This window comes from Diuraphis noxia, unplaced genomic scaffold, assembly GCF_037042655.1.
Source record: "Diuraphis noxia isolate RWA-SAM2 unplaced genomic scaffold, SU_Dnox_SAM2 contig0003, whole genome shotgun sequence".
Classification (NCBI taxonomy): domain Eukaryota; kingdom Metazoa; phylum Arthropoda; class Insecta; order Hemiptera; family Aphididae; genus Diuraphis; species Diuraphis noxia.
In genome coordinates this window covers 52,838,063-52,982,241 of record NW_028301713.1, presented here as the reverse complement: position 1 = coordinate 52,982,241, position 144,179 = coordinate 52,838,063, and the positions used below count along the sequence as shown (strand labels likewise).

Below are 144,179 nucleotides of genomic sequence, written 5' to 3'. Positions count from 1 at the left end.
TGATTACGAATAAAAACGGTATTACTATACAATTCAAAATATACCATAAATTAAGGCGGCCTGCTTTTATCTTATCTCAGGCTAATTGATCTCATTAAACTCACGGTCAGTAGGTTCTGCCAAACCCTGTATAAAGCTGAATTTAAACATTAAAAAGACATGTGTTAAATAATAAATCAGTAAAAAACCAAATGGACCCGAAGTATTCAAAATAAATATTTAGAAATCAGGAATTTGAGAAAACGATGAATAAAATAAAAATACATTTTACTTGTAGTATGTGATTTAACGCAATAACGCATATCAAAGTACGTGCTGTACTGATTTTAATTCAAAACAAGTAAAAAGGAATTTTGAACTTAAGAATTCCTATATAGCGATACAAATACATTGTTTGTAGTGAACTACTAAACTCTTTTAGAAACATTTTCCAATACAATTTTTTGTATGTATGTGTATGTATTAGGAGGTATTATACTTTAATTAAACCATTTCAAAAACTGTATACAGCCATACTACAATGCCTCTATATAAAAATGTAATATTTATAAACAATTAATTACATGTAAATTTTAATGTTACGTTTATTATAATTTGATTGAAACTATATACCTATTATAAATTATAATATCTCAAATTGCATCACCTTACTATAAATTCGAAGTGACGAGAAATGCCTTAAATGTTAATTTAAATTAAAGCCATTGTGTTTTTAAATAGCATACCTAACTATATATTATACTAAAAATTAAATACCATAAATATAAGTAAAAACATGTTAATATACTTACAGAATTAGATAATGGACATTATGGATTTGAGTTGTTTTTGTTACATAAACATATTATAATTTATAACACCGTTGGAAAAAGTTTAGTGTCATGCGTATTTTTTCTACGGGCATATTTAATAAAATATTTTAAAACAAGTGTGCATAAATGAAATCTGTGGCAATTCAACAACAATTTATAAGGTTTTACTGGAGTTTATGTTATATTACATTGGTTTCAAGTAAATCATGTACATTTTCAAACCTTAGCATCTTCATGAATAGTCTTTTTTCAATAGTTTTGTAAAGGTTCAAAGATAAAATTAATTACTCGACTGTAATTACGTTTACCGTTTACGGTTTATGGAGGGGAGATCCTATTCAATGCTGCAGTCCGACTGCAGTTGATATAATGCAACTATATTATGCTATATTATTTATATGATGGTTATATTACACAACCATATGTATTTATACTTATATATTATCTTATAAATGATTTTTTTTTCATATTATTTAAAGGTAAAGCAATTTTTATTCAACAGCGACAAAGCAGCCAATAGATGTATATTTTGTGTTTATTCAGAACACATATTTAGTTAAACAACACATGTATTTATATTATAGTAATAAATGTATAGGTATATAATTCATCTAATAAACAAATTATCGATGATAGATGATAGTCGAGCAATTTTTCTTCAAAAGTAAAACAATTACGAATGTAATTAATTAAATTATCAACACAGGTACCTAAATGTAATTGAAAGTATTTATTACATTTGTATGCATGATATGACTCGCGCGCATAACGTTGATGGTTTGGTGGGCCGTTTTCATTACTATATTGTAATGGTGAACATTAAGTAAACATTTGTCACTCCTTAAGAAAGCAAACAACCGCCAACACGGCATGTTGTTTACAAACGATGAGTTATGTTTATCCCTTAATTTTTTCGTTAACATTTAATCTTATACTTGAAAACTGTTATTTATTTTGAACCCATTCACAAAAAAAGAAATTAATTATTATTTATTTTACACACTTATTTGAAGTAACAGCGTATACCTACTTGTAAAATTGATCAACGGGTATTAGGATAAAAGTACCTTCGTAATTAAGTGTCTTTACTATATTATTATGGCGTTTTAGGGGATTTATTTTATACTTAAACACATTTTAAAAACTATGATTAAAAAAAAAACAAATTTTCGATATTCAATTTCTAATATCTCAATTTTAAATGCACATTAAAATAAAAGTTAAATATTTGAAAGTTTCATGAAGTATTGATACCTGAGACCTTTTCATATCTCAGATATATATTTACTTAAATGGTTATAAACTCATGTATATATTTTGTTATTAGGTATAGTATAGAATGCAAATTCCTATATAAAATATAAAACAACAGGTATAATTTATATTATTTATGATCTTATAACATTTTCCCTAAACGATATTTCCACCAAAAGACACTTTTATAAAAAGCAAAACTTTTTTCAGTAATAATAAAACTATCTAAAAATGCATAGTATGTTTTATTTTTTATTTTATTAGATGAAAAGGATTCAAAGAGCATAATATTTATGTACATAAAAGTTTCAAGAATCTTAATAAAAACTATATAAATAACCGTAGATGTGTATATTATATTATTATATAAAACGATATGATATTTTATTAAAAATGTCAAAAATTTTTAGTAGTTTGAGTTATAATATTAATCTACAATAAATTTTAAGACATATGCATATATATAGCTGCCGATGATAATAATTATAATAAGAACCTAATCTTGGTCGTTAGTTGACTTGCTGCTGCAATCATCTTGTTTTGTTAATTGATAAAAATTTAAGAAAATCATTTTGTAAAAGTGGAACTTAATTTTTTTATTTATATAGTTAGGTACTATAAAATCTTGAACTTTTAAATCGCTTTCAAACATAATTAATGAATGCCAATATAATTATCAAAATGGTGGATGCGTCACTGACTCACTGTTCGTCACAGTTGTAAGCTGTTTAGTATAATATGGTATTAAAAAAGGATGTTTGGCATTTCTGCAGAATATGCGTTTATGGTTCACAGGATAATGGAAACCATTTTGTTACTAATTTCGCTTCTTTCAAACTATCACGTTTCTATGAAAATGATAATTTATATTTATCATGATTTTTACGAAACAAATTCCATGATTATAGATATCAAAAAAGTTTTTTTTTGAAAATTATAAATAATTATAAATAAATCTTTAGGATTTTACGTATATTTCGTTTTGATTACAAAAAGGCAAATACTAAGGCTATTACTGCAGTAATTGTGAGCTAAAATAAAAAATAGATTAAAGGGCCTCTTTTTAATACTAATAATATTATTTATAAAAACTTCATACGATGGTCGGTTTGTGTGTGTATTAAAAAACAGAACGTACTTATCTACGATACAATATCATAGTCCCATCGTAAGGGTAAAAATTGAAAAGGGAAATAAATACATTTATACACAAAATTCAAAGCCACGTTTCGAGAATATAGTGTTTAACTTATTTATACATGTTATACGCATTATTATCGGATTAATGAAAAAAAAAAATACAAAGTCGTCGAGTGTCTATTGGAAAAAGTAAAATAATTAGCCATCGGTAAATACTGCAAACTCGATGTATGTTAGAACTTTTACGAACAATTCAACCTCAAATTTAAAGTCGAACGAAAACAAGAGTTGTAGGTTATTGTTAATAGTTGACACTTAATTTTTACTAAAACGGCACATGAAATTTAACGATGAGCTATACGTACCGCTCAGGCGTTTACATGATATACGGCAACCGTATAATATAGTATGCGAAAATTAGAACATAAAACCATTGCTGTACACACGCGTAATAATAATATTGTACACAGATGTAATAATAATTAAATTATAATACCTATATAACATCAAGTGAATTGAACATGGGACTTGCGATGGCATTCCTTATGATGGTATTGCGGCCGTTTCCTTGTGGGAATTTTCGCGGCGGCCAAATTACAATCGAACGTTATACTATTAATAATAATAATCGTAATCATCATAATGCACGCGGACCGACCGAATGGCATCACGTACGACGGCGGCGGCGGACGCGTAGATCTCGTAAGCCGCGGACGCCGCGCGATCGTTCCCCGCCGTTCCCGTCGCGTCACCGTCCTGGTGCAACCCGTTCTCATCTCGTCCTGCTCCTTTCCGCCCGGCAGGTATATTTTAGTATTATGTATATTATAATATTATACACTCGTACGACTACCCATCTGCCGCAAGATCTGGGTGCCCGGTGGTGGGTGTGTGGGCGGGTGCGGAGAGGTCCTCCGCTCGGGGATTGAGTAGACACGGTAGTGATCTTCTCGCCAGCAGCCTATATATATATATATATATAGCTTTATAATATGTGTGAGCGTGCATATCGTATAATATAATAATAATATTATAATATCGTGTGCTGTGTGGTATACACTGTATTACAATGATACAATAATATACAATACAGCAGCAATCGTAATAATAACGATAGTAATAATACGCAATTACTGATACGCACGGAATAATGATCAACACCGCGGCCGCGACGGTTGCCAATATACTAATATATATATATGTAATGTGCATTATAATGATGTATATGTATATATAGGTATATACTTGTACATGTAGGACATCCGGACTTACACTCACGCGCACAATCATATATTGCATCTATATATAATGTATATTATATATTATTGGGTTATTGTGCGTAATGATAGAGACGAGAGACGTCGAACTTGGTTTTTGGTACGTGTGCGTGCGAGGGCGTGAGTGTGTGTCGGCACCATACCGACGGGGCTCGTGCGTTTATTTTTATTTTTTTTTTTAATTAAATCAAAACACGTTAATACCTATATAATAGGAGGATAACACTTCCGCGGCGGTCGAAGCGTACGCCGCGGTGCGCGTAATTAACTACGTAGTAACCGGTAATCAGAGAGGAGGTGGTGAGACATGGAGTGACAGTGAAAGGGAGAAGGATAGGAGGGTAGAGAGATTGAGTGAGTAAAAATGAGCGAGTGAGAGAGCTCTGCTATACTCCCTCCCCTCTTGCAATACCATCATGGTATATACCACACGGTGGCACGGTGCACATGCACGCACGCCTTATGTTAAGATTATATGACGATGTGCACCGCTCGAATGCCACGAACAATTGACTGGGAACGTACAACAAAAGATCGCAGGTATAATAATATTATACGTGTGAGTGCATTATACACACCTCTGTGCAAGCCCGTCAAAGATTTGAATATCCTATAACTTTGGCTTAGAGTCATACCGTGGCATGAATCGTAAATACACGCTACTTGACTAACCAAAGAATATAGAAGAGCTTTTAAAGCAGGACATACCAGACCATCGGTGGCTTTCAATATTCGATTTTATGACATGTTATCAATACGTCACTGTTGAATCGGTTAAAGATATTTCAAATGGCACCACTGAGTTGAATAATGATACGGCTTGAATTTTCGCTATTTACTGAATTATTATAACGTTTTTAACAAGAATTAAAAATTTCGGTTATGATCACAGCTACTTCGTCTGTCATGTCCAAAAGTTGAGCTAGGCTCAACTCTGGAAAAATCTTGATAAATCGTGATTAGTGAATGATACCATGATTACAACAGCTAATCTAAATGATACGATAAAAAGCAATTGTCACAATGACCGACGACATAGGTATGCACGATGCACCCGCCACCCAGTATTAAATTTAATAAGCTAGACGTTATATCAAACACATTTTATTAGCAATTATTATATTATTTTAAGTTTCCTAATATTTTTACGATGAACAGTACTTATTTGTAAATAAATCCATGGTTAAAATATGAATACCTACATCTCTCAAACAATTGTTTTCTTTTTATTGCGTCAACGTTAAGAACATTTAGTTTAACTACTCATATTATTTTTAGCGGATATTGTATTCATTATTCATTTTTTAATAAAAATTATATTATTAGTCTGCATGCGTTCAACGTATTATTAAAGGATTCATTAGTAAGTAACTATATTCTTATTCAATGTCCTTTTGTCTATTTCACACCAAAAGTAAAATGTTGTTGGTAAGTAATTTTGTATAGCCATACAAGTTATACATATTATGTATGTTTGTATGTACTATATTATGTAGTATGTAGGCATTAATACATTAATGTAACATGAAGAAATTGCAACCAATTTCACTCTGCGGTGAAGTTAAGTCTCTGTGGTTCGGCTCCGTTAATCAGATATAAATAAAATACTATGAATTATATGATAACTTGTATAAGGGCTTATTAATAAGGTGATTATATAAAAATTAAAACTAAACTGTTTTAATAATTTTTTTTTTTTTAAGAAAAAACAGCCCGCAGTAACTGTGAATTTTCAATTATTTATTTGTTATAATAATACTACACGTCATCCAAAATCCGTAAATTATAATAGAATACTAGGTATATTGATGAATATAGATAACTAATAATCATTATACCAATATACAATAATGATTTTTATATATGTTTTTTTCCATTCATATTTCTATACTATAATACACGAATTAAAGGAAAAAGTTATAAGAATTGGATAATAAATTTTATTTTGGATCGAAAAAAGCTGCGGTATAATTATGTTTTAACTTTAAATTATGATTATTATTTTATAATTACTAAAAATTCGTAACAAATTTGCGTTGATACCGCTTTGAGGCTTTTAGACCAAGTGCCGTGTGTTATGACAGACATTGTATGACTAGAAACTCACAACAAAATTATTATTATTATAAAACTGCAGTTCAAATAAACATATAGGCGTGTCAGGTTCGAGCATTTCTAACGACGACTCATCTTGGCATTTTCATGGAGGTAAATCAATGTTTAAATAGAAAGGTACAGCAAAATAATAAAAATAATCCCTATCGTTTTTGTTATTGTTGTTGTCGTTCACTTGGGCCAGGGTTTCCAGGGTTTTAGATATCATAAAATGTTTAATATTTTAACCTACGTTATTAAGACGACACCTAATATCGTGCCGAGTCAAAAAACAAATTCTAATTGAAATGTTTCGCTTTTGAAACTCCCGATAGTTAAAAGATAAATATTGCACCTATAGTAATAAACCTGAAATCGATTTAGACTTTACTAACTACTATAAAATTTTATGAGTTCTGCTGACTGTTGACAGATTTTCAAGCTTATAAGGTGTAGTAGTGGAATAAAGTTTACTTAAACTACAAATCAAATTTTCTGTATTTATATGGTATTGTATATTTCTTAAAAATAACTTTTGAAGTTTAAATGTAAATATGCCATTTGTTTCACAATTGGCCGTGGTTTTATTCAAGTAAGAACATACTTACATAATGGACATAATATTATAAATCATTCGTCGGTGCATTGCGTGCGTAAATATTTATGATTATTGATAGTCTACAAATACGACTGTAGACGCATAACGCGGTTCACGGAGTATGCATACAACCATAATACTGTCTAGTACCTAAATATATAATAATAACTATATCGATGTAGCGCAGTGAAAAAAGGAAGAGCGTGAATAATCTAAGGCGTTTATCATTTTGAATAATATTGTACAGTTTGTTTGACATTATTCACGCATTTTTAGACGCATAGGTACCTAGTCGAACGGAAACGCGGAAGCGATGGCAGCCGTTATAGGGGAGTAAAACGATTGACATTGGAGTTAATCATAATGTACCTACGCACAGTACACTATAAAATATCATAATGAACGCCTCCTACAATATGACGTATATCGAATACCACATAATAGGTATGTACCTCAACCACTGTGGATTTCGCGATTATACCGTACAGGAAGGTTTTAACGTTTCCACCGCGAGTAATTTATTTTGTTATGCAGTTATAGGTACGTTAACGAGGCTGATTGCATTAGGATTTCTATTTATTGCCGATTGGAAAGCAATTTCGTAGCCTTTAATAACATTACATGTCCCCCCCCCCTAGATATAGGAATTAATCTAGTAACGATCAGTGACGCTCGATTGGGAATTGACCCGGAAAGGTCAGTCATCTTGGACCAACTACGCTTGTACATCACAATGATTGCTTTATATAAGCATGCGCGAAAACACGAGTATACAATCCATTTGTGTGTCCACCTCAAAAAACTATACGAGTTTAACAATAATATATTTTATTTTAATAACTATACGAACTTGCACACGGTTTTCGGTTTTCACCACTATATAGGTATCACTAATACACATAATTATACAATCTAAAATCTGCAGAGGGTATCTCGTAGTATAATATTAGTATAGTATATCTTTATAGTGTAAACGCTTTTTTCTCTGTAAATATAAATATTTATATTTCAATATTATTAAGCATCGTGATTTTGGAAAGTAGGTACTGCGTATAATATAAGAGCGCCCAATACGTACAAGTTGATAGTTGTGTTTTTGCTTGTTTTCTCGATGCCAAAATTATGTAGTTTACGTAGCAGCCTCGTATAGTGCAGATTTATGTAAACATTTCAAAATGATGAAACAATGAAATGTTGAAATATTAATTTTCATTATAAACGTTCGAATTGTATATAATTTGGGTTTAAAGTTTTTGTCACGGAACGACCGGCAGCAGACGAATATACAATAATATGGACAAATATATATTGTAATATATAGCCATATAGGCAACTATAGTAGGCAGATTTGTATTACTATACCTACATCTGTACACGAGCATATAGGAATGTATTTACGAATAATAAAACTACTAAGGTGAACCACCCTGAACATCTACGCGTTTAAACGATCAAACCGAGTTATATACTGCTCGTATAATATAGTTGCGATAGTTGTATGTGTGTTTAAGTATGTTTCTAAAGTAACACGTTAACAATGACATTACTGTCATCAGTGTTTAATGTTGAATAATACTTATTCCACTTGATGCACTAATAATTGCTCTGTACAGCGCTACACAAAGTATGATATACAATAATACAATATTATTATTATGTGCAGTAGCGTCGTCTGATGTGTATGATGAGCGATGATGCAGCTATAAAATACACATGTTTGGAGTGCAGTGTCGTTCAAATGAATAGATATGTATGTTTGACGTGTGAGAGATTAATGGTTCGAATGTTATAACAATATCATAATCGGTGTATGTTAAAATAATATATATATATATATATATATTATTATTTATTATTAATACGTCGTGAACGTGTACGGTCTGTGTAGTTTGGTTATCATTCATCCAGTGTTGAATCCAGGTATACTTCAGGGGGGGAATGCCCCCACTGAAATTTCTTTCACCCCCCCTCCATGACAAATACAACTTTCTGACTTTCAACAAAATGTACCTATTTATTAATTGCACAATATTCGTTACAATTACCGTACCTAATGGCGTTCAATAAACTATAATTTATTTATATCAATGTTTTTATACCGTATTATTGGAATATTGTATGAAAATAAGTATTGAAGGTGAAAAAGACCCTCCTGAGGAGTTCGTTGAAGAAACAATTGATTTGTATGCAAGAAAAAAAACTCGTCACATAAGATTAATTTAAAAATAAATAATTAATAGGTTTCTAATTTATTTTGTAATTTTTTCAATATTTATAATTTCTGAATTGTAATAAATTATAATAATACAATTTATAATACGTGACAACCTTAGATTGATTTAAAAATTTAAAAAAAATAATTTGTTTTGTAATAAGAATAACTACCTATTAATAGATATAATTCATAATACTAAAATGACGTATCACCATTCACCAATGACAAAAAAGTGAGCCTTCCCCCAGAAAAATTGTCTGGATTCAACACTGCATTCACACCTATATTATAGGCGCATTAAGTTATTATATTATAATATGTTATACTCTTAACATTATGATACCAACGACTCCATGACAAATATCGTGTTGGAAAATGCAATATAATATAATAATAATGCGTTGGGGTGATGTAGCGATGTCGGCGCGCGAGGGAGAAACCGTCAACGAACGAAATGGAAACATATACAATATACATTATACATATAATATGATATATTGATATAGCGCATATTGTATTTTCACGATAATATTATTATACAACGATAGACTAAATTATTCTATACACATGCACTGCGCATAGTTGCAGTTAATAATTGTACGACATGATATGATATCATTACGCTTTGCGAGACACAGAAAATGCAAAGGTTTTGGAATTAACTCTGCCAAATCGCAAAATCAAGACCCCGAAACTACTACCCATATCTAATTTATCATTGTTGTCAATAATTGTTAACTGAAACAAACTTAAGTATTTTTTGACTGTTCATATATTTAGTCATTTATATCCATAATACGACCACATGGTACATGTGATATATGTATGTAATCCATATAAAACAAAATATTTTTAGTAATAAGTCATTAATCGCCACGATGGCTACTGATTCTGAGTGCCAAAAAATATTATTTTCATGAAGCGTGAAAAATGTTTTTATTTTGTTCACGCGGTATAAATACAATAGATGAGTCGAGAAGTTTTTCAACTTTCGCGTCCGTCGGCGGCGTTGAGCCGTTTCGAATGGCGTTTTTCGACGAAAGACAAGTTTGAAATGTATAACAATATTTTATTTATTTATCTACATAAACTGTAACATGGATGATACCGGTTTTCGTATGTTCAAAACCTTTCTAATAATACGTATACCGTATACATGTACTGTATGTTGTAAATTTTTTTATTTCGTTCTGTTTTAGTTCTCAGACGTTCGTATCCGTCAGCCATTAAGATGAATATTTTACCATCCATCCGTTCATTTCTATCACGCTATTGTTCTACGGCATTATTATAGTATTAAATACATTGTAAGTTGGTACGCGCAATTGATTATTGTTTTCCACCATTTCTGTTGCAGAGTTCAAACAATTCAGAAGATGGACGAAATACTTAGGTAAAATAGGTTACGGTGTCTCGCACATTATATTATTATGTATTCCGCGTTCACATGCATTTAGGATTTATCTGAATATGAATACGAATGTGTTTGTTTGTTTGTTTTTTTTTTTTTTAATAAATGTTTTGGTCATCGCCAACATTATGATAATTCACTGCGTACGATTTATTACAATAATATAACTATGGCTGTATTATTCAGTGTTAGCCGAGTAAAAATGAAACCAAAATGCACAACCCACTATTGTGCTGGATATAAATAACTTTTTTCTACTTATGTTCAACTAATATTTCATGCAGCAAAATTAATATGTGATTATTATTTTAATATTATCAATAACGGGTAAGCTACCGTTTTAACTGGGTTGTAAATTATTACTATCAAAACATTTCAATTGTATTATTAGGTCGATTAATTTTTAATTCTATAATTATAATTTATAAGCTTTAGCTATACACTATTTTACTTATATATAATATCATAATAACTATAACTTTTATTTCAAAAAATGTGTGTAAAATTCGGGTGCTAATTAGTCAAATACTGTGGATTTACATATTTACGTCATTTATATAATATATAACCCGACTAATCGACGGATCATTCGTTTCCGTTTTGCTTCAATCGAAATATTTTTAAATTTATACATATAAACCACAATCATACCTACATCAGACTCTTATATTACAGCTATCATAGCAGCCGCTATATTTCACGTTTAAGTAGAATAACTGTATTCTCCTAAATCACAGAATAGAATTAATACAACACACATAATTTCCGCCGGACTTCTCTGGGAAGATGGAAACCGCAATAAATAGAATGCGTATAGGACACACGTCACTAATACACCAGTACTTGATAAAGCAAGAAGACCCACCAGTTGCAGTACACTCCTATCAATCAAACACATTGTATCCGAATGCCGTTTCTATGAAACGGCCAACGAGAATCTGGGTATCAAATATCATGTCGAAAGCTCTCCATCCAAATACCATAAGACCCATGATGACCTTTTTAATTAAAACCAATCTTATAAATAGTTTATAATCTGTTCTTGTTTATATAATACGTAAATACTGTATCCTTAAAAATTTTTAACCTTAAACTCCTTGTATGACAATAGCCACAAACGTTGAGGTTTATTTATTTAAATAAAAAAATACACACAATTATATGCAATCATAATAACCATTATATTATACTAATATAATGTTACCGATGGCAACCCTAATAAAAAAAAAATTTAAAAAAAAAAAAACAATATTCAATTTCGGAAGTTGAAACAATACTCATATGAGTTACACTGTAATACTTATGTATATATATATATAAGTATATTATATATATATATATATATATATGTCGCTGTATCTGATACAGCGACATATTGGGATTAGAATACGAAGCAACAAACCTTCTCTGGGTCTCAGGAAGTCTATTGATGTAATTTTTATTGAAAACGATCCTCTTGTTTTTGAGTCTATAGCGTACAAAAAAAGAAACATTAATTTTTATACACTATATTCGTTTATGCATATATAGTATATGTTTGTATTTTAATATTTTCTAGTTCATTTAAATAAGTTATATTTGTTCAAGAATTAAACACGTATTAATAATTAATTACTTTTGAATGCTGTTTTTGTTATTACTCTTTAGAAAGAAAAAAACATTTCGTTATTTAATTACTAGATAATTAGCACGAAACAATCGATATTTCATGACTGAAGTAGCGTGTTAAAGTTATTACTTCGGTGCTGAGCTAATTACAGCATTCACTATGCGTATAAAATGTACATAATATTATAGTATGAATACATCATACACCCTCAACTGACACGTTATCATAAACAAAGCATACGTTGTGTATTTATGAACAATAATTTTAAACTAATTTATCTTTACCAATAATAATATACAGTTTACTCGATTTTTGGTTATTAATTTATAGATGTCACATAGACAATTATTATTTATTATATTTTAATAAACAGGATTGTACCTATATTTTATAATTATAGCTATAATAAATTTTATTCATGTTTTCTATTGAATATAATTTATAGTTAATCGTTTTTTCTTCTAATGTCTATTATTTAAAACAATTTTATAGAGTTTTTAAAAGTCGTTAGGAGTAAATTATTTATAAAGCAGCCAGCAATTAATTTGAGTTTAAATGAATAGGATCGTCGTAAGATTTAACTTTTCCTCTTTTAAGATCGCTTTGAACAATTATAAGATTATTACAAAAATATGAAATTGTTTTTAATACTCTTGTTTGTACACTATAATGAATAAAATACTAAGTTTCATTATCAGAGACTCTAATATTCGACTCTTAATCTATTTAAGACAATTTTAGAAAAAATAATAATTTTTAAAGTGATGTTCTATATTTTTACTTAAAACGTATGATAGTGAGTGTCATTAATACTTAATTTTCTAATAAATTAATAAACATACACTTTTTTGTGTTAGCAGGTCAGCCCTTAGTTGAAGTACTCTGTAAATTAAAAAAATTATAATAAATAAAACAAAATATTTTTCGAAAAATACTATTTAAAAAATTCTCTATTCTTATATTATAGCATGTTGATTGTTTTGTGTGTTTTGTGCTCATTGTCCATAGTTAAATATTGCTAAATAGTTTGTTACAAGTATTTATAATTGAGTACAATATTTTTCAAAAGTTATTATCGGAATTTGTGTAAATAAATTTGAATAGCTTAATATTCTTTACCAATATAATACGTGTGCGTTTTCCATACGAAAACAATGATATAAAAATAAATATAAATATTCTGAGTGTGCATTTTGAACCTCTATCTGCTTACATAATATAATCGTAAAAATAAAGTAAACGTACTAAATACAATTCATTTTATGTAAAAATATAATTTCTGGTTTTAATCTCTAACCATACATTATTTGTGATTAATGGTTGTGGAGCACTGTATTTTATTACACACAGTTTTGCACAAAGACTTAATTTATTATTTGAAAAAAAAATAAGAACCATGGTATGAAAAATTACTTTATATGTATGTTTTATATTACATTTTGAAAGTAGGTACATTATTTTGGATAATCTTAATTTTTTTCATTCAAAATACAACATAGGTCATTAGTTTTAGTATAACTGCATTTGTACTAAACGCCTAACACATAACATAATATTATAATACCAATGTATTATGCAAAGGCTTCGATAAATATTATACGAGCTACAAGAATAAGAACATTGCAGTTCGTGACCCTTTTCGTGAAGTGTAAATTTACATGGCTATTATTATTTCAAAGAATATTGAATATCAATTTGATTGTTATATGATAATATAACACGGATTCGACTTCATATTTTACGTTTACCTTACCAAATATAATATATATATACATAATAAACTAAAGTGGCCAACACTATTATATTGTATGTATAATGTATAATATACTACAATAACATAATTTTCTCATATTCATCTTTGGAATTTACGTATAATTAAGACAATATAATCAATATAATATAAAAAATATATAATCACGTATTTGGATTAAACATTATATGCAGCGGTTGACTGTGTTTGTGGTAACAGCCCCTTGACATAATTTATCGGGAAACATTAGTTGAATATTATTTCACTTTTCATAATATAAATAATATGTCGCGTGACATTTTTTGTCCGTCGTTTTATGGGCTTAAATTTGTCAACAAATAGGTACACACCAAAATCACTTTAATTATTATTGTTTTTTTTTTTTTTATGTATAGACTATAGAGGTTGCAATACGCTACATCTGCTCAAAATCATAGCTCCAAATAAAAGTTTGAATCAAAATCTCAATCTACAAACAGTTATACAGAAACTATATTCGTTTCCGAAAAATAATAAACGAGTTTACATAAACAGCTAACTGTCAAGAAAATATAACCTTAAAAACACTGTCTTCTATCATCGGTACAAAATTAATTTATTCCCTCTAGTTAGATCATTGTGCAATGTAATGGAGAACGGTAATTGCTTATGAAAAAATATCTTGTGTAAAACGTTTTCAAAAAAAAGTTCACTATAGAAAAATATAAAACAGAAAGCACATGTAGATACTCAGGACTTATAAGTTTCTAAAGTTTCGTCAGTTAGGTCAGTTAAAGTTAAGCAGGCAGGCAAGAAGTATAAATAAAATTAATTTCTGTGAATTTCTAGAATTCTGGTGTAGTTTGTTTAACCGACGTGAAGTAAATACATTTGAGGTAATTAGGTTAAATACCTATCGGGAAAAATAACCACTTGGACATTGGCCGGTAATTCTCGTATATATACCGGTACGTACATATATTCAATAATATGGAGAGTTTTTTGAGTTTTTTATGTTGTGTTGCAATAATTGTATCGCAACGATGTTTGTCCCGAAATTAGTAGGACGTTTTCACGGATTTCATTGATTTTCGACGCACCTATAATATTTGCATAAAAATTTGACAAACATTTTTCAAAATTTGTTCATGGGTGCAGCTGGCGCAATGCACGTCTTATTTGTTTCATCACCGTCATTGTCACCACGTATCACAGTAATCTCGATAACTGGATTTTTTTAAAGTTGTGTTTGAGGTATAAATCTCAATATATATATATTTCAAATTTATTTTTATTCTCCTTAATATTCGAGTTTTCAAGACACACTTCCATAACGGCCGCAAAGCCGCCAAAGTCGGGGGAAGGGAAAAAGTGAACCGCTGACAACGACTACATTTGACAACAATAACCACAGTATTTATGACACTGACACTATATGATATTTGTGCATATACTTACCTGCTCGATATACGATATGATAACGATAAGTCTGTGAATATTATACTGTTAACGTTTTTTAACGGTATAAACCGCGTGCTACGTGTATTATATTAATATAGGTACTCAACGCGCGTACCTGCATGCATATAATTACAATGTTTTTTAATGTGTACACGTATATATATATGCAGGTTAACGGACAGTGACAGGAGCCCGAGCCAAGGCGGCGGACGTCTACATATATATAATATAATATGTAATAATGTATGGACTGCACACGCGGGTGCGCGATCGCAATAAAAAAAACATCGTTTATTCCTTACAGGTATATTCCTATATATTATATTATTATATGCAGTGTTTTTTACTCATACATACAACATACAATATACATATACGACTTTCTGCCCTTCGTACGGCGTTTCGTGCATATGTATACATATTATAATACGTACAAAAGTCAACGTATACCTACGTTTATAACATATACTTGGTATATAATAATGTATAGGTAACCTACCTATATAATATTGTGTGTACACGGGTAGTCCACACACGCACGCTCGCACGCACGCAAATGCATTATTTAATATCGTGTTCTGCAATATAATATACGTCGTATAGTAATAACTAATAATAATACATATACATACACACATATACTCGTTGCTTCGGTGTGTATATATAATATGATATTGTATAAAATGATAATAATAATAATAATCATAATAAGCGGCCGAGCGATGTATAACAACGACGTTACCTATATATTTATATAATATATATCGCGCGCGTGCGCGTACCTATACGATCGGGGCAAGCGACGGACGTTGACATGTCGTGACGATCAACGCTGCCGCGGACCACCCAGCGTATATTAATTAAGGTCCGGGCAAAAACGACCGGTGGTGGTATATGTGTACGCCGACCTATATAATATTATAAAGATACCTATAAAATATTTTATGTAAGTATTATATTATACTGCCGCGGCCGAGTTGCGTAAACGTGGTTACTTTTCTTTCTTTCTTTTTTTTAGATTCTGGACAGAGCGAAATAATATACTTGGTATTGGTTTTGTACTGTGGGTGTGTGTATTTTTGTCTCCGAAGACACTTTTTTTAATTTAAAACCAGTAATGGCGAACCAACAGAAATGTCATAGGTGGCTTCCTTCGACAAAGGTCTCATGTTCAAGTTTAATTGTGACTGTTATCACATACATCCATTGTGTCTTGTGTAAATCATTTATTATTTCAAAAAATAATTTAAATTTAACACTTTGATTATAGTGACCTACTCAATGAAGAGGTATACCGACACCTATTAACAACTGTACAGAAATTGGGTTACCTACTAGTCCACTTTTTTAAAGATTATATTTTATTAATTTATGATATTATTATAAAATTATTGTTATTATATTATTATTTTCCACTAACCCAACTACGACTGAAAAGCCGTGTATACATTATCATTTAAAGCTCTTTTTTTACGTAAAATTTTTTGATTTTAGCAGCATATTTTTTAAACTCTTATTGCATACATTGACATTTTTGAACTGCACACTAAAGTAGGAGCTGATTTGTATGTCGTATGTGTATTTTTGTTTTTATTTTTAACTGGTAAATTCTATAATAATAAACGTAATATATTTATATGTGTATACGCCATGGTGATTTCGGCAATATAAATGTTCACCCTTCTTTTCACACGGGGGTGGTATGAGCATAGTTGATTAACATACATAATTATTTGTGTACACCAGACACCAGTGATACGTGTACGGTGCATTTATAACTATATAATTAATATATAATAATAGACATCACCTATTATATTTTATAATATATAGCACACAATAATATATAGTTTATATTGTGTTGCGACGGTAATTATATGCAACTATGACGTCAATCCGTTTGTTTTATGAGGGTGAATATTTTATTATGCAGTGTCCATGCTACTTTTAAGTATAAGTATACGTATACGAAACGAATCAAATGTTTGACTTTTGTATTTGGTTTATATCTTTTTTTTATTCTCGAGTCTATTTTAATCGCTCCATTGTGTGATGATACCTGCTTGAAGATATAATGTATTTATATATATACCGAGATATATTAACATTGATTGGTATACTAGTGTACAACACCTTACGTGATATTCACCCAATTTTCGAATTTTCGATTCACGTATATCATATGCACTTGTAATATTAAATCGAATGAATGGACATGATGGACATCAATCGATCGATATACGTTGATTCGAGTGATTCAACATATAATATCTAATTTTGTTCGACTAGCGTGTCGATTTTATATTATATGCCTGCATACGATTATCTGACTCGTGTTACGATTTTGTTAAGCAGATTATAATATGGCTATAATTATACGAGTGCGTTGTATGTGAATAAAATTGAAAAATCAATAACTAATCATTGTTTTGGACGTGATGAAAAGCGTGCCCACATAATATTTTAGCCCTATTACGAATTATTCATGACACGAAACACAACCTGTAGCAGTGGTCACTAGTAAATTAATTTAATTAATTTTATAAACAATATTGGTATACATATTGTGATACTGCGATTTCCTTTTGGTTATTAAATTTTTATTTCGAGAATAAAATTTGGGTTGAAAATAAAAACGTATACATTTGAATAGATTTTATTATATATTTGAAGTTTATACGTATAATAGGTATAGCATCATCAGTGACAGCAAGGTCGTAAGTCCAAACAAAAAGCCAGCGTATTAAATTATGTTACGTACCAATATATTATTATGTACGTAATCTTGAAAAAATAATCGAGATACATCAATTGTTACTTTTGGATACAAGATAAATCGAACAGTTTGTTACTAATAAATTTTAACTCTAGATTTACTAGATGTATATATTTTTCAACTTTAGACACAGTATACGAGATACTATATTATCTATACACTTTTTAAATAATTATTATAGCATGCGAAATTGCTAATACGTAAAATAATTCAATATTATTATTATTATTATTATTATTATTTTTTATTGGTCTTGAAATTTATACAATTTCTGCTTCGACTACTAGGTCATTAGCAAATCACTATAAACATACATTAATTAAACTTATAATAAAGAACAGAGCAAAGAAATAAGAGAAAAAAGAAAAAAGAAAAAAAAATACAAGAGAAATAGTTAGAATTAATTTGTTTGGTATTTTATACATTGAAAGGTTGGCTAAAGTAGTTTGAGTAACTTGGTTGTTTTGAAGAATTCAATGGTGTTGGTTTCATTGTCAGGATTTGGGCCTTCAATATTATTTTATATTTACTTGGTATAAGCAAAATAATCAGTCTTGTCTACGCCTAAATGATTTACACATTATCAATATTATGTGTATTTAATGTTAATATGATTATTTGTTATAAATTCAAAAATATTCCATCACTATATGGAAATACATGTGGAAAATTTAAAACTCAATTGAACAAATTATTATTATTTTCTTTATTTATACAAAAAAAAAAAAGTATTTTAATTTTGTTTAATATATTTCTGCAAAAAATAAAGATTATAAATTACTCTGAAGCATGTTATATAATAAGCAAATTGACATTTATTTATAAGTTTTAACTAGAGCATTAAAAAATATGTAAATGATATATGTATAAATAAATAATAATATAATATATATTATATATGTACCTATATATATTTTGAAGTTTTGAATAAATAATGTTTTCATTATTGTATATTTACCTACCTATTACTTTTAATATTTGTATTTAATTAATTTCTGTTTTTCGGACAATCTGTAGGTTAACGTGATTAGAAATCTCCGAATGTTTCAAATTGTCAATAACTTAGATAATGTAACATGCCGGGTGAACGTTGATTCCAACAATAATTTAATTTTGTTTTCAGTACCCAGCTAAAAAAACTAATTTTGTGTTTACCGTAATTCGAATTAATTTACTACGAAAATTCTTTATCAATAATATCATATGATTTCAGTTCAGTTTTCTTTTTTATTTCAGTTTTTTTAGAAACAACTAGAACACTATTGCTATTTAATGTATTCCTAAAATCTAGCTAAAAGTATGTGTTATAAATGATAAATGTATTTTGTTCGAGAACATAACACTGGTTTAAAACATTTACTACACTCTCATCTTAGGTACATGGCATGCATATCACGTAGGTACGAATAACATACTTATGTATAGTATTTTTACCAATGAACAATTTGGATTTAGAACTCGACAAAATAAGCATCGTTCACGTTCAAATGTATATGCAATTTCAAACCGATAATTTGTATCTACTGCAGAATTCAGAAATTTTAGTTTATAATATCAAAACGGATTTTTTGTAATATTATGATATAATTTCACCAGTGTTAAAAATCATCATCCCGTTATAGCGCACGACGAGCTACGGTGCGGGAATGTAATTTTACAATCGCCGTTGCTGCGTACGCGAAAACTTGCACCCCAAATGAAATATCGCTCCATACATATATAATATAATAGTGACGTCTTAATACTGGCTCGTCCGGGACTTACATTGGAGTGGTGCGATTTAATTTCATATTTTTTTTAGAACGAGATGTATAACCGTGAGATATGACGGCACGAGCCAGTGAGAATAAGCGAGGGGAGGTTGTTAAAAAAAAAAAAAATGAATTTCATGCCAAACGACGTCTTTTGATTAATTAACGGACTGGGTTTCCTTTTTGAGCTAAGAGAAAATTTATATTTATATATATATATGTATAATGTATATGTGTTATAATACTCGGCTAACGCCTTTAGTTTGCTTATTCAGCGGAATTAAACGCTTAAATTAGATGTCGTATCCCGGAGAAAGGAAAAAAAAAGATTAAAGAATAATTGAATGCGTACAAGCATAAAACTTTCCGTTTTATTCCGTATAATGCGAAAATCTAATAACATGGAAACAATCCTTTCTCGTCGACGTTGGGCAATTCAGATTACTCAATTTCGTAATAATTATTATTTCCCAGTATAAATAATATAGAATTCTCCAATTCTCCAGGAAACCTCTTGACCGCTATAATACCTATGAATGTGAAAACATGGTGTACGAGTTATATTATGATATTACTTATTAAAACAATAAAACAGCCAAGAGGTCTTATTTAAGACGTAATAATGATTAATATGTGGCTTGGTGAGGCACGGCCGTACGTTCATTCTGCGGAAACACACTGAGCGTACGTACCGGCCGCAGTTGCTAGCTCTAGGATGGGTGACCACCCGGGATTTTTAGCCACATATCCTTAAAATCTATAAGCAAATACACAAAAACAACCCCTACTATACCTTCTCACATCCAATTGCTTATGTTCTCGCGGGTTCCCATTAATAAATAATAATACTAAAAAAAAAAAAAAATTGATATGCAATAATTGAAGCAGATTATTGAAGGTTATTGACGAGTTGAGCTCCAGACATCTCAAAAAAAAAAAAATAATAATAATAATATTGCACGACACGTTCAATTTAACAGATGTTATTTTTTTGTTGAAAAGTTTTCCCCTGTTCAAAACTCACTCTATTAATATTTCCAACTTTTTTTGTTTCCGTTGACTTTGACCTGTAAGTATTGGTTATTTTTATTCTGTGAAATGCATTATGATTTTTTATGGTAATCTTATTAAATATGAATTTATTTAATAAACATAAGTCTATAAGATTTTTTAAACAACTATTAGGGAATTAATGCGTGAACATTGTGGGCACTATAATATTTAAACTTGATGGTTACTAAAGCATCCTATATTTGTTCTGATTTTAGACCGATACACGGAAGGTATACCTAATTATTTCCGATGTCCGATTATTGCTATGAATTATGGATGTATCTATACATTTATTAGCTTCTTTTACAACATCGAAAAAATATGTTTTTGATATTTCAATTTAAAAAGTTATTCAACTAAAAATATTTTTTTCAATCTTTATTTTTGCAATTGTTCTGAATAAATTTAATGTTGAATTATTTTTGATTCTGTGTTTATATTATAACTTTTACATCATAATAATATTCAATTTAGTTATATTTTAAGAGGAGAACTGTAAAAAAAATTCCTTTTTGTTTTAAAACCTTTTGACATATTACTGTATAACTTGTTTTTTTTAATACCATTTAGGTATCTATGAATTACATTAAGTTTTCCAACATAAATATCTTGTATTATTAGAATATTTTTTCAAACTAGTAAATCGAAAAGTGGTCGAAAGGAGTAGAAAAAAAAATACATATGCGTGATTTTTGTTTAATGTAATTTTAGGAATCGAATCGTTGTACGAAAAACATTTTAAGTATATCGAGATTGAGTGCAATAAAAATAAAATTTAAATTTGGGCTTAATTCTTAGACTGTAGAATAATAAATGGAGCAAGTTAGTGATATTACAGGGTCTTTAAAATCAGATATATAATATCGATCTTAACCGTTATCTATCATCGACAAACGCGCGGGGAATAGGACACGCGGTGGATCGGAAAAATTCAATCGTAAACTAGAAACAATATAATAGGTGTAATGATGATTGTAACAACGATCCATCGATTATACACCGATCGATTATTACGAATCATTGATTTCGCACAGTTCGTTAAAACGCGTCGCAGTTTCTCAGAGAGTGTTTTGTTTTTCTGAGCAAATAAATACTGTGTACAATTCGTAATTTGTGCACAGACGAGCTGTGTTGCCGTGTTGGTCGCGTACGTCTTGCGTCGTATATATTTATTATAATATAAATATTAAATTCACCATTGGACTGTATAATACTAAAGGGTTGACCCGTCCACATTATTTTGCCTTTCCATTTGAACACTCTAATTGGCCTTTTGCGCTGAGTAGTGAACCAGGGGGACAATTATAGATGACCGTCTCAGTGTATTTGTATATGTGTGTGTGTGTGTGTGTGTGTGTGTGTGTGTGTGTGTGTGTGTGTGTGTGTGTGTGTGTGTGTGTGTGTGTGTAGATGATACCAGTATAATATTATAACCAAAATAATATAATATAGGAATTTCCCCCCATTCTTCAGCATGTGATTGATTCATTGTTATAACATCGCTTTGAAAAGATGGTAAAATGTAAATTATATTATTATATATTTTGTTATTTTGTACTGAATACCACACAATTAAGACATAAATACCTATAATGATGACGTACCTTTATTTAATAATTATTGAACGTGACTCTTCCAGAGCTTGATTTCTTTATAAGTGATCAGTGGGGGGAGAGGTAAAGGGTAGTACAAAACCTTTTTGCAGATGACGGACGTCTTTTTAGGATTACTTATCACTTTCTAGTTTCTGTTCTGAATACCTTTTTAATTTTTCTTCACTTGCCCTCCACCCCTCCACCCACTAACCTCCACAATTTATTATCAAAACAATGTCCAAAAACGTTGAATACTCTCTGTTGATTTATATTGAAATTCTTGTATATCAATCTAAAGTTATATAAACTACATAATTTACTAGCTATACATTTTAATTGCAATATTCACATGGTACAATACTATTATAAACTCAAGGAGCAGTAGTACAAATTTTTTGAGGGTCGAGAGGGAAATACAAAATTTACCTACTTCTCTCAGATACACCTGCACCGTGGCGTATAACTTATATACATTATAGGTACACGTTGTGCTATAATAGAGAGACGATTATTCCTGATGTCGCTGAGAAAACCGTGAGAGACTGCGTACGCAAATAATTACGTTTGGAGTAAAACGGAACGATAGGGAATGAAAATATAATAAAATGAAAAAAAAAAACACCGAAAATGTCTATTATTTATGTATACAACACATAATGACAAACAATTGGCTCAGAACGAATGAAGTCTACGGCAGCGACGACGGTGATGATGATGACTAATCGTGTTTTGGTCAACGAACCGAATAACTGTCAAACTTAACCCGGTTCAATACGCAATTTCCGAATTATTTTTATACCATATACATTTCTCCGTTTTGACGACGACGACGACAATGTCGATGTGTGCGTTTCTATTCTATTTCGCCCCCTTCCGCGTGTTCCTTAATATTATATTGTTATTTATTTATTATTTTTTTTTTTACTATTATTATTATTATTATTATTATTATTTCGTTTAGTTCGGTTGACCTGGCTCTGTCGCTACCATCACCGGTATTAAACTATTAAAGTCATATGCAATATGAACATCTGTAGACTGTAATAACACCTGTCGCATCGCATCTCTACCGCATCTGTACAGTGTCATTACTTAAGTACAACACAAGATCGATGACATCAATGATATCCACACAGTGTATCGAATCGTTTAAATAGGCTTATTATACTATTAAGTATACAAACTATATTATTATTACCTGTTATACCCATACATAATATAATATATTATGATAACGATTATTATTATATTATCCACAGTGTTATGTGCAATATGATTTTTTTCATGTTTTCTAATGAACTGTCAAAAGAATCATATATATCCATAGGTTATATTGTAATTAGTACCAGAATCACTGTATATATTATTTTTAATCAAACAACAACACTGTTTAAAATACAAATATAATAGAAATTAGATATTCTCTATTTTCATTATAATCGTTTTGGAAATCAAGTTTTAATATCAAATAAAAGCACTTTATTTTCATGTGGGTCCCATCACACGTAGGTATCCCTGGGAACGAGAAAGCGGACACAATGGCCGATGAAGCGGTCACCTCAGCATCTACCACCTCCATTTCCAAAAGCACCTCCAATGACCTAATAAACGAAGCTCAAAAACGTATACTCGCATCATGGCAAACCCACTGGGACGACACTCCAACCAGTAACAAACTAAGGAACATCAAAAAAACAATTACAAAATGGCCATACCCTGAAAATGCATCTAGGAGAGAACAAATAATTATCAACAGAGCTAGAATAGGCCACTCCAATATCACCCACTCCTACTTAATCACCAAGGAACCTAAACCAATGTGCGACTCATGCAACACCCACCTTACAATTGAACACATCGTTATGGATTGCCCCACATTTTCAACCGCACGTTTTATTCTCAACAATCCAAGGTCAATCGAAGAAGCTCTCAATCAACATAACTCCGACAACATTCTTAAATTTTTCAAACAAATAGATATAGACAAAAAACTGTAAATATTAGAATATTTTACATTGTATAATAATAATAATAAGATAATCTATAAAGACAATGTCAACTTTTATATTGTATAACTATCATTTTGTAATTATAGGCTAATAATCCTAGTAATTGAAGCCTTTATGTTAATAAAAAAAAAAAAAAAAAAAAAAAAAAAAAAAAAAGCACTTTATATTTATATTCAATAATCCAATTTATTTGTAAATTTACGATTTATAATACAATAATTTTTTGATCCATATCGTATGATATATTTTAAACATATACTTCAATTAATCAAAAATCATTTGTAAGTCAATTCACATTGAGTAATTATGTCCGTAATAAATATATTTTTAAAACAATTATGCTTCTGAGAAAAAGATAATACTTTACATATTAAACAATACATCTTTAAGGTAAACACAAAAAAAAACAACTGAATTAAAGTTAAATGTTTATTGTGTAAGCCAATATGATTGACTTTTTGTCATGGCCATCAAACTAATAATATGTTTAAATGTGTAAATTTATTAAAATAACAAAAAATTTTAAACATTTGTATTTTTTGAATTAATTTTTATTATATTATTAATATATTTTATTTATTTTTATTTTTACTAAGAATATATTTCTGATTAATGTCACATTGTTGCAGCATTAATATTGTAGCTGTATACATTTATGAATTTGAATAATTTAAATGCTTTCCAAGTCAGAGATTTGCTTAAGTAGTTTGATGTGTTTGTGAAACTTATGGCACTTTCATACACGGAATGTTCCTTGAAATTAAGCACGTCAGTTAAAATGTCGGCGTCACTAAGTTGACGCGTTCGAAAGTTATTTTCGTAGCCAAATATATTTTATCCTTATTATGAACGATTATTTTTTAAGGTGTTCAATAGGTTAAACAAATATTTTAAATAAAAAACACAATTATTATTAACAAGAGTATTTTATTTTATGTAAATCGATTTATTTTCATGATGGCCACGTTCGAGTTGTGACGTTGGCAAGTGGCGGGGCTATATGCTTTACGGAGGCGTTGCGCATGGATTCCGTATTCAGAACAATTTGTCGGTGGACAAATTCCATTACCCGAGGAATATGTTTCAGATAGAAATGCTCGCGTTAGTGTGAGAAACTGCGGGGGATGGGATAAGATGGACAAAGGGGTGGAACTGTTAAACATTGTAATTAACGTAGCGTTTACCTTTTGTGCTCGGAGATAATGGTAAAGGGAATTAAACCAGAGGGTTATCGGTGAAGTCGTGCCTGAGACTGGAGACTAGTGTAGCGCGACGGGGTCTGGTGGTGCCAAGAAAGGGTTGAAGTAGCGGTCTAGGGAATCGGCTAACGTTGATGAAACAGTCTTGAAGGTCCGAATTTCGCTTAAGGACGAGAGTGTGGTGGCGATGGTGGGCATTCTCCAGGTTCTGTTATATCGATTGTCCGGTCCCTGTATATGACTGTAGGTAGGTAGGTTGGTAGAGAAGTAGAGAGATAGCCGTGTGTCCTCCTCCACCCACCGACCATCTAAACCGTATTAATTGGGGCGTCCCTGGACGTCTTGAGAAATGCCCAGGCAATCGGACCCGAGCAATTTTGCTCTCCCTCCCCCTGCTCCCAACGACCCATATTCACTCGCTCGCAATCATCCCATCTCTCTCTCCTTTGCGGCTTTAACCCGTCACACGTCCAAGACATTGTTATGTATGCAATAATTCCGGAGGGTTGGTTGACCGGAGTAAGACGGAGAAATATGGGGAGAGAATGAGAAAGAGCGGTGAAGAGGCGAACGGAAGAGCGGGAGCGGTTTATATAGGGATGGAAATGACAACGGACCGAACTTAGCCCACTCCTCCACCCCACAACCACGACTACCCTTCCAGAAAACCATTGTCTTGGAGAAACCTACCCTGTCTCCTGCCCTTTACAGTCGGTTTTGAATATATTATTAGGATAGAGATGGACGCACACCCTTCGTTGCATCCTGTTGTCCGTTTAAACACACGCACAAACATTTGTGCTCTCTCTCACACACTACTCTCTTTCGTCTCTTCTCTGTCTCACTCTCATTTGCTTATCTACAACCAACGAGGCCTGGACGAAATGTCGATCCCTAGGCACGTCTAACAATGTTACGTTATAAGATACAGCACAGACAGTTGCTCTCCTCTCTCCGTCTTGGTGACAAACATATTTTGATGTGCTGTTTCTCTGCAATTGCCACCCGGTCGTTTGTTGTTGCCAGTTTATGACGATAATGGTCACCAATTATACAGTATACATACTACCCAAAAAAATAAATATCTAGTAGGTAAATATTGCACCTAATAAAATTTAGTCTTATGTTTATGGAAAAATGTATCACCATTCACACTAATTACTTATGCAATATATAAATTATTGGTTATCGAATGTTTAAATTTATGTTTAAACGCATAGATACGTTTTTTAAAATCTATAGAATTAAAAAATATAAAAATATGAATTTTATTGTTTGACATATTCATAGTAAAACTACCTACTTAAATGACTATTATAATGATTTGATCGATTAATGATTAACAAATTGACAAATCTATTCAAGAAACCTAAAAAGAGTAAAGCATAATATAAAGTAAATATTTATTCACAATTTTTCTTACAAAATGAATAGTTCTAACATACATAAATACCATAAAGTATTCATAATAATAATCATATAAATATTTAATATTATTAATATTTCTTAGTTCACTGTTTAAACATATAAAATGTGTTTAAATAATATTTTGTAAATATAAACGTTATGAGTGTAGGACATATTTTTAGTAGTTTAATATATTTATTTATAGAAATATATTTGAAAACAATAGACACTCTGATCTTTTAAAAACATAACACTTCTAATTAATTATGTTTAATAATTTAATAGAAAATTACATTTCATAAAAGCCATACAGAAAACAATTGTTTATATTGTAATTTTAAAATATAAATATTTTTAAATTATACACACAGTTTCAATAAATTCAAAAAACTACAATAGCTTATTTCACATATTCTTATGTAATCATTTAGTATATTTTATGATTAAAACTGTGTTATTATTTAAATGAAAAGTTGTCGTTTAATTAAATTCATTAAAATAGAAACGAAATCAAATAAATTGCATAGAACGTAAAACCTTTAAAAGTATTTTGAATAATAGTAAAAAATGTTTTACTCATAACAGAAAAAATAAATTGAATCATATTTAAATCGTGAAAATACCAAATATTCAAAAATCAAGAAGGGTAAAATACATGTATTCTTTTATAAGAGAATGATAGAAATCTTCCTTTAAGTACACATTGAATTTGGAGGTATTAATTTTATGTTTCGTAAAATAATGAATTGATTTAAGATAATAAAATACAAAATAATTATAAGATGATTTTTTTCAATCAGATTTATTTTTGTACTTTATTTTTACTTGTCTTATGGTTGGTAGTAAAATTTATCATTTTTTATTAAATATAATGACATCGTTCTAAAAAAAATTAATTAAATTATCTAATTAAAAAAGCATATTTAAATGATAATTCATAATTATTGTATTTAAGGTTTTTAGGGAATAAGTCAATTGAATTTAAAATTTAAATATTTCTTTAAAATATATCATTGTGTTTCTTTTGCATGAGAAGTTCATAATAAATTCAATAATAAATATTTCAAACAATAATATTTAAGGAAGTAAATTATTATAATGAATATAATGTATTTGTTTTTAAACATAGTGTTATGAATGGTTAATAAAATGTATTGTACCTACATTGGAATAATTAATATAAATAAATACTTCAATGATCAACAGAAAATTTATTAATTACCCACAACTACAATAGTTAAACACTGTTTTATTATAATGTTCTATTATTGGTAAACATATTATTATTTTTTTTTTTTATTGATCTAAAAAGCATCGGCTTCTATGGCCATTAGTTTGACATTAACTTAAATTAGTTTACAAAGGTGGTTAACTTATGTTATGGTATGATTGGTATGGCTTAGATTAGGTTATATAGCTGAATTTCTTTTATAAATTGTAGGATTTTCATGATTGATTGGGGTCCAGTCCAAGCGCTTCTCAGATTTGTTGTGATATGTGGTGTTTTTTCCTCGTGTAATCGTATTTTTGGCATTCGGTGATGATATGTCTGACTGTGAAGTCCACTCCACACCTTTCACATATGGGAGGGTCGTTTTTTTCCATGAGATGTTTGTGTGTTATAAATGTGTGCCCTATTCGTAGTCGATTCATTATAGTTTCTTAACATATTATTAAAAATACCCCTATTTAGCATAGTTTTTTTTTTTTATTTGTAAATAATAATCTTTTAACATAAAATTGTAATTTTATATTTATAGTTAACATATTTACACAGTTAAGGTAAATAATATAACATCTTGTAAATAGTTTAGTAACTAAACAATTTAAAAAATAGAAAATGTTAGATTATAATAACTTATGCATATATAAAAAAGTTTATATACAAAATCAATAATTAATCACGATTCCCCTCAATGATCCTCTTTTTTCCTTTAATAATATAATATTTATTCAGATTCTAATTTTTAGAATCTTTAAATATCCATAAAGACCATAATAATATGTTAAAATTCTTGAAATGTTTTGTATTACTCAAGGAGTATCCAGCGGTCATATAAACTTTTGATTTTCAAAAAATTACCATTTTTACTGTAAATTATTTAGTGGATATTTTTTTGTATAATTTGTATTCATAAAATGTTAACCAATAGTTTTTCAGTTACCTTTTAAATTGTTTGTGCTAAAGATGAGATGTGTTTGACAAGGTTCATATTTGATCTCAGTATCTTAGTTTGGGTTTTTTTTTGTGCATTATTATTATGTTTGCGTTCCATTTAACATTTTTTTAAGCATTGCTATAATTGTTTCTTTTTATTATTTGTATACCTTGGTACAAACTGTCATTAATATACAAATAACAGTAATTTAAATACTATAGTAATGTAATTAATAGGTTAGTACATATTAATTCAACTGTGACCCAAGAAACCTTCACGAACATTTCTTTAAACTGTACCTAATTTGATAGTCAAATGTAAAAATGCAATTATAATTGCCTGTTTTCTAATTTTAAAAACAATTCGAATGTCAGAGTTGAATTATGACCCAGACATAGGACCCACTTATTAATTTTGTTAATTAGAAATTAATTACAACATCAATATTGTGCATGTACCTCTACAAATAACAATATTGTTACACTGTTATATCAAATCAGAGCGTTATAACATATTGGATCGAAAAATAATATTTTACTAATATATTTAAAACCATGTAGTACTTATAGCTAGTGGGTACTTGATTAAATTCATTAATTTGTACGAATATAATATTTTAATCCATTAAATAGTATTGAAACATTAAAATAGTGTGAAATTTACTGAATACAATTGCAAACGAGCGATGAGTATGTATAATTGTATAATTGTTGTTAAAAAAATATGTATTACTCTACATCTATACATCTAGTCATTAATCGGAGACATTATAGAAACACCTATACGCACAATGCACATTACCTTTTATACGACGTTATTGGTGGTGTGCTATATAATTAAACAGTATATTTATATATTGTACACCACGTGAACCTATATACATACCGGTAGATCTCAATCGATTAAAAGATAATATTGCGTCGTTTATATGATGTCGTGTGCCGAGCATTATATCGCAATTTAAATATGTATGTAATTTTTAATAATAATTAAAATTATTTTATCTGTGATGGTTCAAAAATATTGAACGCAGCTGTAGGTATTGTTATTTTAAATAAACTACTATATTACTTACCTATATATAATATTATATATATATATATATATATAAAAAAAAAACAAACACTTTGTTGGGCGCTCGTAATAATTGGAGTTTTCGATAACCTTCGACAGTAGGTATATTACATGATGGAATCACAAAGTTGTGCCTTAGAAGGGATTGTTATTGTTTCTAAAATACGACGGACTTTTGTAATAAGAAATAACAAGGTTCATTTTCGGCCATACAGCCGAAGTATTATAATATATTTAATAGTTGCGTCTATCGATCGCCCGTTGCAAAATGTCAGGTATCTGAGAAACCGTTTGGGGTGGTGGCATATATAGACCTGCAATAGTCTGGTATGTATACACTCGTATATACCATCTGTACGACCAGAAAGTGATAAATCCTAACAGAACACACGCTGCATATAGTTATATTATATGGAATTTTGGGAAGTCTAAAACTCTGGTCATTTGTGGCGCTGCAGCGGCGGGGATAGCTTTGATGGTAGGTACGGCGAGTGGTGGTCGGATAACTGTAGGGGTTCTAAGCCACCGGACGAGGTGTGTGTACATAGGTATATGTGTATAATATACATATATATTTACGGAAAGTCCGACGAGGGATACGAAAATCAGCGTTTCGACCACTTTGAGATAGTAATAATAATAATAATAATACGGAGAATAACAAACGGACGCTCGCGCCTACGCGCGACCCTCGTCAACATTAAGGATTTGGAAGGTATACGCGTTTTCGCAATGCAATTCAGACGTTTGCTGCAGTTGTGAGATGGTTTGCATAATATTATATAATATATCGGTCAATAGTTATTGTTACGGGAAGCTTCATAACGATATTGGAGTAAGTGTCTATATACCTTGTAAGTTCATGAGTACATATAGCCTATAGGTACGTCATCTGCAGAGAGTTTCGGAGATTTTGCGTATCTGCGCATCGCAATTTATAACCACACATCATTATAATGTACCGTTTGTTTTTTATAATAATAACGTACGCACATATTATACTTACATAGTATACGTTGGATACATGTACTATGTATACTACCTATATATATTTATATATTTAATGTTGTATACATGTATTATGTATATCGCGGCGGGTGTTGCGATGTTATTACTGCGTCCGAAGTGTTTGAAACCGGATCGTGGGAATGCGCGCAGGGTAAACAATATTATAATATATATATTACGTTAATAATAATAATAATAATATTGACTGGTCGTGATGCCACAAATCAAACCGTTATACATCGGGTTAATTGCTCTCCACGCGTTGCAATACATCTATGCGTCGTTTTAATATATATCTGGTATAACCATACCGCGGATGTGGTATATACCTATATATTTATAACAATATAATATATTATGTTCTGGGTCGTTGTGTAACTCAACCTTTCTTTTTTCTCATTTTTTCCCCTGTTTACCGTGTATTATTTTCTCGCCATATCGTTGTACGCACGCACGAGAGTCATCATCTCTCACACACACACACACACTAATTCTATCTCTCTCTCTCAAACACACACACACACACACACACACACACACGCTTACACGGTGTTCGAGCGTGCATATGTAGAAACGATATGTGTCAGCATTTAGCGGGACGAGGAGACTTATCCCGATACTTAAACCGTGTACGCGTTTGTCGTGATCCATCGGCAAGCTCAATGTATTTTACGTGAATATTATAATATAAGTACTGTATTATGTTATGTATGTTATTATACCTACTAATACCACTAAACGGTTGCGACCGGATTGGATTTCACGTGTGGCCTCTTTACGGTTTTTAATAATAATAATATGTATAGGGTATACGTCTAATATAATATAATATCATAAGACGTGTTACGTGTATAATAGGTGGGTACGAAATATATTTGAATAACCATGATGATAATAATAATAATAATGCTAATGCTAGTCGCTGAACGAATTCTCGAAACGGAAAATCGTAATATAATTAAATCACGCCTTATTAAAACAATCGTAATCTAAAATATTATTACCAAACGTCAAATATTTAATAAGGGTGATAAAACGCATCCATTTGGAATACCATTCCAATCAAGACCATAACGTTCATTGCATATTATCGTATTATAGTATTAATATTAATTATGACCAGCTACCATTATTATTTCACTGTTTAAATATTACAATTCTACTGCAGATTATAATACATTGTTTTTCCTTTGAGTTTACGGCTTTACACTGCAGTAATGCGTGAATATAGGTTATATGTCATCAGTGATTCGAAGTAATATAAAATCTTTGGATATCTTTTTGTGCACACAATTACTCTGTCAAACCTCATCTTATCTATTGCATAAATCAAAGAAGGTTACCATTCTATGTACGGCCAAAGAAAAAGTGCAATGATTTGAAGTATTTGCAGTGGCTGTCATAGGCGTGTCTAGGCATCCATGGCTGGGGAGGCAATTTATAAAATTCAAATTTTTTACTTACTACAACGATCTGTATTTTATAATCTATATTTGTGATTTTTTATTTTTGTATGGAAATTATATAGCACTACTAACTATATATAAATCTATGTTTCAACCACGGTAAATTATACGCCAAGAATCAAGTCACTGGGGAGGCCGGTGCCCACCCTGCCACCCCCGTAGACCCACCTATCGTGGCTGTAGAATGTATAATTATAATATTGGCGATATAAAACTGAAGTTAAATGTTACGAGTTATTACTGGCAAACATATTAAATCTTATGTCCATTGTTATTGTGCATAAAACATGTTGACGACAAGACATTAATGACATTATTCAGACAATTTTCACATTAGTTAAATAACACTACGTATAATACCATGTACATATCTATATCATGGAAGATAATTTCAAATGACTCAATGAGAAAATACGGAATGATTTTAACAAATTAAATTATCGTAAATAGGTAGGTTATGAACATTTTGAATTTAATTAATTTAATAAAAGTTTAACCTAACCTACCTACAACTTATTTAATAAAGCATAAAAGTTATACTCACTCTAGTTGTTTGACATGTGTAGTATATACGATATAGGTATAATAAATATCAATTATACTACTTATATATATAAGTATTCAATTATTAATGTATCAAAAATGACATATATAAAGTGGCTATGAAAGTATGAATATGTTCTATAATTGTTATGCTTATGATAAAATACATTTACTAATTTTAAAATCGTCCTTGAATTCAACTTGCTGTTTTTTATTATTAACCTATAGAAATCGATTGATATTATGCTATTCTAAATAACATTTACAAAATTTTAATACACTCAAACGGACAACAGCAGTTTTGTTGGTTCAATTTTTGAAAATTCTAATTTACTATACGTTAAAAGTTTGATATATATTATCATAATCCACACAATGCATATAGTAAAAACTTAAAATAATTGAAAAATTACTCGAGTACAATATTATTTAATAAAATTAAAGTCAAGCTAAAAAAAAAAGCAACTCTACTGAGGATGAGGTCTAGAGGTTAAACAAATTAATTTCACCGAAGTGACCTAAACGACTAAAGGGCAAATCGTGTTGTAACAGCGTGTGAGATTCTTATAGAATTACTATTTAAACGATGTCATAAAATATTAGAGCGGCAATAAAAACAATTGAGAGAATGCAAATACTTTTTTCTATACAATTTTATGTATTAAGTATAATACGATGTAGGTACATCACATTTGTACAATATTATGATTTAAATATTATTTATTTTTAATACTTTATCAATCGGAATATTGATAAATTATAATATGACATTATCTTAAAATGTTACCTTACATAATTTTATTTTTTCTAACTGTTTTGATTACTTACTATAGGTACTTGAATTTAAATTTATCAATATTTGTGGGTTTCCTATAATAAACTGAACTAATAATTTTGTATTGTTAGAACATTTTATTTATTTGTGTTTCTTTGCACAATTTAAGTTATTATGTGGATATTATATCAATACGACAATATGCATATTAAATATCTCATATTAAATTATCCTTAGTGTAATACTCATAATTGGCTTTCTAGTATAAACGTGTTATTATACTTATACAATAGAGTGATTAAATTAAAAATCATTATAGCACTACAAAATGTATTGAGGTTAACAAAAGTAAAGTAGGCTCATAATATGATACATTATTTGAACACTACTTTTTAATGTTCTGAATTGGTATTAATAGTTCAGTGCAAAAATATTTCATACATTATGCATAATTTAGAAATTTTATGAAAGCTAAAATTAAATGAACAAACATTTTTTTTTTTTAATCACAACATTTTGAGGAATTGCATCTTTATGACATTTGAATATGCATCTATTCAGAATATATTGTAAATATCTTAAAGGAAAATAAATACTACATAGGTATAGCTTATAAAATTATAAAAAATGATTTTCCGTGCTAGATAAAAATTGATAAATATGGTAACAAGTTAATAAGTACTGAATAATTTAAAATTTAAATTTAAAAAGTAAAATTATGAAGTATTCGTGAATTTAAATTAATGAAAAGTTTTTGAAATATTTTAATATTTTACTTCCGCACAACTTTTAATGGTTAACTGTATTGTATATTAAATGGTAGAAAAAGGCCTCCCATTTATAAGGGTATCCTTTCTCGTATTTGATTTTTCATCTAGTTAGACTACACCTATTATAATATTATTAATTATACCTTGTTAGGTATAGTACATAATTTTATATGATATAAAATTAAGAATAGGTATACTAAGAATATCCCATGCCTATTTTCTAAGAACCGACATTTGGGTATTTGGGCATTAATTATTAAAATTATTAAACATTTTTCGATAAAATATTATTACCAACTACTTACTACGGACTCGTGTTATTTCTGCGTTATAAAAATACCCACTTATGAATACATTTTATTATTTTCGTGGAATGCAAAATATGATATAAAACAAAAATGTTTTTAAGTTGGTTCCAACCCCATATTTCCCCTCTCCCCTATAACCCTATAATAGTAAATATTCCACAGCACGTCGGCCAATCGAAGTTTCATCGTCATTGAGGGATGTACACTTGCTATACCGGTTTCGGTAGACGTATTATAGTACATAAGTTTTTATTTTTTTCACCTCACACTTCATTATTTTGTCTCTTTTCCAACAGACAGCATTGTGGGATCTGTGAAAACGCCCACTATACCTATCCTAAACGTGTTTTAAACACGGACACTACGATGTTTTCAGTAAAAGTTTCAAACTTTGAAATACGCTTGTTTTTCGACACTGATGTATATCTACATTATATAAACAGATTCCAGCATTCGAAACACTGAAGTTATTAGGTAATGGTTATCTTATGTAAAATCATAAATTTATATCAAAGTACTGTATTAGTATATAAGTATTGGTATAGTAACTTAGAGTACATAATATTTAACTATAATATACGTATGAGATGTGTTCAATAAAGTACCTGTTAATATTTCATCTATTTTGAATTGTAATGCCTTTCGTCCTACTACTTTTAAAATAAGGAAAGTGAAAATTATTAACACATAGGTATATATAACGCACGTAGCGAAGTTGATTTTAAAATAAATTCAGGCACAATGTTTTTATGAAATAATTAAATATTTAAATGAGTTTGAGGTTGAAAAAAATGTAAGAATAATTCTTTGATGTCAATGAATCATTATTATACTGTAAACAGTAATTAAAGACCAATTAACATTTTAACTACCTATAGACCTAACGTGTATCGATTTATTAATGAGACTTTAGAAGGAGTATATTCTGTAGTGTTCGATAATATTGTGAACTGTTTATTTAAGATTAGAAATTAGAATATTAGATATAGATTTAACACATATTATGAAATACTGAAAAATCTTCAATTGGCAAATAATTTAATAGTCCATAATACACAATATGTACCTATAGAAGGTTATATTTACTTTGGTTTAGTTAACAGTAATTAATTTCACTCAACTGTTAAAATAATTATCGTTTAAATTCATATTTTTTTTTATAAACCATAAGCTGTGTGACAGCCTTGACCACGCCTCGATAGACGACCATAAACTACAATACAAAATTTAAAAGATAATTATAAATCCATGAGATGTACTCTCAATTATTATGCGTGTAAATTCATAGTGTTATATTATGCTGGCGTACATTATACATTTTTTGTTTTTTTATAATAAACTTACTATACTTGATAGATTATTTTTAGTATATTTTTTTTTACATAATAATAATATGTACCAGTACAATAATATTACTGTTCATATTTCAATTTCAAGCAATTTATTTATGTTCTTATTTTACGCTAAAAATTCTGTGTGGATGCGTATGCCTTCTGCCCGTTTTGCAATTGCTTTTTTTTCCGTTACTCCAATCCAAACTTCTTGTCTTGATAACGAATTCCACCAAACATATATTTATCCGTTTATGATAATTTCATACAACGTATACATACAGTTTAACTGGACGTCATTATATTATATTATTACTATTATCATCGTATTCGAGTATTTGTTTTAATATTTTCGAGACGTGCACGCACACTGCACCACACGACCGTAGTCGCAATCATCGGTGGCGACCGCAAGGCGTTATTTAATAATATACTATTTATATTGTACCTATAGCTATATAATGTGCACTGCGCATAATAGCCGTATAGGTGAACCTAAATACAGATTGGTAATAGGTAGTGCGGACAGTGTAAACATATAATAATATCTATACAATGTGGGGCCTGTTGTGTTTTAAAATCAATATTAGAATATCGGTTACGTGGGCGTGTGTCTTTGTGCGCGCGTATACCACGATTATGTTTATTATTTTCTTTTTTCTTTTTTTTGTTTACAATAACACACACACGCACACACACATCAGTATAGACAAACGTAATTTGGATAAGGTGTTGACGGGGAGTCGTCTGTGTGAAAAATACTGACAACGCCCTGCGGCGCTTCGGGATTATTAATAATTATTACCCGTGATTACCTCTCGGTCAGACGTCACCCCGCCGCCGTAGTTCCGTTTCACGCCATCGTATACAAATGTATATGTGTGTGTGTGTGTGTAAGTTTGTTCTTTACGAGGGAGGTATACACTAATCCCCCCACCCCCAATCCACCAAATGGATACGATCCTACAACAATGGGAAAAAACGCACGAGAAACATAATTAATAAAAATGCAAATCGATATGCCACTGACGGCGTTTTTTTTTTTTTTACTTGGATGTGTTGTGCCACCGATGCGAAACGCACGCAGAGACAAATAGCCGACCATTTTCGAACGGAGCTTTACTTCCTTATACTTCCTCTCCCCCCCCCCCCCCATAACCCCAACCACTCACCGCTAGATCCCGCACTTCGCCGTAGACCTGCTCGCAACCCCTCGTCCCTGCAACCGACATCGACGACCCCCGAGAGATATTTATATACGTCGGCTTAAAAACAACGTCTTGTGGGTTTTTCTTTTTCACACCTACTATGTATAGCGTAGTAGTATTAATTATTTTTTAGAAAGTACCGATGATGGTTGTGGTGGAGGGTGGGTGGGTTCCCCGAAATCAATACGGTCGCCATCGTTGACGATGCACATCAAACACAGGAAACTTGTATTAATGTCATTCACTCCACTACGATGTATTGTGTCAAATTATGGAACTCGAACAATTTAATAACAGTTATTTGTCTTTTTTCTGTTTCAACTGTTGTCAACAGTTTTTACTTCAATTAATATTATACCCTACAGGAGAACAGAAATTATGTTTTCTAATAGGAAATTGATTATGAAAGAGAATATATTTGGTTTGATCAATAATAATTTACACAAATAAACGTAAATATAATAATGCATACAATTTAACATTATAGGTAATAACATAATATAATTTAATTGTTTGCTATGGTTTTTTTCCGCGTATATATTTTCTAAATAAATCTTATGGTACACGTTTATATATGAAATAGAATCACTACAAAAAAATTTATTATTTTGAAAATTAAAATTTTGAACAAATCTAATAAGGAAGTTGATATTCAATGGTATATCATACGCAATACAGTATTTTGTCTATGTTCTATTTATTTGTTTTTTTTTTTTTTTTAGCTCATATAATTCACATCAAAAAAAATCTTTATAACATATTAAAATTTAGAACAAATTGTACTATCATACTTTTCAATTTAAACAAATTATTAAAATTTAATTTTCAATTAATTTTCAGTTACCAGCGTTAAATAATTGTCATAGTCACTTTAAACATTTAAAAATTTTGACCGATTTGTTTTGCAATAAAATAACAAATTTACGGTTTTGTGGTTATAGTTTGGTCGTGGCCCAAAAATAAATTTTAAATTGACGGGTCATTCGGTAGTACAGGAATTATCGCCTTAGTCAGAAATTATTGCAAATATTTTGATTTCGTCAAACAACCATAATATAAAACGATTCTCAATAGATTTAAAACTTTCTGGAAATATAAGGCAATTTAGATTTAAGATATTCATACTTGTAAATATATATAAATTAATGAAAATGTTAGTACCCACCTATATTAAAATTTCGGTATAGATACTTTGATATTTTTTAATATATTCTAAAACAATACTATAATAATGCATTTACCATGCACGGTGAACACAAATTTTAAGATACATTGATTTTGAATAAAATGTGTCGTTCACACGCAATTCTATTCTAAAATGTATTTACAAAAATGTGTTAGCAGAATTTAAAATTATTTATTCATTCTACTTTTAATCGTTTGAACCTATTATTACAGTAAAATTAAACTGTAATTTAATACCGCTAAAAGTAAACCTATTAAGTTGGAGTATTATTAAGAAAATGGAACATGATACAAGATATTATAATAGTCATTGGCAACTTTCCTAATTTTGAATTGGTTTTACTTTTTGTTATTACAAATATTTACAATATTTATTCAAAAATAGTTTATTAACAGAAATGTTCAATACATTTTCGAACGCCTAAATAAACACTTTATATGCTTTGTTAATTACTTACTATTTTAATTATATTAATACCTAGATAATTTACATAGTACCTTCTGATTATTAACAAATAACAACTACACTGCAGTGAATGGATAATTAATATAAAAAAAATATATTATTCACATCTCAAGACGACTGTATATGATAAATACATAATTCAAAAACCAAAACTATTTAAATACCTAATTATGTGGGTCCAGATTATAATAATTATATCATTTTTATTTTTCACATTTTCAAATGTGGAAGCATTTGTGATTTTTTTATTGAAACAATCAAAACCGTATACCTCTATTATGTGAACATCATATCGTATCTAACTAATACTATAAAATCCCGTGTTAAAAATCATAGCTTGTAATTTCGATGCTATGCGATTAATTGTATCTTAAATCAAGTAAATCTTATACTAAGCGTGAACATTTACCACGTTAAGTATAATAATGATAAAAAAAAAAAAAAACGTAAAACTCAATAACGCCACTGAAAAATGGCGTCGTCGACGGTTCCTATTTAATTTGAACACGTTTAACGGAACGTATTATAAACTCTACTTTTTTTCTCAATCTATTTGTATGCTTATATATATATAATGTATTCTTGTTCACTACCTACCTACTTCTTCTCTCCCGAATACTAGAAACGCGCATTGCTCGTGTATTAAAAAATATAATATGAACACAAGAAAGAATGAAAGATCACGAAGAGAAAAAATTTTTAATGAAAACGAAGAAAATAAAAAAAAAAACATCACGCGGGGACTCGAAAACGGAGGAAAATCAATAAACAAGAATCACAGTGGGAAACGAGAGTTTAATTAATGTGAATTCATCCTTGGAGGAGCAACCCGGTGACGGCGATGCCGATTTTTACAGACGTCAACTCACACAGTTCACTAAACTCGGGCCATTCATGCGTGCCCGCGTACCTAAATACTGAAAACACATAACCTCGTTTTTGATACTTACAGGGTCGCCAGCCGACGCTGAAACTTCACGGGGCGCACTCGTGTTGTATTCGTCGACGAATCACCGCTGCAGCAGTAGGTAGGTACATAACATAATATATTATAATATACGATATTATATACAGAAGTGTATATAATATCTATAACCTTTCGCGTTAACCTTCACACGACCACTGTGGCAGAAACCAACCAAGACCGATCGCAACGGATTGTCATCAGAGAAACGATCCACGTGTGATTATAACTACGATATTGCTCGAACGTGCTGTCATATATTATTGTTATTATTAAGCACTGCACGCTAACGGTTAATTTCGTACCTACCTATAAATCTACCTGGCGACGAAAATTAAATAATACAAATGTTTTGCATCCGCTGCGTGATGTCCGCGGAATCGAATATAAAATTCATAACTATAAATAAAGACATATATATATTATATATTACACATCGTACCTTCCAACATATAGTAGGTATAATATCATTGGTAACAAATCCTTGATTCGGATTATTGGTAACGATTATAGAATTGCGTATAGACTATTAAGGATATAATTATAGTATACACCTATACATATGTACCTATTGTAATGCATTGTACTGAAATTTAATTTTGAAAATATAATGTAATTCCTTTGTTGACCTCTTTGGCAATATTTGAAAACTTTATAAGTGATTAAATAATGATAATCGGCACATGTATAAAAATGATATAACTGTTTAGTTAAATTCCTTTGATTTTTCTTAAATTACCTATATCTCTTGAAATTTGCATAGGTTTATCTTATACATTTTAAAATAAAATGATTAAAAATCACTCGCTATATCAATAGTTCAAAAATTCAATTAAAGCGATTGGTATGTTAATATTGTACAACAGTTTCTACTATTATGAATACCTAAATAATTGAATGAATAAAATTGATTAAAAAAAAAAAAAAATGTAACCAACACATACTATGGATGAATGCAAATCGTAGGTAGTAATATTCAGTAATTACTATATAATTATTAAATGCAATTATATGACGGAGCAGCCGAAGACGTAACTTGGCTAGTATGATGCTAACATAATTATTGTAATGAGTATATAGACATCGAAAACGGAAAACAATTAAACACTTACATTGAATTACGCTACATGCGCACACCACGGCACACTTCCCTATTCAGCGGTGTTAACAGGTAACGATCTCATGATTTTCTTGCATTGTGTTATCACATTTTATTTTTCTCGTTTGTCTAATTATAAACCGAACTAAAATGAAGATATTTAAAACACTATTCGTGGATAAAAAGAAATTAAAAGTCAAATTCTCAGTTAAACTAAATAAATATATCAACTTAAAATCGTGTTACGCATTAATCACTTTTTAACATTAGATGTATCTATGAAGGTAATTGAATTATTCATTAATTTTGATAGTTAACTCTCCGAAGAAATGTATGTATTTACAAATTTAATGAAATGCCATTTTACCGAACAACATCCAACCCATCGTACAACACTTTCAATTACTGTAAATAAGCATGTTATAAACCATTTGATAAAAAAATTAACGTTAAAAAAATTCATATTTTCTTAAAAAAATTTTAAAACAATAAAATTGTATTATTTATTCGTTTATTTATTTATTTGAAAAATTTTTAGTTATTAAAAATACTACACAAACGTATGAGTTATTTAAATTATTTTTAACAAATAATCGTAAATTAAATTCTACTTTGGAATTTGAAATAATATTTACGGCATATTAAGTAGGTTTTCAGAGTAAATGTTTCAAGCATAAAATAATGGAGGTAGTCTAATAAAAAAAAATCAATTTATTAGGTGTAAACTTGTTGAATAAGTTAATACGTTATCAACAATCATGATATAATATAGTAAACCAGATTAAATCAACACCTTCTGATTATATTAATTATTGTCTGTGCTTGTGAATGAATTACTTGTTTATTGTTCTGTTTAATCTATATGAAACCCAGGTGGTCTAACACGTGTTCTTATACCGTTATCAATACTTTTTAAGAAGAACTAGCTAATGTGTATGTTATTAATATATACTATCTAGTGATTCAGTTAATTATGTTTATCTTGTATGAAAACAAAAAACTATACATAACCACATAGGTAATTGTTTTCCATATTAATTACTAATTAGTTAGACTACCTACATAATTTACGTGTATAAATAGGTATATAATACGTATAGATTAAAATTATACAGAGTGATTCACCAAGCATGTTCACCCTATTTTTTCTTAAATAGTACAGTAAGTTATTCAAAATTTAATTTTCAAAATTTTTTAATATACTTAAAGAGTAGACTATCTTTTCAAATTCTTCAATTTTTTTTTTTTTTATGCTACATAAGGAGTGTCTTGTGGTGGTACAAACTTCTGTTTTTCAGATTAAAATCCCCCCTCCCGATTTTCAACTGTAATTTTTCAGTTGATCACTTTTCTGAACAACTTCGCCCGAGTAGTTTTTGAGTTCTTATAACTTTGTATCCTAAGAATAAAAATGCCATGTTAATGAGTTTATAAGATATGGGTAAAGTTATCATGATATGAACATTTTAATCATTAATCCCATCAACATTGAACATTTGTTTTGTAGTAATGGTCAAATTATCATAAATGCAAGTTCTAATATTATTCTGTCTATTTTATATTTTTCTAAAATCATTTTTAAGGACCATTATCCTCAGTACAAACATTTAATAATTAAGAAATTGGAATTTGAATTAGGTACACCAAAATGTTCAAAACAAATATCCGATAACTGTTTACTTATTTATTATTTTTTTTATTTAAACAAAAGTATATTTACCACCTATAATATATTTATAAAAATTCAAGAATGTGAAAAAAAATTGTCCGAGTATAATATTTAATAATTAAAAAAATCAGAATTTGAATTAATTAACTATTAAAGAAAAAAATGGGGGGGGGGGAGTTTACTTGGCAAATCACTCTCTATATGGTTTGATATAAATATCACCTCATTTCTCTGAAATATTTCTATACATGGTTGAAAATAAAACTTAAAATTACTTAAATTTATTTTGATTTTATATATTATACATATTAAATTGTTGAATTAAAGTTAAATATTTAATGTTAGTTGTTTTTTTATAATATATAATAAACCTTTAACCATACGATTGGCTTCTAGAAATGTAACTACGCACAAATGATAATTCATTGTCCAAAAGTATAAAATATGTATAGTTCAATACATGTGTAAGTTATATTTTTAAAATTATATAAAACACATTAAAATTTTTAAATGTTATAAGTAATTTAAATAATAATAAATTCTACTGTTTAAAAATAAAAAAATAGAAAAATAACTGGATAAACTATATTCAGGGAGGGTATACGAAGTCACATAACCTTATCTAATAAAAAGATATGCCATTACGGTGTGAAAAACGATTGGGGTCATTTTTTTATCCCACCAGGCGCATGGTCAACAGTTTTTACATTCTATCATAAATTTAAAGTACCTAGTGGTGGTATATAAATATACATAAAAAGTATACATATAATTTGATTTTGATTTTTATAAAGTCTACAATAATAAAATTAGCATTATCTTCTACATTTTCTTTTGAAAATGAAATTTTTTTTCAAATTATTATACTCACATAATTTATTATTACATATTTGGATACACCGTCGTAACAATGATTCATCTAAATTCTAAATTATTGAATTGTATGATTCTTTTCTAAAAACTTTTACAAATAAAAAAAATCACAAATACTTATCATCAAACGTAATCCGTATTGTGTTCAAATTATTAGTGTGTACGCTGATATATCACGACTTACAAGACAAAAGTGCATGCGGTATGATGTAGGTACCTACCTACTTTCACCGAAATGCCTCGTGTATAAATGTTAAAGTCCTATTATACCTGTACTGTAACCCACGGCATATGAAATATTATTATAGTCTATAGAACTCGGGGGAGCTCCGTGACCGATGCCGTCATTAACAACTCTAATTTAAAGTTGCACGGAGTTTTAAATACGCGGTTATCTTTTGCGGGTATGGTTGTTTTTTTAAATTAAGGATATATATTTTAGAAGGCGAAAAAAAACAACTTCCTCGCAAAGAAATAATAATGAAAAAAACATGTAATTTTTCTATTAGACAGTTTTTTTTTTAATTTCCTAAAGGCTAAAGCTATATATATACTATTTTCTGTAACTCTCGCAAGTTATTGCAACTCTTTCAATTACACGCACACACTATATAGGGAATCAACACCACAAACACAATAATACACCTTGTTTCTTTGTGTTTATTATTATATTAATCTGACACATGCGACGTCATGGATTTGCGTCGAAATTCATGACCATAACCAAATCCAGTCACTGTGTGACCACGTTACCGTTTTGTGTTTGCAGATAGACCCGCATAACAAATTATTATCATAACGATTATTTAATAAATATAAAGAACATTCAAAACTCAAAACGACAAGCTCGTGATATTGTTCTCTGCACATTAAACCGCTGTGCGTAACTGATCGATGGTGTGGTGCACACAAACCAGCGAATTTCGTGGGTCGACTTGAAGTTGACAGGTCATCGATGGAGTATGGAGGTGCATTCATTTATGTTAATCATTGAGATGAAGTAAAATATATTGTTTTTGTCACTGTTAAGTGATAGAGCATCGAATTTGAGTGATGGCTTAATCGAGTAATCTACTAGCACAGTACTAGCCATATTATATAGACTACAACTTACAAGTCAACAGATAATTCAAGTATAAGATTAAACTTCCATTAACCTATGTCGGCGTTGTAAAGTACTTGGGTGTGAAAAGTTTTTTGTTAAAACAGTTAAAATGATTTCTCAAAGTATTGGAATTTAAGATCAAATACTAATTTTCAAATAATTTAATAATTTTTTTTAGCTTATATAGGTATTCGTTTAGTACGTGACCTACCGATCGCGTGATCTACATTTACGGATATTTGTTTTGTATGCGTGACCTACCAGACCGATAATTAATTTAAAACAGTCAAATTAATTTTATAATTAGGTTGTTTTATTATTACAGATTACGGATCATATTCAATATCAGTCAACAAAATATCAGTATAAAAAAAATTCATAAAATTAAATTATGTTTGGTAATACACTTTTTGTACATCACAAAAATTTAAAAAAAAATTTATCTTGCCTGTTGATAGATCATCAAAAAAGAAGAAAAAATAATCTTATACAATTTGACTGCCAACATTTTTAAGTTTTAAACACGCGATATCGGATTAACGACAGAACATGTACTGGTCGTACTGACAATATTGTCGATAATGTTAGAATGACAAAATATCTATTGGTAAATATCAGTAAATATAATATAATATAATATAATTATAAAGATAAGCAAACATAGGTTGTCGATGCCCATAATATAGATAATCGTCTTGGTAGGTCCAGTATAGCGTAGGTATATAGAAATAATTTTTGGGGTGGGCTATAATATATAGCGACTAACAATAATTATCTAGCACCTAGAGACTACAATATATAGTTAACAGTTAATACTGTAATTTCGGGAGGGACTACAGCCCACTAGTCCCCCCCCCATTATATACGCCAGTGGGTAGGTCACACACTAAACCCGGTAATCCAGATAGGTCACATACTAAATTCGATTTTCGATCAGTAGGTCACATACTAAACGAATACCCTTTTATATTTTATATTTTTATTTTTATCTACCTACATATAATAAAACAAAAATTGAGAAGTAACATCATAATAATATAATTATATCATTTTTACTGTGAATTATTATAATTTATAATCAATCTCAAACCAAATACTTCAACAAAGAAACAATTTGAGTATTTTATAAAATTATGTCCAATTATATGTGTTGTAAAAACGTATAGGTACTAGCCACTAATCACTATAGGTATATAAAATTAACGTAAAATAAGTAAAATTGAACAGCAGTTTTATAAGATAAACATTAAATTTTATAAACAATTTGAAATTTTTTTAAAGTATTTTTAACTGTCCCCTAACAATTTTTAAAGGTATCTTTTACAAGATTTCTTTAATAAAGTTCCATGAAAATACATTATTGTCTTGACAATGCATATTATAATTATATCAAATTCATATTATTTTATATATGTATTCAGATTGATTTCAATTTTTAATTTACATGATATAGAAATTATATTTATAATTTCTGATACTTATCGGATGTTTAGAATATGTTATATATTAGGTTTTATCAATTGTAATCTAAAACACTATATTAGGCACTTCAAAAACGTTCAACAGGTCACGTTATTTCATCGAAACGATGTCACGAGTGCATGTCAGTTATGTACCTAATACAATGATAATTGTTTTATTTGTGTATTGAATACAAACATTGTATTATTGTACAATAGATGCGCTGCAAGATATTTATATATTTCAATTTATAGTTATAATAATAATAATAGTAATAAAAAATATTTAAAACAAAAATATAAGTAAATAAATTCAAAGTATTGTGATAAACCTATTGAGTAATAATTAGTTTTTTTTTTTTAATTGATAAGACCCTCGGTAACACGGATTATTGGATTAACAAAAAAGTTTATTTACATGTGTTGTCTGTGTTTTATTCGATAATTTAATTGTTATATGGTTTCATCTACAACTCGTAATATATAATATTTTACGAGTACCTATGTATAAAAACGCCAATATAATAATATGTCACCTGCGTAAAACGTTTACAACAGTGTTTTAGGTTCAATTAACGAAATTCTTTATGTCCCCCTAAAGGGCATATTATTATAATATAACATATTAAAAATGATGCCATACTCATTGCATTCAAATCTCACGTGTTTTACGACTGGTGTACAAACACAACTCTGATGTCGCTCTTGTTATGTAGGTATAAGAAAAATAATATTATTATATTCGCCATAATATATGCGCTCATATTTCACAAACGCATAAAACATGAACGATTTTGTGCGGCCGTCATTCCTATTATCAGGATACCGTTATTTTATTGTTTTCAATTAAATTCACATACGTAAATAACAATGATTTATCAAGTTGCACCTATATAATATCATAATTAGAGAACGGACTTTAATGCCAATAAAAAAAAAAAAAAATGTCTAAAAAAATACGACTTAATGCCTTAAAAAAAATGCTTTAATATCAAAAAAATGACCTAAAAAAGTTTAATAATGTACTTAAATTCAATAAAAACACAATTACGAACTTAAAACTTATAGAAAAACACATTTTTATGAAACATTTATCTGATAAAAAATATTTAAATACAATAAAAACTATAATATATTGTAACTATTGTATGTATGTATACGTGTGTCTACACGTTTCAAAAATAATTTTGTCTGGGTTTATCTAATCGATAAAAACATAATAAATATTTATTTTTATTTTTTTAGAACGAATGTTCATACATTTTTATCGAATTATTCATCCTTATATAAAAATGACTTAAAAACATCTAAAATGCACTAACAATTTCAAAAAAATCTCTAAAAATGTAACGAAGTCTTGAAATGCAAAAAAATTTCAAATAAAAATTACATTTTTTAATTGCTTGATGTATGAAATGAACTTAGTGCTAGGAAAGCAATGTTTTCGGACATCCAGAAAAAAATGCAATTTGCATTCAAATCCGTTCCCTAATTATAATATATCGCCTAGTACCCAGTACAGACATTACTGTTGTAATAATTGCGATTTTGAAGACAACTACTAAGGGGACGGGGGTGGTGGTGCGGTATGTGTGTGTGTGTGTGTGTGTGTGTATGTGCGTTATTCCGTTTCGAGTTGCATATATTATTATTAGATATAGCGTGCTCGGGGTGATTAGTTACGTTTTGATTATTAGCGGGCACGAGCGTGTGAGGTGCAAGGCACAACCTTGCTCTGCCGCCGCCCTTACACACACATTCGTTTCACACACACATACACGTATGTAGATACACGGCGTGCCCACCATTATTCACACACACACGCAAACACACTTATATTTAAACACACACGTACATTATATAATCATAATGTATGCATGCATAAAAGTTATTACCCGTTTTTCGTTGCTGCCGAATAGTCCGGACACGATAATTCTGAGGTTTGTTTTTCGCATTTCGGTGTGCCAACACGCATCGTGTGTATGGCATATACCGCAAGACGGTCGTTACGCATTCTTCGTGTATTATGGGAAGTTTAAAACATATACCCATGTATTATTATACACTTATACAAACTACATAAACTTACATAAACTTATCTCCGCAGCCAAATCTGTTATAATGATTTTTCCGAAGCTTCGCTATCTGTCGTACGTGACAACTTCTAAAGTAGCTTTTATTATTTTTTTTTTCATTGCATAAAGAGCGTGTGTAAACACGTTTAAGACTAGACTCGAATTTCAATGTCTAAATCTCACTAGCAGATTTTATCTGGTCTCCATCTGAATGACTGCAGTGAATACTCGTTGCTACTTACAATAATATGTACATTATACTTACACACACGTGCATATAATATAATATAAAAAATATTTTATTATTTTATTGTGTCATTAATCACACATTATATCACTATATTTAAAAGTTATAACAAGAATCGTCTAGAAGTTGAAATAAATAATTTATAAAAAAAAATGTATACCTACCTACATAAGTATATTTTAGATTATGAGTGAAGCGATGGATGTATTAATATTTTAATTAGGTACATATATAATTAAAATATTAAAAAATATATAGTCCTTGATAATTGTAACTTTAAAACTTAGTAAAAGTAGATTTTCAAATTGTTTGAATTCAAATTTTTAGAATTAATAAAAAATGTAGAATTCAATCATATAAAACTAAAAATTAAATAAATGTAAATACACTACAATAGACAATATTATATAACGTAAATACTAAATCCCAATAATGTACCTATACCAACATTTTAGTTATGTATACATCTACTTCATATAATTTATATGGTTGTACTAATATCATACTGATAAAATTCAATTAATCTAATTTTCAATCTTGAAATAAAATATATATTATATTTAAATTTTACTCAAATAAACATAAAGTATCACAAGATACTCAAAAATCTGCTCTTGTTTCACCAAGACCTCTAAGTTTAGAACAGGGTTGCAATCTGTACATTTTTCTAAAATACAGTCCTAAGCGATTCAGTGTAAATGTTGTATCAATATTTTTACTAAAATAGTAAAATGTAATGTATTCTAATACCCTTTGTCTGAATGTTAATTAAATTTGTTTAAAGTAAGCGATTCAAGCCTAATATATACGTATGTTATCTATTATTTCGTCTATTAAGTTTTATAGACTCTTCAAATGGTACCTACGTTCAAATTAGAATAACATAATATATGAAAATGTTTTTAGTTCATGTCATCAAATAAAATTTAAACTAAAGGCATCGCGTGCTGAAATATTAACTAGTTTTTAATGTTTGAAGCAAACTGAGGGTTTAAAATGTATACCTTATGTATTAAAACAAAATCTTGACGTTTTAATTATAATTATTTATTTATTTCAATGTATAACTTTCAAACTTTGAATCATCATACCTAATAGCTAATGGGAGAAAATATAACGTTCCTAATGAATATTTTTTGTTTTAAATTTTAAATTTTATAATAATAGTGCTAAAGATTCAGAAACACTAACAATTAATAATAACTATTTCAAGGTAGTGAAAATTTTCCTCTAATAAATCGTAAACCATGAAATGTTTGTTCGTAAACGATTTCGCTTATTATAGATGTAATATATATATCTACATAATGCAAAGCCAAGGTTATGAATGACAGTAATTCACGTGTCAAATAAATATTCGAACCGTTTAAAACGAATTTTCTAAAATAATCATTAAATCTCATCGAAAGATGCATTTTTTTTTTAACAATTATGACTTCAATTTTTCATTACACATTGATGATCAAGACGAATACTGTGTTTCGAAAACCAAACTCCACACTTCATTATTAAATGTAATTTCTTATATATTTTTTTACTGTTAATATAGTTTTAATTATTAGCATATATAATTACATTAAAATTATAACCGATCATCGAATAAACACTGGGTTTTAATATTTTTCTATAAGATGATATCTGTCACTGCTTTAATATATAAATGTGTTAATTAAATAAAAACATATGCCTAGGTAAAAAAAAAATGCAAAATAATTGCCTATTATAATTTGTTTTATAACACCAAAGTTAAATGTATGTTCCTAAAAAATATCGAAAAATAACGCTTAATTATTATTATTATTAATAATGCATTATGTAATAATATATTATTATGTATAAATTTACATGAATGGATTTTGTAAATTTTATTCAATTTGATTAGCATTTACAACATTATTATTGTTTTATAAATGTATAAATTTTCATTATCTTTCCTTTATATTTTTAATTTTATTTTTCATATTTTTTTCTTGTTATTATAAACAAAATAGGTATATAGATTATAATAGTAAGCAAAAAAATAGATGGTTAGAAATTGGGATGTAAAAAATAAGTAGTTAAATTACATTGAAGCACGAACTAACATAATAAATTTAAAATTCAATTCTCTCTGAGAATCTAATACTGATAAATTTAGCTGTATATTATTATATAAGATATGTTTATAAACGAATGCGTTAAATCATATTTTACATGATGGTTTTTTTTCTTATTCTGTAATAGGAACATAAAATTTTATAATTTCAAGTCTAAAAAGGAATTCCCCTAATTATACATTTTATCAATATGTATTGGTATATATAAACTGTTTAAAAATTAACTTTACATTTAAATGTATACAGGGTGGGGTTTCAAAGGAGTGATTTTCGTATCTAATTATATAGAATAATCACCTTTTCACCGCCCTCGCTGTATTTATTTTGATATTCAAGAGATTTTTAATAATAAAATAAGCTGATTTTATAGATTTTAGAATATGACTTTTGACAAGTTGGTACTTATATGACATATCACTTTATAAAATATTAAAACTGCATGAAATGTAGAAACCAATACAAAATAAAAATGAACTTCTGAATTAAACTTTACCTTCTAAAATATATAAATGGCAGATCTGAAATTCTAAATATGGTATAAAATATTTTTTTGTAAATTACATATTTTTTTATCAAGTGCCTATTTACACCATATATTAAGTTTATAGAACTATGCTTCACCATGTAATTTTCATATCAAAATATCAAACCCTTTTCCCGACTCATCATTCTTGTTTTGTAGGTATAGCTATGTATACATCCACGTATAATACGTTGAGAAGGACGTAATTTATTTAAGGCTGCTTTTTTTTTTTTTATCCATAAAGTTTTCCTGACAAAGTCATTTAATTTAGGTATAATGTACTACATTTTTGACTATTTATAAAAACAACATTAACATAATATGTAGTAAATAACTAGGTTAACAAATTAGCGATATACATTAATAGATTTAAGATAGTGTTACAAGCAATGAACGATATATTTAAGGCGGCTTGGTTATTGTCTAGAAATTGATCAAAGTTTTACTTCATATTATATCAATTATCTCCGATAAAGCAATGTTTACTGTGATTAACACATCACATTCTTATAGTGGTGATCTTACGTTGATGTTAGTTTAATTAGCATTAATATTAAAAAAAAAAAAAAAAATTATAATATACCCAAAATATGTTTTTTTCATAAACTAAATTAAAGATAATTCAAAAACTGGATTATCAACCATAAAACACATTCGTGTTTTGTAATGGCGAATCAATACTAAATTTCCGGGTGGGGGTGATTGAAAATTAAAAATTCTTATATTTTACACACACACATATATGTAATGTAGATAAATAAAAGGATATAGTTATGATCCGCGGAGAGGAACACAGAAAATATCATAATACCGTCACGAGACTGTAAAACGGGTCAGTGGAAAAATTCAAAGAAAAATCCGTGTGACATTTAACAAAACCGTGATTTCGTTTTAATTCACTTCCCGTAAATACTCGGGAAAGACGCTAATATCGTACTTAACGTTACACATTTTACTAATGAAAGTCACTTCCGGCCCACAACGAGCCTGTGCGTAGGTACATGTGGTTGTTCTGCTTGTACAGCAATTTTTACCGCATTACCTGTTGCTGCAGTGTGAACCACGGCAATCACACAAACTTGTAGGTATGTGCATTGTATGTGCGCGCGCGCGCGCGCGTGTGTGTGTGTTGAAGACGCTTCCTCCCGACTCGTGTCATTATATGTTTTTCGAATTTTCCTCTCCTCTTTCCGTTGGTTTTTTTTCCCTCGATTTTCGTACACACGAATATTATCATTATCTACATAATACACAGATGAAATGTGTTGTGTGATGTCCGCGACTGCGACCCGTAGCGCCCATAGGTAGGTGTATTATATATAATATAAACTACATATTTGACATTACCGTGATATAGGTATACAACAGTAGTTGGGTACCAACGCGACTGACAACAGTTGTAGATAATCACTGTGTGGTTCGGCGGTATATTATAGCGGCGGCAATGATAATACTATATTATATTTTTGTACACGGTATAGTATATAGGTACTGTAGTTTGGCCATTTAACCTCCCCATTCATAATGGGTCATTATATACAATGTTGTGTAGTAATTCTTATATATGCCTACGTATGTCGGCGTGCCGTGTTTTCGGTATGTGTAAAAATATATAATAATTATCATCCAGTTACCATATTATATACGAACACGGTCTTTAAACATAGGTTATTTATATATTTACGGAGTTGCGCTTATTTATTATATTATATATATCATGACTGTCTCGCGTGATCGGAACGATCAATAAGTTCCTCCGACACACACACATACACACGTTTCCTGTTTATAATATTCCCTGTGACCTAACTCACCCGCTCCCGACGACAATCGTGCTAATGGTTAGTCGTTTTGTCTGTTGTTGTCCCCCCCACAACCCGCTGCAGTACGTTACCATAAGTAAGTTCAACCCTACACAGCTCACCCGTAACGAACGTCACACACGGCCCTCTTGAAGGCTGACATTTGATTATTCTGATATCTGTGCGATAAGGGGGCAACACGCGGTTAACGGACAAACTATGTATACATGCGAATAATATATGGACACGTAAGAGTTTTAGTGTTCTTTGTAACGCACACCTGCACGCTATAAGCAAAGTCTTGTATGCACACTGACGAATTGAGCCTATAATATTGTTAAACAGTTGGTACACTGGTACCTAACACTTAGGGGCCAGTCTAAATATATAAAATAAATACATATAATATGAATATATTCTTACTATAACGTGTACTATAGAAATTGCTTAAAATATAATAAACATTACCTTGAACTAAAGCGCATCAATGCACGGCGTACGGCGTATAACCACATTGGAAATTTGTATCGACGACACAAGGTTTTTTTTGGTATTAGGCCATTATAGAAGCAATACTTTTAATTGCTTTTAAATTATAAAAAAATATATTTATATATTATCCAATATAAACTGAAATATATCTTATGTCCATAACAACATTGTCAAAACTAGTCGTGTTTTTATTTATTAATCGAAATATTTAATTTGAATTTTATATTATTGTATAGGTACCTATAACAATACATTACTTAATGTAATTATTTTTAAATATACCGCTCTACATTTTAAAATGGTATAAAACATATTAAAAATTGAACAGACATTCTTAAAATGAATACTATAAAAAGAAAAAAAAATGTATTCTTAAATCCTATATTCATTGAACAGTACGTTTTATTTAGTCAACCATTTAAATTCTTTACACATAAATTCACTTTCATTACTTCCTAAAATTCGAATGAAGAAAATGCACTATACGTCTATAGAAGATTTAAAAAGATTGATTGCTTGAACAATTTTTAATTTTTAAGAACAGAGATTTAAAGGATTTATTTCAATTCTTTAAAGTTGTCATGGCTATAGAAACTATATATATTCATTATTTGTACTTAAAATAATTGTAAATGTAATTCAGTTATGCATTAGAAAATGATACACTTATTCTCCAATAAGTAAGGTTAAATAATTTAATGCCTAGCACAAAAAGAAAAGAGGAAGTAACCGTCACTCGAGCCAAAATAGGCCACTCTTACCTAACCCATGTACAGTACATCTCATCAAAAAAGTACCAGCACTCATATGTGATACTTGCAACGTAACTCTATCAATTGAGTATATCGTAATCACCTGCCCCAAATACACTGAATCACGCAAGATACTCCAAAATCCTGCATCACTCTATCAAGCCTTCAAAGATGAAAACACAGCTGCAATCAGTACATTTTTCCATAATATAAACACTAAATACCCGTTATAAATAATAACTATAATAATGTAGTAAAATGTTTTCCAAAATTTAATGTACACACATATATATTTTTCTTTCTTTTTCTTGCATACATTTTGATTAAAGTAGGCTAAAAACCTGTGTTGTTGAAGCCATAATAAACTTTATTTTTTTTTTTATAAATAATAATTTAATACTATTTAATTATCAATACATTTGTTGCAGCAGGTTATATAGTTTTTAACATAATATGATGATATTTTTTGACATAGATATCTACAAATCATTGTAATTCTATAAAAAAAAAAAATCATTGATTTAAATCAATATAAGAGTATATCTATTTATTTAGAAACAAGATCTTAATTAACAAAATATTCATATTTTTTTTGAAATTAAAATCAAATTATATTAAGTAACCATATACTGTATTATGATATTTAAATAATTGATAAAATATAATGCCAAAAGCCCAAAACTCTCATAAAGAGTAAAGAAATCACCCAAGCTCCTAAAAAACAAAAAATATTTTTAAATTAAATAATGAAATTTCTGTATTGAATCTCGAGTAAAAACCGAGGAATTCGTTGAGTGGTATAGTATAGATGTCGAGCAGTAGCGTATTTAAGATTTTTTAAATGGAGAGATTTAAAGATTTCAATAGGCATATTCAATATTCACATAAGCACATATTATTATTTATAATATGATGTATTGTGTACAAAATATTGTTTCCAGAGGAGTAGGATATGACTCCCATATTCTCCCAATAGATGTTCGTAAATTGTATAACAAAAAAATAATTAAATCCTTGATTTTGTCAAAAAACTTGCACTACTTAACTATTCTCGTACGATTTATTAAAGAAAGTGCGTCATTTAATTAGTTTTCTAGTTATCTTCATCTTAAATTTTAACTTCCATCATGAATCCGGCTTTCCTGTTTATCGCTCATATTTATACATTGGTTTTGGCTTCGTCTATACTTACCATTATATTATAATATTATAATTTATAAATAAGACCTCTATTTTTTCTTACCTTCATATCATAAAATTGTATTAAAATGTTCTTTTATTCGTCATATTATCGTATCTTTCTTTTTTGTACACTTCTAAACAATTGTTGGAGATTCTTTTTATGATCGTCTTATTTAAATTTAAAACCAATATATATATATATATATGTTTGTGAATTGGATGGATATTACAATGAAATTATAACAGCATGGAGATTTGCGTGGAACCAAATTTTTGTAATTTGTACACTTGAACTCTGCAGTTGGCATTATTCTCTACAGTTCCACACCTCACTTATATTTTAATGATTCAAAAACGACTATTGCAGACTGCCACAGCAGTAGTCTATTGAGAAACCAAATCGGCGGCGGCAATGGAAGCGTTATCACGCAGTACAATAAAACGGCTTATTATACGATTATTATACACTTCGAGATGGTCCTGTTAATCGTTCGTAACATTAGGTGAGCTCGACGGTTTTCATCGATACACAAGCGCGACGTGCATTAAAAACGTAGGCGATGAAAGGACCGACGTAATTTGTACAATTTTCGTAGCAGGTCAACGCAATCGTTGTCGTTAATTTCCGGTTCCTATAGGTACAATAATAATAATAACAATAATAATACAAGACCGGTGCGGTGGTCACGTTACCGATTCGGGAAAGAATATAATAATAATTGGGAGACGATATAATGAAATAATAATAATAATCTTCGACCGCAAACGTTTTATTTCGCGTAACTGCAGTCCTGCACCGCCGTGCAGTAAGTCAAAGGAATCGCTCACGTACACACTAATGAAAATCAGCTCGACACGGCTATAACAGTATAATATGTTGTATTAAATACGCCTAGGTGTAGTTCAAGCCGAATAATATAATAATAATAATATACAGGCAGGTGAACGCGCGAAAGGGTGAACTAAACGGTCGTGTAATGAGTGGTTTGCACGGGTGAGCCGTCGAAGGCGGTGTGTGTGTGTGTGGTACGAAAAAATCAGGTCGGACTATTCAAGCCAACTTGGTACACCAGATAAACCGCGGAACGCGCGAGAATAATATACGTACGAGACGACGGAGAAATGGAAGAGGAGACAATAAAAATATATATATATAATAATAAAATAATACATACACTAGAGCACTAGACGCGTATAGCAAATAAGACCGGACATCTATATAATATTTTCTTTTTATGTGCACCAGATCGTGTGTATGTGTATGTATGTGTGCGTGTGTGTGTGTGTACAGTGTGTATGTATGTAATTTATCGGAGCCCCCCCGAACAACGGTATCTCACGACTTCACGATCTTCATTACTCGTTCGCTCACGAGCAAATTTCCGACGGGTATTAACCATTGTTTCACGTCGACCAAGTATAAAAATCTACGTATATTTATACGCGCACGTATGTGTGTGTATGTGTACGAATTGAGACGGTTGTTTTTATCTCCGGGTCTATAATAATATTATAATATACTCTCTTTTCTATTTCTCTCTTGTTTTGGCCTCAAGTTGCCGCCGTCTTGATTGTTGTTTTTTTTTTTTTACACACATACAAAAATAAAAACGTGTGTAAAAACCGATCTTCGGTCAACCGTGACTATAATATTAGGTACCTGTAATGTATGTTTTAATTTTCCCACATGTCGTTCTAATGGTCGCCGATAAAACAGTCAAAAAACGTGAAAAGGTCTATCAGAAGAAGAAACTGAGCGCGTGCATTTATTGAAAACGACTTAATGATGATGATACACTTCACTCATATTACGTGAATATTATGAACTATTTCTTTCTTCTTAATCGAAAAAAAAACCAAAATTCAAGTCAGGGATGATTCACTAGAATATAAAATGAAAAAAACTGACTGTTGTTTTAGTTAAATTTAAGAAAAAATTAACTCATTACTATGTAATTTTTTAGGTATATAAAATTTATAACGATTCTCATAAATTCTTACCAAATAAAGTTTCTTTCTAGCTACTCTGATGATTATGAAAGTAAAGTTTGTACTAATTTTGTTTGATGAATGCTATCTTAAAAAGTTAAAAAATTCAAAGAAATTTATAATAAACAAAGTACCTACTAGATATACATTTAATGCAATAAATGCATAAAATATATCTTTTTAATAACGATAAAATTACGAATAATATGGACGCATGACATAGATAGACTATCCACATGTATCGTTTCCTTGATTGTTAGTTTTTATTTAGAATTAAAAATGTTTAGGAAATTAATTATGCGTTCGATTTTTACTAATTCATTGTTTATAAATAAAATATAATATACAGAATCTTTATAATTTCGTGTGACCAAAAACAGTGGTGATTATATTGGTTCTAATATGCAATACATCACTCTTTATTTTAAATTGTTAATTTGACGATATTTCGTATGCGCATCATAAATTCATAACATTGTATAGTTTGAAATGGTTATGAAGACATTTATACTGTAAACCATATTTGTATATTAGGTATATCAGGGAATAGTTGGAATATTATATATTTAAAGCGTGTACCTATATTAAGAAGAATGTAGGATGTGTTACCTATATAATATGTAACAATAATAACATTATATTAAAAAATAATTGCGTATGCAGATCGCGCGCAAGCATTTCGTCATAATATAATATGGAAATGCGGGCGGTCAAGATAGTTGGTGGTAATAACACGGTTGCCCGGGTTTCGCCTTCCTGATAATTCATGGTCTCGGCAGTGTGCACCTATTATCATAAGCCTGATGTATGTATACGAATAAGTGTGTGTGTTTGAATAAACAAAACGATTTCTTTGGGCTGATAGTGACGTTTTAATTTTTTACCCTAAATGATTACAGTGTACGGAGCGACCCGGTACATGCGAACGGATACGTCATAGGCGAGCAATGTACTGGATAATGCGTAATATATATTATGATGTGTGCACGGTAGCACACACACACACACGCATAATATGAATAATATAAGTATGAGTACACGAAAAAAGAAACGATTTCATAGAATAACAAATAATCATAAAGATGGATATCGCGACGGGAAACAATTATTGGCGAAAAAAAAAACATACACACACTTGGTAGTAAAATTTATTCATGAATGCGCGTCCGAGACAGGTCGATTTTTGCCCGGGCAAATTGACCGTGTCGATCCATCACCATCGTCGTCGTCGCCGTGTCTTGTCTTGTGTTCCGTACAGTGAAACCGACGAACCTACGTCGTCGTATCATAATAACATAATATTATATTGTTATGTTGCGTTTCGTATACGTGTGGTGCACGTGATAATATTATAATAATACGTATGCACATTATACGTTATTATTATTTCCAACTGTTGTAGTTGTTTTTATTGTTATACGCTTTTATGTGCATGCCCCGTACACGATATATACCTAGGCAAGTCCGCGGTCGATTGTTATAATATCTATAGAAGATAACTATCGCGTACATATGTAAACCACGCCGATAAAACATAATTTAATGTCCACAACGTAAACGTTTCCGTCTGCGATAATATTATGCGTAACACGAATGGGATCGAATTCGAGAAAATTATACAAGTCGCCGGTGTTGCTGGTGCTGCTGGTGTGTAATGGGCACACGGCCGCGGGATCAATCGGGGATAATAACGACGGTAAACAATAATATTGTTATCTATCTAGGCACATATACCTAGTATTAATATGTAAATATACCATCGACCCCAAATTGCCGCACTAGGTATATACCACGATCAGAATACGATCTGATCTAAACTTTTCTCAAAGTCATATTATTATGTGCATAAATGTGTGTAATATGTACATGTTCAAGATTGATCGGTATATACCATCAGATATACGTATGTATAATATGTATCATAGGCATGTATCATAGACTATTGATGTATAAAATGAGGCGGTCATCCATCAACATAGTATACTATTGAAATATCTTGTATTTATCGTATACAAATACCTAAATTTTATTCAGCTATCGAGTGTAGTAATGCATTGATACGAGTTTAAACTTTCGGCAAAAGAAATCCAAACAATCAAGACTATAAATATAAATCATATCTCAATGTGTATATCCTATTTATTATAATATTATATATCTCTATAAAATATAACAATAGCTAGGAAAACTCACTACGAGCTAGTTGAATTCCCCATTTCTAAACGTATTTTAATACAACCACAATTATATATATTTAAACTCCATATATTTAATTAAAAAATAATTTGGTTAGGTCTATATGTTTTGATAAACACCTATTTTAGCTTATCATATTGAAAAGTATATAAATATGAATATTTAATATGAATCCATATTAAATAAGTACTTATTTTTTAATACTGTTTAGTATTAATTTACATTAACATTTTAATACAATCTTTATGAAACTTAATATCGACAACGGTAGGTATGTACTTAAGAATAATAAACAAATATCTTACAACAACCGTAATTATGAAGGTACTGCATGGTAAATAACAGACAGTTGGTCGGCAACAGACACAAAAGGGATATAAGGTGTTCAAAACTTGTATTTAGAAACATATAAATTGGATGTTCGTCAGTCTGTTTGTAATTAATAGACTCAAAAACTACTGGACCGTTATCAGTAAAAGTTATATCAATAGATTTCTTGGGACTTCTAGACTTAATGACTTATTTTTTCAATCCCAGTAAGTGTCTTAAAGGTGGCTAACATATTTTTTTTGCAGCTCAGCAAAAAAAGAATATTATTTAAGTTTTTTTTTAATGGATGCCATTAGTTACATATTGTAATGTAATGTCTGTAATAAAAAAATTGTATTTGTTTTTTTTACAAATATATTTCAAAACATTGCGCAAAATATCTAATTTTGACACTACCATGCGGGGACAGCTGGTTATAATTATAAATCTAGTCAAATTAATATTTGATTAATTTAATTTACGTCCAAGTTAAAACAGAATAAAGTATATTTCTAGCTTAAAATATTCATGTTATTCATTTTATATTTTATATTTGCTAGTTGCTACGCACTATGCATATACAACTGATTTAAATATTAAATTTAAAAATGATTTGGATTTTCCATTCATATAATGTTGACTAATGTGTAAAAAATTTACCTTCTCGTGCAAAGTTTTGAATGTATTAGGTAACATTTTTTTTTTTAAAGTACCAAATAGGTAACTCGAAATACTAACTTTAAAATATTATTCTTAGGTTCTTGCAACTTTTCACAAAATAATTCGAGTTATAAAATCTCAACTATGTGTTATTGATTTTATATTTGTTTATAACAATACATTTTATATGTAAGTAGATATCTTAAAAGTTAAGTTTTATAAATACATTTACAGAAAAGTAAATATCAAAATGACGTGCTCGTAATATGTGTATTTGTTTTTTAAATATTTATTAGAAAAACTATAAATTTACCTGAATTAACAGTGTGCAAATTAATAAAAAAAATTATTTTCTTTATGACCCATAATTTTTATACCAATTACTGATGCTATATTTTGAGTTGAATTTATTTTATATATTTTTAAAATAACGTTAAACGTGGGAATTTTAATAAACGTTCTATGATTTTTTAATTAATTATTAGACTTTAATATACCTACTTGTTATATTGTAATTTTAATTATTTAATCTACAAAATATAAATATAGGTGTAGAATGTGTAGATAGTGATATCTATTAAGTCTACAGTTCTACACAATTGTATTTATGTTTTAAAATCCAAATTCAATATATTTACCCAAAAGTATTGAAAATCAGTAGAATAATGGTGGAATTATTGGATAAGACATGGATGTTTTATGGATAAAAACAAATATAACCCTCCTCTTTTTATACGATTTCCTACATAAAATAAGCTCATCGGCTTACGGGGTTTACTCGATTGTCTATCTTATAAAATAATATTATCCAATAATTTATAATGATAAATATTCATATTATTATGGAAATCCTTACTTAAACTTAATACGTTACACACAACCATAGACCATAAATCCCCATACAAGCAAGTTCATACCATATAAACTAACTACTATACGTGTACTTTCTCTATAAATTATACCTATTACGTGGATAATATTAGATGTTATAAATAATTCGAATAAACATTTTGAAACAAAATAAAAATATATATATAATAGGAAAAATAAACAATCATTAAACTTAATGTTTTTGAAATGTTAACCACGCTCAATATTGAATATATTTTTTCTGTTTTTACCATGAGACCTAGTTAAGATGGATTTCACATTGCTTCCATTCGTTCCAACATCGCTTATTTTATAATAATAAAATGTACTTCATATTGGTCTCTCTCAGGTTGATTACAATGTATTACAAGAAACTGCAGTATAGTCTTTCTTAAAAAGCTACTCTCGCGCAACAATTAAAATTTATAAATATGGCCTATGGTTTGACTAGATCTTTATATCAGCTTAGGTGCATTTTTATTACCCCAGTTGTTCAATCTCCTGTTCACTCTCCTCTTTCTGGCTTAAAATGTCTTTTACCATCTGGATGGAGGTGACTGTAATGTGGTCAGGGGACCTTATTACGATATTAGTTATCCAAAGACAGTTCTCTATTCTTTATGGATAAGTTTTCCGTAGCTGGTGGTTATAGCACTATTATGAGGTGTTTATCAATAATAAGACAAGTTTGGTTTATATATCCATGATAAATATATTATATTTAAAATGTACTCAACTATTTGACAGATGGCTGCTAATAATTGTATTGCTGCTGAGTTCGTTCGCGTTGATGGTTAGTGTTTAACTTTCTGCCGTGTGTCATTTTTATTATAAGTAATAATATGCATAGGTAGAAAAGTGTCGAGTGTGGTATATTTTGTATTGCAATGGTCAATCATATATTACGTGTTAAGTGTAGGTATAATATTTATATATACGTATATAGGGTGTAACGAAAATTACATGACTTTGACCCTAGTTAGTGATTTTTTTAGCCGCTTCGCTTCTCTACTGATAACAACCCACATTGAATGTCAGAAAGATTTCGCAGCCTCGCCCTTGGTTTTCTTTCTCACGAGAATTTGGTGAATAGGAGTGTATTTGTTATACCCAGGCATTACGATCCCACTTTTTATCACTAAGCTTTCAAGCGCCAACCGATATCTTTGAGGAGTGTCAGATAGTACCAATACAGTGTTCACCGACACATATCTAAAATTATATTCACTATAATTATATACATTATACTCGGATATTAGTGGCTCTCTGTGCTTTAACTATATGTTGTTACGGTTTTTGAATTTTTTTTAATCTAATTCGAAGGCGAATATATTAACAGCTGGCTAATTGCCACAGGCATAATCAAGGCAAACTTATTTTGTGATAGTCTTGACCTGTTAAGTATAGGTACATAACTCTACCCAAGGAACCGCGTATTCTTAGTCTTTCTCGATGCATCCCTAATGTTATCCAAATGTGAGGTGCATATAAAGCTTGACTCCAAAGTATTTAATATCCACAAGACCTGGATTTAAAGTAAATCCCATCTGGTATATTTATATTCAACATAATGCTGTCATAAAATGCATGACTGAAAGAACGTTCTAGTGACACTTGTCGAACGTCACATGTCAGTGTTTCGCTGTATCCGTATTTATGGATTATTAAGCTCCATTCGTTCAAATATAGCCATAAGAGATTGATTAGATAAATTGAGACTTGAAGTTTTCGCAAAGCTAGATTCTATATGATCCCATTGGGCTGTATTAAAGGTAAAATAAACGTAAAATAAACGTAAAATGCTACTAGAATTTCTAATTCTAAGAGTTTTGTAAGCTAATTATTTATTTTAGTTTTTATTTGTTGTAACCTGAATGCGTTAATTCATTTCATATAATGTTTTATATTTAAATAAATCGCAGGGATTGAATTTGATCTGTTTTTTATTTAAGCAAAGTTAACGGAGACTTAATAAAAACAAATGTACACACCTAAAAGAATATAAAATGTCAGTGTTTTATAAGGTTTTATATTACTTTTTATAGATGTTTTTTTATAATTTATATAATTACAGAATATAATACAGTTACAGTTATAATATCTATATAATTCAATAGTAAGCTTAAAAAAGTATATAGAATATTACAAATTCTTTTTCTATTTACATTTGAGACTTTGAGATTGTTATATACCTCCTATTTGTTTTAACTATTCTAATAAAAATAAATTATTATCTTTTTATAAATTTATAGTTTAGAGGTGAATTCAATTTGTCTACCCTGCATGTTCTAGACAAATATAAAATTGATTGCAATGAAAATTATTATTTTATGTATTTTAAATAAAATAGAAAAATAGAATTGAATAAAGTAAAAATTAACACATTTTAATATCAACGCATAAAAACTATAGATTCAAAATATAATATTAAACAAAAAGTAACATCCAGTAAGTCTTCTTCTCCCATTCTATCTCTATAACACTGTTATGGCGTAATTACAGTTTTAGTTAGATTAGAACGACTAGTCACAGATTTTTTAAGCATGTTCATCCTATTTTGATGATTAAATTATACATTTATTAAAGTTCTGATTATTTAAATTCTTAAGTGTATTCGGACTCTATGGTCTATATTATAAAAATAGTTTTTCTTACGTAATATAAGGATTTGAAACGGTAATTATAGTATAATATACTATATACTCAATATTTTATTTGGATTTTAAAAAACCTAACCTAAGCATACATGTTGGACACACTAATACAAAGAAGTTTTGATGGATATAATACGATTAATACGGCATGATAGCTGATGGACATATGATTTTTTTTCTATTAATGCCGATAAACATTTTATTGCATGTTTAAGATGTTTGCAGGAAATGTATACAAAGTTCCTTACAATTTTTTACTATATGTATTTTAAAATATTAAACGTCCATAAGCACTATTTTTTATTATAAGCATTAAATTAAAGTTTATAAAATATTCACTTTGTAAAGTTTTGAAAAAAATAATACATTGTTCCACGTAATCTCTTGAGTACGGGAATTGGAAACGAATATTAAAGAGATACACTGGACACCTACAACCGTAGAGCAAATATGTCATGTCACCTACATACCCTTTTTTGTAACTATCTACCTATACTGATTCCATTTGAAAAATATTTTACTCATTTTGCATATTATTTTATACAGTAATCAAAAATGAGCTTTTTTTCATGGGCACAAATTTAATTATATTAATTTCATCACTAAGATAATATTTTCTTACTCTATAAACAATTTAGAATACAATATGAAAGTTAAATATTATTTTTAGCAAATTTATAAAGATGCAAAAATTACGTACTTAATTTGTATCACTCCAACTGATTATACTGCAGCTTAATCTTTGGCACATTACAAATAAACTATAATAACTACTATATTTATAATTGTATTTAAACACTCAAAACCATTGGAGATTGTCTAGTAGTTTTTGCAATACTTTACTGTTTTCATCCCACGACTAGCCTGTGAAATAAAAAACGTTCCATCATGCCAAACCACATGTTATACTGACATCAGCGATGGCGTTGTTTCGATTTCATGTCCGGTCACTCACTTTTAGCGCCTCCATCTGATGTTTAAAATATATTATAAGTTATAACTGCTTTTATTGTATGGCTTAATCATTTAAGTAAATTTCGAGTTTTTAAATGTAGGTACAGTCAATTGTTTTGCTACAAAAAATTATTATGTTTCAATTCTTATAATATAATTTTAATGTTTTTATTTCTGTGAAACGATTTTCACGAATATTTGTGAAAAAAGCACGTATCAAAGGTTGTTCATTTTTGACAAAAAATTGATCTTTTCAAATACCGGTACCTATTTCGTAAACATTCTTCTTTGTTCATATAATTATTTTTTAGTTGTTCTTGATAATTATAAAAGGTAAGTAGTAATGTAAGTAATGGGTAATTTTATTAGACTTTTAATAATTAAATCTAATTTTCTGCCAGAATTCACTCACGACTCACAAGATTGAACCATTTTAACTACTCTAATGATTATGATAGAAATAAGTACACACAGTGACAGTTAGAATTAAAAATAATCTTTAATATTGATTTGTTATGTCTGTCTGCATGATAAATTTTTAATTTTCTCAAGCTCCATTGTGACCAAATACCTACATAATGAAATATAGTTTGTATGTATAATAAGACCATGATAATTATCACAAAACTAACGTTTCTGTCACTTTTTTGACATTGGTTATTTTTAATTAAAAATATAATTTAAAAATTGTACAACTGCAGGTCTCATTAAAAACTATTGATTCGACTTCAAAGCGGGAAATACAATAACGAACGTTATAAAAATATACTACATTCTCTCTCGTTGTTCGGAAACAAACTTTTTGACTTGTTTTTGAATTAAGACTACGACGAAATGTTACAAAATAAACCACAGGATATGAATCGTTTTAACTTTTATCATTTTTCAATCTTTGAATGACTTTGATTAATATATTATATATATAATATATGATGTGCACTTACCTACCTACCAACTGACACCTCTATAGCTTTATGAAATGAGTTCTATTTACATGTAAACTATTGCAATAGTATCATATAATTATTAAAAAATTACTTAACTACATACTAGGTATCATGTTCATAATCTTATAATGATTCGATTGTTGATCAATTTCATGTTCGAGATAGGTATTTAATTGTAATTAATAATTATTATTAAGTAGTGTATTTATTTGAAGTAGGTACATATTACACAACTAATTTATTCATAGAGAATAAATCATTTAAGCCGGGAGCCATATTCAAATAAGCGATAATATTAACGTTCATTATTATTGCTAAACAATGTATAATGATATAAATCTAAGATATTAAATATTGTCTAATACCGTACGATTAATAATTTCGTTTTACTTTTTGAATGGTTTTTATAACTTTATTCTTTATTCGTATTTCTGATGTCGGCTCCGGGAATATTCGCCATAATGATTTTATCGAGAGATTTGTTTGAACGCTTTTATAAATATGGATCAATTTTCAGATTATTTGTAGGTAAACACTGAGTAAAGTTGATAACTTTCGATGAGTAAAGTTGATAGCTTTCGATGATTTACGTCTATTTATATTCCACAAAAACTTAAGAACACATTTTTTTTAAAGCCATTTTTACGCATGATTAGTAAGTAAGTTTTAATTTTTACTATTAACATAACTTCGTTTCCTATACTAAACAATATTCCCGTTATTTCATAGATAGTTGCTACTTATACTAATCGGTGGACTAAACTGTAAAAAGAACAATTTAGGATAATTATTAAATATTTATTATTATTGAATATTGAAATTTATTCTAATGTGAGATTCATATTGACGATCCGTTGTGTTGATAAATTCATAATATTATAATATATATAGGGACCTAATTGAAAGCACATAAATAATCAAAATCAAAATTGCATTTATTTAAATTTAACCGTCCATAATTTATTTTCCTAGTCCAGATGTAAATATATTATTATATAAAAATGGTATTAAATTGTTTAAAAGAATTTAAATTTTGTGTTGAGCACATTCAGTTAACATAAAATTGGTTTTTTTTATTCCAATTGAACTTGAATAATACTGCAAAAACGTTGTAGTTATTAATCTAAATCTAAAATTATCAATTAATTATAATCATAAAATAGTTAAGATTTCTGTTAACAATGCCTTTAAACAGTTTAAACTGTAATTATAATAATTACAAACGGAAACTTATGAATATTATTTTTTAAATTATTCTGCAAAAAAATTGATGACCATATTTTAGATTGTACACTTATCAATAAATGTATTGATTTTAAAATTATATGCTATAATATTGTGTTATTTAATTTTTTTTTCTTTAGTTTTTTGTTTTAGAAAAAAATCATTTAACCTTTAACTCGAAGGGAGCCTTCTGGTAGGAAATTTGATTTAGTTAATACTTTGGGAAAGGAGAGAATTCAAAAGTATAAAATTTCTATTTTCTTTTTTTTAAAACTATTTTAGTCTTAAAATTATGAATGCGAAGTTGCAATTTGAAACATTCTTCTCTTGATTGAATTATCCTTTTCTATACAGAAAAAAATATTTGGAATATTTAAAGAAAACTTAATCCATTTATAAGCATTTTAATATATTTTATAGAAAATATGTTGATAAACATATTATTCATAAGTTTTTCTCTCAACATAATAATAATAACGAATACATTTTTATCGTAATCTTATATGGTATAGGTTACCAGCTATTACCTACATAACTGTAGTAATACAAGTTTTCAATTAAAGCGCTATCAATATTTAACAAGCACAACTGTACAAACCACAAGGCCGTCTACAGATATCTGGGTTTTCGTGAGGACCACGTTCACTGCCCTCGACGTAATCGCATCTCCTCCGTCTGTCCGTCTGTCCGTCCGTCCACAAACGTTTCCGGTCTGTCCCCAGAAAAAAAATATCCATCCTCTGTTCCTAGTGAAAGTTGTCGCTATATACGTATACATGCCTAAACATGCTTAATACAACAAGTATTCGTTTTCCACACACAGAAACATAGATTCCAGTCGTGAGACCCCGCGAGTGAGTGTGTGTCCAAGTCGCGTGGGTTTGATTGATCGGACGATCTTCTCGCGTGATCTCCTCCGACGATGACGGTCGCCCATTGTCTCCCTCGCCTCTCTCCTCCAAAGTGACCTATCTGCCGTTCAGTCGCTCTAAATGGTCCGACGTGCAGGACAGATATTGATAACAATCAAAATTCCCTCCTATAATCCTCCCCCCTCACAAACAATAAACACTGACACTATACAGCGGAGCATTCATGTTTGGACGCTTGTGAGAGTACCTCGCAAATTATAGTGACCTAACATTAATATAAAATATAAATTATGCACCAATAAGACATAATATGATGTTATTTTAAACATTAAACACGTAAAAATTAATCAGAAAACATAATGTAAAATTAATCGAATCGTAATTATATATTTAGTATATACATAATATAATTTAGAAATATATAAACACATATTAACTAGGCGTATATATTTTCAAATTAATCATATCAAACAATCAGTAACTATTAGGTATAATATTATGTAGACACGATTTTATATTTTGTATTTCTAATGGTTAGGTACATAAAACATCCATGTCTTATCCAATAATTCCACCATTATTCTACTAATTTTCAATACTTTTGGGTAAATATATTGACTTTGGATTTTAAAACATAAATACAATGGTGTAGAACTGTAGACTTAATAGATATCACTATCTACACTTATATTTATATTTTGTAGATTAAATAATCAAAATTACAATATAATAAGTAGGTATATATTATAATTACAAGTATACACTTAGTAGTAATACACTTTTAAACTTTACTCCACTATAACTAGTATACCCTTAATATAATTATGTAAATATTGCAGTTATCGAGTAGTTTAAATTATTATTAACATACTTTTGATCAATATATTATTTATAATATTAAAAAAAAAAAAGTTAACTCTTTATCGAACTATGCGTATCTGCTATCTTCGAATCATCGTCTACTCGTCTTCATTATTGTTTGGTGTATCAAAGTTTTAACATACATATTATAAATGTCAGTCGATAGTCATTACAATCGAGTATATTATTTAGATTAAATTAGGTAAATAATTTGTAGACATAAAATCTACCCAAACTAGATATTATAATAATAATTAGTTACTAGACACTATTATAATTTACAATAAACTGTAGTATTTAAAAAAAAAAACGTATCTTATTTACAATACAACTAGAATTAATTTTAATAACAATACCGTCCAGATTCTAGATTTTAAAGCGTATAATTAGTGACCACTTAATACATTAAGTGCAGCTATTAAATAAAATAAATAATTACGCTCTCTACCGCGTGATACCTAGGTTTCAATTTTATGTTTCACGAGATACTAAAAAAATACCCATTGGCATCAATATTATACACATACCTAATTTATAAAAAATATGCATACTTAATTTGATAAAAAAAATAATGATTTTATCTGGATATTAAATAAATTATAATTTTATGAAACAAACAATGATTGTTTCATTTTGAAATGATGTTTTTATATGATTTTAGTTACACTTCATATCTTACAACACCTATTATCACCAGCGTTGAAGTTTCCTAAAACATAAAAAAAAGACAAACATCTTTTTCAATACCTATTATTATATAATAATCAATGACAATTTAACCATTAAATATAAATTTTTAACAAGGACTTTATTTTTACATTTATTCACGTAGGTACCTATAGTTTTTAATTTTATATCAGATGAGTTAAATGTATTTTGTAAGGTAACAAGTAAAGCATAATAATCATAAAATAAGCGTGTAAATTACAATAATAGCAGTCAGCAGATATCATTGATGTATTAAGTGCAATATTTTTGCTCACATCACACCGTAAAGTCAATATCACGAGTGTTTATACATCATGTAATAATCTACTTTGTTATATAAAAACCTATCTTTTTTGAAGATATTTATTTTTCAGTATAATCTTAGCACGTCATTTTCAAATTTTCTTCTCGTGTTATAAACACGTACGACTAGCGATAATTGCACGTTAAAGAATTGTTTGAAACTAATTATGTACAAACGATTTGTAACAATAAATAAAATAAAAACATGATATATCATATTTTGCCCTGCAGTGCCAGATTAGCTATCCAAATTACCGAGAATCTCGGTGAATGATTTAAAGTTTGGACCAATCGTGTGATAGTGCTTAAAAATAAATTCATATTTAAAAATGATTAGCTACCTCATAAGCCCTCGTAACAATTTTAAACGTAATATTTTTGATAGCAGTGAAAATGTAAATGGGGTACTTAGTAGTTAAAATCTCGATGGACATACCATATGATGCGACTCTTTTGATATAATACCTACCTAATAAAATGTATTATCGTTTTATAATGTTACATATTATACAAGTATTACAAGCTCTTCAATTTTTTATGTGCAAGTGTATATGGCAGGTACTAGGCAGGTATTTGCGTAATTTGTTGAATGATTATAAGAATCTGTTGAAACCGCAATTATACACCGATCGTTATTTTCGTCACGAGAATGCATAATCATTTTGTTTTTTGTTTGTTTGTCTACCTCTTTTGTCGATAGCACTCTCTATTAACACGCACACACACACACACACACACACATACATATTAACATACGGTTATAACCTTAACGTTTTCAATCATTGACATGGCTTGCCAGCAGCGGAGGTTATACGCATGTGTCGGGGCCGCGTGGGCGATGGAGTACGACGACGACATCGGGGTTAAACAATGCGGTACATGTACACGCGGAGGACAGAACGAGATGGATAGATGCGATAAAAGATTTATACAAGGGAGAGGTGGAAATAAATAATAATAATAAAAAAAAAATCAGACATAGTGGCAGGAAAAATCATACTGCAGTTAATGCGACAGTAATATACTCACTACTATATACACAGGTATATACTACTACTACACTACTACTACTACTACTACTACTACTACTACTAATACTACTACTACTACTACTATTAATATTATTACGATGGTATTATATTATTATATTGATATACTCATACACACACACAGCCGGCGACGCCACCACCGCCACCGCCGCTGTCGGTATTATTGAATGGAAGGAGGAGAACACCGTAAGAGAAGAACGAGCCCGGCCATCGGGTGGGATCCAATCTTCAATGTATGCAACAGTTTCGCGTTCGCCACCGGGTGTATCAGGTTGCACGTGCTAATGAGATGTGGTAAAACGTGACACTTGTCACATGTTGACGCAAAAAAAAAAACTATACATATTATAATAATAATAATGTATCATAATAACATAATGTTAAACTTGTAATTTTTTTTCTCTACATTATTCGTTTACATATTTTTTCTTTCCGACTCCGTAGTAGGTACGCCGCTAAACAGCATAATATTAATATTATTATACGCGTTGCTGTCTCCGTTGTCGTTTCAGTCGGACGAAACACGTAATAGCGTTTTCTTCGCCGGCTACCAAAAATTTCCAAAATTATTCCATTAACATGTTTATTGGACTGTCCGGCGACGGATAAACGAATAAACCGCATCGATATACGAAACGTGACAGCAGCTGGAGTATACCAAGGAATAGAAGTCATTACTGAGGTCAGTGTTCACTATTATGATATTAATTAATAATATAATATCATTTTCGTAGCCGATTAATAAAAGCTATTGTTTACACTGCAATCACTGTTATTAACGGCGTCCCACCAAGTCACGCAACGTGTCTGAGTGATGCGATCCGTCAGAAAGGATACGTCGTTATTGTTATGTGATAACATTGTTCTGTTCAAATTTAAATGATTGAAATAATATAACATATTATAATGCAAGTACAGTACTGCAATGTGCACTGTGCAATTTTATTAAAATCGTTACAAAATATATGTAATGAATTCGTAATACGTATATATTTTGTATACGTGGATTATACAATATTTCAATAATAAACAAATGATTAATTGACGTTTCCTCCTCAGTAGTCAGTATTAATATAATAATAATTTAATAATACTATTATTGTAACATAGCATTATATTATATCCAATTGAAATATAAATTATGTTGCTCAACAAATATTAAAACCATCAGATATGATACAGGCAGGGTGTTGACATAATATTGGTACAATATTATGTCAATAATAGTACAATTGATAATTTTTTTTTTTTTTAAAGAGAGCGTTTAGTTCTCAAAATACATTATTTTAATAATTCAAAAGTGTGTTTAAGACTAACTAACTATACTTTCGAACTAAGTGCTAACTAAAAACTCTATAGTATGTTATGAAGTCTTGGTTTGTAATTATTTACAATTCTCAGTGTTTTAATGAATCAGAGAAAACTAATTTAAAATCATCATGTTAATGTATTATTATACAAACATCAACATTATTCTAAAATGTTTATTATTTTTATTATAAAGTAGATTCATCGGTAAGGTTTGGCTAATTGGTTTTTATCATTTAAAATGTCTATGGAATTGCGTTAATATTTAAATACATTCAAATATTCTATAGAATTATATTTATGACTATTAAAATCTTATACGTGATTGCACCATCGGGATATATGTACATTGTACATATATCGTAATATCAAAATACTATAACGATTAAAATGCATTGTTAATTATCCCATACGACGATAGTGCTTATCTTATTATTTGATTTTTTCTCCTAGTTCTTTTCATTGAACACAAGTTATCAATAGCCTAAAATAAAACTTATATCGTACTTATTTGAAATGAATTGGGAAATAATTGCATGTGTACTTTTCGAATAACAACTATTTCTGTTTCTGATTATGATTCATGAATAACTAAATTACACGCATTTTCAGACAACTATTGTTATAAATTAGTATATAAAGTAATTACTGTTTCGTATTGGGTTCTTAAATAAATCGCATTTAAAAATAACAATCTATTTGAGACGGAAATCAATTCCCATTTCGAATTATTACACAACAAAGTATAATTAGTTCACTGCGGTGGTTTTGGCGTGATGTTTCGTGTACCTATAGTAACGTAGGTACCTAGTAAAATGCTCAGTCTAAATCTTAAAAAATTATACAGGCATTAAAAATCCTAAAGTAAGGTTTTCTACGCATCATGTATAAAAAAACAAAATCTGTCTACGAGTTTTGTCCAATTTATAATATTAATATGTGTCTTTATTTACGTATATATTACGTAAGTATCATCATGATGCCAAATAGGTGAATTACTGAATTTTAGGTTTTTTTTTTATTATTTTTAATTGTTTGAGGTATCAACTGCATGGTTATTAGCCAGCATTACATATTAAATTTACATTATTTTTTTACATACTTGCTTAATTTCTATTAATTACCTATATTTATAGATTTACATTTTAATCTAAGTTAGAATATTCAAATCAGTTGACGCAGTTCTGTTGAGTTGACGAAATTGAGGAGCTTTTTGGTCGTCTCGGGAGTGGGTGATAGCATCTCGTAATTTTAAGTTTATCACTGTGAATCATATATATTTCTTAAAATAAAAAACTTATTTTTTTACAATTTGAAATACACAATCTGTACAACATCGCACAATAAATATATATATGATATTACGTATAATAGTAGCATGGATATTTTGAATTAAGAAATCACCCTTTGGTGACACTTGGTTGGGAATTAACACTGTCTAGAGTCTAGAACTTGGTTGTTTTTTTTATTTTTATTTATTTTTTTATTTATAACAAGTCACGACACCAGTTCCTTTTAAGACGACGCCCGGGGTTTTTCGGTATGGTTTGAGTGTAGAGGCTCTTTATCAATGAATTTTGGTGGGTTTGTAGGTGATTAAATAAAAAACTAAAAATATAAAATAGTAATTGTAGCTTTCAAATTCAGGTAGAAGTATTGTAGAAGTAACCTGTCGACTAGTGTTGAATTATAATTTCATTGGGTACCTGTTATCCAAAATAATTTAGAGCTGTTAAACACGATTGATAATCAAAATATTATTTTAAAATTATTTTGTAGCATATGCGACAGTGGATTCCTTATTAATTGCTTTTATATACCTAATACTTAATTACTTCAATATAATGTTCTAAAAATTCCTAAGTTTTCACGTACTCTCGTATTCGTATATTCATATACTGATTAACTACTATGAGTATACATATAATATTCTATTTTTATGTGATATAATAATGTACATTTGTACAATATTAAATAATTTTCACAGCGAATATGAAGCGATAATAATAATATTATTGTTATATGTACCTACCTACCTAATACCTATAGGTACACTAAAATATAGTAAATTTATTCTAGAGCTTTTACCAACTTATTCAATACAATTAAATATTATTTTAAACTTACTGTGCGCAAATAAAAAAACATGATTGTAGTTAGTGATAAAAAATTACAATGCATTGGTATTAATGTATTATACTTAAATTATAATTTATGTAATAAAATAATAAACCCGTTACATGTGATGCACACATGGTTCGTCTTCGTTGCATGTCTGCATGTCGTATAAGACCACTTTTGTGGCTTTTGACAACCGACAACATTCACGTACGATCGCGGCTGATAATGATGTATATTCGACTCATACCAAATACAAGTTACAGTTGAAAATAATATTAAAAATCATAATAATGTACCATTGCAATTCAGCCTGTTATATTATATATATATATCATATACAGAGAGTGATTGACGACACACATATGCATTGTCATCTGATCATCAAGATGGTAATTATTGAGCTTTTTATTTTCTATCACATGACATACATTTGCGACTTTACTACAGGACACAGAGTAAAACTAAACTTACATAAAATTACATACACCTATTTGTTTCTTCAGTGTGTCCTATTACTACAGCATATTATACTCTGACTATTATTGGCACCCTTACAAGTTACAAACATAAAGATTTGATGTAATTTCTAGAAAACTAAACTAAAAGGTACCTAATTACGAGCAATTATAACATCAACTAAAGTCAATATATTAAATTTTCAAAGCTAAATGTGTGTTGCATCTTATAAACCTATGTACTAAGATATTTGCGCATCATGTGCTTAGAAAGACTTTGATATTTTTTTATAAGTTCCTTTCAATGCTAATAGAAATAGAAGTTATAGGGATTAGCATCAAACAAATTATTGGTCAAATTGTCACAATTGTCACAAAACTCACCACCGATTTTGATATAGAAGTGTGTTTTATTAACATTATAACATCACAGTTGGCAATACATATTGTTCATTCAGCCGAAGAAAATATTATTATTATAGGTACTGTTCAAAGTTTTTCGTTTGTCAGTACCTACATTTTGTATTTTTGGAAAAAGATGCGTTGTATACGCATAATAGATACGTTTAAAATATTATTGTACATGAAAATCCATGCTTGCCGAAACTAGATTATTCCACCTGTTGATGATTTTTTTTTTTGGAAAAGTTTTTTGCCATGGTTAATTTTTCAAACAATTTATTTATTTATAAATATTTATAGACGGTTATCAAATAATAAGGTAGTTGCGTTTCGTATTACATTAACTTTATACTGTAGATAATATTTGATAATACCTACATTTTTAATTAATATTTTCAAATTACGAATACTCTCTTTAAATAATTACGTTTTCATTTTAAGATTTGTTATATTTTGTTTGAAAACACCAGTTACTTTATTATTATTATTTAAAGTTTTTATATTTTCTCATTATGTTCTTAATATTTATTGACATTTTCATACATTGTGGCGTAATTTGCCACAAATAATTCATTTAATACAAAATGTATATTATTTTAGATTTAGAGCAGACCATTGAATGAAAAAAAAAGTATTTAGTACAAAAAATGCTCTGATATTCAACCTCGAGGAAGTTATTGAAATAAAATTGATTCAAAATTGTATTTTAGGGGAGGGAAACATAATTATGAACATCTTAGAATTTAACAATATCAGGTGAACAAAATGGGAATATTTACACAAAAACAACTCTATATTACACCGGTTTTGATTTTTTTGTAATTAAAAAATAGATTTTATATGATATGAAATTGTTCACAAATGTTCATACATGCATTTTAAGATGATACGTTTTTTATATTTTTTGTATTTCATTTTGAGTTAGGTAATTATATAAGCACATTTAAAATTGTCTATGTTTTTGGTCTTTTGAGGTTATGGATGATGAACTGTTTGCTGATGAGTGAAATATGAAGATTTAATACAATGCCACTATTAAGTTGATCATAAAGCAATTTAAAAATATTAATAACAACAGTGTTTTAAGTTCAAATTCTGACAACATTTACGAAAATCAAGAAAATATGCTCATGCAACATGCACATTATTTTGTACATTGTTGAAAATTTATAAAAATTTGAATTTAAATACCTTATATATTACAAATGAAATACACAATTTCTCATAAGTTTTTGAGAATGATATAAACCATTTTAGTATAAAGTCACAAACATTTTTAATATTTGTATTAAGTCTTAAAATTGAAATCTTGATGAAATATGCAAACATATTGTGATATAACCTTTTATCTTTATTTTTTATTTTTATTAGCTTCTAGTGTAACTATGATAGCTCAACAATTATCAAAATATAACAATACCATTTATATTCAAATGTTTATTATTATTGATACAAAATATTAATCGTAGAAATCTAAAACATTGTACTACTTATTTATACATTTTCATTTTATGTTAAATCTTCTATTAGACCATGTAATTTACAAAATATTTATAAATAAAATGTTAATGAAGTTTAATACTCAAACATAACTTTATTTTAACGTTTATCAAAATAAATATAAAAATAATAAAAATGTTTTTAGATGATTGAACATTCAATTTTTTCATAATATATTATGATGTATATAATTTATATAATATTTTTTTGGTGCAATGAATCCAATTTAAATATTTAAAATATTTTTTAACAATACAATATGTTTTAAGAAAGATAAATTTATAAAAACAAATGTAGGCGATATAGGTATATCTAATAAATATACATAATATTATATTATACGATACTACGTATACCATTACACATTGTACATAAATTCAGATAAGTATTCAGTAAATTGCTGTGTCTTATGTGTAAATAATATATAATAATACTTTTAAAAGTGTAGTGAAAAACTCATTATGGTTGATTTACAAAAAAAAAAAAACATATGTTTCCAGAAAAAAAAGTAATGATTCATTGTTACACTGTGTAATATACATAGGTACATAGGTACGTAATAATATACGTAGCTCATTTATTTGTGCCGGAAATGCGTATGTGTCTTGATAGTTATTTAATTGGGGGGTAGCTTTTATGATTCAGTATTACGTTCAAAAATATCACGAAATAACACTTGATTTACATCATGTCATTATGTTGACATTAAACAATTTTTCAATTTTAAGCAACATTCATGTTTCACGGAAAATTCACTGAAATCGTCTCGATTTTTAAAGTTTGCAACAATATTATAATATCCAAACAAATATCAAATTCATTAGCGAGTGCTCATTGATAGTAATAACTCTTATTTAATGTGCAACTATAAACAAATGAACAGTAAGTACATTCAAACATATAGAATATAATAAATTTAAATATCGATGTATTATTACTGTATTTAAAACAGATAGAAAAAAAAAATGATTAGGTTCAGAGTAGTTTACTTTAAAATATTTAAGACTATCTGAAAATATCCATTTATTAAATTTTTTATTACCTTTTGGCATTCAATGCAATTCATTTGTGTTTTTTTTTTTAACAACTATGTTCAGAAATCAGAAATACTAAAAATTATAGATTTAAAATTAAACTGAGTTTAATATAAAATCTATAAAAGTATTATAGGTACGGAATGAAACATTTTGACTTCTTACATTATTTTAAAATCAATAGCTCCCCCCACCCGTCTTACTCAGAATTGAAAATACATTTTCTCAAAAAAAAAAAAAAAAAACTCGAGAGAATATTTCTTTCATTGAAATATTGCTGTAATTTTAAATATCGCACAAATTATGTATCTAATTTCTTAACAATGCATTAAAATATTGAAAGCATAAATACATTATATAACGGTTGATTATTTTAAATTGAAATGTAAATATAATTTTAAAATGTTTTATATATTTTCAATCATTTGATATTATACTTGAACTTTAAAACTGGTAGGTTTTCAGTTTAAAAACGTATATAAGAATTATTATTTATAATTAATACGATTTGAAACCAATATTTGTTTTCTTAATGGAATTTAAAGTTTTTATAATTTAGGTAGGATTATGACTTTTTGAGATTTTTTAAAGTTGCAGGTTGTACTCTTATAACGACCGTTACTATGATGAATTATGTGAAACACGAATAAAAAAATAATAAATAGGTTAAGGATATTTTTAAAATAATAATATATGTTGTCTGACCTACGATTTTAGAAAAATAGTTTAGGCGGGTTAAATACGTCTTATTCTCCACTAAAATAATAGAATCAAAAAATTTCGTGATGAAAAATTAAAAATAGCTTATTTAATCAAAGTATAAATACGATAAATACGTTTATAACCTCTTATAACCAGAGAAATTTTGATTATATGTATTTCATTATTAGAAAAATTATAACATTTTATCCAATTATTTATCGTATGTAATGTGTATAATACATATTATATAAACATAAATAAATCTTCATGAAATACCTATTATTTTAGTTTAGTATGATGAAATTTCAATTATTAGACCATAAAAACAATGTTAGCCCTAATGAGCTTCAACAAATGTCTCGGAAAATGATGGAATCGCTGGTGCAAACTGCAGATATCACACCCTATACGTGCTGTTGCTACTGCTGCAGTATTAACAGGTAGATGGTAACCTAAACGTTCAGTGAAAACGATTTTTCTATGTTTCTTCGAAACGTCCGACTTCGCACCGCCGGTATATTTTGTCCGTAACAAACCCACGGCCGCCCAAGTGGTTTCCCCAGATAATATCAATGGATAATACGCGCGCGTGTGTATGTGTGTGTGTGTATGTGTATGTGTATGTGTATGTGTATGTGTATGTGTATGTGTAAGATTGTGTCGCCGACGAATGAGTACGTGAGTTGTTATTATATATATTATACGAACCTGTGTGCTTCAGCATCACTGTTGGTCCTGTTGTCATGGTCCGTATACATGAATGAATTCCGTTGCGTCGCGGTCGTGTGGTGGGACGGACGGTGCAGTGAAGGAGTGTAGAGAACCAAGGGAACGACGGTACGTAGGGGGTCCGGAAGGGGGCGACGGAAAGGAAGGGTAGAGGCCGAGGAATGAATGAAGTCGAAATCCATAGTCGTGGCGTGCATGCATGGAGCGATTTCACACTCGGTTTGTGTGTGGCAGGCCAGCCGTATCGGTACATCAATGGATCCGACACCGGATGCATCATTGATCTCTCATCGTGAAGAAAACTGTCCGGAAAACTCGCTGTACTTATACGTTAACACACACACGCACGCACACACGCGCGCGCCCACACACACACACACACACATACCACGCACCACACTCACTCACGCACGTTCAAGCAACTACCACTTCTTCGTACAAGAAAATATTTCTCAAAAACTAAAATTATAATACATATCTATATAATATATATATATAGATATAGATAATATATCGTTCCAATATACGCTATAATATTATTATAACTAATAATAATAATTTTTTCCGTTTTCAATATTTTTTTTCGTATTTACGTAACGTCAGCTCACAGGCCAAGATTCGATACTTCATTCATACAGCATATTTAACACGCCAACGGATATCAAACTGTTAATATAACATTAACATGTTTGTTTGAATATGTAATAAATATAATTATAATCTTGGCATTTGATTTGGATCATAAAATCATATATTATACAACGTTATGAACAATATTATAAAATATACTTAATAGTTAGTACATTAAAAATCACCGTCCTGCGACTACTTTGCTGTTTTAACTTTTTGCACTTATATTTATAGATTTTGAAGCGCTGAATTCAAATCTGTAATCAATTTTTCTCTAACACGTCTAGTTTTTCTACAATTCGAATAATAAATATTGTCTCTTCTGTATAGTCATTAGTCATACAATAATGTACGATATATTCGTCGAATTATTATTATTATAAACTGAATGTCGTCTACTTTACTGAAATTTTAATCTTATCTTTATTAAATTGTTTATCTTATAGTACCTAGTTCTTATCTTATAGTAGTTCAATTAAATATATTTTTAAACTCACACAATTTATGTTTATTCTCTATAGTTACGTTCATTTTAGTCTTCATATATATAATACGTCATAATTTAATTGAACCACAAAAAGTTGTATTACCTCCTTTGCACATAAAGTTAGGAATAATGAAACAATTTGTAAAGGCCCTTGATAAAAATGGACATTGTTTCAAATATCTGTGCGACAAATTTCCTGTATTATCTGAAGCAAAGCTCAAGGAAGGTATATTTGATGGGCCACAAATCAGAATACTAATGAAAGATACAGATTTTCAAAATAGTATGATCACCGTAGAAAAAAATGCATGGACTAGTTTTAAAAGCGTGGTGTCGAAGTTTTTAGGTAATACGAAAGATCCAGATTATAAATCGATCGTAGCCGATTTGATTAAAAATTTACAACTATTGGGCTGTAATATGAGCATAAAATTGCACTTTTTAAATGCACATATTGACTATTTCCCGGAAAATTTGGGTTCATTAAGTGAAGAACAGGGTGAACGTTTTCATCAAGACATCAAAGAGATGGAAAGGCGATATCAAGGTCGATGGGATGTCAGTATGATGGTCGATTACTGCTGATGTTTAAAACGTGAAACTGAAAAACATAGCTACAAATGAAAATCAAATAAATTTAGTTTTTACGAACCCGCAAAAAAAAGAACCGATAGCAAGTTACTTGAATAATTTTTTTTTATACTTTAAAAGTAAGAGTTAAAATAAACAAATGTATTTTCTAATAAGTATGCTTAATAATATTTTGAATTTTACTTTAGTTAAATTTATAGAAAATAAAATATTTCAAATAAAATAATAACGTATAGTATTATTTATATGTAAATGTTATACTATCTTGTAAAAAAACTAGACGCGATAGAGACAAACTAATTTCAGATTTGAATTTTGCGCCTTAAGATCTATAAGGATCAGGTATTATTATACAAACAACAAAATTAACAAAATATTTTGCAGGACGGTGAAATCAAAACATTATTAGTTCTTCCAACTTCAGTTATCTCGGTACTGGACAGTGAGATATTGCGTGGTATTCAATTTGAAAATAATAATTAATTATTACATTCAAATAACTATCCTTAATGATGATAAAAAATATTTTATTTTGAAGAAAGGTCTTGTGCATACTCTTGTGAATTGGACGAAAAAATTATTTTATTAGTAATACCTACAGTTAATTCGTTTTCCATTTTTTTTAAATCTTATTTTTTTAGACTTTATACCATACTAATATACTATACAAAAATATACAGTATACTTAATATTTAGACATCATAATCCACACAAAAATTAGTTCTAATGTTATACACACAAAACTTGGACGATGATACAATCATAATAATACGTGTTGTTCAAAGGTTGCGCTAAGAGTGATATGTCAATTATAATATAATAATTTGACAGTCAATCTAAAATATTTAAATACTTAATAATTCATCATTTATAATTTCCAATACTTATTTAAGAGGACACCACACCCGTATGTGGACTGTCTTCGTCATACAAACGTACAATATACAAAATATGCTTTCAGAATAGAACCAATTTTATGTCGTTAGCTTTAATATTATAGGTATAGTATATAACATATTGATCTATGACCAAATTTAAAAAGAACATTATTTATGTTCTCTCGTCTCTCCTTGTCGGTTCTTTACGATATTTTAATTTTCAAGCAAATAATAATCGTTTTTATTTTACTTTTTATTTTACACACTCATAATTCACATCAAAATTTAAATATCGTAAAAAAACAATGATAGAACACAGTTAATGCATCTTTTAGTTGAATAATAGTTCTTTCTCTAATATTTAAACTAATACTTAGGACTCTTAAACTACCTATTTTTTTTTTTTAATAATAATGAAAAATAATGAATTTAAATAATTTTCTAAGAATTTGAATTTGTAAAATCAAATTTCAAACAAATATAGATTAAACGAATAGATTAGTTAATAGTATTTTTATATAACAACATTTGGAATATGAAATAATTTATGTAGATTGTCATTTAAAAAAAGGTAGTAAGTAAAAACTTAAAAATTATATCGATAAAAAATAGTAATGTATGTTGGTAAAAAATAAATAAAATATTATATATAATTAAGCTAGAATAATTATTGGCATTAGCCATGTTTTACCGACAACAAATTTTAGTAGCTTTAATTGATGGATAATTCAATTTAATAAAATGTTATTAATCATAGCTATAAATATAAATATTCGATAGTATCTATATTAGATATTATGTATAGGTATAGCAATTGAATGGAAGGAGAATATTAGGATCAATATTTATCATAGAATATAGTTGGTACATTTTTTAAGCAGTTTACGTTAGTCACATTGTTTGACATAATTCTCAAACTTTTCAACTCATAAACGTAATGCTTTTATAGAGTATCTAAAAATTCGTTAATGATGTGAATACCCTTAAGTAATTTGGAGTCATTCAGGTCGGTTCCTTTCACAGATATTAAATGCATTCATAGTAAATGTGTATGTAGAAATAATATAGGTATACTATTTAGAATATACTTATGGTGGTTGTAAAAAATAATTTCGGTTTTGATAAACTTCTCAGATAACGCTTTAAATTAAAATGAAATGAAGTTTTAGTTCAAATTGCAGGGCACTCGTGGGTATTTCATAGGTTCGTATAATATGTTTGATATTGATTAAGCACTTTTTTCAATAGGAAGGTTAGGTCATTATTTTCACATAATTACTATTGTGTATGATTATGAACTAATAAAAAGTTTGGTTATTATTATAAATCTAAACGAGATTTTTCAAAACGTATTATATAAATAACGATTTATATTTAAAATTACTATTATTTTGATGGTTCAGTGATCGATGCTTGAATTCTGTTTCTGTTAGGTAAACCTTACTTATTAATTAATTTATACCTTATAGAATAAAATTATCAGAGCTAAAGGAAGTAACAATAATAAAATATTGCCATAAAAAATAACCAAAAATGTATTATTTTTAAATAAATACCTTATAATAATTACATTTAAAATGCAAATATTTTGTTAAAATAAATCAAAGATTTCCATTTAAAAAAAAAAACAAATAATACATGATTATTATTGTATGATATATACTTATTCACGTTATGTTAATATTGTTCATATAATTAAATTATAATGTTAATTTAATTGATAAAATGTAATATAAATCAAACGATATTATCGAAGTAAAGTAAAATATATATCTTAGCTTCTTATATATGTATATTGTATATATATATATATATATATTATCCGTCTTAAATATTAATCTCTACACGTTTCGGAATTTATAATTAAAATTAATCGCATAAGTACCAATGATAAATTCAATTTATATTATAATTCTACGCACGACGTATAATAATATGATGTCATGTGAGGACATCATTAACTCGACATAAAGATTTAGTCGGTATCACAATACACGGGAAACGTCAAACGTGTTATAACCGTAAAATCGCATATAATATTATGTCGACGACGTGCACCTATTACGTATGGTAATTATTATTATTATATATTGTATTTTGAAATAATCGTTTTAACGAAAATCAATATAATATTATAGACTCGTAATAATATCGCGTGAGACGCGATCAGTCGACGTGAGATATAATATTATAATATTGCGTGATTGTAGAACGGCGGACAACCCATTTCACCAATCCATTTTAATAATCCGACAATATACGTTCCATACTATTGCCAACTCCACCACCACCTCCACCATCTCCACCTACAACAAACCACAACAACAACATCTTCCCCGGTGTACTTTGCTTGCATGACTTGCCATACGACTACTCCGGACATCTCAGGAGAGACGACCACGGCGGTGTGTAGACATGTGATGATAATTTAGATTGCTCACAAGACGCTTTATTGTGTTAATAATAATTTTGGTGACGGATCGGTTCTGTTCAAATCTCTCTCCCGTTCTGACTCTCTATCGTGTATTGCCACGTCTCGAATATTATACCGTTGCAGGATGTCTGTGCATAATTGCTTATAGGGGATTAAAACGCACGATCTGCCCTCGGAGTGTATGTGTGTGGCTGATTCGCGCGTTCCGGGGCGGGTGGGTGGTAGTTGCGGTGGTGGCGGCGCGCGCGGGGGTAGGCGGGTGTGCACACCGCTACCCGCTCGAAGGGATATAAGAAAAATAAGAGAGAAAATAATTAAAAAATATAAATTAAACGTCGTATTTACATACTCGGTTAAATCTCCGGGGCGCATGTATATATAAGAAGCGTGCATGATTGCCAAGAGAAATGAGTTCGTTAAGAAAACTGCGGGCCACCGGGCGCAGGGCGACGGTGGATTCGATGGCAGAAGGACCGCGAGACGAGGGGATATGGAAATCCTTATTTTAAAAAGGGTTTGGAAAAACTTCGGCACGCAGGGGTGAACGGCGAAAGACGGAGAGAATTTTAATTTCACTTGAGAATGAAGAGAAAACATTTTAACAGAAATAAGAAGGCAACGGTGGCGGGCGAGCAGTGAGCGTCAGCGGTGAAGTGTCGGCTGAAGCGACGGGCGGGGGAGGTGGTGGTGGAAATTAGAAACGGGAAAACTGCGAGGGTAAATGATGGGACCCGTCACAGACCGCCCGGCACGAATATAAAATCTTAAAACCCTCTCTCTTTTTCATTCCCTCTCTCTCTCTACCCCTATCTCACCCACTCTTTCTAGCCATTTCTCAACCAGCCTCATCTCACTCTTTCATATTCTTTCTCTTTTTCTTCTCTCTGGGTCCACCGACCCCCCCAAAAACCCCAGCTCCTCGCTCGCTTCCTTGCTTCCTGAAAGTATTATATGTACACGGCACCAAAGTTCTTAATAATGCGTACACCGGGCACACGGATCTTTTATTTCTTTGTCTCGGCTTGCATCCACCACCCTCGTTCACGTAATATGCATTCATATATATATACATAAATATAAGCTTTGATTAGCTTTTAAAACACTCGATGAATTCCTCGCGACTCTAATATATTTCAACCCTACTCCTCACACCTGATACCAATATAAATGAAATTCATTACTCTATCCTCTATGATTTGACCACCGCAACTGTTGCCCACCAACCCGCGACCACTTTACGATATACGTTGATCTATGTATACTCAGTTGTAGTATCAAATATAATATAATAATTAATAAGTGTAATAAAATAAAGTGATGACTGTCGATTTTTAAGCTTTTACGAAACGACTCAAAATGCTTGTATTACGAGTATATAATATATAGAAGATATAAAGGTTAGGTAACTAACCTAACCTACGCCACTGATTAACAGTGTGATTACTGTGATTAAACCATGATGGACATGCATGTGTGTATATTATATTTGTACTCTAGCCAGTTAACCCAGCAAACACATTATATAACTGTGAATAACTCAGCATAGGAAAAAAAATGTAATTGCTCTTATTATAATTTATCGGACCGACGTTGTTTTGTTTTCTTCAGTCTCCGTGTATCTAACTGCATACTTTTGAATATTTTTGTTTATGTAAATGAAAACAATTGATTTCGAGCGTATATTCCCGGTATACATGAATAACGTATGATTCATTTATACGTTTATACGTACGTATATTATGTGCTGCGTACTCGATTAACATTTGAGAAACGAAGATCGTTCATGGTTTTTGATTTTCCGTCCGCGGCGGCGTGTGTGTTGAAGCATGTATAACAGCAGCATGACCGATAGATACAAAGCCACTCTACCTGTATGAGCACTTATTAATTCTGTTGTTGATGCGTACATTATATTATATTATTATGACGAAGGGGGAAAAAACCGTACCCGTATTATAATATATTATTGTCCGAGTACACGAAGAATATTATGTCTAATGTTATTCATGATAACTAGGCTACGATTCGGAAACGCACAATATGTAAAGAGGCCCTCGGCCGTGTAGTAACATAATAATAATATGATATTATGATATTATGGAATTATGGTCAACAGATGTGATGGTGTAATATGTATTTTGTTTATAGCAGTGGTGTTATAATAACGTGCCTCAATAATGATCATTATTACGTGCCGTAATACAGGTAGTCGTCATCGATTAGTTGAGTGGTCCAACTTCGGGCCATAATTTAATAACGATAATGTTCGATGAAGATATATGGATAATCCCAAACTCGGGGACACAAAAAATTATTAAATTTTTCGAAAAACGAATGACACATAAATCGAAAGTGTATAGGATATTTCACGGAGTTGATGTAGTTAGAAGAATTTACTTCTAAATGAATTTTTTTATAACCTAAATAATGTATTTCCCAGTTTATTGAAAAAAAAATAAGCACATCACGAATTAGCAACGAAATTATAATAATATTATTATGTATATACGATGATGCAGCTCGCGTATTAACCTATAAATACTAGTTATACTAATTTACTAATTCGAATAACAACATAATTCAACACTGAGCTTTTTATATCATAACGTGTCGTTTATTTGTATATTAAAATATTATAAACATTTTTCTTTTACAGTTGTTGTAACTTGTAGGTAATTGAAAATAATTGAAAATCAATTTCCTTATTCATTTATTTTGCACTTATTACAATGAATCGTTCGGGATTTTCCTAAATTTTAATTACACATGTGAATAACACCAAAGTGGCATTTAATGCAATTACAACACACGTGTTAAAAACATGAGCATCTGGACATCGCATATTATTGTTTGTAAGTAGTGAATTAATATAAACATAATTTACAATACTTAGGTATGTTAATACTTAATATACGTATTCGTATCACATGTGTATATTGTTTAATTGGATCAGATTTAGATAATATAAGTGTTACTTTATAATCTGCAAAGTGAAATAATCAAATAACTCTGACGACGGATAAAAAATCAGTTTTGTTTTATTTTAATAATTTATGAAGATCTTTAAATGAATAGATAATAATATATGTGGATATTGTAATATTTTCCCTGCTTCAACCACCACTACCTATTATAATTCTGCTGCCCTAATTAAACACTCGCATACCTTATGTCCATTATAAGCATTCCAATGGTATCATGTTCACCACAAATTCTGACAAACACGTTTATACAACATAATATAATATTATTATTATTATTATTATTATTATTATCATCATCATCATACTCGATACAATATTGTTATTTTCACTGCATAAAATGGTAATGATAATAATAACAATAATAATTATAATATGTTTATCGTGTACTTATAATAATAATATGTAGTACAACGTACTCTTAAGCTGGTAAACTCGCACGTTTTTCTCTTCATATACGCATGAACTCGGGTCACCGAATAAATATTGTTTCGGATAACCCATAAACTTTGTGGTAAGCAACCGCATAACCTGTTTAACCCGACTCGGACCGTGGTAGTTAATGTGCCGCATAAATACGATCGTGCGACGATATCGTTTATTCTGAGCTCATATACGTATATACATGGCGTTAATATACCAGTAAGTACCTACACTGGTATAATCTGGAAGACGGACACACAGCGAGGAGACGTCAAAAAATCGTTCTTAATTATTTTTTAATTCACATTAATGGTTTATGGTCGTTATGTTATTATTATTATCGAACCATTAAATATATACTAATAAAAGTTAATAAATTACCATTGTTTATGCAAATTCAATATGAAATTTGATGTAAAATTATACTTTTATAAATATACCTACCACTGTACCTATTATAATATGTTAGTGTACGATTCGAATATGATCAGTATTATATTTTTAACACGTTCGATCGACGTAAATGCATTATTTATGAAAACTGTGTATTAACAGAGGTTAATCCCCTTATTTTTCACACCAGAATGCATCTTTTTATCAATTACGAAACGATTATTCTACTAGATGTAAAAATAGATATAACTTATCATAATATAGTTTTGGTTAGAATAGTATATTATTTGCCAAAATAAAACAACATGCATATATGTATATTATTATAGGTAAGTTCCTTACCTAATGACATAAATACATAATTTGTAAATGTCTATTACTATTCTTCAAATATATAGGCGGGTACTTTGAATTTTTTTTTAAACTTTTTTCCACGCATTTTGACAATTTATACGAAATCATTATAAATTGTCAACTGACAAGTCACAAGACATATTGTAATTAATGATAAAAACGGTAAAAATAGATATAATATAATATTATATTAACGGTACAATGTGACCGTGTCAACTATTTGTTACATAGATAATCCAACATAATTGGTTTATCGCATAAAAATGTCAATTTAAAATTATTATAAAAAGTAGACAATAATTTATACGAAGAATCATTAACATTTAACATTTTTTTTAGTTTGCATTACAGCGAATTCACGCTTTAAATTATGTTGTACTGGAACTATAGTAACTTGGTAGGTAATTAATCTCAGACTAATAACGGCTATTCAACGATTTAATTCACGCAAGACTATAACTTTAAAATTCAGTGAGGTTTTTAGACGCGAAAAAAACCAACTTCATAAGCTACCTGTATTTACACCATAAATTTTTTTTTAATTTTCAAAAAATATTTCATACAAATATTTTCATTAATGTTGTATGTTTTATTGTATAGGATTATATTATGTAATTAGTAATCACTTAAAACACTATATAATAATTACTAACTATTAAAATTTTTTGAATTATTAAATTTATTTTTTGTGAACTCGACATCACCATTACAAGCTAATGTGATTTTTAATCATAATTTATTTTGTTTTGTTTGATATGCTTATGATAAATTTGGTAAAAAGAAATAAACAATTATTATTTTTATGTTTGCTGTGTTATGTTCACTGAGGTAAAAACTTTGAGGAAAGGACTAACACGTTTGGGTTTTTAATGTATTTCCATACTTTAGTATAATTACTTTTGAGCGATCTTTACAAGGGGTTTTTTTTTAAGATTTGTCTCTCTAATCTGCACTTTGATTAAACTATTATGTTGATAGCAGTGATGTCACCAACAATTAAGATTATAATTATTATAAAAGTATTTGTTCACCAAAACGAAATATATAACATATTATATTTAGGCAACAAATTGTGTAGTTCGCAATAATAATATATTTAATACACATACTATAAAAACATTTTATTTTTTTTTTTGTGGTTTGAGCTTCATTCAATTCACATATTTTCTACTTTAATTTATCTATTACGCATAACAGTTTTTGTAATTTTACGCAATACCTATAACACAATGACAGATCTTCTACGCTTGTTGACTAAATTGCATATACCTACTGCAATTAGTGTGTATTTTTCAATTAACTCGAAACGTAATCGGTGTAAATCGATCAATATAGTTTATAATATAATATTACGTAAATATTATGTTATATGATTTATTACAGTATATAACAGGTATATACTGTGTTTATATATATATATATATATATATATATGCATATATTTATTTTTAAAATTGCTCTTATAATTTGTTAGTATCGTAACTACACGGTGATTATCAATCTGTATTCTCTTTATTTATTGTGTAGGTAGGTGCATATATTTTAACTATATTCAAAAAGTTTTTAAACTCAGTATGTGTATACCGAAAACATAAAGATACTATAACTGCATAATTAAATAATTTATAATACTTCAAAACATATTACAAGGGAATTTTAGATTAAGTTACAATATTAAAGATTTTTTTTTTTATTATTATTTAAGGCATTCCTAGCTAGAATATCTATCTAAGATTAGTAATTGCATTAATAGTGAAATTTCTCACAAAATATAAATACATATTATATTTCATCATCGTTTGACTAAAAGTCATAAACTCATAACAGTTTTAAAATGTTGAATTGTTGATTGTTATACTTTAAACAGTTTAAACCAACATTTGTACCACTAAAATGTACCATCATTAATTTATCTATGAGAAAAAAAAATTAACGGTATTAACGGGATAATATTAGATATGTCATATGTACCTATTGTACCTACATAATATAGTATCACAAAGGTGTAGAATAAAATATACTAAATTGTTAATTATTCGTAGAATTGCCGAAAGTCTATACAACGTGTATAAACATGTGCGATAAAAGTGTGTATTTTATTATTAATAGGATTTAAGAATGTTACTGTCGGATGATATAACAACAACAATTCGAATATAGATTGTAGGTTGATCGCGATTAATAATTCGGCCAGATTAGCCGCCCACGCGTTTCTATTATTCATCGATCATATTATATGAATAAAACCGATACGGTCTCCATATGAACTTTGTCTGTTTTAGTAAATAATGATTTAGAGAATCTTTATGGTTCCCGGGATGTCCAGTTTGTCGAGTTTACGTCCATTAGAGTAGGCGGATAGGTGCGTGTAGCGTTATTTTCGAAAAATGTTTTATGTGATTGTTTTTATTTATATTTCAAAATATAACTATACTTGGGAAAGAATATGTTATAACTTATAAGATCGACTGTACTACACACATGTGCGATGTGTCCATATTATCATTATATATCATTATACGTACGTCGCGTTTTCCATCACGATTTTGATTTTGACAATTTCCTTCGGTTATTTCCACTTTTATTTATACATTTTTTTTTCTGCTCACCGTATAGTCGTCTGTTCGTTTCGTTGCGGTAAGATCATATGAACTGGAGAACTGACGTGTGACCATCCAGTGCCGTTTCCTTGCCACAATGTCACGCTTCCAAACTATATCGGTGATTCCGAAATAACCGTCACATCCTCCGTCCGTGGGCATATAATAGTAATATATATATATATTTCCATGGAGAAGACAAAGGGTGGGGAAACACAAGTGCGAGGTGAATGAAGGAAAAAATAATAATAAAAATAAAAAACCTAAGACGAAAATCGCTATTGTTAACACCTTTGATCTGTTCTCTGTTGGCTAATTAGCCCGGACCATTATGTTTTTTCCGCGTGCGCAAACACACACACACACACGCAATCACTCTACACTGGGACCGCACACACAGGAAATCTTCGGACTCCTCTCCACCACTACCACTATATACGCAAGTGGTGTTTCATTGTTGTTAAATATATAATATAATAATATTATATTATTTTCTCCGTTGTATAAGTATACAACAACAATATAATAATATATCTTTGGATGATTCCGCGCCGATCGCTACCTATACTTGATGTTGTTGGGCCGCGGGCAGCGGAAAACCATCACGTTACGGGTGCTCATGCCCATGTATTATTATAGGATGAAATTAGTGTTATTATTTTCGTTCCTTTGTTTCGTCGTTGACTATAATATGGACTATATAAGATTTCGATTCTCGATTCTCGATTCTCGATGACACGTATCTTAATACCTACCTAATATTATAATATATTATATACTATATAGGTATGTGGGTACTTCTTATGAAAACTGACGATTTTTTAATGCTTTATTCTCAACACTGAAGCTTATCTGCTGCACGATACACGCGTGTTGTAGCCTAGCTACAAAAAAACCACCTATTCTGCGTGTACATGTCTGGACATGAACTGAACAAACGAAACTTGCTGAATAAAAAAAGTTAGAAAAAATAAAGAATTTTTGAGCTTTATGTTAGTTATTTTTGCATTTTATACCGTAGTAAATATTTATATAATATTATTAAAGATTTTAAGAGTTAACTATTTAAATTAGAATCAACTTATTCAATATATTTGTTGAAATCGTTATAACCATTTCAAATTTTAATTGAGAAGTGTTGGATTTGTCCTTAATTTGCAGATATAGGTTGTTAAAAAGTATTTAAAATGTTTCAAACAGAGTTGTTATACATTCAAACAATATTTTTTATGAAACCAAAGAGACCGAGTCGACATAATTATGTAATAATATTAATATGTTTTTTTATGGATATAAAGAGCGAACGATTCAAGTCGGAAACACGCATATATTGCACAATGTAATATACTCATAATATATACCTACATATATATATATATATATAGGTATATATTATACTATAATAATTGCCCGTTTTGATAAATCCATTTCGTGGCAAAGAATAATAATATACGCGTAAACGAACAACAACAACAATATAAACGACGTCGAGTAAATGTCCATACTTCCACCAGGCCTCTGATTCAGAAATAACCGTCACATCCTCTCCGCTGCTGTGCGGCTGAGTGAGAGCATGAGCCATTGTTAACACGTTTGGTTTATACCATGTCGGTCGTGATACCTATATAATAATTAACGAGAGTCCCAATTACACGTTTGTATACCATATCTTCAGCGCAGATGGGAAACCGCACATTTGAGAAACGTTTGAAATCTGTTGTCTGTTGGTCTCCTCTACGACACATTGTCGTCGTCAAATTCGCGTGTACATTATTGGTACACTGAACACTAACCACCGTCGATTCATATATTATCTGACGCACAGTAAACCAGGCACCACCGATAACGAACTAAATCCGATACATCCTATCTCTCTCTTTGTCGTTATAATCTTTAGTACGATTACCCCTGTTTTGGTCTGCAGTTTCTGTCGAAACTATATAGCAGCAGATGTCAGTGGACCGAGAAAACAATCAAACGAGCTGATCGAGTCTTGTCTTCATAATAATATGATATATAATAACTTTTATGTTTTTTTTTACAATTTACGCACCTGCACAGTTTCTTATTTAATATAATATTATTATGTATATATAGTGACGCGTTATTATGAAGATATTAATAATAAAAGTATTATTTCACGACGCGAGCAAAGAACGGTCAATAATTTCGGTTATATCCGGTTATTATTTGTAAAAAAGTAAGGTACCGACCACCTATAATTTTCGTGTATACTGTATAGACTCGACGTAAATACGTTATAATGTCATATGTTGCATTTCCAAGTGTTATGATATTATTATATACACTCTCTGCATGTACAACTCGTGTGTATCGTTTGTTATGATGATTATAACATTATGCCGTACCTACTGTACTAATATTTTGTTTGTGACTATATCATGCAAGTGCATGTATAATGTATGTGTTTGTGTAAAATGTATATAATATGATATTAAGTTGAACGATATGATATCACGCAGGTCGTATACGCGCTGCAACAGCGTACAGAAAAGGGAGCCTGTGGTGAATAATATTAGCGAATATCGAATAAAATCTTAAATCGTGTTTTGAGAATATTCTAGACCTTATATTATTATTTATTATCATGATATTTCTGCACGCTGTCCGTTACATAAGGTGTACTCATATATATTATGTAGCACGGTGTGTGTTTGTGCCTTTGCACATCCACTCATATATATTATAACTTTTAATATTTATAGGTAGGTAGTGAGCGACTTAACCGATCGTTTGCCACTGTAGTATACTAGGCACCTGTCTATAATCTATATAGTTACACGTATTGCGGTTATAATGTCCGTGTACGTCATATACACGTGGCGTTTGATTTTCGTATGGTTTTCATACGCGCGTTGTTGTTTCGCGTGAAACTAAACGAAACGAAACGAAAAAAAATGCCCTCCACGACGCGTATTCGGCCACGGGTTAGCATGTCGAACAAAACGTGCATGTGTGTTTCAGAGAAACATTATCGATCCCCGGCCATCCCCGGTCCGTTTCCCTCATGTAGATTAGTTGGGCCCAAAGTTAAATTTCGTTATTACACACGAACACATTATAAAGGATATACGTATACGTTCACAATCGCGTGAGCAAGTTTAGGGGTTTCTGCGTCACACACATAAGACATTAGTACCCCTACTCCTACTCACCCACTGCCACTAACATGGCTCACCCACGTCCATACCCGTCCACGACAACGACCGCTGCCGCCGCCTCGTCCACACCTCAGTACCCCGAGCCCTGCAGTGTTGGTTTGTAGCCGTACGATAGCTCCTCTCTCCACCACCGCCCGCCAACTCGTCGGCCGACCCCCCCTCCCCCCGCCTCGCACCGGTGCCGGACATACACACAGCGGAGACTTAAGAATAAATGTCGGCCACAAGCCAACGCACACAAACACGCACGTCTCCCTTTTGCATGCGTGTGTGTGCACACACGCACCATGCTCTTACACGTATATATATATATAGTTAAACACATCGTGTATATATAACGTATGCATACTGATATATGTACATAACATACGTGTATGTTAGCGTGTGCGAGTATGTGTGTATATGAATATCGATTATGCACGAGCAAGGACGGCTTCATGTGGTGGTCGGTATAGGTCCGTGTCCCTTTTAGTCTTCTCCTCTACGGCGTCTCCCGCGCGCACCCGCCCGTAGTACATCACGCCACACTACCCCTTTAATTAATTACTGGCAAAGGCTCGGGGAGCTAAAGACAACACAGGAGGGTCACCGCACGAGGGGGCGGTGGCCGACGTTTCTCGGACAGCAGCTAAGAAAACCGACTACGATGATAATAATGATAAAGTTCGGTCCAAACGTGCAGTGTTGTATATAGTCTCAGGGTACAATGGGAGGAGGGTAGATAACCTTAGTGTCATTAGTGTAACAATAGCCCAGTTAATTGTCACCAGCAGAGCGTTTGAAATGCGTATGGGGACTATATCATATAGCATATATATACTACTAGAATATAATATATTATATTATTATATATACACACACTCACCGCTGTGTCCAATTAGAGGATTTGACAAATTTACAGATATTCGCCTTACGGTTGATGAAGTGTTAGTTTTTTTTTATTTGTTTGTTTACAAGTGCCTTTAGCTCCATCGAGCTTAAGATATTCGTGCGCGAGTGAATTGAAGTATATAAAGGCATATCTTGTTACACGATGGCAAAGACTCGGTTTTCACTATAGAAGTTAATGAGCTTTTTTTTAATGAAATGTTGTTGCGTTGTATTATATATTTATTAAAATAATATCGAAGGCCTAAATTTGTTTTCCTTTATTACTCTGAAACATACTGAGGAATATTTAAAATAAGTCTAAAAGCTAAAATTAATAATAATAAAAATACATAGGTATCGCTAATAAGTATTATTTGAACTTGCATTGCACAAAATAATACGATGATCACAATAACTTGTTTTATATATAATATATATATATATATTTTACTATATTTTAATCCATTGAAATAGATTCTTAACGTTTAATTTTTCCAGATACAATTTCAATACATTTGAAATTAATATATGTTGTTTAATAATCTTATCCATGATACGAGTATATGTATAGTTCCATTTTTAGTATTTTATATTTTTTTGCCGTAGGATCGTATTGCAAATAATTCAAGACTATTCTTTGTTAATCATAATGTATTTACATGTTACAGGTACCTAGGTATTAATTATTAAGAACATTAATCTAATTTTAAATAATATGCAATTGTTCAAGTAAAAAATATTTGTTGTGCTGTTGTAAAATAAAATAAAAAATAGATATCTAACTTAACTACTATATCTCTTTATACTTATAATATAAACGTTTTTGGATATACTTATAAGCGTAGTAAAGTATTACTGAATAATACATTTGGTTTATAAATTACAAAATAAATGTTGATTAATTATTTAGCTGATTTAGCGATAAGTTTCATTCGATGCCACGATTTCTGGTATAATCCAATAATGACCTGTAACTAAATATTAATGTTCGGTGAATTGATCAAATGTACCTATACAGGAAGCATGCTCCGTTTTCAGACTTTCTCCGGAGGCTATAATGTTCAACAAATGATATTTACCATATTCTTTTTACTATAATAATCACTAGCCCATAGATGATTGTTTCTTTTTTATTTAGTAGACTTTCTTTTTAAAATCTACTAACACGTCCATATCAAATACGAAAAATACTGTTTGTCTACCTAATGTTTATTACCTGTGAAAAAAATTGCATAATATTTGATAGTCTTATCCATACGTCCTCACCTATATATTCTACACTTGAATTGTCATTGGAACCTATGACAAGTAGGTATATAAATGAAAATCAATCGTTCAAAAAGAAATATTTCGCAGCTTTTGTTGGTTAAGAATACAAAAAATAAAAATAAATTTAATGAAAATAATACTTAAATTTAATTATTTTGAATAGCAACAATATTATGAACGTTGACATTTACACATATAATACTTCTATACGAACGATATAATATATATATATATATATATAGCATTTATTAACATAAAAAACTAGTTTAACTATAATAATTGTTGATTATTATATTAAAAATACCTAGTACAAAGTATTTGAATGAAATTGACTGTTCGCGACTAACACGAAAAACAAAACAAAAACCATATTGCTGTATTTTCGATATATATTGGGCCTCGGAATTAACAGTCGAGGCTAATGCAAAGAGCCCAACAGTAACGTGTACAATGTAGTTGCCTATTATATATAATACTCGCATTGTCTACCGACTACCATACATAATATTATAAGACACCGACATAATTGAGCGTTGAGTTTGCTAGCCAAATGATTCGCCTTCTGGATATTTGATTCGCATTTTACCTCCCACGTCAAGTTATTATTTTTAATATGTTTTCACTTATTTTATTTTATTTTTTTTTTCATTATTCCCATCTTTATTCGTGTCGACCTGTCATCGTTGAAAAATCGAATAAAACCACGAATACCGTGGTAAAAAAAAAAAAGTAAAAAAAGACACCGCCTCGGGAGACGGACATCTCTCATACGAAGTCAATTACCGAATTATCATGCTCCTGGTGTTTAAATGATTAATGTGTACTCTATGGTCGGCACGGTCGCGGTGGGTTGGAAGAAGACGGAGAAAAAAAATGAAAAAGACGGGAAAACATTAAGTATCTTACCCACCGGATGCAAATTACCTCCAAGACGTCGTCATTAAACCACGATTTTTTCCGTGCGATAGGATATATCATAAAGACGCCTTTTTTATTTTATTTTCGTATTTTTCCTTGCTCCGTTTTGTTTCTACGTGTGTTCGTACATGTACGTGTGATCGTGTGAGTGAGATCGCGGGCGTGTGTGTGTGTGTGTGTATGTGTGTGCCATCATTAGTCTTCGATCTACCTGAGCGTGACAATGTTTCCAGGGTCGAAGAGAGACCTGACGTGAACACCGTGTACACTCCCGCGACGAGTATATTATGATGCGTTAAAAGTGACGGTATACGTCAGAAGACACTGTGTACACTGCAGTCTACATCTACATATAATATTAGGTTTAGTCTAGGTACCATTGCCATACTATAGATACCACGACTGCCAGCGACGGCCAAAGTACACGACATTTGTTTGCTCGAAAGATTTATGCGTTTATTATTATTTTTCTCAATGATGTTGACTTATTTATTTGTCTCGGTGCAGCTGTAACTTATGACCGTTAGGTATATTATTATCGAACGTTTATAAATCATCTTCGTCACTGCATAAAATGTTACACCTTGATTTTTTTTATCGTAGTAATATTGTTAATTGTTATAATTAATAATTATAATACTATGACGCAAACAGAGTTTTAGAATAACTGATTACCAATTTATATTCTGCACGTATGACGTATGTAAATCATTGGCTATATATAGTGATGTGTAGGAATTGTACCATTATTTACCATAACATTATATAAATTATAACACGAGTTTACTAAATCATTATATGATTACGAGACTATCAGATTATTTTTCTCGCCTCAAACCATGGTGGTAGAATTGCACACGTTTCGTCACTACGCATGGTGTTTAAGGTGGCTAAAAATTAAGTGTTCGTTAATATAATTACTCTTTAAACGGAAATAAAGTTCCTTTTCGTTACCTTAAAATCAAACGGAGGATTGATGACAGAGGAAATTACGTCGCTGAGTAAAACCGTAAATCGAAAATTTTTTGAAAATATTTTCAATTACAATATTCTAAGTGTATAATATACAAATGTGCGCGGATAAACATAAAAATGTTCTGTTTTTACAAGTGTGAAAGATATAGTGACAAAAAATATTAGTACCCGATTGCCTCAATATTCTATTGTTTTGGGGTACGTTGAGGAAACTTTAAATCCACTAAAAAAATTTGCGATAAATATTATATTATATTATATTATATTATTATCACCACACTTATTTTGAGACGTTTATAAATCTGAAGTAGTTGTCGACTCTTTTTATTATTGGGTGTTTCGTGATTTCAAATTGTATTGTGGGCAGATTTATTATTATTATTATTTAATTTTTGAAAGGGGATGGGATATTCGGAAAATGGTCCGTTATGTTTAAAATTAAAATTGTGAATACGCCGTATTATACCTATTGCGCAAAGTATATTTTATTTTTATATTATATTATAGAACCTACTCCGATTGTGCCGTTTTTCAATATTTTTTATCCACGCTAAAAAATATTGTACTTACACCGATTACCATTTGGTCGGATGGCTGTACCAACAATTACCCGGTTTGCGGGATCGTCTAACGTACGTAGCAAGCGTCTTTCGTAAATTGTACGAAAGCAATACAGATGGAAAAATGCTAACGGAATGGCTTATCATAGTGTTATTGTAGTTAGTCTCGCGGTCACATGATCGTCTAAATTACACATAGGTTTATAGTATCCGACACTAAACTGTGTCTGTGTATATTTTACCATAAATATGATTTTCTAATCTTAGAAAAAAAATACAAATCAACTACAGTAGGTAGGTAAGAGGTAACTACCGAACAAACAAAAATGTATATTTCACGAACATTATATATCAACATTAGAATATTATGAACGTTTTTCCTTGGAAAATATGGACCTTCTACTCACTCGTTTGTGACATTTATTGGTCGGTGGACCTGAGCCTGCCTATTTAGTCACGTAAATATATATATATATATATGATATTATGTAAGTGATGTGAACATCATAAATTAGAAACGAAAAGTTAATTCTTGAAGTGATTTGTCATCACTTTAGTCTATGTAGGTATGTAATTTTATATAATCAAAAAAAAAAATCGTTTTTATCTCTTTTTTTATTCTTCGCATGGAATTACCTATTACCTATTACACATAAACAGGATTATAATATGTGTCGGCGTGACAGGAAAAAAAACATATAAACAGTGACGTCCACTAGTCAAAACATTAACGTCTCTTTTTTTTCTACCTCTATCCGCTCTACCGTACTGCGTGTCATATAATATAATACTATTGTTGCTTTTATTCCATCAGCTGGTAATGACCGCCGCCCTCATCACGTTTTTATATTAAGTGCAATAATACGTCATGACTCATGACCGAATGGCAAAAATCACAGCAGGCCCCCTACACGGCCTATAGACAATAATATTGCTGTAATCAAATTCTGGCTAATGATCGATTAAAAATTAGACTGAAATAGTGCACGTATCGTATTAACATGAATGGAAATAGAATGAGATTCGTAATAATTATTGTACGAGACGTTTTTATTTGTGTACTGACCTCAATCCGACGAATCTCGTGATCTATAATATATTATACAATGTCGCAGTCCAAATTATATTATTATTATACTACTTTATCGTAGATATACTTACAATTCCGGACTTGTATGTCGTAGGTACCTAAATGAACACAGTGGTTGTTGATTTCTAACATAATATTATGCATCGTCTATTAACATTATTATATGCGTTTTAAATACGCATAGGTATGATAGATAATAATATATAGACAGTCCGGGATGGACTTTCCGTCGTGACGTTCTTCGTTGATTTTATTTAACGATATCGTTTGTTATCTAAATAAATAATTGTTATATAATATGTATTGTTTTATCGAAATTATTGTATTTACCACGCGCTGTCCGTGTCTATTTAAATGTTTTAGTGATTTCCAAATACTATATTATAGACATTTAATAATAAAATACAATTGTTATTATTATTACCATTATTGCAATTGGTTATATATTTTTTTTATATAGGCAGGTACTTGTGTCTCAATTTAGATTCATCGAACATCGATTAAGGGCACTTAATAATATAATAATAATATAATAATAATATTATACATAATATAATACTATATATAATATATATACCTATTAACTTCCTGTACGAAAGTTTCCATTATCGTAGATATTTAGTAATCGAACTGAACAAGATGAACGTCTATCAGGATTTAGAAAATTTTGAAACTATTTTTGAAACTTAGTAATTTCTTCATTCCTCGACAAAATACTTTTTTTGTCTACTTAATTATATTGTAATTCAGACACATAACTGGTGGTTATTTTATGGTTGTTAAGTTGTTAAAATATGTTTTGCTGTATTATAGTATTATATGTTCTCAAAAATCGTATACAACCGTCTCCATAATAATGAATTCTGCATAGATTTTGTGAACAGACGTAATTAGTATGTCCATGTATCATAATACATGAGAGAAGGAGGTCCATTATGGTTTTTATACAAGTTGGTTAATGTGGTGCTGTTATATTTAGGTGCGTGCTAAAATTTTAATATTTAGAGTGCGTATAATTAATACCTACCTACTTTAGCTGTAGCAATGAGATCGTTTAAAATCCATAAATTATGTTATGCGACTCTACTCTTTGTAGTTTTACCAATTATTATTTATTTCTAAAGTGGAATATTTTATGATACTATAAGGGCGTAGTATCGCTATGATAATAAGATTCGTACATTTTTATTTTATTGATTTTATTACTATCGATTTTGAAACAATGTAGAGCTGTTATTATTATTATTATTTGCTCTGAAAATAAAATACTTGTGTAATATCTCTTTAGCCTTTGGCTGGTTATCGCGTATCTTATTACTCCGATAGATTCTATTAAATATACAGTTGAGTCTCAATAACTCGAAAAACTTGACAACTCGAATTTATTTTTATTCCCCTATTAATTAGTTAGATATCTCGAATAATACATATTTTGAATCGAATTTTTATCCCGTTTCTACTTCGAGTTATAGCGACTCGACTGTAGTAGGTATAATACATTATCATAATAGCCATCGTATTGCAGTACGACTACGATATATTATTATCACGTGAGCCATCGTTCTAAACGGAATAATAAATAATTATATTATGACACTGTATGTATTCGAGTAGAAAAACTTTTCATATCTATTCTGCTCGACGATTTTTTAAGGGAAAAACCTCAGCCTTCTGCCGAGCATACAAAATATATAATATTATATACGATCGACCATATAAATCGGTCATATACTGCAAGTCTACAGAAGCAAGACATGGAGATTTGAGCCCACGCGCGTTTATTAACCCCTTGTTTGTCTTTTGACTCGTTTCGACATATATGACATAATATTATACATATCGGTAGCTATATACCTGATATTATATCATGCCATGTCGATATTAAAATCACCCGTAACTCTTTCGGAAGCGTGATGTTTGCCGCTCCGTGTTTTCACCCTCGCCAATACGATACTATATATATATATACAGCATATAATAATATTGTAATAATAATATACGAACGTTGGATTTTTTTTATTCGTATGCATATATTTTGATATAAGGGCAACATAGGTAACTCGTATAATATTGTTATAATAATGGCAATATGATAACAAGAATATTATTCAAAAATGCGTAAACTGGAGCAGTCATCACCACCCTTCGATGCGATAAAGTGGTAAAGGTGCGGTAGAGCTGTAGCACTGTATAGGCACGGGCATCGTCGGTGGTTGCATTGCGGACTTTATGGTGTGTAATGTGTATTATATACTTATATATTGCGTGGGGAAACGAATCCATCCCCTTGCGAAAACGTGAATGACCACTTAACAAACTGTTGGGGTCGTGGGACCCTGCAGTTTGGAACTAAATGCATCCTTTTTTTTGCCCTTTTTATCCGGGTCAGTGGGCCGCCGTCAAGGTCCATTCAAGAAAAAACGCTCTCTCCCCAAATCTATATACCTATAGGAACCGAACAACTACACGATTCACGGCCTTATTCACATTTTATATATTTTATTCCAACGCCAGTTTTTTTTTTGCACCCTTAATGTGTGTGTATATGTATGAATATAGCACATCGAAACCTCCATAGCACACGGTACACGACGCGTGCACCTCGTAATTGGTCCGCTGGCGGCCCGTAACGTAAATGGATCAATTACGGAAATGCGTCAGATGTAAATGCGAATGTTTGGCAAACTGCTGATGGGCAGAGTTTGGCCGATAAATATCCGGAAGTTCAGAAAGGGGTTAAATGTACCATCGAGACATCGAGTGGACCACAGCACAAGCGAATTTACGAAAATGCGTAGGTATATACTATATAATATATATACATACGCATATAGGGTACACGTCGACGCGTAATCAACCAAAGTAATTTAGTTGAAGCCCAGAGACGTTTAAATAATTACATCAAATCACTTGTACATTTCGTGGGCTATGAAACCGTTTTATACAAGCATACCTATATATTGTCATATTAAACCATCTACGTATAGTGATAGGTACACGAATGCAATTGCACCAGTTCAATCTGCTGATGGTATTTATTTATTTCTTACCGCTAAAAATACGTAACGTATATTACTTTTCGATAATGTCATCTCGTTAAATAATTATTTTATAAACCAATGAACATTTTATTTAAAACTTAATGACAGTCGATGGTACTTATCAATTCGAAAAAAACAACAGAATAATCGTCTAACTCGAAATTAGATTTTGTTTTTGTTTCTAAATTGTTATATTAGATATACCAATATAGCTAACTGTTTGAAGTATGTCCTATTGTCGTGCATAACATAATATGCGTAACGTATTACTTTCATATTATATAAATTAGTGGTAAAAAACTATACTTTTCAAATTATCAAATGGATTTGATTTCATAATTTATTGTTTTATTGATTATTTGCATGTTTGCATACATTTAAATTGTCTTTTTTTAATTATTATTCCAGACAAATAGATTATACACTGCAGACAATATAGAAAAATCATAAAGCAATTGGGGCATTAAAAAAATTAGTTCAACGTGCGATTAAAATGTTTTCCATGAAATCAATACTCAAACATGAAAATTAAATACGAATTAATATGTTAATAATATGGTGATGGTCATGTTAAAAATTAAGTTTTAGCAAATAAGGGATGAATATCTCATAAAATACCTGGTATTTTAACAATATTGATTCAATAATTGTTTTTTTACCACCAGTCGTATGTATACTAATATAAATTCGTTGGAACGTATATATATTATATATTATTACAGTGCAATATATTATATACGAGTATATTCAGTATATATACATACACCATCGTGTATGATTATAGAATTAAATTTGAACATCAGCAACATTGCAGATACGTGGTGTATTATTTGTGAACGGTATGGAAATTGCATCCGCTCTCGTCTGTTATTATCATTACCATTATATTATTGGTTATTTTCGTTTTTTATTTTTTCGTATTACGAATGTGCGTTATTATAAAAATAATATACCGTCGCACTGCTGTACGGAGAGACAGAGTGCGGCGGCGACGAAGCTTTAACACACGAACTGCACAGTGGGTTTTTTTTAGGGCTAAATAAGAAAGGGGGTTCAGTAACAAATGAGAAGAATATAATAAGAAACGGCGGGGTGGAAAAAAAGGGGAAGAGGAAACAGAGTTCGGACCTGTGCAGCGCGGAAACAGAGGGTGCGGTGCCGGTCGGGGGGAGGTAGAAAGACAATGCACACACACACTCACACACCCGTACATACACAGACACATGCGCACGCTAGTGAACGCACGCACACACATATACACACACATATATTATACACCCTCGTCGACTTATAATTTGCCCGACCGCGCTACCCCCTCACACACCCCTCTAGTCATCATAACACTTCACCCCCGTTAGTTTTAGTTTTAGTTTTTTTTTTTTTTTAATGTAAAAAAAAGATCAATATTATCATCTTTTTAAAGGCTACACGCACCCCCCACACACCCGGCCCGATTTTAAGAAATCGTTATAATCACGTTTCGCGAGAGAACCCCGTGAGTGGTGGATTCGATGGGCAAGAGGGATGGTGGCGGTGTGGGGGCTCAATGTGGTCGCGTAGGGGGAGAGTATTGATATTTAGCGTTATTAAGAATACTAAAAACTCTGCGCGTAAAAGTGTACTTTAGCGATTTGTCGACTGTGCGCCCACATAAATGTATAATAATAATATTATTTCACACGACACAAAACCTCGCCGTTCGTTTGCAGTGGAATACAAAAAGATGGTTTGGTATTAGTTTATATTATGCTTGTGTCACGGCGACGGTGTTTTTCGAGACGACTGTAGCTAATATCGTACGATGATTGATGGCGATTTGGTAAATGGACCCGTATATAATGTATACCTATATGCATTTTAATAGTCGTCTGATCTGACAGCAGTTCGTAGACATAATATATAATTAAAAACCGGACAAATATTTACAAATTATATGCACCTGAGATAATATTATGTTATTAATAATGATAGTAATAATAATAATAATAATAATAATAAATAGGTATATCAAATGTACACAAATATTAATAGTCTCGAGGTCAGTGTCCAATTATTGTTCAAGAGTATAATAAAATATTAGTCCATATTTTTTGTTTGACGTTCTCGTTTCGTCGTACAAATCGTTGGGTAATCGAATAAATATGCATATTATGAAAAACACATGATTATACCAATTCATTTATGCTTTGTACTCTGCAGTATGTGATTATAGTAATATTTTGTCCATCGCATGTATAATATTGTATGTACACATGTAGATTACCTATATTATATGCAAACATGTTCAATATGCCTCTACCTGTATATTATCATATTAAGATTTTATACATATAGGTAGTTACATATTTTTTTATATTTGATTCATCGAAATCGATCGATTTTAATGTAGGTACAGGTAGATATTTTATAATATTATAATACCTACATACGTACGGACATGATATACTAGTACTTCGCTACCTACTATAAATAGTATGTGTAATGTGTAGGTATGTTGTTATAAACAATAAAAATTGTAAAACTCTAGGTATGGAGACATAATAAGTACCTAGGTACGGGATTAAATTTCAACCCATTTTTATTACCCTTGTTACGTATAATGTGGCTAGGGTTGGCGCTGCCAAAAATTCCCAGAGGGTTACAGGAACATAAACATTAAAACCTATATAGTTTTAGGTGGATTTTTTCTAATATTATGAACTTTATATTTTTAAGTTAAATTAAAATATATATAAAAAAATACTTGATTTTGATAGAGCAACGGTGTCCGACGTTCGTCACTAAATAAATATTAGTCGATTGATGAATTAGTGTGAGTCGTTCCAATATTATATAATTAACTATCATTATTTAATATACATGTATCTTGGGTGTTATATATTTAATTTTTATGATGGGATTAATAAATGATGCATCACTTTGTAACCGCTAAATATAGAATAACTATACCTATTATTCTGAGGTATTACCACTTGTGACAAGACGTGTCACGTAGTTATTAATACGAGTATTAACTAGTTTATTAATTCATTTCGAATGGTTGACAAGATGACAAGGTTTTAACTTAATATATTTTTTATTCAAATCAAAAAGTTACACATAATCTACATTTTCCATTTGTCTAAGATTGCGTTCAACAGCATCACTGCATATTTTGATATAAGTAAGAAAACTAAGAACTAAGAACCTTAATAAGATTCATTGTGCTTGTAAGCCCACAAAACGGACTCTTTCTGTGAAGTTTCCCCACTAACAAGGATTTGGAATATAAATGTTCAACATAAAGATTTTGTTAGTGTTTTACATTGATAATATCAAAATCAAAAAAAAAAAGATATTTTAAATGGAAAGGTAGTTGGTAATTAAAACCTTATGCATTATAATTTGAAAGTGTAGGGTAGTATACTTTCACGTAGGTGCATCAAATCATAGTTGATTTAACGTTACTAAATTTCATTGTTTTTGATCTTAAATAATTGTACGATATAACAGTCCAATGAAAATGCACTGGACACAAACACAAGATAAGACATAACACAATATAATGTATAATCATAATTTTTTTTATTTTCGATTGACAATTTCAATTTAATTTGTTTTCACTTATGATTTAATTTTGTGCCCATTGTATTTTATTAAACTTTTTGAATATCTGATTTATTGAAATACGCTGTGTGATCAACATAATGATCAATAAATACTAATTGTTTCTCATGAACTGTTTGATGTTCTAGGCTATATATCCCCTAAAATTCTCGTGAATTCCCGGTAAGTTGCGTTCCCGGAAATTGCAGAACCCAAGTTACGATTAACGTTACAAATGAAATATCTGAGATTTAGTATCTGAAATTAATAGTTTAAGAATATAGTACAAGATCTATGAGCAGGAATATAATAAATGCAATGCATTATTCATATTGAAATAGTTTCAACGGTATATGAAATATTATATTATAGTAATCAAACGATCTGTGTACATATTTAATATTATATTGGAAAATATATATCAACTCCAAAGTTACCAATTTCTTCTACGTACATAACAGTATAGGTATTCTAAAACTCTAAAACAATGAATAGATTATAATAATATAATATAATTATTTATAACAAACTATTCATTAGCGACTATACAAGTTATTATATATTTTATAAGATATTGGGTATATGTTAAAAAATAATCCATAGTGCAGTATAAAATATAATTGATAAAAACAAAACATTAAACATTTACTAAAAAAAAACTTAAGAAAGTTCCTTAATCCTTATTGTCTTTAATAGCACTTAAATAATAAACCAATAAAAAAATATAAAAAAATATAGTTAAAAAAAGTAATTTTATTAGGTATAGTCTAGACCTCCAGACCGTAATTAATTTTCGTTTTTGCAGCTGTTAAATAGTAAAAAATAATAATAAATAGGCAATAGTATTTAGTACTAATTATATATAATTAGCAAATTTTAATTGTTATAAATGTATTATTTATTATTATTAATAATAATAATACGACTCAACCAATATTCCCTCGTTCTTATAATCACGCTCTTACCTCTCGCAAGTGTTCAAGTGACGAAAGTTACTTACCGAAGGGAATGAATATCCAATCAAATCAGTAATTCTTATATTTATTTTATATTATGAATTGTATTTATATTATTAGGTTTTATTGTTATTGTCTGTTGAATGTTGTGAAACCATACGAACATATTAATACACCTTTAAATTTATATACTTACCCCTTAAGCCATGATTGTTTGAGTAGATTTGAGTTCGAAATTATCACTCTGTATACAGTTTTAAAACTACATTGTGTATTATGTTTACTAAAGTCTTATAATACTATAATAGTGTATATTATATAGAATGGTTTTAACAAAAATATTACTCATTTTCTCGGGAAATTGTTGTTTATCATAAAAAAAAAAAAAAAATAAATAAATGTATTCTTACATAAATTTGTAGTTATTTTTACACCACATTTAAAAACCATTTTAATTAAATTTTTTTTGCTTTATGAAGTGTGAAGGTTTTCGTTCACATCAGTAGATTTCCTATTTTCTGCGTACTTATATTTTTCATGTCTGTTGCTATCTTTACATCGACTGCACATTTTTACTGGTCAACCATAGGTCCATAGCAGTCCATTTGAATAATATTACTATATTTTGTAAAAGAATAACATATTGCCTATGTTATGGTGGTATTTTAACCATCGCACTTAAATAATATTATGAACAACAATGTGAATTAAACTGTTCAACTGGACATATTAGATTTATTTTATTAATATGATATTATAATATTATTATATTATTATTAATATTTATATTAATTTAATTTATACCTATATACTTATATTATTAATGATATTTTTTTTTATTAATTCCGTAAAACATTTTTAGGTATGTAATATTAATGAGAGAACGAACGCAATTTACAATGAAATATGTGCCAAAGTACAAATATTTTTATTTAAAAATCGAAATTGTCGGTGTCTTCGCGGGTAACGATGATATTATAAACTATAAATTATGACGTATGAATACATTTGCGTTAGTGATTCTTAGCAACACAACGGATGGTAGACGTTGATTTGTTACACATGTGAACCGCAATATTATTGATTATTAGTTTAGATATATATTTTTCGCGGATCTATATAGCAAACAGTCTAAACTCAAATCATAACACCTTTGGACGTGTGGGTCACTGCGATCTTTGCGATGAATAATATTTATTATGCTTAAAGTCAATGGGGTTGACTGTTATGCGTCGCGGTCGTCTACGGTGTCCTTGAGTTATACAGATCGGCCTAAATTTGGAAAATATTGCATGGTAATTGGTGGTTAGTGAACGGCTTACCAAAATATTTTATAATTACGATAAAATGCGGCGGTGTAATGACATTATAATAGTTGCTGAAAATATAGTTACGAAGCGGCCAGCAGTCATGATGCAATTATGCAATTATTATGCCTCTATCTGCTGCGGGGTTTGCCGAACATGCGGATGCGACACATTTTTTTTGTTTAAGGCGGCGGTGCGCTGATGCGCTCAATGAACGACGCGCGGTCGGTTCAATCAACACGGTGAGGCGCATGCAGCTCGCGTTCTGAGCGCGAAATCACGACGGTCACCGGTGGGCGCGAGTTGCACTGTCCGGCGCGACACCGTGTCACAGGACAGACGGACGCCGTGCACCGCCACGAAATATTACGATAAAAACGCGCCGCGACGAGTGCGGGCGGACCGACCGAGTGCGCTTTTATCGTTTTCTATCGTTTGTTATTATTATTATTATTATTATTATTGTTGTTGTTGTCGTGTTCACGCGCGTATAGTAAAGCTAACGGCGGGTCAGCGAAGTAGCCAACCCTTCAAGACGTTTCGGAGCGCGCACGGGGATGCCGCCGTATAGTGCTGAGACGACCGCCGCCGCCGCCACGACGACGGCGTTAGTGGCGTGCGTGGCGAGGCGGCGGCGGCGTGACGTGTGAAGGGCGACGGGGAACCAGCGGGGGCGGGTTAGCGATGCGGCGGTGGCGGTGAATGACGAGTTGCACGAGAATGAGGTTGTGGAGGAGGAGGAGGGCGGTCGCATGCAAATACACGCGCGCACACACACGCACACGCTCACGCTCGCTCGGTCGGTCGGTCTGTCGGTCGGCACACGCACACGCATACAACTAGTTATGTTAAAACCATCACATGCCGCTGCCCTCGGCACACGCTAACGTGCGTCTTCCACGGACGGAGGTGTTTCACTGTTCGCTCGTACACGCGTCGCGTTCATTCTTCACTTCTCCTCGTTACTTTCTCACATCCCGTATATACACCTATTATCATTAATAAGTTTTATTATTATTAGTATTATTATCATTATCTTCATCAATAATTATTATTATATTATTATTGTCGTCATCTTCAAACCGTTTTGGATATTGTCGTCACTGTTACGACGCGAAACAAAAATATTTTGCAAATCGCGAGTTTATGTGTGTGTGAGTGTGTATGAGAGTGGCTAAAGGGTGCAACACCGTACGCAATTCCGCCGACGACAATGTCACGCGGACAATACTCGATTTGCCGGCGGTCGGCTGGTTGACCGTTTGAGACCGATTCGTTTTCGGTTTTTCGTTTCCCGCCGCGACGACGACGAGACGTCCCGCTAAAACAGTTTTGAAATATTCACCGTCATCACGTCTGCTCCCCCCACATCGACCTAGACGACACGTCGGTCCAAAATGATCGACCGACGACCAGATTTGGAAGTGATCGACGTATCTCAGAACGGGGTAAGATCTAATTTTGATGTCGTTATAGTTTAGTATTTTGATTTCACTCGAAAACGGGATCGACGGACGCCTGCTTTTTTTTTGTTTCATCATAGCCGACTTAACATAATATATTATTATGATTGTGGCTTTTGCGATTTTTTTCATCTTACCCAATCGTTTTGGCCGTTTTGGGTCACTTATACAACACCAATATTTTTGATTTAATCGTTATAAAAACACCACATAAACGTTTTACGAAACACGTAGTAGGTACCTAAATATAATCACGTTATTTTATACATATACAGATATTCACCTACGCGTTGTATTATTTAGGGATTGAAACACGAAATATTTTATGTGAACCAATAATATTATTTAACGAACAACACACATTATCTTATTTACCCGTAAACAAGACCAACGAGTGTATTTACTTAAATCGTAATTAAAATCTAATTAAGTAGGTACATCATTTCCACTCATACGCGTAAATAAGAAGTGTATCAATTTAAAAAAAAAAACCCCCCGTCATTACGATATACCTTATTCCTACTATAATATATTGTAATTTGTTATTATTATTATTTTGATATTGTATTATAATATGATGAATAAGTATATACACTTTGAGATTTGTGATTGATAATGATAATTTATCGAATTCGAATATTACAGCAGTTGGTTTATCGCAACAATAAATATTAAAACAAATATGAACAACAACAATAATAATAACTCGAAATAAAAAACCGAATAACAAACTGATGTTATGTGTGCAGCGAAATAAATATTAAATAATATTATGTTGTGTACCTATATAGACGTACAGAGTATAGCACACGCGGGTTGATGTAAAAGTAAAGCACGTCGGGAACTTCCCGCCAAAAAAAAAGGCATTTCCGTGGTAATATTTGAAATGTGTGTTTGCGTAGCCTTTTTATTACAATTTACAATATTAATCGGAAATTGATCGTCCTAGTGGGACAGACGTAGTACGGGTTTTCTATACCTATATTTAACATAATTTAGTATACTGCCACCGCTTTTTAATATTATCACTGGAACAAATAAAAATATATAATGTGATTTAAAAATTTAGATTTGATACATTGATGAGCTTAACCGACAAAACAAACGCTACGCGCAGTTTATGTAATAATAAAATATTTGTAGGTAGGTATGATATTATAGTATGCATTTTTGCGAAATAGTAATATAATAGTTACGATTTTCCCCCAGTATAATATTATCGGTTCTTATTAATTGAAATAATTACAGTACTAATAATGCCACGTTTGATCTATCTAAATTTTACAATATTCATATAACTTTATACAACTTTTTAATTTTTTAAATAAAACAATAATTTTTTATTTTAATATTTTATACTATTTTCACATATTTTCAATAATAACCGAACTATTAATATTTCAAATCCACTTTAAAACTCTAGTATTTGTACATTATTAAATATGCTAAATCAATAGCTCGTTTCTAATGTACGAGACACAATGTAAAATATATATAAATTGGTTAGCTAACAAATCATTGATCGTTTATTTTTATTTTTTCCGTAAAATATATCGATAAATACGATCTGTTGATTTTATGATTTTAAGTACTTATGTCTTACTTGTTTATCGTATATATGTATAAAGTTTTTTAAAATCCATTTTTAAATGTGACTATTTTAGGTTTCTATATAGCAATTGTGGACATTAACCTATTATGAAAATTATATGAATGATAAATGTTTATTAAAAATCGGTTGTTCTCGTTGTTTGGTTAATCGTACATGGCGCTATAAAATATTATACTTGAAGTTTTTAATTAATTTCGAATAGTTTAAAACATTTAATTTGTACATTGATTCGTTTTTTTATGATGTATTTTAAACGTGGTAAATTTTGGAAATTCAAAAACCATTGGTGATCAGTAATATGTTTAATTTAATTTAATTTATTCCGTGTCACTGAAGTTAGTAGAAACAAATATCAAACTTTGAGTAAGGTTAACCTAGACTACTTACTCATTGTTCTGAAACCAGTTTTAAACACGTAATGACATTGTTTACACGACGAGTTCAATATTATTTAAAATATCACTAATTTACATATTAACACTAAATCCCTGTTTTTCCAAAGATGAACATCTGTACGTTTTTCTGTTTTGTATTGAATGTTTTTGAGAGAGTTCAATGAGACGCACCGCCTGGATTTACGATTCCCAGTGTTTCAATGCTAACATTTTAGCATATTCGACCACATTTAAAAATGCGTAGGTATCTATTATTTAAATAAAATTAGGATGTATAAGAATTCCAAACGTCAGTCACAGCACCACGGTGGTTATATTATACGAATTAATGATAAATTTAAATTATAGAAATAAAAATAATGTTTATTATGAAGTTACTTCAAGAAAAAAAAACGCAAATGTCCGTCATTATCGGTTACTGCGTGTCAAATCGAATTTAAGAAGATACACCTATATAGTTATAGTTATTAACGAGAAAGTTGTATATGTACGTAGTATAATCATCGTCAATTTAAATGATATGTGCAACGTTGATGTATCGCAATCAAACGTCGTGATAATTTAGAATAATATAGCGTAATATAATAATATTTGCTTTATATACTATATTATTATCATTTATGCCAATGAAATATAATATTAACGTCTTGAGAATGTAATTTCTACTTACCGGGGGGAGTTGCCGGATTCGTATTATTTTATTCGTTTAGAAAATAGGTAGGTACATTGTATAATACTAATACATAATCTGTCATTCATTTAAAACGAATACAATAAGAAATACGAATTAAATTCGTATACAATACTGTGTCCAGTGTGTTATATGTTAACTAAGCATTAAATATTACAATAATATATAAATTCTCAGTGGAATCTTCGACTAAGTAATTAAAAACATATATTATATGGCCGGAGATCTACTTTCTGTTAATTATATAGAACCACTTATAAAATTACTCTGAACTCTCCAAAATATTGTCTACCTATGATAATATATTTGTGGCTAAGGTTAAACTTTCGGCGTATTTGCATGTTTATACTTGGTTATTGGTTACTATCATCAACGCAGTACGGATAGGTATATAAAAAGAATGTATCGAAATTTCAAAAGTACGAATGATCGCTACGGTGAAAATATAAAATTTCGTTTACATATTTTATAGTTTTCTTAGCGTGTCTTAAAATGTATTGCTCTAACATATTACCGACCATCGCACTAATTCGACCGCACACTATTTTGTTACGTAGATCGTACCCTCATCATTGAACGTGCATGTTGACGATAAACGTTCAAAATGCATGCACAGACCATAATATAGGCATTGATTAATTATGTAAATTAAATATGTAATATGATTTAAATATTTATTTATATATATATATATATATATATAGGTAATATAGATGGCCGGGTGGATTGTATAAATGTTAAATTTTCATCTAAGATCACCCAAGCAGGTCTCCTCTTCCCAATCATCTGTTGCAAAACAATATAATACATCCGCAACTATTCAAAAGTCAACTAGATGGTTGGGTGAGGAGATCTTAACGAAAAGTTAACTTTTTAATAATTCGCTGTTGTGTTTCACTATACAAGTTATAGACTATCGATAAATATTGTGGACTACCGACCGAAAATCGTATAATGATATAGTCGTGTTATCGAATGGTGATTAGCGGCTGCAGCGTCGGCGGCCAGGTATATCGTATATCGGTGCAGGCTGGTGTGCGCGAGTCGAATAGTTTGGATGGTAGTGCGGGGGAAGAAATAAGTCTTGCTCAAGCGCGTGAAGAAAAAGGGCGCGGCGAGGTTTGGGACAAACGAAAATAAAATAAGGAAAAATGAAAGAAACGGAGAATCGAGGGGACGTGGCTGAACGTGCGCGCGCGCTGCCTTTCGAATGGGTGGGTGTTACTTGGGAGTAAAAAAGGAAAAAATTGGGCGGGGGTGCGGTGTGGCGAACCCTTGGTGGGGTGGGTCGAAGAGCCGCAAGCGCTGCGTGTGAGGGGGGGGGTGGTAAACCGAAATAAGTACGAGCAAAAGAGAAAACGAAAAAGAGCTTGCTCGCATTTTAATAGCTTTCATTAGCGCGACCAGATATTATTATCCTAACGCCACCAGCTCCTCTCACCCTAGTACGACCACCATCGATAACCATATACACGTGCCGCAAACTTTTCACTGACACACTCAAACACAATTACACACGCACAGACGTACTCTTGAAAAATCACGACGAAGGTGGTGAAATGAAACCAGGATCGAAATAAAACTAAAATCAAAAACGAACACGACAACTTACACGCAAATAATTTCAAAGATGTGGCTATAATTCGACACGTATTTTTAGTGCCGTATTTAGGAATTTATCGCCCGAGGCAACAAAATAGAGTTTTATAGTAAAACATTTTTATATTAAAATTAACTTTTTATAAAAAAGAAAAATTATTTTATTCTTGGATTGTGACTTTTTTTATACTATAATTTTACCATTATAGATGATAGTGGATATCACTTTAGATGTTTAATACTGAAACTATGACATGCTAATAATCATTTTAATACCTATTATAAACTTTGATTACAAATTACAAAATATAATTTTAATTTTAGAAAATATTTATAACGGGGATTAAAACAATGATAATAAAAAAAAATTACTCTAAAAATGGTCTGCTTTTCCTTCTTGCTGTAGTTGACCCCCCCCCCCCCCTAAATATGTAACGTAAATTTCTATATATGCACCACTAACAGTTCGTGTCACGTGCAAAACAACTATAAAAACTTTCAACAGTACTCGTAGTCTTCACCGCTGTTTACGTTGTACGATTTTCCCGTATTGCCGACCACGCAACAGGTTTTTTGACATCCTCTACGCTCTGTGCCGCTTTGCCAGCGACCACTGCACCCGACACAGCCGACTAGATAAACTCAGCCTACAGTAGTTGCATATTATACACGCACCATACCGCTCTCGTGTTAAAGTTCACTACTATTATATCATTATGATAGAGAAATGGCCACCGGTTAGGCATCGGATATTATCGAACGCCGGAATAGCATTCGTGGCCGAAGTTCACCAAAAAAGTTTAGCGTAAAAGACACTATAATGTTAAGTGACATTTTTTTTCTTTCAAAGGCCAATTCTTTACCGTTATACATCATTGTTTAAAATAATATAATATTTTAAAAGGTCGGATTGAATAAAAACCAATACTTACATATAGGTTTATTGACTCGGACAATCAATAACATTTTAACTACGTGTCGCACAAATGTGAACGGAAATTCAATTTTATGTAAAATGTAGAAAAATTTACTAAAATTTCTGAATTTATATTTATAACAAATCCTTTTGGGGTGTACTCCGCTTATAATTAATATTTACATTAGGTATATCATAATTCTATACTAAGGTATTTAAGTTTCCGGACGTCAGACGATCAGGTGTAATTAAATCTCGTATGCCTATGTGATCGTTAATGCTTGTTTATTAATTCCTTAATTAAGTTAATTTAGGAGTTAGGTATGTGCATGTCAACAATTTTTTTATAGTGGCATTACACTATTGTGCATCAGTTATCGATTGAAGAAAACGAATTAACTTTGACTTCAGAATTAAAAATGCACATGTGTTGATATAAAAAATTTGTATAATATTTAATATTAAATGGTGGGGCTTACGTTTTTTACAGAAAAAATACAGTTATAATAAATTATCGACAAGATTTAATAACAATATTCTCATTTTTTTTATATTTTAAATTTATGGATATTATGACATATCAACTATATATTTTTTATAACTTTTATACAACACATAATATGTTATAACATTTTCAAGGAAGGAGGCGGCCACTTATACCTCCTCAATGTATTTGCACCTCACAAGCATGTAAATTAACTCAAAGCGAAAATAATATGTTCCGTGAGAAAACTGCTCTGATCACGGAAGATATAAGATTGTTCAATAAAAATCATTCGAATTATAACTTCCATACAAATGTGGAGCATAATATTATCTGCTATTTTATTTCGTAAAAAATTCCGTGTTATCATAATTGTATGAGGTTAGTGATGAATTTTCGTATTCGGCGGTGAACTTCTGCAACCATGGGCGATGGTTTATTATTAAGGCGGTAATGTTCGATGAAGATATTTTATAGGCTTTGGTAGTTTGGTGTATTCATTTGATGTTTTGGTATTCGTATAACTAATAGCTTATTCGTTTGTTATTGTGGTCTGATACCGAAATTGTTTATTAATTGATTGAATTTCAAATCGCATTGAATGTATGTTGTAGTTGTAAAGAGCTGTTGGCACAGTCTATTTACGCACACACTACTTTTCAGTTAACTCGTGAAATTATCGCGTTTAATATTTTATTTTATATAGTGGCGATATTTGGTGATCTCCGCGGTATATCCTAATAATATTGTACCAGCATATTATAACGGAAATGAGAAATTTCGAAAGACTTCGATGCATATCAAAAAGTCAATAATCTCCATAGCTAGGATCAAAATTTGGAAATATGTCGGATCCACTGAAAATTGGCCAGAGGAGTCGACATTATTGATATACGGTTTATACCAGTTGAACAATACCATTATAATATTATATAGATACATCCATAAAATAATATAATATTTTATTTATAGTATCTCGGGGTATACTGCTTGACAGTCAGGCCATTATCATTATATTTGTGACATCGATTTATGTTATAATATATTGTCATAATTTACTATTACATTATAACGTTTCCGTGTAAGATTAACGTGTACCATCATTAAGTAAAAAAAAAAACTCGCTTTCTTAAAGTTACCGCGGTCTGGTGGGTATATCCTGCAATGAAGTATACATAAGCTCTTTATACGCCAATGATACTCGCCCTTCCAAACTAACCGAATTCAAAACCAGCTAGTGGTTCGTGAAACTTCTCCCAGTACAATATTTATTACGTTCGCCTAATATGTTTCATTGGATTTTACACTACACTGAACGCTTCACGGGTGGTGTGTTTGCCTTTTAACCCATTTTTTTTTATGTTTTTTGTATTTTTTTGAGAATAGTTCGTACAAAGAAGTTATCACGAAAAACAAAACAAATTAATCCTTAATGTTATAATTAAAAGTTTTAGAACAAATATAGCTCGTTATAATATGCTTATTGATATGTTAAACACCAATGAAACAGTATTTTGCACTGCAACTAATGAAATTAAATTGTTAAAAGAACATAATAATATAAATACGACGAAATATATAACGACTTACCAAAAAAAAAATTCGATCGCTGCGATGTAAGAGACTTAAGAATAACATTTTCTAAATAACTAAAATTTATCAACAACTTATAACAATCAACAAGTATTGGCTATTAAAGATTTGAGGTTTCCGTCACCGTTTTTACTGCAGGGGTGTGTGAAAAGTTGAAATTGTAACTTTTTGTTTACAGTACAATCATTTACCAACTTCCCTTTATTATATACTTATAACTTATCTAATTACGCTAGACCAACAACAATATTTTGAATTTATCTGTTTTAAACGTAAAATAAAAAACAAAACGGTACAAATATCTAGTAAAATATCAAGTTAAAAAATAGACTCCTGTAATAATTAAAATACTAATAGTAATAATATAGGTACTAGTAAGTAGTAGGTAGTAGGTACTATAAAAAATTTTTAATATTTTTAATTATGCATTTATAATTGTGCAAGAAGTAAGCACAAATACACTTACTTTATATACCTATAATTTCATAATGTAAGTATAGATAAATGGCCATATCATTATATGTTCTTAATAATAAGTTTGAATAGTTTGATAACTTCCATAACGATTTAACTATAATGTAGGTACATTTAAATTTTAAAAATCCATTTAATATATGTTATAAATAAATAATATCCATATACCTACCTATATATTACATCATTATAATATTATACTGATTAATTATATAACGATAATTTTATGGTAGCGCAGCTTCCAGATGTAAAAAATATATTATAAATTTATAAGCATATAGTTTTTATTATATGAGTGCTATGTGAATCATTATTGTTGTACACTTTTATATTCTCCGAGTTCGTGTATTACTGTAAAGATAATAGAAACCTTGGAAATGATTTTCACGGCAAAAAAAAATGGAAATCGCATGGATACTTTGCACTGTACAGTCCGTAGACTATAATAAGTCATATATTATAATGTCTCATGGAAAATTGTTGCTACTGCAAATATAAATATATACACAACTACACAAGTATATAATATTTAATATATATATATTATAGGTATACACTTAAAGTCAATTGGCATTGAATATGTATCTTGAAGTAGAATATAAGTCGAAAATTATGGTCTTTTTTTCATTAAACGCATGCAAGTTTTTACGATTAATCGATACAAATAATTTAAGGCAATAAAGCTTTTAAACATTATGTTAATGTTAACACTTTTACGAAAGAAACTGATATATTTATAGGAAATTTATTGCATACATAATACTGTAATTTATAATCTGTATGTGTATACTTCAATGTGTTCATAAACAAATATTAGTATTATTCAAATGTTTTACTTAAACCTTTACTAATTATAAGTCATATAGATACTAGAAGATAATTTACAATGTGAGCCTAGTAATTTGATCAAAAACGAACCTTTTATACCAAACTATACAAATTAGCAACCGAGATATTTCATTGATGAAACACTGGCCCGTTATAATTGGACCTCGAAACTGTATAAGTTCAATAAAAATAAATTCTTATCAAAAACTTACAACTTTTCAGATCCAATTTTTTCTTTGGCAGTATAATTCTGTCTTTATAACGGAGCATTTTTCAGTCATACATTTTATGATATGCACAATATAATATAAATTCTACCTGCAATAATTGTATTAATGCAGATAGAATTTATTTACAATTTTCTGAAATTGGTTTAATTTTATTCATTTTCATAACAATTTGAATTGCTCATTCTTATATTCTTGGTAACGAAATAAAGCTGCAATGTAGCAAAACAAATTATCTTTGGTAAAATTGACAAAACTTACATATTTATTAAGATAAACTTTTATAATTTAAAGCTTAATAGTATATAAAAGTAAATAACACGTTTAACCGTATACGGCTACTAATTTGTTAGTGACTCAAATACTGCAGAGGCAGACAATAAATATTCAGTCCTCGGGTAGGCGAATGAATTGTAACTCTCTTGCCCATCGGTCTTTAAAACTTTAAGAGGTAGGTACACTGATAATACTACGGAAACTACCTATACTGCAATAATAGTTATGATTTTAATCATATTAAATTAACAATGAAAAAATATGAAAAATTTACAAGTGATATTAACGTGGTATTAATTAACAATATAAAGAATTTTTAAGGAATAGCGTAATACCTACCTATATTTTAATTTTATGTGTATACATTAAATAAGTCAAACACATTTTTTTATTGTAATTTCAATTATACAATCAGATTTTAATTTTTAGTAAATGTCTTTATAAATTAATCTGATATTGTAAATTAATTAAAATGGTTAGTTATTTTTACTAAGTCTTACAATTATTATTTTAAAAATGTAATCTGTTTTGTTAAAAGCATATTTTATTAATTGTAAATTATAATTTACTATAGGTCGTCGTACATAATATTATACTTACCAAGTTATATTAAGTATGTTTATTATTTACGTTTTAAAATATAGTATTTCTATATCAACTTTCAAATTATAGGAAGTCACTGTTTGTATATTATAAATTAGAACAATAATTGCAGATAACAAGTAAGTGATGATAATTGACAACAATGTTAGGTAGGTGTCTATAATAAATATCATTATCATATAAAATATAAAATATTTTATGGAAAGTATAATCATATTAATTACTATAAATTTTCATATTTTTATTTGATATTGATTAAGGAACAATTGTATTTCTTATTATTGCAGTGATTTGGGGCTGAAGGTATGACTAAAATATAATGTATATTAATCCACTATGTAATGATTATAATATTATTCATTTTTGATGAATATTCTATAAATCGTCAAGCTACAACTATACTTAAAAATAAAATTAAACATTTCTAAACAATTTCTAGTTTTATTTTGTTTTTAGAATTATAAATTTACACATCATTGTTTTAACACACGGTTATTGTTTTTAAATTTTATGTGTGAAAGTGGTTGGTTATACTGACTACTGTAAAAGCTTGTTCATATTTTTTATTATTATCATTATATTCTGCAACACGACATATATTATTATGTAAAACATTTTTGTGATAGATATGTATATTAATAAATCAGTTGAAATGTTCCATATTTATTACATGTGTTATTATATTGTGTTGATATTGTTTTTTTTATTGTTATTTTCTTCAAGTTCGACAACAGGTATCGCGTTACGTTACTGTTATAAAACCCTACGAGCACACAATATTATAATATGGTTTTTCATTAACGTCCATATTAAATTCCCATAAAAACATACGATTCCCGATATTACAATAATATGTGTATAAAGTAAACTACAATATGTAAATAATAATGTAATATAAACATACTTAAGAAACTTAAAATCAATTTCATCTATAAAATCACTGTGTGAATGTGTGATGCGTTGGGTTTTTTTTTTTTCGTGTCTACTAAAATATCAAATGTCATTTTTACGTTTATTCATCAATCGTATATATTTTTAATGTACAAACATAAAACGTATATAGGTGAACCACAATTATAATATTTTTATTATTACATTATGGAATACTCAGTTTGTATATCATATATTTTATATTGTTGGCACGTTATTGCGATTATAATATTGACGTCCGACAACAACCTGTCGGTTATCGATATTATATGAAACGTTATATCAATATACATACGCCCGATACGGAAGAGGAGTATGTACTAATCGTTTGAAAATAATCCAAAGAATGAAATCAATTTTTTTTCTTAGACAGACGAGACAACTTAATCCGCAACCGTTATTATATCCTCGTTATTGTCATACGTATGGCAGAAAATAAAACTTATAATAGTTATAAAACTTGACATTTAGCAATAAACTTGCTAGGACCCTAACTCCCTAAGTATAACGATACTTGTCAATCTGGTTTATTATAAATAACCAACTATTTCTGTTAATTTTCACTGGACGATGTGCTATTATTCATGATGACCAAATCGACTGCATTCGTCGGTATATTAATATATAAACGCATTATAGATGCCCGAAGAAAAACATAATGCAATGTGTTTTTACACGATCATTAATTATTCGTGCATATAACATGCCTAATTCCTAATGTATATTTACAGTCAATAATACCACATGGTATGCATTTATTGACTATCGTGCGAGGTCTGTATTAAATCTTACATGAATAAAATAATAAAATGTGGGTGTGATGTAGGATCATATTTTATAGTTCTAGGGCTATATGCCTCACCAAATTTGTAAAAAACAAATTTACAGACTCCGCACTTGAACTACTTGCAGGTATTAGTTTACGATTGTTTTCACCATGAAAACATTACAATCTCAAGGGCTGTTGAATTAATTTGCGATTGTCGGTCCATTCCGCAATGTAATATAACAATACAACAAATATGATATCAGTATATTATCACACCTCTGTTTCAAGTTGAGTTTTTATAAGTCTTAATATTATATTATGTTACATTTATACTGAAAACTGTTATTAAAATTAAAATTGATGTTTAGATTTGCATTGTTGAAAAATCCGTTCTTCTCCGTAATCCTCGTCTAATCGAAAAATCCTAATAAGACGAGCACCTAGGTATTGAATACTATCCGTCGAAGGGGTATGCCATTCGTTCATCGATTGTTGCTACCGCATATGTGTAGTGTGTACCAACTACCGGTATAGACCTATAATATGTGTTAGAGAGTAACACTATTTTGATCCCCGTCTCAATTGTGATATCGCAGGAAAAAAAACAAGGTCTATAATAATATGAGATCGTATATTATGAAAATATTGAAATGTTTTTGTAATATTTTCGGTTATTTTTCTCGCACTCTGTTGCATTGCAGTCCAGCCGTGCGCATTTTTTCGTTTTATTATAATAATATACACACCTCATATCGGTTGCACTTAACAATATTATATGAACATCGTTATCGCGTGAGTGCATATTACGCGCTGTATATAATAATAATAATAAAATGACACCTATATTATAATATCGTATAGTAGTGTGGAAATCGCATTGCTGTGATACCATACCATTGGCACGACATGTATTATAATTTATAATATTGTAGTAGGTATATACATATATATATATATATAGAGAGAGAGAGAGAGATACAATACACAATCGTTACATAGAATACTATAAGTCTTAACGATATAATATTATGTGTGGAATCACTGTCACCACCTATGAGACGAGTGACGATCGGTTGAATTTTTTTATACTCGTGACGGACTTGCGACAATAAAACTGAAGATTGAAGAATATTCACGAAACACAATCGGATAATATTATTATGTAAGTACGTATTTTTTGGGGGCCTCCGCGTGTCTCAAAAAAAACCCTCGTATAATATTACGATGGCCTCCCGATAGCGTTAAACTATATTATATGCACTACAACTAAAGATTATTATTTTTTTTTTTTGATTTCATCAAATCGGAAAACACTTGTACATTTCACCAATGGACAGAATTATATTGACCACGAATGCCGTATCCATTATGATAAATGATAATATTATATATTAGTGTAGCGAAGAGTATCATTGTAAACAATTGTTCATACACATTAATATATATTTACTCCTTCTTCTCGACGAACGTACGTTATATTAAATGGACGCTACGCATGCATTTGCAGTTATCATCATTTTATGAATTCTTAGCATAGTAAATAATATATGCTCAACAGATCACGTTAAGCTTCATTAGTTTAAAAATTAATGATAATCGACCAACTATGAAACTTAATGGTAAGAAAATTATCTGTGTTTCAGTATGGTTTTTATTTTAATTGTTCAATTTGTCAGCATGTTTTGCGAATATAATATATTACAAATTAAAAATGCTCATTACCCACTTAAAATGCAATATTTGTAGAACAGAGACAACAAACGTCTCGACTAACGTTCTCTTAATAATAATAATAATAATTATTATTATTATTAATTCCACATGAAAATAACCTTGCATCTATTCTGTTGTTTGTCCTCACGTGGAGTTTTTACATAATTAAGAGTATTTATATACCTGCAGCTCATGTTTTGAGAGCGTTATAATATGATGTTATTACATATTAGATATTGTTATTACGTTCGTTTCTAGTGAAACGATAATATTTTGAGGCAAATATTCGAAACAATATGACTGTTATGTAATAATATAATAATAGATAGGTATAAGGTAAATGTACACATATTTTACGCCTACGAATTACTATAACGATACTTACGTTTCGACTTGACTAATTTGAACTTTCATCGCTAGTAATGACTTATTCGGTTGAAATTGAATTTCATATTAATCTACTTGTATACGTTTAACCCGATTAACCACACGATACGTCGTATTTCTGAGGAACAATTTTACACTTAGATAAACGATTTACGATTTTGTAACAATAATAATTGTACATACGTCGTTATATGAACGTTAGTGATGGCTCATGTAAAGGGAAACAGTCAACGGCAATAAATGTTGGCCCAAGGGTCAGGGCATAATAGTTTGGTTAAAATATGGATTTGATTATAATGTGTTAAATAATCATGTTATTATATTATATTAAAATGTTACTGGATTTTTCTGGTCAATCCATACCAAGATTTTTTTGTTACCAGTTATTTCTACGTATAACAAAATATTAAATTTGTACTTAAAAATGTTAACCCAGCACTATTTTACGTCACGATTTGATAAACGTCGACTTTTGGATCTTTTGTACGACTTCAATTACTTTATGCGCAATGGTGTGTTGTGATATTACTTTAAAATATTGCATTAAAAATATAAATATATACTCATATTATAATATAAATTCGATATTTAAAATTACTTGAAACTTTTGCATAAAAAATATAAACAAAAACTAATATAGAAAAATAGTAAAATACCCATCACACATTTTTCATTTCACTCAGAACTTAAAGATTGTAAATTTTGTGAAACAAATGACAGCCATTTAAGTTTTATTTATTGATATTTTAAAATAAAGAAATTTAATTTACCGTGTTTTTAATATCGAGTTTACTGTCATTACAAACTATTCGCATAAAGTTTTTTTTTTCTTCAAAAGACTTTTAGGTCATAAGATTTACGATAGCGTCATTTTTAATGTACTTTTCGCCCTTTCAAGCCATACATTGTCATTATACAGTTTAGGCACCCTTTTCTAATGTAAATTACACTATTTTCTTTTTACCATACCTATTCATTACGATTTTCACAATGCTTGGAAGACAACATGTTTGCATATTGCGCGCATTTCGTTTCAATGTACCGTTTCAGTCTCATTAACAATAAATAATGTACAATAATAATATGTCATCACAAAATACTGTACAAAATTACTATTTCGTATATTTAATGTGATCAAACTCCATGGCTTTTTTTTTTTTAAATGTTCTGAATATAATTTAAATTTTTTTTATACTCTCGTATTCTTGCGTTGTACCTATCGAGAGAACTATCTTTCGTCTTTCTGCAGGTCGAAAAATCAAATACGTATTGTGTATTATATAATATCATCACGTATCTATTATTTTGATGTAGTCGATTCAACGAGAAATTATAATTAGTATAACTCGGCTATCATACAATTATTGAATGTTGCAGTCGACTATATTCTAACAATATTATTTATTTTTCTTCCATCCAGTTATTATCGGATATGGACACGCCGCAGTACAGTCTTCGGTGGAACAATCACCTAGTCCATATGATGGACGCCATCGAAGTACTCCTTCAAAACGAAACTCTTGTGGATGTCACGCTGGTTTGCGAAAATACTCAGTTTAAAGCCCACAAAGTCGTCTTATCCGCTTGCAGGTACTTATCCAAATTTATATTCGAGACTTGTATCTCGGGAATTTATAATATCTTTATTATTTTTTAATTATATCATATATTTTTTCTAGTCCATATTTTCAAAGGCTATTCTCTGAAACCCCGTGCAAACATCCTGTGATCGTGCTTAAGGACCTTCCCGACTGGGAGATGAGAGCAATCATACACTTCATGTACAAAGGGGAGATTAACGTTGGCCAGGAACAGTTGCCGTTGTTGCTACAGGCTGCTGAAACGCTACAAGTACGTAAACATTATAACATTATTAGTGCTATTTGGGATCCTGGGAAGAAGACCTAAACGTTTTATGTACGTACGAAGACCAATTCTCGGACTTAACCGTAAACTCCTTTATAGGTATCGATGACCCTATTTATTTTTTCACTTGCACAACATTTTATTCAAACTAAACCTTAAGAGGATTATATTGAAATTGATATATAATTGTAACAATCCCGCGGTATCATTATAGTTTGATTCTTAGTTTGAGGTTAAGCAGCTATAATAGCAAGCTATTTACAACATTAATTTTCTCCACCCATACTATTATTAGAGTACCTAACAAAAAAACAAAATAAAATCTATAGACATACTTTTGTATTTTTTGAGTAATAGTTTCATTAATGTCTAACAAAAATATGTTCAACACCTAAAAACAGATTTAATTGTAGATTAACCTAACCTGAACCAGAAATTTGTTTTGTAAAAATCCGACAATAAGATAGATATATGATTAGTGACATATTTTTATGTTAGTAAGATTTTATATAAAATACAATTACATTGAAAGAAAAAATAGTGCAAGTGGACTTAAACCTCGAAGGTATACTTTGGATAGGTGTGAACATTAAAAATCAATAAAAATAACAAAATGTTATGTATTATAATAAAATATGCTTACTCATTATAATATATTCTTAGTCTAAAAATTAATTATGAAATAACCTTTGGCATTGGTATCACATATAAAAAAAAAAAATTATTAAGAAAAATAATTGGTCGACAGCCAATTCATGTAACTGCAGTGTAGAGCCAAGACACTACAACCCGTGATCCTCATTCGTACCGACCATGTCAACTACTAAAATATTACAAATGAATGTAATGTATAAGTGGCGATTATGGGGGGGGCGGGGGTGCACGAGCATGGGAGATCCTATATCTAAGGGTGGGTGATGGATCATAGATCGCTACCACTAATCGCTTTCACGATTGTATGATTGCAGATTCGCGGACTGGCCCACACTGAGCGCATTCCGTTGTTCGTCGATTCGCCCACTTCGTCGTCGGCGACGCCCACGGACGTTCAGCCACCACCGTCACAACAACAACAGCAGCCGCCTCTTTCGTCTTCTCATCACCACGGCGTGAGCGGCCACCATCACCATCACCATCAACACTCCAGCAGGGGCCACAGTCCTGGCGGCGGAAAATCGAGCACGACCGCCGGCCACGAACTGATGAACGGACAGAGTTCCCCAGGCAAGAGTCATCATCACCATCATCACCACCACAGGCACCGGACCGCCGACTCGCCGCAGAGTCCGCGCAACAAGTCGCAGCCACCGTCTCATCACGCACTCGGTCTACCGCCACCGCACCATCGCGACGGATCCGCCGGCCGCATGTCACCGACCACCAGGATGTTCTTCCAGGCCGCCGCAGCCGCTGCGGCCGCTGCTGCTGCCAATCCGTACGATCCTTCACATATCCGTCTGCCACAGATACAGCACCTGCCACCCATCACGTTCAACGACAGGAACTGTCCGTCGCCGACACCTCGCAGGAAACAGGTAAGTCATACTACTATACAACGCGTAAATTATGACATTATTACATAACCTAATCTAACTGTATGCCTTTGTGGCTGTTCATTCGTTGGGTTTCAATTATTTTCTCTCAATCTCGAATTTCAAAGAGAAAATCATGCAATAATGCCTAACGTTAAATTTTGTCAAATACAAAACAATATTATGATGTATGATGCGCTTAACATTAAAATAATTATAATTATTTATTAACATAATTATGCGTACACGCGTGTCTAGGCTCGACCCAGGCGAAGATCGGGCGAAGCGATTGGTCCACAAGATTTGAGCAAAGCTCCTTCTCCGTTAAACTTCAGTAACAATGTCGCCGAAAATTTGTCGATGAAAAAGTCACCAAATAATGAAAATATCAATAACGAAAACATGCCCACAAATTTAAGTTGTAACAATAAAAGGCCAGACAGGACACCATCGCCATCGGCAAATGTGAGTTTTCAAATATGACTTGTAAATCTAAACAGACGAATAATATGAATACCTATATCATAATATAAAATTAATTTTGTTTAAATAAAAATGATTAGATGATGTTTTATAGTTATTCAAATAATATTGTTCATAATAAAAAAAAAAATGAAATTGTCACGAATAGAGAGAAAATTATGGCATTTATATCTACAATCGAGTGTATTAGCTAAATATTCAATTTTATTACACATACAATTTTAAATCTCGTTAAATAAAATACGTATTTAATAAAACACGTCATAATTGACAGTACTTTTTTCCGTACATAAACAATTATAAAGATATGTTTTTTTCTCATTCAGAAACAAATGAAGGTCGAAGTGGAAGAATCAGAAATGATTGGAGACTTGGGACAAAGTCTGCCGGTAGAGTTGACTGCCAACAGTGGTAACCCGAACGTAAACAACAATAACAATAATAATAGTAACCAGTCGAGTAACAAAAAGAACCACCACCATCACCTCCATCATCATCTCAACCACCAACAACAGCATCAGAGGCATCCGGACTTCCCTTATTACGGGCCGGATCCCATGAGTATACCACTTAATCCACACGTGAGTTCACGTCTTTGCTACTTAAATTTTGTTTTACGTATTTTATTTTTTCACCCCTCTTTACCACGGGGACTCGTCGTTACTACTTAGTTTGCTTATTCGTTTTGGAAATTAAAGTCCTTGGAAATATTATTAATGTCAACCGAAGTACAATGATATTTTTTGGTTACTTTTAAATTTTAATATACGTATAGAATATAAAACATATTATTAATCCCTTGGTGGTAACTAAAACGTACAACCAAGATTTTCGTTTAAAAGTATAGTTACTTTTTAGTGAAATATTTTGAATAGTACGTATTTATAAAAAATATTATAGTGCTATAAGCAAATATGAAAATAAAATACACAATTTTGAGTCATTAACAGAGTTTAGATGGTCAGTTTTAGTTTCGTATTTAAATTATATACTTTCACGAGCTTTTAAGTTCTGTACCTTAGTAACTAACATACGGATGTACTTCGTTTACCATATCATGCCCATGAATTGAATATTAGCAGAATTATAAAAAAAGAGTTCATAATACATATTTTTGGTTTTTATTTTATAGGATCCGCACTTTGAGAATTCACTGTTTCCACCTTTTGGACCGTTGTCGTCGCTATCTCTACAAGGGCCTCCTCACAGTAAGTTTCAATATATATATATATTGAGTTAATAAATGTAAAACAAAGTTAGAGAAAACAAAAAAAGCTTGTGTATGTGACTAAGAGGTAGAGCATGTCAAGTAATTATGTGACCATGTGTTTTTATGTGTCACTTAGTGTTCTTTTTTATAACAATATATAATCATTTTTTGTTTGGAATTCGTTTTTTTAAAAGGCACTCGACATGCATATGAGTTTTTATTATTATATGAAGTGTCTAATATATTTTATATTTATTTCAAACTCATCCGCAGTCGTAAGATTACAATAAAATTGTCTATTTTAACAATGACGAGAGTAATCAAACGTTTTGATTTATTCTGTAGGTAACTCGTTTTATTTGTTGAGTTCGTGAAGCTAATATTTTTTTATTTTTGTTTTCTATTATAGTGTTTCCAATAGATGCACAATTTGGTAAGATTTATAGAAAATTTCATTACGTATTACAATAGTTTACCGTTTAGTAAAAATTAAAAAAATATTCAAAGAATTAGTTAGAAACTAGAATAATACATAAAAATAAATTATAAAATTATTTTTAGGCGTTTAAGGTAGACAAATTATTTTCTTTGATGTTGTAATGTACCAAATAAAAGGAGTAAATGCATATTTCATTTTCTATTTAATAATAATAATCATTGTTTCACAATTGAATTTTTAAATTTCATACAGTGGCATAGTAACCAGATATACATTTAATCAGTAATTATAATAGTTTACTATAATTATTACATCATTGAACATAATAAAAAAAATCAATTATATTTTAATGTTAGCTCTGAAATATTTGTTAGGTATTACTATACTATTTTATGATTTTAATATGATTGTGATTTTAAAATTTAAATTTAAAATCAATAAAATGTATTTAAATATTTGAAATAATAAATTGTGAATGAGATATATTTTGAAGTATTCAATAAACATCTTATTAAATTCTCTCTTGAGTGGTTATTTTATTCATATTGTAAATTATTTTGTGAATATGTGTGGGGAAGGGGGAGCATAGGATTTACAGAAAAAAAAAATTTTAATACTGTTTAGTATTACATTATTTTAATTTTTCCTCATTTCATTTCTTCTTTATTACTTTGCTGTTTCGTATTTACAAATATGATTACTTAAAACTTACAAGGCGATAATATTATAATTCCAAAACAATTCAAAGTAAATCAATCGTTCAGGTGCTAAATAATAATGTATTTGACAAACTTTATATTACACCCTATAATATAATAACCACATGAACAATGATAATTGATTAATACAACAGCTGACTATGATAATATATAATTTTATACAAATTATTGTAACATAGTGTAACTGTAACATATCGGGGGAAGTGTTCGACGCGACGACACTAAATACTTAAATCTAACGACTTAAATCGTAGATTATGCATTTTTATTTTATTGTCCATGCGTTTGTAAACGAACATTTTTTTCTAATGTTATCGATGTTCATAACAGGTCTATTTCCCGGTTTGGACGGCTGCAGAAACCCACTGTTAAACGAATTGATCGAACCGAGGTTTGACAATCCGCCGCCGAGTAAAAAGAAAAGTAAGCAAAACAACCATGCGGACAATGTGATTTATAGCGTGACACTTTTAATTCGCTTATTAATAATTAAAAATTATTTTTCTTCGCAGAGAAAATGTTCCCGGTTGGTCGTCCTAAGGGTCAGCACAGCGCTCCTCGCGGTGGCCCTCCCAGGTCGTGGACGAACGCTGAACTCACGGAAGCGCTGCAACATGTGTGGAACAAGAAGATGACCACATCGCAAGCGTCCAGAATTTTCGGTATACCGTACAACAGTCTACTCATGTACGTGCGTGGCAAGTACGGAAAATCGCTAAAACTGGAACAGTTGAAAAAAGAATGTTTCGGTGACATAAACGGTCCGCTAGACTTGTTACACTTCGGGTCCATATCGAACAACAACAACAGCAGTAACAAGAACAACAATAACAACAACAACAGCAGCAACAGCAACAACAACAACAGCGGCGGTGGCGGTAATAACGGCCAGTCGAATATCAACGGTTCCGGTAACAACAACGGGGGCGGAGGAAACGGCCCGACACTGCAGCCGTGCAACCCGCCGTCGGAACCCGTTGACCTCATGCTGGGCCCTCCAGGATTCAACCCACCCGCGTTCGCGGCACCCAACTTCTTCCCGGACTTCGGGTCCACGTTCCCGATGGGCATAGACATGATACATCTGATGCACCAACAACAGCAGCACATGTCGTCGATGTCGGCGGCCGACAAACACCAGTACTTGGGGCTGCAGGACATGATCGGCGGCCAGCCACTGCAGTCAGCCGTCGTGTTAGACTACGCGATGAAATCTCCGGCCGCCAGTCGCAGCAACTCGGAACCTCCGACGACGGGTGGCGAGGGTGACGGCGATGGCGATGGTGACGGAGACGTCGACGGCGACGGTGAGGGTGACGGCGACTGCGACGATGACGACGGAGCCGATGACTGCGGCGTCGACGACGATGACGATGAAGATGACGACGACGACGTGGTGGCCATGGACTTCTCGAAGGCCGGCGGTATCAGCGGTGACGTCAGTGGCGGTGACGTTAGTGGCGGTAACGTTGGCGGCGGTGACGTCGGCGGCGGTGCCGGTGACGAAGACGACGGGGTTGACGACGAGGACGACGACGAAGACGTCGACGACGAAAGACTGAGTCCGGAAGCTGATGACAAGGACAAGGAGCAAGACTGACACGGGGTGTTTAGGGACTACGCGCTGGCGGCCTTCGACGCGGTGCTCCGAACATAATTTCGGCCACATCGACGTCCTTCGCGCTGGGTATACCGGTGGTTTTCCTGTTCCGAAAAATGCGCACAAGCCCGTCATGTACACGAGCGCGTGCGTCCCTTGTCCACCACGTGGTCGTCGTCGTCACGGGCGTTCGGCCGAATCGCCGCCCCGTATCCCACCCGCAACTAAGTGCGTGCATGCCCCTTACCTCCACCCACCAACCCACACCGCAAGTCCTGTCAAACCTTCCTTCTCGCCCTTATCCGTTATCAATTAGAATAATGTCTCTATTATAATATTATAAATAAAAAATAATAATAGTTATTATAAATATAATATAATATAACCATTCGGTCGAATCGTATACGGCCGTGGTTCGTATTCGCGCGTGTAATATAATTATCGTTTTTAATGATAAGGGATTGAAATAAAATAATAAAAAATTACAAAAAAAATTTCGGTACGAAAAAAAAATGTAAACAAAACTACTAATATTACTACTACTACTACTACTACAGCTAGTGAATACAAAGAAACTTGTAAATTAGATTTTAAAACAAATTGATCGTGTACATATTTATAAGTGTGATCGTCGTATCGATATTAAAAAAAAAAATTAATTATATTATTTTAGACCAAAACGTAGCCATTTTAAAGATAAATAATGATTATTGATCCGAAACAATAGAATTTTGTCTCAGCCCGATTTACAAATCAAAACGATACAATTACCTAATATACAGCCGAACACATTATGGTGTCTACATACAGTTCCTAAGTTTTAGTTACAGTAATTTTATTTTTATTTTTATTAGATATTAATCATGTGTATACTTCTGTGAAACTGTGATTCCTATACACACATGTTGGCTTTAAGTCTTACTGCATTTCGTACGTTTTTTGAGAGATGAAAACATGATATTTACCTCGAAATCAGCAAGAGAAAACGACAAAATATATTATACAATATTGTTCCTCGTATATTATGAAGCCACTACAATACATATTTTTTATTTTATAGTTCCTGTTCATTCGCCATTTTGTTTTTGTTTTTTTTTTCTGAGCCATAAAAACGCATACGTTTGTTCAATTTTGTGATTAATTGGACGTAATATTACCAGAGATTTGGTTACTGAAGTAACATTATAATATGTATCCAACGAAATTACGTTAAAACTTTACGTGTCTACCAACAAGCGGTCGGTCAAACTTTCATAACAGCTTTCATTGATATCATCATCATCGTTATTGTCATCGTTATTACAGTAATAAGTTTAATAACATTACAACCATAACAATCCAAATAAGCGAATGATACGAGAATAGTTTATAAGAGATGGCGGTATGCGTCGTATCTGTTTCGAAGGTACGTCCTCATGGCAAACGATTAATTTTTTAAATTTAATTTCTTGCAATAGCTCTAAATAGGATTTTAAACTTAACTATAGAGAAATACACTCGTCACTCATGCAGGGTAATCATGAAACATTTATAATACAATACAGGTACTTCTATATACATAATGAAAAATAATAATAGTAATAAATATCAGGAACGATAATAATAATATATTCTATTATACGATTATTATTCACACAAATATACCTTAAAACAAAAAGTTCATTATTTATAGTACTAATTAATATATTCAAAATATAGTCTGTTATATAAATACACTTGTGTGGAAAAAAAAAAGCAAAAATATTAAAAAAATATTATATAACAATAATAATATGTGTGTTAAATTGAGTGCAATGTATTACTTTTGTGGTGATTTATTTGTTACCTTTTATTTATAATAAAATAGTAAATGTCTTAAGTTTATATATTTCTTAAGTTCCAGCAAAGCTTTTTATTCTGTTTTATTTCCTAAGGCTGTGTTTCTGCTCCGTTTCATATTTTTCAAATGTACAAACAAACAAAATATAAAACGTCATATTATAATATTATTATGTCATAACCATATTATTTCATATAAAATACCTATATACGGCTAATGATTTTATAGATACATTTATATAATACAATAATGGTGCAGCATCTCAGGGCATTAACTAGATGTACCAATTTTCGTTAGATAATAATTATTCTATAAATAAAATATATTATATATATATTATAATTAAATCACATAACGTCCGATAGTCTATAACCTATTTTAAATGTGTTTTTTTCGTCTGTTTTTATCATGTACGTGTAAATTAATTGAACAAAAAATTGTATTGTTAATATTATAGAAAGTAGATGTTTAGGATTAAAGTAAACTATGAAAAATACTGTTTTTTTTTTCTTAAATTTTATTTTGTGAGTGTGTTATTATTTGTATTATTATTTTATTTTATTTTTGGTAATAGCGTCATTTCTGATGACCTTGTTAAGTTGATTTTTTTGGTATTGGTTCCTGTTATAATTTTATGATTTATCCTTTTAAGAATTATTATTATCATTATTTAATTGTTTTTAGTATTTTTTTTTTTGTCCTAAAACTCTCGTCGAGACATGTATTGTATTGATAAATACAAATTATGTTATTAGGTTTAATCAATTAATGTAATTTAATTTTGAAATTATTAATTAATTTACTTTATTATTATCATTATTATTATTAATATTATTATTATTATTATTATTATTATTATTATTATTATTATTATTATTATTATTATGATTATTATTATTATTATTATTTGTGGGAATCGAAAAGTTGATGAATGATGTCGTTGAAAACGAAAAATTATAAGATGTTATACGATTCGTAAACAAAATAATAATTACAAAAAAATTAATAAATAAAAAAAAAATATAATAAAATAATAAAAATATATCAATTAAATGTATGTTTTTTGATTTGGTTTTTAACTACGATAACATATGATTTTAAGGGTACAATATAGGTACGCTTGTATTTTCTGTCTTTGTTTATCCTACGAATGACATTGTAAAACTCGCGTTCGTTCTTCCGAAAATTATTCTTCAAATAATTATAGTATTGGGTTTTCTACCTAAATCGGAGTTAATCAAACGAAAATGTCTCATAATGAATCGAGTTAAAGGACGTGATACCCGCATGTGTTGTCTCCGTCTTACAAATGTGTAGGTAACATACCAAATTTTACGCTTATGCCTACGCCTAATAACCTCTGCCCCTTGGTATGTTACCAATAAAAACCTCCATAAGGATCTGAACATGCCAACCCTTAACGACCTAGCAAAATCCTTCTACTCAAAATTCCACTCAACGCTCCGCGCTCATTCAAACCCCATCATTAAAAGCCTATCCTCTACCATCATTCCTAGAAGGTTAAAAAGGCAATGGCCAAGAGATCTCCTCAACATCTAACTTAAAAAAAATAAAAATAAAAAAAATAAAACATTAAATAAATAAACTCAAACCCTAATTTCTGGTCAGGTGGCACTGCTGGGAGCCTTCCTCCTCTTGTTACTTTTTTCTTTTTTTTTCACATATTACTTATTACTCTGTCACCACACTTACTCATTATACACTTACATGTATAGATTGTAAATATACTTTATTTTTAATAAAAAAAATTTTACGCTCAGCAGAACACGTGTAGCTCTGTTGGTTTAATATTAAGAGTGAATTAACCTCTTATAAAAATCAAAGGCAACATTATTATCGAGGGCTTTTCATAGGATTTTCATTATATTTTAATTTTAATGCGAGGTACGAGTATTTTCAGATATACAAACAATTTAAAATTTTAAAATACTCATAACTCAGAGATAGAGAAAACATGTGGGTACCACGTCCTCTTAAGTTTCGATATGTTTTGGACAAGATCAGCAGATACTAAAAACATTGATGATATTATATTTTTTGAAATAACAAGCGAATTGTCATATACGATGATAGCGTATACATTAATAATATATAAGTATGATAGTTTCGTCTGCTGTCGGTATAAACGGAAAAAAAAATATAAAAGTAAGATAATAAAAAGTAAATTGTCATGTCGCACTCTTCGAAATGTTATTCGATAAGCTCAGTATTCGGTTTTTTCCCGTTATAAAAGCCCCCCCCCCCCAAAAAAAAAAAAAATCAGTCTCATGATTTGAATTTCAAATAATTAATGTATGAACAATGTTACTAAATATTTATTGAAAAATAAATAAATAGTGAACTAATGGTGCATTCTATTTCATTGAACTAAATTAATAAATTTTCATGCAGCCCGGCATGAGCATTTTTTGTTTTTTTCTGTTTTTTACATAAAATGAAATTGTTGGAATAAAATACATATTATACATTATTAAATCACGATAACGCATAACATAACTTTACTATCTACAATCAGTACAATCTGCTTATTATTATTATTATTTTAGTTTTAGTAATCGTTCCGAAAATACAGTAATGTTTACTGTCTTTCATTCCCGATTTACATCGTGTCACTTACGGTATTATATAGTTGTTCTTGAAATACAGTTTTAAAGATCAATTGTATGTACCTACTGATTACAATACAGTATTTACCTTAACTGATGTGTTGACTAATTTTTATGAAATTTAATGTCGTCTGGGTCTTGGTAAGTATTATTATAGACTATAGAGTGACGTTCAGATGATTAAGACACTACAAATATATATACCTACCTATTACCTTCTATTGCAGTGAAACGGTTTGAATAACTTAACTTACCTGACGGCACGCTAAGATTTTGTGATGAATATATAAAACTTAATTATTCTCAAAAATAAGACGTGTGTTGTAGATGTAGTATATAATATATTTGTCATACGATACTTTGTCACAAACTCTTATTAAATTAGTTTATTTTTAAAACTACTATTTCTATATTTAGGATTAGGGCACAATAATAATAATAATTATTATTCTATTGAATTTAAAAATATATAGATTCTTATATATTTATTAATATCCATTGTCCATCATACTGAACGAATAAAATATATGTCAGAGAATGCGATTGTTGACCATGTATAGGTACAGTATGTAAGTTACTCCATCTAATAAGTTTTTAATTTAAATTCGGGTCTGGTTTACGCTTCTTTCCCGATGGACCTGAACGAATTGTGTACACCTTATTATAACGATTTCTTTGTATTTTTGAATTATTATTATTGTTTAGTAACAATAAAATAAACGATGGCCTGGTGGCAACAGTTGAATAAACATAGAAATCTCACGGTTTTTGTGGGGTTAATCGCGAATAGGACGGATCGAACGTTACATAACACACAGGGCAATACATATTATCATTATTTAGTATTTACACATAAGCCGTTTTAAATTATTATACGGGTTTGCGTGAAATGGAACTAATATGATGAGTGATGCCATTAAACGATGGGGAGTAATATAGTTTGAAAAACCATGAGCCCTGCCATCAATAGGGTTGGTCTTGATGGACATAAGGTGGGTTGCCCCACATGGACGTACCCCAATAGACCCCACACGAATTGTTTTTGTTAAAATAATATAACAACAATGATCGTGGGACAACGATACTTTCACTTTGCCTCATAGAAATTTAATAATTCTTATTACACCTATGCTTGGCCTCGCAGACACATCTTGGTCATAGTTGGTCATATTTGATCGAATTAGTGAGTGATAACAGCTGTGAAGAAATGGAGCAAGTGTATTTAAATAATGATAATTGTTTGGTAAGTGTTCTCCATGGGAGGTGGGGGTTGGGGGGGTTAAAAGGGACGGGAAATGAATATAGAGATGTAGAAGAGAATCGATATTAAATATTATCTCTATTTTATTCAATTAAATAAATACATATTCAAAGCCTCTCGTGCACAAGTCTCACCAAACATATAGGGAGATTTTCATAAATTATAAGTCATAACGTAATTGGGAAATCGTATTACGTTTGACAATCGTAGTGATGTTTACCGGTTATTATATTTTAACACTTCTCATACAGTTACAAACACCCAAGAATAAAGATTTTAGATATTTGGTTTTTAATTTTTCTATGAGAAACTCATTAGCATACAAATGCGTGGTCTTCGATTTCACGTAATCAGCAACAATATAATTGTGTTACAGGACACGCGTATTATTATTTCATTATCATTTTTTATACATTTCAAAATTTCATGATAATTAATTAAAACAGGAGTTTAGGAAAGTGACCATTTTTTTTTAACGTTAATAAATAAAATCCGGGAGGTAAGAAAATATTTAATTGATTTGTACAGTTTTTTAGTCCTTTAAAAGTTAAAAACTTCTTCAATATTGTATTATTCTTGATACAATTTAAATAAATAACTACAATAAATAATAAAATAATTACCAATATCAGTTTAAAAAAAATGAGAACCTATATATGTTTCAATGCAAATTATAAATCTGACGATTTTTCTTATGAATACATCTATTCATTAATGTACCTAATCGAAATTTGATCGAAAAGTTTTCGAGTTATAACTTAATGGTAAATTTCTATTAAAAGAATAATATTTACTTTTGATTTGAAAATTATTGAGTGCAATATTACTTATACAGTATTAAATCACAAGCATTTTGAAATATTAAAAAATTTTCTAAGTATATTTGACAATGTATATAATTAATATACCTACTTAATTATAATTATTACCAGCGCCGTCGTTAGATTTTGTGAGGCCCTGGAAAAATCTTTAAAACTGACCACAATCACGTTTAATAAATTGTTTACTAATCAATTCAAATTAAATGTTATACTTTTATTTTTACATGCGAATTAAATATTTAAGAATTAATTTCTAAAAATACTAAATATTTTTAGCTTACACTGTTTAGTAACTAATATTACTAATATTATTGATTTTATTACAATTAAATATCATAATATTATTAATATTATTATTATAAAAAATATTGCTTAATAAATTATTATATTAGATTTTAAACATATTATAGTTTACAAAAAATATGGTTAAAAGAGCGAGGCCCCGGCAAATGTCCTATTTGCCGGGTTCACGCGACGGCGCTGAATTTATTACCGTGCTCATATCCATTCACAAAGTACTTAACAATCAATACCATAATCCTTTGTATTTAAAGTAAATGAATTCAGAAACCTAATTTGTTCAAATATCGATTGAAATTCATAAAAATCATCAAATTCACAATTTGCATTAGAACATGTAAGTTCTCATTTGAAAGACCAATATCAGTATCGCCTCACTGCCTCAGGATTCTCCTTAAATAATTTTAAAAATCCCAATATTTTAAAATGTCGTCTCTAACTACTTTAAATAATTCCAAAAAATCAGAATTTGAGTATAATAGGTTGATACCCATTATCTATGCATTATTTAAACATATAAGAATGATGATAGCATGCCTATAAATAATTACCATGTTAGGTGATATACTCACCTTAAATAAATACTAAGTATTCAACACATCAATTGCTGATGTTTTCTTAGGATTATTAAAATGTCGTTGATAAATATTAAAATTAACTACACGAACCATTTCTCACTACAGAATATGCAACGGTCGATAAATCCACGAATCATACAGAAAAACAATAATGAATATTTAAATAACGCACAGTTGATACTTGATATTGAGTTATAACAATGATATTATATGTTTTAGTATTATAATATATGCAATTTATTACCAAAAATCATTTAAACCTATCGGATATCGTGTATTTGTGTTACACTATTTAAAAAAAAAAAAATATATATATAAATTAACTATAAAATGTATATCCTCAGAATTAGATTCTGACCCAAAGTATACACTCAGAATCGTTTTTCAAATCTATGCAATTATTTATTATTGAATTGAAATTAAACACACACACACACATTAATGTGATCTAATCAAAACTACAGCAGAGACGCAGGGTGACTTATTCAGTTTCTTTGTTTACTTAATACTATGCGTGATCTTAAATGTTAATGGCAAGAATTTTATCAAGTAAATGATAGAAATATATCACAAATTATATTTTAATTTTACTATCCATTTAAATTTGTTTTATATTATTATCACTACCAATATAGCTTATTGTATTTGATCTTAAACAATTATAAAAAATAGTTAAAATTTTCTTAATTAATATAATCTCGTTTAAACAAAACAAATGCATAGGTACCTATTTCTTAAAGAGTTCAAAATCATTCATTAAAACAATTATTATCTTTGTATCACAAGACCACGTTCACAGTTTTATTAAAATCAATTATATATATTATATATAAAAGTAATTTTTTTTCATTTCTTCATGTACTTCAGTTTTATTTTATTTTTTAATTTCCCTCTGTTACATTCGTCATTACACCATAACTAGTGATACACAGGGACAATTATAAAAAATAGTTAAAATTTTCTTAATTAATATAATCTCGTTTAAACAAAACAAATGCATAGGTACCTATTTCTTAAAGAGTTCAAAATCATTCATTAAAACAATTATTATCTTTGTATCACAAGACCACGTTCACAGTTTTATTAAAATCAATTATATATCATTATATTTTTTTTATGGATAAAATACTGATTATAAAGATTCAAATTCATAATTTTTTTTAGAAAATATTATAATGGATTTTATTATGTACTATGTTTTTTATTTTTTAATGCATTATTTTAATAATTTTAAACTGCTGTTAAGACATTTTATTTATTACTTATATTAAAATATTCTATATAGGTACTACAAGATGATTTGAATATATTATGTTTCTTTGTATAATAATTTGTTTTAGTGATATGAGATGTAGGTATATAGCTTTTAAAACTTTTATAGCTATTTATGACCGATCTGTTCGAATGCTTTTAATTTTTAGCATGTCACGTAACAATATCTAAGACACAAAGATAACAAATTTTGACATGTAATCTTCTTAATAAAGTTTTTTTTTTTTATTGATCTTTGTAGCTTCGGCGACATGGGCCATTAGCTTTATGCTTAAATTTACATTATACTATTGCATGTTTTAGCAGCGGTGTAGATACGATTTTTTTCTGGGGGGGAGGGGGGTTCAAATATATTTATGACACAAATTACAAGTTATTAGTTAAACTAAACGTCATTTTTATTTTGTTTCAAATTGGTATTAATTCCATCATAGAAAAATGCAAAAATGGAAACCCCCTTACACCCCCCCCCCCCATAAATACGCCACTGTGTTTTAGGTAACAATTTAATTACAATAATAAGGGGACTTTGAGGCTTATGACTGTTGACTATATTTATTTTACTTAAATGTATTTGTCTATTTCGGTTGTCTTGAGGAATGACACGATTTTTTCAGGTTGACAGTCGGGTCCGATTATTTCGTATAAGTTCGTTGGCATATTAGAGTTATTTGTTCAGCATAATAAGAAGTAATTTATATAATAATATAATCATTATTTTAAACATCGGGACATAATCAAAGTTATTATTTAATTCACTTTTTATTGATATTTTTAAGGTAGTATTAAAATAATAATATAATTTTTAGATTGTCATCATGTCTTGAATCAAGTTAATTATACGAGTAATAATGACTTAAGAATTTTTGGGAATAGCAAATTTATTAAAAACTATTCTTAGTATATTATACAGACATGAAGTACATGCAACTTTACATTCCAATCAACAGAATTTATTTCTTAAGCCCTGAGATGAATGGTATTTTTAGTCGCATAATCGCCCTGTAAAACGGGTATTCTATAAATCAACGCAACTGAACACCGGCTTTGTCAAATTATATGGCTGCCGGTTTTCCTCCTCTTTGTGGTCCTCTTAATTTTGCTAAATAAATCAATGCCAAGTAGATACATATTTTTTTTTCTTATTAAATCGTTAATGATTTCATTCCTTTTTTCCCCTCATCTAAAGTCTATAAATACCATCTGCTCCTTGTCTATATACCTATGTATAATAGGTACGTGTTTTGCAAAAAAGTTATTTTTTTCATTTCTTCATGTACTTCAGTTTTATTTTATTTTTTTATTTCCCTCTGTTACATTCGCCATTACACCATAACTAGTGATACACAGGGACATGCGATTCAGGTTCGACGAACTAAAAAATGATTTTTAAAAATGCATTGTGCACGCACTTCTGAGAGTACAGAGAGAGAAAGAGAGACCACCAAGGCGCGCCATCAGCAACAATAACTAATTATTCGATGGTTGATTTATGACACCGGAGTGGTTTTTACATGGGGACAAACTAGAATGAAGCACATACAGTATACACTTGTGTGTATATATTAAATATAATATATATGTATCATATACATGTGTATGTGCGTAATATATAAAAATATATAATGCACATGAGTGTGCACATAAACGTTTATTGGACAAGCTAAACGCATGTGTTATAAATTGGTTTTTTCTCGTCAACTGCTCGTGTACACGGTACAGGCTACGGTCGAGGACGCAAAAATTGCGCACTAAGCCATCAGCTCGGTGGTGGTCATTTGTATCGAGTGAACTTAGAGGTCAATGTTGTAATATCTCAATAAGATGAAATTAATAGAAATCTCGCTGTAAGAGTGCCGACAAATAATAATACTGCAAATATATTCCTGGGATATGGGACTACTATACTGCAGTCATATCTTCCTTGCCAAAATTAAAGGGCACACATACTCACTGCACGGTGCAATGTGTTAGTAATTTAAAATATAACGGGTTGACTTAAAATAAATGTTTTATATTCCTTTGTTTGGATTTAAAACATTGTTTGTTCATAGCTGACATTATACATTATTTGTTAGCAAATTATTGAAAAAAACTAAATACACTAAATTGAATACATTATTTATCAGATTGTATTTATATTTCAAACATTTTTTTCTCTTTTTTTTTCTTTTAGTGTAATAATTAATAGTCTGAGAAGTTATTTTATGGATTACAGGCTATATTTGTCTTCTATACATATTTTTTATTGGATATTTTATTCGTTTCATGATGATCTGCATAAATGCATAAGCAGTATTATTGAAATCAATCTAAATACGAAATATTAAAACTATTGCAGATTCTGTGTTATACAAGTGTGGAGGTAACGTATAAAAATCATCAACTGAATTATATGAACATTTAATATATAATTTTTTTAATGATCAGTGTACCAAAAAAAAACACATTTAGTGCTTATCAAGCTTGAATATTATAAATAAAATAAAAAAGATGTTATGGCACAATCCTAGACCTAAAAAGGGACGAAGAATCCACGCTCATCAATCGTTCCGATGCAAACACCCCACACAACTTACTATTCTATGGCCAAACTTAAGTCTTTTTCGTACAAAACATAATACTTAGTTGACTCTTATCATTTATGATTGACGACCTGATATCATAAATACCACGAAAAAAATATGTTTATATTTACTTCAAAAGAAATCAGACTAGCATTAGGATCGGTTAAGACCAACAATCGAAATAATAATTAAGGATCACGCATAGACGTTGTGCTTTACAAAATAATTATTTAAAAAAAAGAAATATATTGTAAGTAATGTAGGTATAGTGTAACTAATAATCATAATAACATATTAATTTTATATTTGTAGATTATATAGAAAACATAATAAATTAATTATTGATCTTCATATTAAATTGATAGTAAGATTCCCTAGCATTCTATTTTATTGATTAAAAATGTATTTGAATTTGTACATGCGTATTAGTATGTGTAATGTGTAAGTTATTAGACATTATTACAAATTATTTTCTTTTACTCGAAATGTTCATTTGCATTGCACTAGTTGTTAGTGTTGTTACTTATAAATTATTTACAAATTTAAAACAGTTTTGTAAATCACTTCCCTTTATAAAAATCGATATTTGTTAGTTTTAGTACCTATACAATATGTTTATTATATATATATATATATGAATATGTTAGACTTAAAACCCGAAAACCGTAGAAACTAGTTTTAATTAGTCAAAACTAGTTTCCACAAATCCCTTTAGTAACTTCTGGTTTTAAT

The 144,179-nt window shown here is 29.9% G+C and overlaps 1 protein-coding gene across 3 annotated transcripts; it reads left to right on the top strand.

Annotated features, from left to right (window-relative positions):
* Positions 1–71,896: 71,896 nt before the first annotated feature.
* lov (BTB/POZ domain-containing jim lovell protein) lies at positions 71,897–135,807 on the top strand. Of its 3 annotated transcripts, none has more exons than XM_015524162.2 (10): positions 71,897–72,300; positions 125,774–125,943; positions 126,033–126,204; positions 127,188–127,754; positions 128,010–128,216; positions 128,561–128,815; positions 129,367–129,442; positions 129,854–129,877; positions 130,933–131,025; positions 131,115–135,807. In XM_015524162.2, the coding sequence occupies exons 2-10, from the start codon at positions 125,786–125,788 to the stop codon at positions 132,200–132,202; spliced, it is 2,640 nt and encodes an 879-aa protein (XP_015379648.1). In that variant the 5' UTR covers positions 71,897–72,300; positions 125,774–125,785; the 3' UTR covers positions 132,203–135,807. The 3 variants fall into 3 exon arrangements, with proteins under 3 accessions (XP_015379648.1, XP_015379643.1, XP_015379637.1); XM_015524151.2 differs by lacking the exon at positions 71,897–72,300 and adding an exon at positions 110,090–110,841; XM_015524157.2 differs by lacking the exons at positions 71,897–72,300; positions 129,854–129,877 and adding an exon at positions 110,089–110,841.
* Positions 135,808–144,179: the final 8,372 nt, after the last annotated feature.

Excerpts from the sequence above, each read along its gene's own strand:
- lov (XM_015524151.2), top strand. The coding sequence starts at position 110,791 with ATGATCGACCGACGACCAGATTTGGAAGTGATCGACGTATCTCAGAAC. Across the intron at positions 125,944-126,032 it reads GTCGTCTTATCCGCTTGCAG|TCCATATTTTCAAAGGCTAT; the intron begins GTACTTATCCAA and ends TATTTTTTCTAG. Across the intron at positions 129,878-130,932 it reads TCCAATAGATGCACAATTTG|GTCTATTTCCCGGTTTGGAC; the intron begins GTAAGATTTATA and ends TGTTCATAACAG.